At 46.0% G+C, this 144,179-nt stretch overlaps 2 protein-coding genes and 5 long non-coding RNA genes across 9 annotated transcripts; 5 read left to right on the top strand and 2 right to left on the bottom strand.

Moving 5' to 3' along the window:
* The first annotated feature begins 26,797 nt into the window (after positions 1-26,797).
* LOC148118436 (uncharacterized) lies at positions 26,798-29,140 on the top strand. Its single transcript, XR_015736042.1, has 3 exons — positions 26,798-26,947; positions 28,657-28,723; positions 28,976-29,140. It is a non-coding gene; the product is annotated as an uncharacterized LOC148118436 (long non-coding RNA).
* A 13,635-nt stretch (positions 29,141-42,775) lies between these two features.
* On the top strand, positions 42,776-55,604 carry LOC148118435 (uncharacterized). Of its 3 annotated transcripts, XR_015735929.1 has the most exons (4): positions 42,776-42,917; positions 46,771-51,021; positions 51,407-51,603; positions 55,273-55,604. XR_015735929.1 is itself a non-coding variant. In XM_087900218.1 (3 exons), exons 2-3 carry the CDS (start codon positions 46,814-46,816, stop codon positions 51,438-51,440), a joined length of 4,242 nt encoding a protein of 1,413 aa, XP_087756344.1. In that variant the 5' UTR covers positions 42,776-42,917; positions 46,771-46,813; the 3' UTR covers positions 51,441-55,604. The 3 variants fall into 3 exon arrangements, 2 of the variants coding, with proteins under 2 accessions (XP_087756344.1, XP_087756345.1); XM_087900218.1 differs by having other exon boundaries at positions 51,407-55,604; XM_087900219.1 differs by lacking the exon at positions 42,776-42,917 and adding an exon at positions 43,441-44,114 and having other exon boundaries at positions 51,407-55,604.
* Positions 55,605-61,350: 5,746 nt separating this feature from the next.
* On the bottom strand, positions 61,351-77,632 carry LOC146890293 (NEDD4-binding protein 1-like). Its single transcript, XM_087900637.1, is given in 10 exon segments — positions 61,351-65,132; positions 65,135-65,436; positions 67,233-67,340; positions 68,930-69,037; positions 71,931-72,027; positions 73,518-73,648; positions 76,377-76,754; positions 77,104-77,251; positions 77,296-77,466; positions 77,509-77,632. Coding segments are annotated over 10 exon segments (1,617 nt in total). The 3' UTR covers positions 61,351-65,082.
* Positions 77,633-88,834: 11,202 nt separating this feature from the next.
* Positions 88,835-114,493, bottom strand: LOC148118433 (uncharacterized). The gene is made up of 3 exons (XR_015735908.1): positions 113,929-114,493; positions 91,291-91,419; positions 88,835-89,023 (listed from the first exon to the last, which is right to left on the bottom strand). It is a non-coding gene; the product is annotated as an uncharacterized LOC148118433 (long non-coding RNA).
* LOC148118434 (uncharacterized) lies at positions 104,835-109,413 on the top strand. Its single transcript, XR_015735909.1, has 2 exons — positions 104,835-107,301; positions 108,280-109,413. It is a non-coding gene; the product is annotated as an uncharacterized LOC148118434 (long non-coding RNA).
* Positions 114,494-124,844: 10,351 nt separating the features above from the next.
* Positions 124,845-127,495, top strand: LOC148118432 (uncharacterized). The gene is made up of 3 exons (XR_015736039.1): positions 124,845-125,303; positions 127,012-127,078; positions 127,331-127,495. It is a non-coding gene; the product is annotated as an uncharacterized LOC148118432 (long non-coding RNA).
* A 6,580-nt stretch (positions 127,496-134,075) lies between these two features.
* Positions 134,076-138,132, top strand: LOC148118431 (uncharacterized). The gene is made up of 2 exons (XR_015735976.1): positions 134,076-134,371; positions 137,893-138,132. It is a non-coding gene; the product is annotated as an uncharacterized LOC148118431 (long non-coding RNA).
* Positions 138,133-144,179: the final 6,047 nt, after the last annotated feature.

Genomic DNA, 144,179 nt, shown 5'->3' with positions numbered 1-144,179 from the left:
GAATGGTCCTTGGTGTTTCTGCTTTGGCCCTGCAGTGCTAGACAAGCACTCTGCCACGGAGGGCATTCCGCAACCAAGTCTGGTCTCTGTATTATTGTAATCACTGTCAGATTATTCTGCAGAGCCACAGATTGTCAGCACTGTTCAGCACTTCACATGGTTCTGAAGTCACTTTACTGATTTGCATTCAAATGCAAACTCCTGCCAGTAGGTGTTAGCCTGAGCCCAGGGCTCTGTGCAACTCACTAACCAGGGAGAAGGTTTACATTTTTAGGCGGTTAGGAAAAATTAGTCATGACACATGAAAATTACCTTAAGGGACAAATTTTCCTGCTCATTAGTAAAGCTTTATTGTGACGCGGTCACGCCCACTCATTTGCATACTGTCCTCTCACTCTGGAGTTTACTACAATAGCAGAGTGGAGTGCTGGTTTTCCTGGACCACACAATGTGCCTTAACTAAATATTTATTCTCTTGCTCTTTATAGAAAGCCCGCCACCCTCTGCTAGAGTAAACACATTGACACAAGCCTTTGAAACTTATCAATTGTCATAAATGGCTAGTAAACTAGAAAAGGTAAGTTTAAAACCAAAGTACAGGTCAGTAGTAACCAGAAAAGATAATTCCCAAAGGAAAGCAACACAGAGGTGCATCCTATAGCGAGGCCTTGGGAAACACTGTGAGCTCCTCAGGGCAGCACTTTGGCTGGGTCAACTTCTTTATATGGGCTGCTGAGAGCAGGAACTATCAGTAACAAAGCAGTTCCCCGACTAACGTGAACAAGGTTAAGGACTTTCCACACAGAGTGCTGATCCATCCTCCAGACACTTGACTTGACTGATGTAAGAAGGCTCAGAGGGCTGAAGCAGCTTCCTCAGAGTCACAGCAGTGGAAACAGACACCTTCAGGATATTTACCAGGTTTTGGAATCAACTTAAACCTGAGCCTGCCATAATTTGACATACCGTGACACCTGTATGGCACCAAGCTGTAAAACCCATTCTCAATCTGTCCTAAAAACACTCCATTGGCCAGTCCTGGGCAGGAGAGTTGCACACACCGAGTCCTGCTGTATTGTGATTCATCTGTATGAGCTGAGCAGAAAAGATGTGGTGCCATCTAGGGACGCAGAAACAGATTTGCTTTCTCCTTCAATTAAAGAATTAAGTCTTGGGGAGTCCTGGCAAAACCATCTATGATAGTGGGGGAAAATGGGATCCCCTCTGAGGGTTCTTTGTTTAATTAATTAAAAAATATTAAGAATATAGACTCAAATGGAAGCTGAAGAACAGTTTATTAGTGGTTAAGAGGAAATCCCAAAAGCAAGCAAGCTCTTAGGGAAGCAGAGAAGAAGAAAGGAATGGAGAAGCTAAGCCAAAATGGAGGGCAGCTACATGGTTGCAGATGTCACACAGCCAGGAAAAGGGAGCTTGAGAAAGAACAAGGATGCCCACCCATACACCCATAACCACCATAACATACTCATTGGCCCAGTGCTCAACCCATCAAAGAGTAGAGCCTCTGAAGGGCTAGTTAGGGAGTTTAAAAACATGTGGGTTCTGGACAGCCTCATAAACAAAAAGAAGAAAGGGAATTGTCATGTTCTTCTGAATCAAAAGTCAGGAAGTCTGGCTGATCCAACTGAGCCTCCCAGAAATGCAAAAGAGCAGGGAAGTTATCCAAACAGTGGTGGCGGCACAAAAATATGCTTATTAATAAGACAGGCATGTGAGAGGAGGACCTGGGATTAAAACTTATGGGAAAATACTTTATTAAATTTGTGAGGATATGGGTTTAAGATCAAGCACAGCAGAACAGATGTATAGGGTGAAGGAAAGTTCAAAAAACCAAAAGTTGTGAATCTCATTGACTGGGAATGGTGATGAGGTTCGGGGAAGAAATTGAGATGTGGCTTGTGAATGTTCTGTGGGTTGTTCATGAGTGTTCTGTGGGGTGTTCTTGAGTGTTTTCTGGGATGTTTGGGTAGAGAACTGGAGCAGCAGACAGGAGGCAACTGCGGAGTGGAAGTTGAGAGAATAGTATGCTTAGGGGTATCTTCTGCCTAGAGCAGATGTTTAGGTCACAGCAGGAGCCTTTGATGCTGAGTGTCCTCCCATGGTATGTTTGAAATTCTTAGTGCCCAGCCTAGTGCTGCTGGGAGGTAGTGAAAGCTTTACCAAAAGGGCCTAGTTGAGGGTCTTTCGGTTATTGACATTGTGCTCTTGAAGGGCATGGCATAGGGCACCTCCTCTTGATCTCCATTACTTTCTGGCCATAAGAAGAGAGGCCTTACCCCCCTTCAGACACCTCTACTGTAGTGTGCTGACTCACTACAGACCCAGTGCTAAACGGATTGTAGACTGAAACATCCAAAACTGTGAGCAAAAAGGACCACAACATAGCCTGATGACACATCTCCCTGGACGGCTGTCCTGGCAGGCCCTCCCCTCACACCCATCTTCATCCTCCATCTGCCTGTCTCCCATAGGTATCCCTGAAAGGTCAAGGCTTAGCAGACATGTTAGCTCCTCTGTGAAGGTCTCCAGGTAGAAGTTTGTCCCATGGCCTCACAGTGCCAAGTTCAGATGGTTACCATGGTACCCACATCTCTGTTTTCATGTTATTTTCTTCCATCACAGGACTTTCAGGCTTAGGTACCAAACAGGACTGCACACTACTTTGCTATGAGATAAGTGTTTGTGGACAAGTCATGATATCAGCATTGAAGATGGCCCTAAAAGAAAGGTATTTTGGCCAGAATTTACTTTTAAATACAGACTGTCTTTGTATTCCCTGTGTGTCCAGGGCATGGAGATCTTGCTTTGTAAGCTCAGTGGCCTCTGACTCACAGTTCTCTGCTCTCTACCTCTTGGATTTCGGGGTCATGATGTACAACACTACCTCCAGCCAGGGGACCCACTTTGAAGATGCTTTGTCATAGGATCTGAGCTTTAGCAGGGATGCCTGGTGGCCCTTGAGATCACACTCCGGTAACCACAGTTGCGCTAGCAATCAGAACCCCAGGGACACACTGCAGATGCCTGCCCTCTGCTCTTGCTCTGGTTTGAGCTGAGTCCCTCCTGGAAGCCATTTGCAGCTAATAGCATCACCAAGAGACGCCCTGTGTTTGCTTCAGTTCAGCAGGGGTTTTCTCAGCTGGTAAATCCTGCTGGGTTTTGCAGTCTCAATTTCGAGAAGCTCCTGGGAAGGCTCCTTGCCTCTCCTGTGACCTCTTCTGGCTTGGCTCAAGGTCTGTGGGAGGGAGGACTTCTGATTCTCATCTAAAGGCCAGGGAAGGCAGGAGTGGGGCTCACATCTGAAATCTTGTCTCTGCCTAAGTGGACGTTCTCAAACCATGTCCCCATACCACCTCCTGCCACAGACTGACATCATTGTCAATGTCTCCACTTTGTAACAAATATTTTGAAAACTCCTTTATTTTTCTGAAGCCAAATGTGAACATGAGTGACCTAGTGTCGTGTGGCAGTTTGAAGGTAATTGGCCCCCATAAGCTCCTATGGAGTGGCACAATTAGGAGGTGTGACCTTGTTGGAGGAAAGTGTGTCACTGTGAGGGTAGACTGTGAGGCCTCAGAAATCAAGCTAAGCCCAGGATTTGACAGCCTCCTTCTGTTTTTGCCTTCCCCAGCACCATGTCTGCCTGCACGTCACCATGTCCCACCATGATGATAATGGACAAAACCTTTGATCTCTAAGCCACCTCAGTGAAATGCTTTCCTTCAAAAGAGCTGCTGTGGTCATGGTGTCTCGTCACAGCAATAGTAAGTAAGGCAAGAACTAAACCAGTTTTCCCTCTGAAATCACAATTAACACAAACGACTTCTGTAAGTCGCAAGGTGTGGGGCCTGGGATGAAGCCCAGTGGTAGAGCAAGGCCCTGGGGTCAATCTCCAACATGACAAGAAAGGTGGGATTTGTTCTTTCTGTTTCCCTGAGCCCAGTCCGTTCTAGCACCATCCCATGTGGAGAGCTCAATACTTGATGCCCCTACCTCCTGCTACATGGCCCCCGGGGAGACTCATCTAGCAGTTTATTGTACAGAAGATGATGGAGAAGTGCCCAGGACGAGGCACATGTGAGGGACACACACCTTCCAGGCCCTGTGAAATGACCATCGGGAAAGGCTTCCATGTGCTGAGCCATCCCAACTCACCCTGTGATAGGTTTTTAAAGAACTTAATAACACTTATCTGTACATGTGTGGATAGGTTGTGTACATGTGTGTGGGGGTCAGAGGACCACTTGGAAGAGTTGGTTCTCTCTTCACCATGTGGGTCTCTGGGATTTGACTCAGACTTGGTGGCAGCAAGCACTTTACCCATCTTTGTGTGGGCTGACTGCTTACGTTGTTGGTCACTGGTGATCAATTGATTTTCAGCTCCTCCCCATCCTTCGAGGTTTCAAATCCTAAACCACCAACACGCTTAGCTCTTCCAGGTGACCCCTCCTACCGTAAAGGTGTATACAATAGCTCATAGCACAGGGCCAACTCACAGTCTAAAAGGCTCATCACTCTCCTTTACCATGGACAGACCAGGAAGTTGGAAGATAACTATCTATATATCATAGTATTACAGAAACATAAAAGAAATCCATAATAACATAACACAAAATAGCATGTTTTTAATATGTAAATGCCCTAAATCCACAGTGGAATCAATGGAGTCAGGGTTTTTGTCTTGGTATGTTTATTCTAAATGTGTGTGTTCTTTTTTATATGATTTTTTAAAAAAAATTTACATGCTTTAGTATTTTGCCAAGGTTTCATGTTCCCTGGAACTGGAGTTACAAACAGTTGTGAGCTGTCATGTGGTTGCTGGGTATTGAACCTTGGTCCTCTGGAAGAGCAGTCAGTGCTCCTAACTGCTGAGTCATCTCTCCAGCTCCTGTTATGTCATCTTTCTTTTTATTTCTTTTTTTCTGTTATTTATTTTGTCCTTCTGTGGTAAGGTCTTGCTGTGGCACTCTGACTGGCATGGAACTTTCTGAATGCGTAGGCTGGCCCTGAGTCCCTGGTCCTGCTGCTTCAGGCGGCAAAGTCCTAGGATTATAGCTGTATTCTCCACCCTGGCCTAGCTTCTTTTAAAAATATTTTTTAACTGGAAAATACAAGTTACTTATGTTTGTCTTATACAGTGTTTTCAAAACATATGTACACCTTGGCACTTCTAAATCTAGATAACTAACATGTATATTTCCTCAATTTCTTTTTGCTGTTGTTGCAACATAATTTTTTCTTTTACTTCTTTGAAGTGGGACCATGATCCATAGCTCAGGTTAGCTTTGAACTCTCAGGAACCCTTCTATCTCAGTCTGTGACCTGATGATAAGTCAGATATCATGAACTAAATCCAGTGTGGTGGTACATACCTATCATCCCAACACCTGAAAGGTAGAGGCAGGAAAATGAAGAATTTGAGGGCAGCTTTGGCTTAACAGCAAGTTCAAAATCAGCCTGGGCTATATAATGGACCCTGTATCAAAAACAAACAAACAAACAAACAGAAAACACCAAAAATTACCATAAACTATATTGCCGTCATTGTTCTAATGTTCTAAACTCTCATGGTGAAGTACTGAATCGGACACATTACACTGGTCCTTTGCATCCATGGATTCTGCCTCTGAGAGGAGCAGAGTGTCCTGGTGCAGGCCTATATTCCCAGTACTTGGGAGGGTGAGGCAGGGGGATCTTGAGTTCAGGGTGAGCCTGGAATACACCAGCAAGACCCTGTTTTAAAGAAAAATTTGGTGTTCATTTGTAACACAGAGTTACATAAAATGCATCATCAAACAGAGCTGTTAGGAAGAGCATAACCTGAGGCTGCTAGAGCAGGCAAAAGTGTGACCAGAAGAAATCTCTCCATAAACCTGTAGGGCTGGAGGGCAGCTCCAGAAGGGGTGCTGTCCCCAACCCTGATGTGGCAGAACCCAGACAAAAAGAGATCGCTGTGACAAGACAAAATCTGCCCCATTCCTTCCCCAGGGCGTTTTCAACCTCCTACTGATAAATAGCTTGTAGAGAAGCTGGGTCAGGGAGAGAAAGTACCCTAAGCCCTGAAGGCCAGCTCTCCAATACCTGTCCCCGACTTGTGCCATAAAATGAACCCCAGCTCAGTGCCTACCTCAGCCAACTCTGTCCTGTGGAACTCAGTGGTCCCTGTTTCCCCACGGCCTCTGGCAAACACCCAGGGGTCTACACAGTTCTTTCCAAAGCAGCTCTGATTTTATTTTGTTTTTTAAAAAATGGAGTAATCGACATTTGGGAAGCATTACTGTGCACCAGGCCCTGCTTGTGTGGTGATTATCTCTAGAGAGCACACCAAACCTCATGACTGCCACCAAGTATCCCATCCCACAGATAATGAGAAGGCTGAAGGCTCTTCTGATTTCTCGCTCGAGCCTGAGACCCACCTGGCTCTTCCTGTCACACCACAGTGCACTCTCCTAAGCCTGGGGCCCACCTATCTCTGCCTCTTCACACCACAGTGCACTCTCCTGAGCCTGGAGCCCACCTGTCTCAGCCTATTCACACCACAGTATTCTCTCCTGAGCCTGGGACCCACCTGCCTCAGCCTGTTCACACCACAGTGCCCTTTCCATGGGTGATTTCTTTGAAAAAGAATTGTGGTGGGAAAGCACAGCCTGAGGGAGGTCACCTCGGCAGGGCCTGACTCATTTGACCAGCAGAGTTTGGATAAGACCAGAGTAGTGTAACCTCCACAGAGTGGCCTGAAAGATTGGTCTACAAGAATAATTCAAACAATCAATCATTGCAAGAAAGAGCAAGAATACTGAAAAGCAAAAAAAAAAAAAAAAAGAAGAAGAATTTAAAAAACAAACTGTTGTGGACACTATCGGAATCCAAATGGAGGTCTCTCAGAAGACTAAAATCAGATCTACCTCATGACCCACTTCCTGGACATACACCTGAAAGAGCCTAAGCCTAGCACCTAGTCCTAATCAAATACCTCCATCTAACCCCTCCCCTCAGGACTCAGGGAATTTGTGGAAGAGGAGGCAGAAAGAGTGTAGGAGCCGGTGGGGATGGAAGACACCAGGGAAACAAACCTAGACAAAACAGGACCAACACTTAGGAACTCACAGGCTGTGGCAGCAAGCAAAGGGCCTGCATGGCGCTATGGCAGGTGGCGTCCTAGTCCCGAGAGGCCACGTGGACTCTAGCCCCTATCCCTAATCTAGATGTTATCTCCAACTGATAACTGTCATGAAGGAAAAGTTAGTTTTGTGGGCTGGAGAGATGGCTCAGCAGTTAAGAGCATTGCTCTTCTTCCAAAGGTCCTGAGTTCAATTCCCAGCAACCACATGGTGGCTCACAACCATCTGTAATGAGGTCTGGTGCCCTCTCTGGCCTGCAGACATACACGCAGATAGAATATTATATACATAATAAATATATAAATATTTTTTAAAAAGTTAGTTTTGTCTGGTGGAGTCTCACTGGGTACAAAATCCACTCTTGGGGGCAGGCCCTATGCCTAGCAGTAGATGGCCAAGATAAAACAGACTCAGTGAGATTTTTGCAGGGTGTTCTTTGTCTCATAATGCTTTGCCTGGGCTTTTTCTTGGTGTTGTTTGAATTTACAGGTCTTTTAATTATATATTTTTGTTTCTGATTTTGTTTTTTAATGAGATTTCTGTGTGAATATGTGTCTCTGAACTGTTTCTTGTAGTTTCTCTTTGATATTTTTGTTTGTTTGTTACTCTGGTTTGCTTGTTTATAATTTAACTTAACTATTTGTTTGAGACAGGAGCTCACCCTGTAGCTCTGGCTGTCCTGGAACTCACTCTGTAGAGCAGGCTGGCTTTGAACTCACAGAGATCTGCCTGCCTCTGCCTCTGCCTCTGCCTCTGGAGAGCTGGGATAAAAGGCATGGCTTTCTACTGTCCAGCTTGATATCACTTTCATAAATTTTTTAATTGATTTTTATTGAGCTCTACATTTTTCTTTGCTCCCCTCCAGTTCTCTCCACTCCCCTTCAACCCTCTCCCATGGTCCCCATGCTCCCAATTTCCTCAGGAGATCTTGTCTTTTTCTACTTCCCATGTAGATTAGAGTTATGTATGTCTCTCTTAGGATCCTCATTATTGTCTAGGTTCTCTGGAATTGTGATTTGTAGGCTGGTTTACTTTTCTCTATGTTTCAAAATGACCAAAGAGTGAGTACATGTGATGATTGTCTTTCTGGGTCTGGGTTACCTCACTCAAAATGATGTTTTCTAGCTCCATCCATTTTCCTGCAAATTTCAAGATGTCATTAATTTTCTTTGCTGTGTAGTACTCCATTGTGTAAGTGTACCTCCATTTCCTTATCCATTCCTTGGTTGAGGGGCTTTTATGTCACTTTCATAAATTTTTTTCTTAATTGTGTGGTGGGGAGGTGAATGTGTCAAGGCTCCTGTGTGGAGGAGAGGGGACCATGTTGTGGAATTGGTTCTCCCTTTCACCACGGTGTTGTCTCTCAGGATCAAACTCAGGTCTCCAGGTTTGTGTGGCAAGCACTTTTCCATGCTGAGCCTTCTCCTGGGCCCATTATCTCTTTAATTTCCAGCCATCACAGTGGGAGGCCAGCTGATGTTTAATTATGCCCATTTATTTAGAAGGAGGCCCAAGATTGAAGAGTTCCTCCTCTCTCTGGGGCCTGCCAGGCACAATCAGCTCACTCCAAGCAAGTGGTTTCTCAGAACGGCCACTGGCTGTTGACTGAGACCTCTGGCTCCAGAAGACAGACAAGGATGTGGGCAGAGCCCCAGACAGCTGCCGGGGCTGGTTCTGCACAGCACTCTAGGGATTCCCTTCCATGGCGCCAGTAAGCCTGCTTGGTCTCTTAGCAACGGTTGGTGGCCTCAACAATAAAGGGGTTTTGAGAGCCAGGATGGATAGTATTTCAGAGCTTCTACAGTCTTAGAAGAGATTACTCTTTTCTCTTGCCAGGAGATGCCCTTGAAACCAGGGTGGGCCTTGTGGAGCACAGGCAAGTGCTAGGCTTTGGAGCGCTCTCCACATCCCTGGCTTTAATGGACCTTGTTCAATCTCTAGGCCTGAGCTCTGAACACACAGAGACATTGTCTTCTCATGGTCCTCCTTCTCCAGCAAGAGGGCTCAGGCATTCCCTGAATTCTGATCCACCAAGGATGCTAGCGTGTGCCAAGTATCTACTATCCGGGATGGGGGGTTGACCTCAGAGCTTGGATGTGTCTGCAAAGTCATCCATCATCCAGGCTTAAAGGTCCCATTGCAGGACCTGTCACCCAAGATGAAAAGTTTCCATCTTCTCCTGCCTCTGACCTGCCCGAAAGGAGCTGAGGCTTATGGGAAAGCAGACAGACTTCTTAGGATGGGTGTGTGTTGACTAGATGTTTGTCAACTTGACACAAGTTAGAGTCCTGTGGGAAGAAAACTTAACTGAGAAAATGTCTCCATAAGGTCAGCCTTGTAGCAAGCCTAGTGGGCATTCCGTGATCTCATGACTGATTTGGTCAGGCCTGGCCCATGAGAGCTGTGCAACCCTTGGGAAGGTGGCCCTGGTGTGCATAAGAGAGCAGGCTGAGCAAGCCATGGGGAGCAAGCCAGCAAGCAACATTTCTCCTTGGCTTCTGTATCAATTCCTGCCTCTGGGTTTCTACCTTGAGTTTCTGCCCTGACTTCCCTTCTTGATCAGTGAGATAAAATAAACCCTCTTCTTGAATTGGGATCGGGAAAAGATGCTCTCTTACCTCCTAGGGGCTGACAATGCACAGGGAAAGTTGTAGTGATACTTTGTGTTTTAACAAATCAAGCTTGCATGAAGATCAGAGCACAGAGCTAAGCCTCTAGAGGCCAGGCAGTGCTGGCACACTTTTAATCCCAGGACTCAGGAGACAGAGAGAGGCAGATGGATGTCTGTTAGTTCAAGGCTACCCTGGGCTACATGAAAACAGTCCAGTCTATAAGAGAAACAGAGCTCACACAAAGGTGATTCTAGCACTTGGGATTCCACGCCTTTTATCCTAGCACTAGGGATGTGGAGACAGGACTGATATGGCTGGGCAGAGAGAGGAATATAAGGCAGGAGGAGACGGGATCAAGGCATTCAGTCAGGAAGTCTGAGGTGCAGTCTGAAGAGGGTAGAAAATACAAATTACCTTTGAAACCAAAGATCCCAGTGAGCCAGTGGAAACACTGTCCTTCCTTTTATCTTTTGTGAAAACACTTCTTTTTCTTCACTGCACAGCCCAGACTGGCCTTGAACTCCTGATCCTCCTGCCCTAGCCTTTTAAGTGTTGTGACAATACTTCTTTAACCTGGGAAAAAGGCTGCCTTCCTTGTTGTCCTTAGCAGGTAATGTGACAGACGTTTCAGAGTGTGCTGAGCAAGTCACAAGAAGCAAACCAGGAAGCAGCACTCCTCCATGGCCTCTGCTACATAGGTTCTTCCCCTGCTCGAGTTCCTGCCCCGACTTCTCTCAGCGATGAACTGTTAACTCTGCCTCAGTTAAAAACTGGTCATTCAGTGGTTGAGTTGGCATCACAGACCCTAAAGCCTGAGCAGAGCAATTAGCATGGCCCCTGGGCAGAGGTGACATGAAAAGTTCCACATTCTGTAAGGGAAACAACAGCTGGTCAGTCCAGAGTGACAGAGAACAAAGAAATAGCTCTGAATCTGTGGGAATGTGATCCTTTCTCCAGCAGTGCTGGTTGGCAGGGCCGGGTCCTCTGCCTGCTGTGCTCTGTCAGTTCTGAGAAGCACAGCACAGTCCCTTACACCTCCACAGAGTTCAGAGGGGTTCAGGTGTGGAGTTGGAATGGGGACAGATGTTCTGTGTCAGAGGTCATGGTGTGTTCCCACCATGCTGTATCCACATGTCCATGTTGTCAAGGGTTTCCTTCCCAGCCCCAGGAAACTTGGACACAATCCACTTAACAGTTTTACACTGGGTGGAGTGACAGAGGCAGGAGAATTGCCAGTTTATGGTCAGCCTGGGCTCTGGAATGAGACACCGTTGTACCCCTTCTTTCCACCCAAGCCCTTCATGATCTAACATTGGACAGCCAATAATGATAACTACCCATGGCCAATAAACATGTTTAAAAGCACGGACTAGAAGAGATAGGAATAGCACCACAGACTGGACACTCGGCATCACGTCCACGCTGCTGTTGTCACTCGGAGTGTTTGTATCACCGTGTTTGACAAGTGAACAGAAGGCTTGTTCGTCTTTGTAAATTAGAAGTTGGTTGCTCCAGGGCTGTGGCAGTCAGGGGCAGGAACAGAAGCTTCCATTAAGACTATTCCCAAACCTATACAAACATTTAACAGCCTTTACTATATTGATTGACTAGTTGATCTTGCAAAAGCACAGAATGACAGGTAGCCTTAGACATTTCCTTTATCTTCCTGATCTGAATCAGCTAGATTCCTCCATTATTTTCTTCACCTAATAGGACGGGACAGCCTCCCAGTTCCCAACAACCCCTGTCTAGGTTAGTTCCTCTGACTTCCTTTCTGAGCCTTTCATACCATATTGCAAAGGGGCTGTTTGAATAAAATGGTCCAAGGCAAGTGGTGAAGTGGGGGTGTGATTAGAAACTCCAGGGGAAAATGTGAATAAAAATCATTTAAACGATTTTCAGTCTCTACAGTGAAAGTATAAATAAAAAGATGCTGTTGATTAAATTTCAACCTTTAGAATCTATAGTTAGGGATAGAACTTGGTTGTAGAGCACTTGCCCATCAGGCGAATCTTTGTGAGTTCAAGGCCAGCCTGGTCTACAAAGTGAATTCCAGAACAGCCTCTAAATCTACACAGAGAAATCCTATTTTGAAAGAGAAAAAAAAGATTTATTTTATGTGTATGAGTGTTTGTCCATATGTCTGTGCACACTACACATGCCTGGTGTCCTCAAAGGTCAGAAGAGAGCATCAGATCCTATGGATCTGGAGAGACAGACAGGTATGAACTACCATGTGGGTGCTCGAAATTGAACCCAGGTCCTCTCAAGAGCAGTCATTCCTCTTAATCATGGAGCCATCTCTCCAGCACCCAGCTTACAAGGCAACAAGCATCCTGTTTCTATCCCGTTTCCTGCTTTCTCTCTAGTGTGTTTGAGTGATGTCGGGAGCAGCTTTACTGTAATAGAAAGAAGATACCTGTGCACGAAATAGTTAACCCACTAAGGACAGCAGAGACGAAAGAGAGAAAGCCTGAGTGCTTCTCCGAGGTTTCTGACAGCTGAACTAACAATAAAAGGACTTATTAAGTAACAGAAATAGCACCAGTGTAAACCCTGTGGTCAGGTTTCTGTAATTTGAGAGCAAAGCAATCACAAGTCCTGAAGTTACAAGCATAATGAAAAGAGAAAGCTAAAACAGGCATTTTATCCTGGGCCGGTTAGTGTTAGCAGCCTGATACAATCCAGCATACCCCAGAAGAGGGGACCTCCACTAAGGAACTGCCTCCAGCAGATCTTCAGCAGGACTTGGGTGCTGTCTCATGCCCTCTGCATTCCTTGCAGAACCAGAGCCTGACCCTTCCTCCCTGAGACTTCTTCTCTGCTTCCTGCTCCAGGACCGAGAGGGATCCCGTTCTGAGCCCACTCAACACTTGCCCGCAGCATCAGGCCCCTCAGCATCAGGCTTTGAATCTGAAAGGCACAGACTCTCGGTGCAGATGCCATGCCTGAGACGCATGGGGCTCACAATCTTACTTTTCACACTGGCCTACAGAATGAGGGGCCAAGAAGCAAGTGTCTGTGGGCAGCTGCCAGTGGGCAGGCTCTTCTGTTCCTTTGCTAGCATCTGCCAAGAGCAGTTTCCCTTCACTAGAGTTAAATCTTAGAACTGAAGCCAGGGGCCTGTCCAGAGTCAGGTGCTCATCCCTGCCCTGCCCTGGCATACAGTAAACCAAACACCCATACAAAACTTAAAAAAAAAGGAGAACACCCAGTTCAGTTCAGGCCTGTCTTATATACCTTTTGTACAACACACACCTTGGCTTGCTAGCTGACAGTGGACTGGGCACTCGCACATCAATCATTAATGACGAATATGCCCAACAGACATGTCTACAGGGCAATCTGGAGGAGGCAACCCCTCCCTTGAGGCTCCCTTTTCCCAGGTGAGACCATTTTGTATGAAGTTGACAAATTAACCAGCACAATACCTCCCTTTCCCCCACAAGTCATACCTGATTCATCCCCGATCCTGCAGGACCAGGAAGGCATTGGTGGCTAGGTGGGCTCCTTTGGAGAAAGCAGCACCCATGGGTCAGGGTTGTTCTCTCAGGAGGACCATGTCTTGTTTGCCCAGACATCTCGCAGACATTTGGTCTGGGGTTTTCCAGGTGAATTTCCCACTGTCTCACTCTCTGAACACTGCACTGTCCCCAGCTCCATGGGGCAGGTGATGGGAAATCGCCCCACCTGATTCCTTGTCCTTTCAGGGACAGAAACACCTGCGTTCCACACCGATTTCCTTCCGTTCTGTAAGTGGAGACCAGGGACTCTCCAGTTAGGCTTCCCACCCCTCAGGACCCAGAAAACTGCTTCTTCCATCCCAACTGACCAGGTGGGAGGTGGGTTGACTTCCAGAAACCCAGGTGTCTCCTGTGACCCTCCTATCTTAGTGCTGGCTTCTCATTATCCTTCCCTGTCATGGTGACTCAAGCGTGTCCCAGAATCAGCAGGGGTGGCTGTTCCAGCAGGGCCTCGTAATGCTGACTGTGAAGAATCAGGTGCCTCAACCCCACCTTCTCTAGCTTGGGTATTCTCAATGCTCTCAGCCTGCAGCTCTGGGACCATCACATGACACACGTGGATGATTAACTAGCACTTTGCTTCACCGAGAAATTAGACACGTTATGTAAGAGCCACCTCGGGCTCTGCATTTCAGTGTGCATGAAACACATTCAGTTCTTGTTCACACTTGAACTTCCCGGAAGATACCTCGTCATGAATTTGCAGAATACTTCACATATAAAACTTGAAGCATTTGTGGTGCTAAGCATTTGAATAAGGATTCCTCAGCCCAAGTGTCCTTCCTCTTTTTCCTCTGGGATATTTGTGACCATCATATTGACTTAAGCAAATAGAATCAGCTAAGAACTATTTAGTGAGCACCTGCTATGTGTCGAGGACTCTTGCTTTCAGCTGTTCACCTACATTTGTGAGCAGAGATGAATAGAAAATGGATTTGTTCTTGTGGCCCTTGTTGCGCACCCTCCCCCACCCTGCTCCACACCTCTGTCAAAGAGGTTTCCAGTGGCCATAACCCTCTTTTATACAATGACTTTCACTGCTCCCCACTTTCTTAGGCTACAGTCCAAATTACATTGCATGAGTGAGCAGCTCTTCTTGATCATGCTGACTTTTGAGAGTGTCGTTTCTTCTGTGGCATCTCCTCCCCAAATGGTACCTGAGATTCCTGACTCCTCATCTGTGTCCTAGATGTGGCGGTGACAATAAGGAAGCTCTGTGCTGAGTAGGTGGACCCCATAGGTGCTCCAGGGAGCCAGCCAGCCAGAGTCCTTGGGGATTATGCCAAGGCATAAGGGGGTGTTAGTGTGTAGGTGAAGTAGGTATTCTGCCCCAGTCTGCAGCTCAGGTCAGAGGCAGGCAGAGGGCAGGTGGTCCAGGGTGGGACTTGACACCCAATATCAAACATGCAAAAACCATTAAACATTCCCAGCACCTTTTGGCCTCTTGATCCATGCACAACCTTGTAGTATCTGCCTCTCCCCACTCCATTCTTGATCCACGCTCAGCCCGGCACGTCCACTTCCATTTACAGGAGCCTGGTCAGGGGCCATAAGATGCTGCAGAGTAGGAGGCTGAAGCCTATGAAGTCTCGTGTGGAAGTGAGGGTGGGGTGCTTCCAGGAATAGCTGAGGTAAGGGTCCTCTGTGGGAGTGATGGAGACCAGTCCTCTACTAACATAAGCTTAGACTCCTATCTATCCATCTGTCTGTCTGTCTGTCTGTCTGTCTGTCTATCTATCTATCTATCTTTCTCCATAAGACAATCATTTCTCATTTTACATATCTATCCCAGTTCCCACTCTCTTCTCTCCTCCTGCTCACCCCACCTTTCCACCACCCCACCCCTAACCACTCCTCAGAGAGGATTAGTTTTCCCATGTGGAGTCAACATAGTGTGACACATCTCTCTGAGGCAGGACAAAGGCTCTCCCCTAAGCAAGGTATTCCTCCAAAAAGCATGTACTCCAGAAAGGTAATTCGAACACTAGGGATAAATCCTAGTCCCACTGCCAGTGGTCACACAGACTGTCCAAACCATATGACTGTCACTCACATTCAGAGGGCCTAGTTTGCTTCCCCCACTATCACTCCATAGCCAGTAAGCTTCTACTTGCTCAGGTCAACAATTTCTGTGGGTATCATGGTCTTGACCCCTTTGCTCTTTCCTCTCTATGACTGCACTCTGGGAGCTTGGCCCAGTGCTTAGCTCTGGATTTCTGCATCTGCTTCCATCAGTAGCTCGATGAAGATGTATGATGACAATTAAGGTAGTCATCAATCTGATTACAGGGGAAGGCCAGTTCAGGCACCCTCTCCACTATTGCTTAGGGTCTGAGCTGGAATCATTCTTGTGGATTTCTGGGAATTTCTCTGGTGCCATGTGTCACAGTAGCCCCAAATAGGTCCCTCATTCAAGATTATTGTGGGAAGTTCTTCTGTATAAGTGTTCTCTTTATTGGTTAATGAATAAAGCTGTTTTGACCAATGGCTCAGTAGAGTAAAATCAGTCAGGAAATCTGAAAAGAGATATAGAAAGAGAGTAGGTGGAGTCAAGGAACTGCCATGTAGCTGCTGAAGGAGACAGACACCCTTTACCAGTAAGCCACACCTTTACCAGTAAGACACAACCTTGTGGTGATGCACAGATTAAAAGAGATGGGTTAATTCAACGTGTAAGAGCTAACTAGAAATATGCCTGAGACTTGGGCAAGCAGTGTTGCAATTAATATAGTTTTGTGTGATTATTCAGGTCTAAGCAGTAGGGAAAAGAATGAGGAGCCTCCATCTAGACAAGCTATCTCTTTCATTGCTCTCCCTCTCTGTCCTTCCCCCAACTTTTCCATCCCTTTCCCTTATGTTATCCTCCTCCCTCCCCTTCTCCCCTGCCCCTGCCCTTCTGCTCTCCCTTCTACCCACTCCCCATGTTCCCATTTTTTTTAGGAGATCTTGTCTATTTCCCAATCCCAGAAGGATCCATATATGTATCTCTTAGGGTTCTCCTTATTACATAGCTTTTCTGGGGTCATGGATTACAACTGGTTGTCCTTTGCTTTACATCTAATATTCACTTATGAGTGAGTACATAGTGTAACCTGAAGATTTGAAAGGAAGAAAAAAGGATGGAGCTGGGCATGGTGGCTATGTTCATAATCCCAACATGAGGGAGGATGAGACAGATATATACTGAGTTCCAGGCCAGCCTACACTGCACACTAAGTTTCAGGCTACAGAGTGACTCCACAGTAGGGGGGGAAAAGGAGATGACTATATTATATGGAGAGGGACAATGGTACCAGGAAACAAAAAGTGAGAGCTGTCCCTCCTGTCTTCTAATCCTCTCTAGTCCTGAGATTAAAGTTATGCATCACTACTACCTGGTTTCTATGACAAGTTAGTGTGGCTCTGGGATTAAAGGTGTGTGTTATTGCTGCCTGGTCTGTAAGGCTGTCCAGTGTGGCTATTTTATATTTCTGATCCTCAGGCAATTTTTATTTATTAAAATACAAATGCAATGATACTACTTTCACCTTTTTTTCTAAAATAAAAAGAAGGCTATAATTAATATAGGAGAAAATATATACAATAAGTACAATAACTATATACAATATATACAGGCAATAAATACATCATGAACATCTAATTCATTTGCATTTGACAAATTCAGAGAAAATACTGTATATCTATCCTATCTTGAGGAGTCCATGTTCATGTACCTAATTTACTTTCTATCATAACTTGCTTTTGCATCAGGTAAACAAGGAAAACTATAGCTATCTAGTCTTCAGCTCCCTAAGAGACCCAAGAATGAAATAATATTAACTGAGTAAGCAGGAAGTGTAAGCAAGGAACTTCACAAAAAGTGTAATGACAGAAACAACTGGCTACCTGAACACTCACCCAAAGTTTCTCTGCAATGTTGGGGCACTCCATCTTCAGTATGCAAACCTAGTGTATCTGACAGATTTTTCTGTGAAGAGGACATTCTGAAGGGCTGTTCCTCCTTGTCTTGGCCATGTTTGACAGTCACATTCTTTTGTGTCTTGCTTGTCCAATTAGGACAGCGTATTGTCAGTAGTTGAGGCAAGGGTATTTTCTTACCCATTCTTTGTGGCTTACTTTTACCACAAAGAAAGCAATTCCCATTATCTTCTCTGAAGTATATTGGTACTGCCAGGACCTGGTATGTCTCATTGTCATAAAAAAGAAGAATCTAGGTTATTAAAACAATTAAATGCCATATTCTGTAGATCTCTGAAGTGTTTAAAGTTGACTTGTCTATCTACATATATCTTTGTTTCACCGTGAAAACATACCTAATGTGACTACAAGTTCAATAATACTAAGTGACTAACTACTAGCCTATATTTTCTCATGATCCTAAACAGTTAGTAATAATAATTTTCAAGTACTATAAATTAGCATTAAATTTTAAAATGCATAATAAATGTAAATTTTATAGGTACAATACCTTGAACAATATTAGAAATGTATGTATAGTATATTTTAACAAAATTAATCTCAAATTTGTATAAATATACAAAATTTGTATATAATATACAAAAGTTCAATCCAATGTAAAACATTTAAAACTAATAATTGCCTTTTAAAAGAAGACTTAATAATCTACTTTTTTATATAATTGTGATTGTGTCTATATTCTCCCTTTTGCTTTTCAGAGTAGATTAAACAATCAACCCTTTTATCTTATTCTATCTATAATATCCATAATCCATTGAATGACCAAAAACCACCCACTGCACCTTCTGGCAATGTGGGCATGGTATTCTTAAAGTTACTTTCTGATTTCTGGGGGTGATAATATTGTTATGGGATCCTGGTAGAAAAATTTTGGTTAATTGTCAAGTCCTGAGAGGGGTAGTTGTATCCTTTTTTTGTCCAGTCTATGCATATTCGGAAAATGCAGGGCTTGTCTCAAGTCCTTGCTAGAGTACTCTGTGAGGCTGAATTATTTCATTTAGCTACTTCAAAATTGTTCTGAGCAGTTTGTAGTTTAAAGCTGATCATTAAGTGGTGCTGTCAGTTGAATGGCATATGAACCAGTCATATGAACCAGGTGGAATCATTGTGGAATCATCTTCTTCCTGGAGACGTCAAAAGTTACTGTAGGAGAATTTATTGTGAACTATGTAAAACTTGAACATTATTTATATCAAAATTGAAAGTTTGAATTTCAGTAGATATATATTCAAAGAAAGGGACCATAGATATGAAACTAGGTATGGGGTGAAGTAAAAGTTGTGAAAGCAGAATTTTGAAAGCCTTAGTCCCTAGAACTTTATCTTCCTTCTTTTCCATAGCAGATGGCTCCTGATATGAGACAGAAACTCTGAAGTTTTCTTCTAACAACAGGATCAGATTTAGAGGAGAGTCACCGTCCAACTCCAAAGCCAGCTTTGATTTTTAAGTGAGTTGCAACTACCATTGTATTGACAAGTAGGGAGATATGTAAGTCTAGGTAGTGAGATTTTACCCTCTTAAGGATATTGGTATCATAAATCAGAGTTCTCCTTGCTTGTTGACTCTTTCTGGATGGCCATCTTTTCTTCTTTAGGCCTCAGATGTCCAGGGTCTCTTGACTTTTGGAAGATGGGTATTTTCTTGAACAGACAAGAACAGAATCCTTACCCCAACCCTTATGAGGTTTCCTTACAACCTGTGGATTGTCATCTCTGTGGATGAGCTGTCATTTCTCTTTCTCAAAAGGTTTGTTTTTTTCAAACTGAAGCTTGATTAATTTTGATGGTATCCATAGCTTTTCTTTTCTTATGGAAACAAGAGCAAAACTCCTTCCCCAGTATAGCACATCTCCTGGTTTCTATTCTGGGATCAACACATCCTTAAAATACTCTAATTGATTTAATTCAGAATCTTTTTCTATTCCCCTGTGTCTCTCTGCAGTCATTGTTCCTTTCTCATTAGCATTAAGAAAACTCAAGTTTAATAAAACATTATACAGTCCATTTCTGGAAGTCTTTATCATCCCTTTCTGTTTGTTTAACATATCTTTTATAGTTTGATTTGCTCTTTCTATAACTGCCTGACCTGTAGGATTGTGTGGTATACCTGTAACATGCTTCATATTATAATAAGGAAAAAGCCTTTTCATTTTCTTAGAGACATATGCTGGAGCATTGTCTGCCTTTACATGTACAGGTATACCCATGATGGCCACAACTTCTAGTAAATGTGAGATTACAGAACCATTCTTTTCTGAACTCAACGCAGTTGTCAATTGAAAACCTGAATAAGTATCAATGGTGTGGTGTACATATCTTACTTTTCCAAATTCTACAAAATGGAACACATTCTTCTACCATATTTCATACTTTGAGTACCCTTTAGGTGTTTCATTCCTTTGAGTACTGTTTTGGTGTTTGGTTGTATAAAGAACAAGTAGGCTATCTCCTTATAGTTTCTTTGGCTTGTTGTCATGTAATGGAAAAGTCCTTTTTTTTTTAAACCTTTCAAATTGACATGATTTTTTTTTGTAAACTTCTGAGGCCTTCAGCATATTTTCAATCAATAATTGATCAATTTTTGCATTACCTTGTGCTAGAGGACAGGGAAGACCCATATGGCATTGGATATGTGTTATGTATATGGGACGAAGACTATCCTGATTATATCTTGAACTTGAATAAATAATAAAGTTGTTTCTGTTTTTTCTGGTATCAATTCAGCAGTTTCAATATGCAAAAGAACTCTTTCTGCATATTGAGAATCAGTAACTATGTTGAGAGGATTTTAAAACCCCTTAGTACCATTAGAATGGCATATAATTCTGACTTTTGGACAGAACCATAAGGGCTTTGTTTCACTTTACTTAAATCTTCTGATTTGTAACCTGACCTTACTGTTATATTTGTATCAGTATAGTATGTAGGGGCTCTAGTTATTGGTTTTTCTCATACAATGTGAGAAAGGACCAAATTAGTTCTCTTTATAAGTCAAATTCTCTCACTTTTGGGATAGTTGTTATTAGTCTCTCCCAAGAAATTAGTACAAGTTCTTTGCCAAGGTTCACTTTCTTCCAGTAGTTTGTTAATTTCGTCATTAGTAAAAAGCACTATAATTTCTGCTGTATCTCTACCTGCTAATTGATGAAGTCTCAATTTTCACTTTATAATTAATTCAGAGAATTTTTCCACCTAAGTTTTAAATTTTTTACTCAGTTAATGTGGTGAAAGATTCATTCTAAGATAATATCTTCTGTCTGTATTAAAGTTTTTGTAGGGGAATATTTGGAGGGAAATATGACCAAGGGTGCATTTAAGATTCAGATAATATGATTCATATCCACCTTCTGTAATTCCTCTTGAATCAAAGTCAAGATTCATCTTGAATCTTGGCTTCATCTGATAAATCCCTGGGGCTATTTCAGTATTAGTCACCATCTAAGTTTTGTTCAAATGAATTAGTTGATCAGGTTTTATCCCAGTAATGGGCTAAAGATTGGAAATGTCTCCTAGCGATGTTTGAAAGTCATTAGCACTCTGCAATTAGTCTCTCCTAATTTGCAATTTTTGTGTACTAATTTTCTAGAAATATATGTTATAACCTAGATAATTGACAGAATCTCTGTATTTTTCAGGAACATTTTGTAATTCTCAACAAGGTAAAACTTTCTTTTTTTAAAGATACATTAATTTATTATGTATACAGTGTTCTGTCTGTCTGTATGTTTGCTGGCCAGAAGAGGGCACCAGATCTCATTACAGATGGCTGTGAGCCACCATTGTAGTATGAGGGGCTGGCTTGTTGGGGTATCTGTCCTGCCCAGTACCCCACAGCAGGCAGGCCCCAAAGAAAATCACGCACAAGACTCCATAAGGTTATAAACTGATTGGCCCATTAGGTCAGGCTTCTTGTTAACTCTTATAACATATATTACCCCATTATCCTTATCTATGTTAGCCACATGGGCTCGGTACCTTTCTCGGTGTGACAGCTTACATGTTGCCTCTTCGGTGGTCTGTACAGGAATGGCAGAGGAACCTCTCTGCTTCCCAGAATTCTCCCAGTCTCTTTGCTCCACCCCTACTTCCTGTCTGGCTTTCCCGCCTATACTGCCTGCCTGGCCAATCAGCGTTTTATTAAAATATGATTGACAGAATACAGATAATTCTCCCGCACCATTTCCCTCTCTTTTTTTTTTTAAACAAAGGAAAAATACCCATAATCCATTTGTTGGGAATGTGGGCGTAGTATTTCAGGCTACTTCCTGCTGGTTGGGGGCGCTGATAGTCTTAAGGGGACCTAAAGAAAATTTAGAGTTATAGTCAAGTCCTGACTGAAGTATCCTGGGAGTCTTGATCATCTCAGGCAGCAGTCTTGGATCAGTTCTGGATGTAGACCTCTGTCATCTGGGCCATCTGTTCCTATCGGAGATTTTTCAGGTGGCCTCCCTTGGTCAAAGGTGATTATTCTTAACTCTGAATAAATCCAGAGTCTCTCGTTTTCTGTGGAAACAAAAGCAAAATCTCTTCTCCAAAGTAACATACCTTTTGACTTCAGTTTTGAAGCCAAGGTATTTTCAAAATTCCTATCTTGGGTTAGTTCAGCAGCATTTATAAACAAAAATCTTTTAGCAGTTGTTGCTCCTTCCTCAGCAATCAAACAATTTAAAGAGAGCATAATAGCATACAGTATGAAGATTCTCTGTGCATTTTCCATCTTTATGTGGCTTTATTTTAACCTCTATTTCTTTTATTTTTACTTTTACTTTTTGAGACAGGATCTTTGTATATCTTTGTCCTGGAATAACACTGTAGACCAGGCTGTCTTTGAACTCACAGAGATCCTCCTGTCTCTGCCTCCCCAGTGCTGGGATTAAAGGTGTATGCTACTACACCTTGAACTCACAGAGATCTGTCTCTGCCTCCCAGGCATTGGGATTAAAGGCGTGTACTACCACACCTTGAGGTCACAGAGGTCAATCTACCTCTACCCCTTGAAGTCACAGAGGTCAATATGCCTCTGCCTCCCAGGCATTGGGATTAAAGGTGTGTACCACCACACCCAACTACTCTCTTTCTTTCCTTTTAACTTTAAGAACTTTAACTTTTAGCCTGCATATACACACTGTAAACCATTTAGAGGTTTTCTTCATCTTTGAATCTCTCTTTACTGTTTATCTCTCTTTTTCTGACCACATGAGCCTTTAATTTACAAAGCAATATGGGAAGCCGTGGCTTTGACAGCTAGATCCAGCTCATTCCTTAGCTTTCCAGACTCATAGCTGAGATACCAGCCACAGCTGTGTTCACTGCCACAACTTGTCGTGTTTCAAGGTCCTTGCTAGCAAGCAAGCTGCATCATTCTGCTCACAGACCATACTCAGTCGGACTGCCTGCCTGAAAGAGTCAGAGTTTGTCCTGGCAGGACAGCCCAGAAAGCCGGCACTTCAAAACAGCACAGCTTTTTTTCTGCTACGACCGAAAAGCATGCGCTCAGCTCTCCACCAACAGCATCCAAGTGTTTCGTGGCAGGACCTCCCAATGAGCTGCAAGGTTTTGCAGCCAAGGCTGAGTCAAGAAGCCTCTCCTAGATGAGAGCACTTGCCCGCCTCTAGCAAGCAGAGCAGAACCGAAAAACTGCTGCCACCAAGAAAACATACCCCACTCTACTCTTTCCCAAACTCTCCCAGGCCTTCCGTGGACTCACCTATCCACGTCTGGGCGCCATATGTAGTATGAGGGGCTGGCTTGTTGGGGTATCTGTCCTGCCCAGTACCCCACAGCAGGCAGGCCCCAAAGAAAATCACGCACAAGACTCCATAAGGTTATAAACTGATTGGCCCATTAGGTCAGGCTTCTTGTTAACTCTTATAACATATATTACCCCATTATCCTTATCTATGTTAGCCACATGGGCTCGGTACCTTTCTCGGTGTGACAGCTTACATGTTGCCTCTTCGGTGGTCTGTACAGGAATGGCAGAGGAACCTCTCTGCTTCCCAGAATTCTCCCAGTCTCTTTGCTCCACCCCTACTTCCTGTCTGGCTTTCCCGCCTATACTGCCTGCCTGGCCAATCAGCGTTTTATTAAAATATGATTGACAGAATACAGATAATTCTCCCGCACCACACCATGTGGTTGCTGGGAATTGAACTCAAGACTTCTGGAAGAGCAGTCAGTGCCCCTAACCTCTGAGCCATCTCTCCAGCTCCCAAAACTTTCTTCTTCAAACATTTTTTTTCTACATTTGAATCAAGTAGCAAAATGTCATCCATGCAATGTTAAATTAACTATAGATTCAGGAACTTGCTTATATATTATTTCCAATGGCTGACTTAAAAATATTAGCACAGGGTGTGACTAATTAACATTCCTTGTGTCAGAACCTTCTATTGATATCTATTAGCAGGCTGAGAATTATTATAAGTAGGCGTTGTTAAGCTAATTTTTTCTCTGCCCTTTTCTGGTATAGGTATAGTGAAGAAACAATCTTTAAATCTATAACAGTAAGAGGTCATCCTTTAGAAAATAAGGAAAGCAAAGAAATTTCAGATTGCAGAGGGCCCACTGGTTGAATCACCTTAGTTACAGCATAAAAAAAATAGCATCTTAAATTTTCAGGCAAATGGATGGATCTAGAAAACATCATATTGAGTGAGATAAACCAGACCCAGAAAGACAAATATAAAATGTACTTATTATAAGTGACTTTTAGACATAAAGCAAAGCAAAACCAGGCTACAATTTACAATCCCAGACAACCTAGACAACAAAGAGAGACATACATGGACCAATCTACATAGGAATTAGAAAAGGACAAGATCTCCTGAGTAAACATGGAGCATGAGAATCAAGGGAAAGGGGAGGAGAGGAGAGGAGAGGAAAGGAGAGGACTGGAGAAAAATGTAAAGCTCAGTAATAAGAATTTAAAAAGTTTCTCATTCTTGACTCTTAACAAACCATTTCTTTAAAGGTATAATATGAATTATCAAACTGATAGAAGCTATGGCTAAGAACGTTTAAGTCCAGGTAGGTCATATACCTCTCCCAAAATTCCATCCACGAAAGAAACGAGAGGTTATTAAATTCTTGAATGGAGATATTATCTGGCATTATCTTAGAAGTGGATTACAAATTGAAAAACATTATAGTTAGCAGATGACTTGCCTCTGTTAAGATTCTGGTTTAGTTGAGAATTTTAAGGTGTAACAATGATGTGAGCCAGAAAAATCAGTGGAGTTTCTAAGCAGAGCTCAAAACCAAACTGAACAGAATTTTGTTAGACACAGGGAAGCCATGCAGCAGTTGCACATGGGTCACAGACGTCAGGAGAAGCCCTGGTAGCCATATGGGAGCCACAGGCATGTGGGGATGGAGTGAAGCCATGGGACCGCAGGAGCCACAGGATGCTGTGGCGGGGAGGACTGCCAAGGTGTGGGAAGCTGTGTGGTGCCCTGTGGACTGGTGGCAAGGACTGGTGTGGCAGGAGAGGAAGCTAAGCTGGGGCAGATGGGAGCTGGGACGCTAGTGCTTCTCTGGAACCCAGGTGTCTGGGTCTGGGTTCCAGTTCTTAGAGCTGGAATTCCAATCCCAGTTTTGGCCTGGACTGGTGGCTAAAAGTCCTCAGGCAAACGGCTTTTTTGTAAATTCATGCCCCAAAAGTTAGGTGCCAAGTAAAGCACAATTAATAAAAACTCAGAGATAAAAATTGGGATTCAACCTGAAAGGTCAGAAAAGTAAATCATCCAGTCACTGGCTCTTACCTCTACCTCAGTCGGAAGTGGTGATCTTGCCTCCAGGAATCTGGAGATTCTCAGCTGAGACTAGAGCGTCGCCTCCCCTTTGATAATCCTCTAGTTCTGGGATTAGGGGTGTGCACTACTACTGCCTAATTTCTATGGCAAACTAGTGTAGTTACTGGGATTAAAGGCATGTGCTATTGCTGCCTTGTCTGTAAGACTGGCAGTGTGGCTATTTTACTTTTCTGATCCTCAGGCAAATTTGATTTATTAAAATACGAAATGCCACTACAGCGAGAGACACACCGAGAGAATTGCTATATTGGAAATGGCACAGAGAGAGAGAGAGAGAGAGAGAGAGAGAGAGAGAGAGAGAGAGAGACTAGAGTAGTTGTGGTGTCAGAGAGGGGACATGTTTTAAGAACAGAAAGGGCCAGGCCAAACAGGCTACAGTGAATTCAGCCTTGTTGCTGAATGGGAGATGAGGCAGCTGAACAGAGGGGGTGCTGTAGAGTATAGGCTGCCTGCCTTCCTGCCTTGTCTCTGCTTTCTCATCAGTAGAAATGTGAGCAAGTAGCCTTGGAACCCTCCCAACAAAGCTAGAGCTATTGCATGGCCATGTCTGCTCTGCCACGATTGACTTTAGCCAGTGAATCAGCCAGGATACCGTCGCCCTTAAATTGCTTTGTTAGGAGTTTGGAGACAGCAACAAAGAAAGAAACTGGCACAGTGGGACCTGAGTCAGGGTGGGCAGATTCAGGCTAAGGGATCCCAGCTTTCTGCTCCTCTGGGCCCAGGATGCCCTGCGAAAGTCTACCCAGTTGTTATGGCTTGCCAGGTGTGTCTGTTTGTGTCTGAGCTTTGTGGCTATTTTCTGTTTCCTCCCTCCCTCCCTGTCAGCCCCTGTCAGCCTTCTTCCTCCCTTTTACTTCATGTTTAACCATGTAGAGATGTGGGGGCACATGCATGATGTGGGTGCATCCTCAGGACTATCAGTGGTGCTGTTAGGAGAGGATGGGGAGCAGGAAAGTAGTGGGGTCTGACATGGGTTCTGGGAACTGAATTCAGGTCCTCTGTGAGCACACACGCTCCTTGCCACTGAACCATTTCTCCAGTCAAAAGAACAAGAGTTTTTCTTTAAGGTACAAAACTAAAAACCTCTAGGGGCTGGAGAGACGGTTCAGTGATTAAGTGTGCTTGCCTCTCTTGTAGAGAACCAGGGTCAGTTTCCAGCACCCACAAGGCTGCTCCCAACCACCTGTAACTCCAGTTCCAGGTAATCCAAAGCCATCTTCTGACCTCCTTGGGCACCAGACATATGCATGGTGTCCATATATATGTGCAGGCAAAACACTTATAAAATAAAATTTTAAAAATATAAAAAACTTCTAAGAAAAATAAATTAAAAATATCTAAACTATTGCTATTTCTGAAATGACAGTCTTTCTATGATCACTTGCTTTTACCAAAAAAATGTGCATTTTTTGAGGCTAATACTTTGTTTTTGTGGATTCATTTAGATTTGCAGAAGGTTTGCTGAGCTGGCATTGTTTCCCACGAGCCCTCCTGCATTCTCTTTCCTGTGCTCAACAATCGAGGCTACTAACCACCAATATCATACAGGTTTCTCCAAGGCCCTTCTGTTCTAGGATGCTGACGTATGTCTAGACAGCGTGTGTCCTGCAGCTCCTCATTACTGCTGCCTGAAGGACACAGCCCTACCGTGTGTGTGTGTGTGTGTGTGTCTGTGTGTTTTAAGTTGTTGTTTGAAACAGGGTCTTGATTTGAAATCCAGCATGGCCTTGAACTCTGTATTATCCTGACTTAGTCTCTGAGCTATCATGACCTTTCACCCTCTTTTACAGTTTTTTTTTAATCAACTTTGATACAAGCAACAGTCATCTGGGAAGAGGGAACCTCACTTGAGAAAAATGCCCTCATCAGTTTGGCCTGTAGGTAAGTTTGTGAGGACATCTTCTTGATTAATCACTGATGTGGGAAGGTCCATCCCACGGCGGATGGTGCCACCCGTGGGCAGATAGCCCTGGGTTCTGTCAGAAAACAGGCTGAGAGAGCTGGGGAAGTAAGCAGAAAGTATGGCTTCTGCCTTAGTTCTTTAGCGCCTGCTCTGACTTCATGAGGAACTGTAATCTCTATGTTGAAATGAATGCATTTTGCCCCAAGTAGCTTTTGCTCATGGTGTTTATCCCAACACTAGGAAGCAACTAATACAACGTGCTTGTTTTGATGATCTTCCTCACCCTGGGAAAAGCTCCTGCATATCATTGACAAGGGCAGGGTTTCTCATCATTTTGCTGGGGTGGAACAAAACCTCCTCTCTCCAGAAAAAAGGAACCTAGTAGAGGGGACAACCCAGATCTAAGTTCCCCTGGAGAGAGGGCTTATCTGTCCTTCCCCTACCTACCAGACCTGGCAGTGTTTAAGGCAGCAGAGCTGCCAAGTTGGGGTCCCTGGGGTAGCCACCACCTTCAGGCTTCTTTCCTAAAAGGTTCAAATTCATAGCTAATCATGGCTGATTGATAACAATGTGCATTGCCCTCGGAGATGACAAAGGACCATTCTTCATGTCACAGTGCCTTATCGTACAGTGCTGGGCAGTGCCTGGGCCAGCGTCAGCAGCCCTGGGTGGCACCAACACCATGCCCATTCCACAGCCTAGGAAGTAATGAAACAGACTGACTCAGGTCCTGTCCCGATGCCATCACAAGCTCCCACTCTTACTATGGCCTGCCTTGCATTATCTTCTAGCCCCGAGTCTCCTGTGTACAAATGAGGAAATCAGAGCCCTAGAGGGCCTGCTGTCAGTCCTCTCTGAGGGGTTTTGATCAACTTGACACAGCCCAGAAGGACCTGGGAAGAGAGCTTTGATGAGGGATTGTCTAAATTGGGTTAGCCTGTGGCTATGCCGGTGAAAGCTGGTCTTAATTAAATTATCTGTTTGGAAAGACCCAGCTCACCAAGAGAGTCCTGACTGTATGCAGAAATCAAGCAGAGAATAGGTAAGCAAGCCAGCTAGCTGAGCAGGGAGCATGCATGCATTCGTTTCTCACTACTCTTAACTGTGGAAGTGATGTGACCAGCTGCGTCATGTTCCTGTCATTGTGACTCCCCACCATGGTGGACGACAGCCAGTTGAAATAAACCCTTTCTCTCCTAAGGTGCTTTGTTAGTATATATATATACACGTGTGTGTGTGTGTGTGTGTGTGTGTGTGTGTGTGTATAATCATAGTAACAGAAATGAAATGGCAATAATGGTTCAGCATGGGTCAGTGATGGGTTACATGTGATGGGTAACCAGCTCAAGCAGATGGTAACCACATACAGGTCTGTATAGACAGAGCCTTTTCCCAGCACTGGGGCCCTGGACCCCAGTCCCTTAGCTTCCTGCAAACGTGTGGCCAGACCTCCCAGAGAAACATCAGCAGGGTGTGAGGACCACACAGCTCCTCACAGGGCACTGGACAGCCAATAGCTTGGAGCCTGCATGACGCAGGAGGCCAGGCACAGCGGAGGAGCCTGTAAAGTCACCAACTTCCCTTTTACAAGGAGGAGACCCAGTTCCCACTATGAAGCTCTTCTTTCTGTTTTGAGCTGTTCTACCTCTTGGCAAAGAGATTGACTAAGTCCTGCCTTTTCCTTCAGACTTAGTTCAGTGTCCTCGACCACACAGAATGGGAGGAGCTTCAACCACCTCTCTTGTGATGCTCAGGTGAGTGCCCTCTACCCACAAGCAGCCTCAAGATCAGTTCACCCACTATCCAGCTGTTGATGTGAAATCTGACATACCCCCATAGGCTCACATTCTGAACACTAGTTCTCCAGTAGTAAACACTATGGCTCCTCTATGGAACTTTAGGAGGCAGAAGTCGGTTGTCTTAATCAATGTTCCATTGCTGTGAAGAGACACCATGGCCACAGCAACTCTTATAATGGAAAATATTAAATTGGGGCTGGCTTCCAGGTTCATCATGACAGGAAGTATAGCGGCATGTGGGCAGGCATGATGCTGGAGAGTAGCCGAGAGTTCTCTATCAAGATCTGCAGCCAGGAAGCAGAAAGAGATACTTCCTCCAACAAGGACACACCTTCTAATCCAATGGTTCTCAACGTTTGGACTGTGACCCCTTTGCAAGTAAGTGTAATATACACAAAAGTTAAAACAAATGAGAAAAGAGTGGCTGGGTGGTGGTGGCACATGCCTTTAATCCCAGCACTCAGGAGGCAGAGGCAGGTGGATCTCTGAGTTCAAGGCCAGCCTGGTCTACAGAGCAAGTTCCAGGACAGTCAGGACTGTTACATAGAGAAAATCTGTCTGAAATACATAAATGTGTGTGTGTGTGTGTGTGTATGTGTGTATGTGTGTGTGTATACACACACATATATATGTATGTATGTGTATAGATAGATAGATAGATAGATAGATAGATAGATAGATAGATAGATAGAGGCACCTAATTCCTGCTCCCTGTGATAAGAACAGCCTCTGCCACAAGCCCCTGCCCCTGTGAGCCAAACTGCCTTCTGGTGTCTCCTTTGCCATAACAATCAAAACTCCCCTTCCCTTAGGTTGTGCCTGCAGGCACTCTGCTCACAACACAGGACAGGAAGCAATGGGCCAGCCCAGCCCAGCCAGCCCACTGTCCCAGCCTGAGCTCTTCCACCCCCTTCCTTCCCCTTGCTGCTGTCCCACTCTTTGTGGCTTGCAATGTAGTTTCCTGAGAATTCAGCAAAGAATCGCTGCAGAGGAAGGTAGATGGTCATGCGTGTGCCACCACCCAGGGACTTGTATCCTTAGATGAATGGGAAATTGCAGGTCGGGCCTGGTACCCAATGTCTGTAACCCTGGAGGTAGGGAGGTGGAAGAAGGAGAATGAGCGGTTCGAGGTCAGCCTACTCTATATAATGAGTTCCAGGACAGCCAACTCTACATAGTGAGACCTCGTCTCAAAAATAAAATAAAATGCATGCAAAAGATTGGGAGATGTGGACACAAAGATTTTAGAGAGGGAAGATGCTCTAAGGCTGGTAAAAGGGGAGGAGAGAGGACAGTTCAGGAGAGCCACTTAGAGCAGATCCCTGCCTTACTGGGACACCCTGTTCCTGCCCAGGGACACCCTGCAGACTCCAGCCACCACTGTCAAGCCCTTGGCCAGTGCTCAGGATGAAGAAGTAACAAAAGAAGGGATGAAGAATCATTGCTTTGTGGGGGCTCGCACCTTGGGTGGGGGCAGATAATGTCACGTGGTGGTGAGACCTCAGACTGAAGCAACAGGCCCCTGACTCTTGTCACCTCTGTCCAGTGAGTCCTTTCTGCCTCCCCAGGAAAGGCCTCTCCCACCCTAAACAGGACTCTGCTCACACCTGCTGTGCTCTGAATGGGGGTGGCTCCATGCAGGCACCAGGGAGATCTTGGAAGGAAGCTTCCTCCCCTCAGCTCTCCTGAACCCCTGAGCCTAGCAGCCCCTCTCTCTTCTCCAGCCACCTGCTCACCCCTCACAAGCCCTGCCTTCTGCAGCCTGTCTCCTGCCCTCTCAGGCTGCAGGGCCCTTTCCTCTCTGAGGCAGGGCCTCACATCTTGTCTCTTTCTTGATTTCTCTACCTGGCCCCACTTCTTTTTTCTTCTTTTTCCCCTTTCCTGGGAACGTTTTCAAATTAGAGGGAAGTCACACTACTAACGCAATGAGTACTTGGATGTCTTTCATCTGAACTCCCAGCTGTCAGTGCGCTGCCATTTTCCATATCCCGGTGTGTCTGCAGGTTGATGGACTTTATTTGAGGAGTCATTGGAGATTAGGTTAAAGCCTTGTGAGTCATCACCTCTCATTCCAGCTGTGTTTGCTAAGAACAGGACATTCTCGTACAAAGTTACCATTTAGATGTTAATGGCAGAGATTCATTGACACGCTATTCTTTATATAAAATACAGTCCTATTTTAATACCACAGTTGCCCCTATAATGTCCCCTTTGCATTCTTCTTTTCTGACCCAGGAGTCAGCCTAGGAATACACAGAGCTATGAATCAGCCCAGCTTCCTCCAGAGCCACTGCCCCCAGGCTGTCACTCACTGAGGTCCTGTCCTTGTTTCAATCACCAATCTGCTAGGCAGCTCCTGGCCCCTCCAGCCTTCTTTTGGCTCCTTTACTCCTTTTCTCCTTCCTGTGTTGGCACCAGTCCAGGAAAGAGCCTCTGGTTTATCTCCTTTCCCAGTGCCATGCCTACCAGAGTCTATGGGGAAACACCCTTGCCTGGATCTCAACTGTGGCTCCTCCCATCCCCTGCCCAGTTTCTGCTTTCGAGACCATGTGTTACAAGATGCCCTCAAGGCTTCACTGTCATTCTGGAGAATCTATCTGCCTGGGTGCTGTCAGAATGCCTGGCTCACCATATACCCAGTGGAAGGAAGCATGTGTGTGGTACCCATTAGAGTTCATAGATCAGGATGATATGGGAAATCAGCTCCTGGATGTCCCTTCCCCAGTCTGATGCTCCCAGGTCTGATGGAGACCAGGCCTCAGATTAATAACACAAGGAGCCAGGCTGTCTGGGACTGCTGGACATACCTATGATGCCAGCACTTTGCCTGAGATCGATCCTACCCACCTTGTCCAGTCATTCCATGAACCTGAGCATCTCCCCTAAGTTTGGCCAGCTAATAACACTTCCCCCTAACTTGCTACACTAGAAGTGTCCCCCAAAGCTCTGCTGGGTTTGGGTGTCTGAGGCTTCTGTCAACCCATAGCAGGAAGGACCAACTGCCTGTGGAGCACTGTTGACATCAGATTCCTAAGTAACATCAGGGTCCCATTTAGCAGCAGAATGTTGAAAAGCAGGGCTGGTCATCAGCCAGCATCTAGTAGGAGGGGCGGGGCCACCACTTCCTTTCCAGGGTGATAGAATTACCTGGGCCTCTGGAGGCCTGCCCAGTTCCCACAAGAAATCCTTTGGAAGGGGAGGGGAGTCGCTTCTGCTGGCAGGGCAATATTGAGTTCTCTGAAGACCCATCCCTGCCTGCCTCTCAGGTTTTCCAAAACAATAGAATGGGTGCTTCTCAGACATGATGGCAGAGGGCTAGGGGGCGCTCTGCCTGCTTGTACTTAGAGTTGAGAGTAGAGCCTCCACCCAGCACAAAAGGCCAGGCAAACACAGCTGTCTGTCACTCACCAGCACACTGTGCACAGATGGACCAACCATTTGCCTACTAGGTCAGAGTGCAATGGAGCTACGGCCCACCCTGTACCTCCCTGTCCTCAGACTCTAGAACAGTCCCTGCTCTCTGTTAGAGTGAGGCCAGCAGGATCCCTGTAGTCTTTAGGAAAAATGTCTATACCTAGCACCCACATGAGCAGCTTGCGAGGACAAGCAAGTGTCCGGGAAAAGCATATTGGATTTTGCTCCAAAAGGATGTATGGAAAGACAAGAAAAAGCACCCTTTGCCTGAAAGCAGAGCCTGGTGACTGAAGCTAAACAAAGCAAGCTCCACCTGGGCAGTGGCTGTCTGCCTGCTGCTGATGCAGTAACTGCCAGGCCAACCCAGCAGGGATGCTGCTGTGACTACAGGTTCATGCACAAGGAATCAAAAGAGCAGATATGGAGTAGATCTCAGGGACCAGACAGGTCACCTTCCCTCTACTGTTGGGGAAACTGAGGTCCCAACGCACTGGGACACATAACAAGATGATTTTGTGAGCCATGTAGGTTGGAGATTCTCCAGGCTGCAGAGGTCAGACCTGTGAGCTCCTTTAAGGTCAGGGGAAGTTGAGTGACATCTTCAGACAGAAGTCCTCAGAGAGGTGCTGACTGTGAGATGGCACCCATTGGTTGGACTTCACTGAGCAGCAAGCTAGGAGAAGGCAGACCTAGCACAAGGAGCCAACTCCAGAAAGATGGGAAAATCTGGAACACCCTAGCCTAGCATGTGAAGGTAGCTAACCTGTGCATGGCAAGGGTCGAGGTATTCTTTCTTTGATAGCCCGTACAGTACTGCTCTGACGCAGAGATACTGTCTTCTTGTGACTTTCTTTGTCTAATCAGGAGTCTTACCAGGATAATTTGCTGGAAGGTAGGGCCCATATAAGGGGTGTGGGTGGCAAGGCCATGGTATCCTTGAATGACCCACAGGCACAAAGAGCCATGACAAGTATCTTAGGGTTTCCATTGCTGTGAAGAGACAACATGACCATCGCAACTCTTATAAAGGAAACCATGTGGCTTTGTGTGGCCTTTACGTTGTTCTTGGAAGTATGTGGTGTTCTCATTGGTTCTCCGAAGGGGGGCCATTCAGAGATGAGTCATTCTTGGTTATGTTTCTGGTTATCTGTGTCAAAGAACTCTGTTCACTGTACGTGTGTCTCATATACTACCACTAAAGCAGAAAGACATTTTCCTTAGTGAGGTGGTAGAGAAGCTGGCAGAGCCTGCCTGGAAGAAGGCAGTAGCCTACAAAGAAGCAGGTCTTTCTATTTCCACATGCTTGGCTGGACTATGTTAACTTTGCCTCCTCCATCACTGTTTTATTAGGTTCAGAAGTCTAAGTCTCGGGTATGCAGGGCTGGTTCTTGATGTTATGTGGTTTGCTTGGATCTTGCCTATGGCAGGACCCACAGGAAGGCTTATAGCAAAAGTCTCCAGAGAGCTTTTAGATCCTCTAGCTGGAGGAGGCTCAGGAGAAGGCAGGGGCATGGTATCTGAGGAAGTGAATACCAGGTAGAAATCAGGCTGCTGTTGGGAAGTGGAAACGAATTGGAGCCCAGCAAATGCTGGCATCCAGCACCTAAGAGCAAAGAACGGGAATTCAGTGGCATTCAGGCTCCTGAACCTTGTGTGTGTTGGTTAGTTGCTATATGGTGGTTTAATATTTTTCAAATGTTAAAATGGTAGCAGCCACTTCCTCCTGTCTTCCCCCTCCCTCTTCTGCCCTCTTTATTTCTCCCACCAAATATACACACCAAAATAATATTGCTTTGCAGAGACTGCATGTCTGAAGCGAATGAGCCTTTGTGTGGACAAAGGATCACAGCGTGCATCTCCAAACTTTTCACCTTCTGTTTACTGAGGTGCCAACAGACTGTGAACATGCCTTCAGCTGCCGTTGGTTGACTTTCCAGTGGCTGGACCTTTGCCCAATTGAAAGTCACACTGTAGAAACTTCTCTAGGCCATGCTGTGGGGGATCTGGGTGCTGAAGAAAGCATTCTGTGCAGGTGCTTTCTTTGTGCTGAATGCGTATGTATATATTGTTACATATACATATTAATATCTGGACGAAACAAATTCCAAGGTCACTTATTAAGCTAGTTCATACACATGTCACAGGAAAGAGGGCAGCATTTGCCTGGGTGTGGTCTGTGGGCATTGAGGAATACGGATGTATTTGGACAGATATTTTCATGATCTGCCTTGCGAGTGCCCTGTCCTCCCTGCCATGTCGTTCGTGCTGGGGATGGGTGGAGCAGCAATAACTATACTAATGATAGAGGACTCCACCTGGGGAAGGTACTCGTGTGTGCCACAAGCTACATCTCCTTAGCCAGGTTCTAGTAGCTCCAGATTTGAATAGGACAGAGTACCAGACTGTTTCAGAGGCTATGAACTTAAATGTGGGTGAGGTGAAAATCTGGCTCCTCTCACACTCGTTTCCCCATGTGTCCCCTGGCTTCATTAGAAGCGCTCACTTTTTAGCCAGGCTGCTGGGCTGATAGAGGAAGCATCAGGGTGCTGCTTACAACCTGTCTGCTTGTTCCTTCTGGCTCCAGGGGACCCGATGGCGTCTCCAGACTGGGGACTTTGCAGTTCTATGTAATGCCTTGCCTACTCCATGTCCTTAGTATCTGCTGGCCTGTGTCACCAGATAAGTGCAATCGTAGAAGTTTCTCAGGGTCTCAAGCTCTTGTAAGCTGTTATGCAGGCGCCCTGGAAAAGGCACTCTCTCGCTAGAGGCCCGCGCTCCACACTCCCGTGGAAAGCGACAAGCTTGACGCAAAGCACATGGGATGGACCGTCCCCTCTTTGTCCCACCCGAGTCCTCCGTGCTCCAGCCACACGGCCCTTTCCAAAGCTGATCCCCTCCGTGAGTGTTTCTCTCCACATAACATCTGCATCTCTGCTCGCTAACCCTAACACTTATGACTCCCGAGACTCATCTGCCACATCCTGACATCTCAGTAGATGGAGTCTCAGTGGCTGGAGGCTGAAGTCAGCACAGCTGCTGGGTGGTGGTGAGAGCCACAGAAGGAAGAAGCTACATAGCAACACTGGCGTAGAGCCTGCATGCTCAGCAGTGTGGTCCACTCGCTTGCTCATGAAGCTACTTGGGCATTTTCTTCATTGTTGTCGTTTGCTTAGTGAGAAGCAAGCCTCAGGTAGTTTGAAAGATGCCCGATGATCACTCCTTCTTTTCTTCCCATTCTGCTACTTACTTTTGGCAGAGTTGTAACTTAAATTCTTTAATCATAAAAGTTCCAGGATAGCAAGGACTGTTTACAGAGAAACCCTCTCCTGAAAAAGCAAAGGAAGCTTGAGAGAGAGAGATGTCCGTTCACTGCTTGCTGGGCAAGCATGAATTCTGACTTCCTGTCTTCCTCCTCTTTGTTGGCAAACAGGAATGGTGACATATGCTTGGAATCCACCACTGGTAAAGCAGCCATCTGCTGATTACTGGATCTCACTGTCAATGCCACCAGCCTAGCAGATTCACCGAGACCTGATATTATTGAGTGACCTGTGTCAAAAAAAAAAACCAAGGTGAATGTAACCAGTCTAGCAGAAACCATGAGACCTGATATAAATGAGTGACCTGTGTCAAATAAACAAGGTGAATGTGTCTTAGGAACAAACAGGTTTTCCTGTGGCTTCCACATGCATATATACTAAAGGAATGTATATGTACACACAGACACAAGTACATCCACACACATGTAAGAAAAATCTCAGATACATACAGAGGGGGAGACTGAGAGAGTGGCAGAGAGGAGGGAGAGAGAATGGAAAGAGAGTCATAAAAGATCAATTGAACTTTTGTGGTCTGATTGGTGTGTTTCAAAATGTTTTGATTTTTGATTCGTTAAGTCAGGGCTACTGGTCTAGGCTGAATTTGAATGAAGGCCCTCTGTACCTCATGGTGACCTCAAACATTTCATTCTGCCTCTACTGCCAAGCGCTGACATTACATGGATTGACCTCCCCCTTCATTTCTCCAGTGCTACAAATCTGTATCAGATACTGTAGCGTGCTGGGGCACTACTCTATGACTAAGGTGATTCTGAAACCATTCTACAAATTTCATAGAGAGGGGTTGGACATGGAGGTCGTCTGGATTGCACTGTCCAACAACTGCTTTTAAATAATCACTCAGGCCGGGAGGTGGTGGCTCACACCTTTAATCCCAGCACCCAGGAGGCTGAGGCAAGCAGAGCTCCATGAGTGTGAGGCCAGCCCCAGCTTCAAGAGCTAGTTCCAGGACAGTAGGGAGTGTTACACAGAGAAATCCTGTCTCAGAAAACAGATCATCATCATCCTCTTCATCATCACTCAGAAGGTCATACTGATTACAAAATTTTGGCCTATATCTCTGGCATATTATTAAGTAATGAATACATGTCACTCCTTTGATCTGCCTGCAGATGTCACAGTCTTGTCTGCATGCAGGGACAGATGCAGGTCAGGTGCAAGGCTTGAGAGCAGAGATCAGGTGACATGATCAATTAGAGCAAATGTAAGGCAACAACAAAAGATTCTATAAAAATCCCTGGACTCAGGAGGAGGGAACAGTTTCCTCTCAGTGTCCTCCCCTCCCTGTCTTCTTCATCTGGAGCTTGCTTTGCACTTGAACTTTCAGTCTCTGCATCTATAACTTGTGACTCTTCACTTCCTTAAAATTCCTGCGTTTCTAGGGTTTCACACACACATACACATACACATATGTTTGTATATTTATGTGGAATAAACGGGGATTTATTGTGTGGGATTCTGTGTGTGTGGGATTCTGTGTGTGTGTGTGTATATATATATATATATATATATATATATATATATATAGAGAGAGAGAGAGAGAGAGAGAGAGAGAGAGAGAGAGAGATTCATTCTGTAAGTTCTCTTACTGTGGAGAACCCTGACTAATGCAGATTTTGGCACCAGAAGTGCTTTTAGAGCAGCAGAAGGATAAGGGTGACTCTTTCAAGTATCTGGAATAGGCTTTCCCATTTGCCAACAGCTACAGCTAATGAATCCTCTCCTGGGAGCTCAGAGAGAACTGAGAGCCTATGGTGAGGACACAAACTTCCGGAGAAGAATGCCATCCATTCTCCTGATCACCAGTTGTGAACAGGAATGCATCTGGTGGCTCTGTATGGGAAACTTTGGACAGTTTGTGCAAGATAAGGAAAGTGATGATGCTGGTCAGTTGCTCTCAGCATCTCTGGGTAAATTAAGAAAGGATAGGAGCGAGCTTGGTTTTAACCAAGGTCTAGCTTCTCAGCACATGTTGAAGGACAACAATGGATTTAGTGATAAGATCCACAGGCTCCAGTATAAAAGGAAACAGTATAAAAGGTTCTAAGTGAGCTGTGGAAGAGAATCTTTCCAGCAGCCATAGACCTCAAGCTACAGAAAATCAAAGAGCAGCCCATATTAAAATGTCAGCTGAACTACAGCAAATATTCAAGTCCCAGCATCAGACAGTGTAGCAGTTAGGCAAGGGCATTAATTGGTAAAGTATGGGATCCTGGGACTTGAGATGTGGATGTGTAGGAGGACTCTATTAGGGTTGAGAGTTGTGAACTCTCAGGCTCTCAAGGGTTAATCCCTCCTGAGGGGGGTAATCGTCCACCCTCATTCCCCCTTGAAATGTTATCATTATCACCTGTGATTGAGGAAGTTCATTCTTCATTGTCTTCTAAACCAGCTGTGAAGGAAATGTCAGGCACCACATACTGAGGCCCCTCAGGGCCACCAATAGCTGCCTCTAGACCTATAACCTGACTTAAGGCACAGTAGGCTGGTAAGTGGAGGTAGAAAGTGTAGTTCATGACACTGGGCCCATGATCATGGAATCCACTGGTCTCACAATGTTCTCCGCTATCCTGCAGGAGCTGACCTGATGAAAGATAGAATGGTCTTTTGAAGACATAGTTCCAGTGTCGATTAGATGGCAGCAGCATGGAGGGGAGGGGCAGGGTTTTCTAGAAGGTGCTATATGCTTTGAATCAGCATCCAGTATAGGGAACAGTTTCTCCCATAGCCAGGATCCATGGGTCCAGGAGTCTAGGCAGGATGGGATAGGAAATATGTACAATCATTATACCCTAGTGACTCCCTAGGAAAAATTTTCCTTCCTGTTCCCACAACCTTAAGTTTTGCTGATCTGGAAATGTTGGCATCATATTGGGGAGCACTCCTGCCAGGAGCCACAGCAAACCTTCAATTGAGCTGGAAGCCCAGAATTCCCCTGGCCACTATGGACTTCTACTGACCTTAAAACAACAGGCTATAACTGGTTTCCTGCCCAGAAAGGTGAGAACAGATGTGTTTAATAGCCTGGTGACCTTTGGGCTACCTATGTGGCCGAGACTACACCAGTGCCTCACCCAGACCTTCCTCTCACTTGTTTTCTTAGTTAATCTATAGAATCCATCTTTATAGAAGATGGCATTTGTACCTAACACGGAGTTTTGATGTGGCCATGTTCTTTAGCTTTGCTGTGCACATGAGATTGAGTGAATTACCACCAGGAAACTTCACCAAATTGTGCTGTGCTTAAAAATGCCTCAAATAAACTACTTGACATCAGACTTGAAGTTTCAACCACCATCGGACTGTTACCCTGCTGCCCGTGGTGTTTGCAGAGATCCACACTACGTGGCTGCATTAAAATCATATCAGGTAGATCAGGCCCAAGGACATACCAGACACTCCAGGTTGTGGAAAGGGCACAACTCCCTCACATGGGCTTCATAAAATGATGCCCCCTCTGACTGCAGTGGCAGGAGGTGAGGCACAGCTTAGTGGTAGAGCCCTAGCCTGTCATGTGTGAGAACTTGGTTTCGATTCCTCATGATCCAAAATACTAAAACCCTTTGACAGCAAACAAAAACACTGCAATGGCATGATGGCACACCACCTACCATCTGATGCTGTGTGTGCAAGAACTGAGGACTCCCTGTTCTGCTCTTTCCCTCACTACTGATAGAGCTTACTTGATGGACCTGGACCTGACTCACTACTGTTCCATGCTCCTTGACCCATTTCTTGCTGTGGACTTGGTTCAGACTTTTCATCTCACAGATGAATTCTGCATCTTCATTCTGAAACCTGATTCCAGGCACAGTTCCACCATATTCTTTCTTGAATACGAGCCTCATTCCTTATCTCTGAGGATCCATGTTCCCAGCACACTGTTGAAACCCTTGCTCTCTGAAGTGGCTTTCTTTCTTTAACCTTTCTGTATGTGGAGAGATATGCAGCTACATTTACAGTGTGATGTCTGATGGGAATTAATATTAGCAACTCAAAAGGAAATAAAGTCAGGTAGTGGGTGCTCACCTTTAATCCCAGCACTTGGCTGCCAGTGGCTGGCAGAACTCTGTGAGTTTGAGTCCAGCCTGGTCCACATAGCTAGTTCCAAAATAGCCAGGGCTGCATAGAGAGATTCTGTCTCAAAGTAAATAAATAAAAAGAAACAAAAAGTTTGGGAATCAAGAACCAAAATTTGCCTTGGCCAAACTGCCAAGGTAGGCAGACTTATACAAACTGCCATCATCAAAACTGCTCAGCCTTACAGCTTTAGTGTTATTCAATACATGCTGACATGGAGGAAAGATGCGAGCACATTCTGCTGTGAGAGGTCACAGGACTGACTGATGGGTCTCAGCAGAGTCTCCTCTTGGCCAGAACAAAGCCAAAATGAAGACACCAGGATGGAAGTGAGGGAAGAAGGACCTATCACCTGCAGCAGGAAGGAGAAGCAAGGCATCGTCTCTATAGCCGGGCTCTCCCAAACCAAAGAACAGGTGTGAATTTATAGGGAGGCCGCACTTGTTCCTATGGGGAGCGTGCATTCCTGCACATGCTCAGTCTGTGCTACAAAGCTTTATCTGGAAATAAAAGGCCACCCATCATTGACACAGTGACTACCCTTGAAGGTTCAGACTCTGCGTGGCTACTAACAGTGTGAAGCCAGTGAAGCTTCATGAGACCTTGTTTCCAAACCAAAGTATAGGAGCTGGTTATATAGTTCCATCTGGAGAGGCTCTCAGCTTCCTGAGTGTGGATGCAATGTGAGAGGCTGCCTTCAGCTCCCACTGCCATGGCAGACTCTACCCTCCAACCTCCTCAAGTCACTGTTGTCTCAGCAACAGGAAATAACCAACACACCACATTGCTGTGTTGAACATGGGGTTTCCGATGTTTCTGAAGATTTAGTGGCCGAGGACAACACCTTGTGTTATCGATCTCTCAGGTATAAAGAAACGCCAACATTAGCACCTCAGCTCTCATCCTAAAGGGAATAAGAGATGGTTTATTCTGGAGTCATTTAGAGTGAGCACGGCCCAGGACCACAAATTTAGGTTACCCAAAATTCCATGTTCCAATGTGGAAGCCTTTTCACAGGATTTGTGCAGTTTTACACAACAAAGACAATCGTAAGTCAAGGCAGCTTCAATACATTTGTGGGCACACCAGAGCGGCAGGTCCGTTGAGAAGTGGGGAGTGGTATTCTACAGGCGAACAGGCGATCTGACAACATTCTTAGAGCTTTGATTTGGAGAAGCTAATGTTCTGCTAAGTTAATATCTTCAAGGAGGTTTATATTTATTGTCATGAGGTGCTAGTTTCAATAGAGCGACAGCTGGGTGGTGGAGGCAGACACCTTTAATCCGAGCATTCAGGAAGCAGAGGAAGGTGGATCTACAGAGTTCCAGGCCAGCCTGGTCTACAGGGTGAATTCCAGGACAGCCCAGGATAGGCAACCAAACCCTGTGCGCTTTGAAAAGTCAAAAAAAAAAAAAAAAAGAAAAGGGAAGGAAGACAAGAAGAAACTCAGATACTGAGTGCGGCAAGGAGCTAGAACTAGCACAAGGTAAAGTAATTAGCCTCTGGACCTATCAAATTCAAACCTCTGCACAGTATTGAAATTCTACCTAGTCTGACTGGCTCTTCAGACACAGCACAGACTCCTTCCAGGAGCGTTGTTGTTGTTGTTGTTCACAGCCAGACAGCATCTTTTCAGACATTTTTGTTCACACAAACTAAGTGAACTATTTTTTTCATAATGCAAAGTAAATTAAACGAGGTATGGGGAAGTATACCTGGAATAACAGCAGCACACAGGAGGTAGAGGCAGGAGGATTCCCATGAGTTCAGTGCCAGCTTTGGATATGATATACTTCTGATAGCCACATGCTGTGAACACATACACACATAGGAACTCACACACATATACATAGGAACATATACATAGGAACAGACACACATGCACATAGCAACACACATACACATAGGAACATACATACATACACTAGGAACACACACAGAGTACTAAAAATAATAATTAAGTGAATTTAGAAGGCAATGCCAGGCATGGAATCACACCTGCAGTATAAGGAGTTGGGAAACAAAGGCAGGAGGATCAAAGGTTCCAGGCTAGTTTTGTCTACGTGGTAAATCTGACACCAGCCTGGGCTACATAAAACCCTGAACCCTCCCATTTTGTGGGGAGCAGAGTCGATGTTGACCTTTTTCCATGATTCAGAGTTGCAACAAGGGGTCTATCTTCCACCTTCTGAGTATTTGGACATGACCTGCTCTTCCTCCCCTATGAGTGCCCAGGTCTGTCTGTTCCGGGTTCTCCCTTAACAGCCTTCTCTCACCCGGTGTGTGCTTATGCTGCTGGGATAAGAAAGCATTGCTGAATCCAAAGCTGTGGAAATGTATTAAAATGTTTTGCTTTCCTTTTTTAGACAGGGTCTCATGGAGCTCATGTTGTTCTTAACAGATGTCTAGGGATGACCTTGAACTTCTGATCCTCCTGCCTTCACCCCCATATGGTAAGATTACCATGTGTGCCAACATGCCTGGCGTGCCCTCCAAGTGCTAACCGGGCCCAGCCCTGCTTAGCTGATGGGATCAAGCTGTATGGTCATAGTCCAGGATGCCTGGAGTGTGATACAGGTAGAGAATAAAGCTCCCAGCTTGTAGAGGAGATAAGTACCAAGCAGTCACCTGATCTGCTTATTATATATTTCTCATTCTATAAAGGAGCAATGCAGAAGGTAAACCTAGGCCACCAGGCAACACAGTCAGCTCTCTACCCCTGAAATGTCAGTCACTGACATGATAGAAAACTAACTTGGAACTGTCACCCTCAGCAGTTTAAGCTTTTAGGGATCTTGACTCAGGATCAACCAGGATTTGTGGTTTTGACACAGAAAAGAATTTCAGGAGTGGCCTAGATGGCAAGGATATTTCAATAGGCTCGAGGGTGGGGAGATGTCTATGCAGAGAAAGCAGTCGCCTGAGGCCCTGCTGCCAGTGCCACCAGCTGAGCCCACCACCCTGCTGTTCTGATCCTCTGCAAGCCTGAGTCAAATAACTTCTACCTCCCTTATACTGAGTCTTGGCATTGATGTGGGAGGAGCCATGAGCAAAGAACTCCAAAGCTATGCTGACTTCTGGTCAACTGTGATTGGCGCATGGCTCCGTGACCTCACAAGGAACCATTGTGATGTATGAGAGAGACCCACCTATATTAGGCACCAGCTGGGCCTAGACCTTGTTCTTAGGCTGCAGTGAAACCGTTGGTTGGGTGCAGAGAACTTTACTCTAGATTTTTTTTATAGATTTTATAGATTTTGATTTTTATTGTGCGTCTTTGGAAGTGAACATCTGTGACCACCACTGACCTGAACATCGTGAGTGTGCCTCCCAGTGGGGGCGGGTTTGTGTCTGAATTTTGACTGACTTGGCTTAGATTTAGTTCGCACCTCCTTCAGTTTATTTCCTCATCAACCATTTTCTGTTATTCTCTACACATTCATCTTTGACATTTCATACATTGGTTTATTTCTTTACCTAACTTTTGTTAAGTTAGCTGTAAAAGATAAGGGATTTGATTCGGTAGTGCACTCGGAGCATACCCACCTCCCTTGTTACTTTCCCCGCCATTTCCCTGTGGTTATAAATCCCCTTATCACGTTAAGACTCTTCTGTGCACCATGCCACTCATTAAACAGAACACGCTCTGGAAAGTCTCGAGGGATGACAGTTTTCTCATGGCCTCTCGGTGTCACAGACAGGCCATCATCCTTTGGGTGTTAAAAACTATGAGTTTAGGGGAAAGGAACTGAGTGTCCTGAGGGTGGAGAGGAAGAGGGCTGCAGTAGTTGGAGTCATCAGAGAATTTGAGGGTCTGAGTGAAAAGGACCTTGAAGAAGCCTGTGTTCACTATCTAGTCCATAGCCTGTCTCTAACCCAGGCTAGCCCAAAGCCGGCTGAGTCCACTCTTGTTGGTACTGCTGCTGTTATTAAAGTCCAAATGTCCTCAAGGTTTGTGTGGGAGAGGTTTCACACCTCCTCAATTCTCTGGATTTCTGGTCTCTAACACGGGGTGCTGTTCTGAACATTGTAATGCCCCATGGTGGTGGAACCCAGCAGGGGGAATTGAGTCATTAGAGGCAACAGGACATGACAAAGCCATGTAAGCAGCTGCTTCAGACCCATCTTCCCAAGTCCCCAGACATGGATTCCCTGTCCTCTGAGAGTCTGAGCCATAGCACAACCTATGGAACAAATGTTGCTGCTTCTCAGGGAATTGGTCATGGCAGTGAGACAACCATGCAGTCCTGGGAGACAGAAGGTGAAGTGGGTTTTTTTGGGGGGTTGTAAATAGCTGTGATTGGTTCATTTCCCCCATGACCTCACTGGAGCCATTGTGAGGAGTTGCAGACTCTGCCCACATGAGGCCCTGGCTGGGGCTGGGGCTTCTCACTCTGCAGAGAAACTAGCTTGGTTAGGTGCAGTGTTGTTGAGCTCGTATATTGATTCATATAAACCTTGATATTACTGATCTACGAAAACAGACGCTATTCATTTGCTTTGACATCCAAACAGTGAGTTTGCTTCCCAGTTTTCTGGTTTTCATTTCTGTCGCTGAGGTGGTTCTTGACTTAATTTGTGCTTTTCATTCAGTTTCTCTTTACTAGTCCTGTATATCTATTCTTTAGCATGATTATTCCTTGACATTCCTTAAATTTAATACTTCTGGTTTTCAAAGTTTACTAGTATGGACAAGCTTTAAAGCCATCTCTTTCATCCCCGTGTGAAGATTTATCACATCTACCTGTGCCATCTTTTATCTCACAGATCCTTTGGAGCACTTAAATGCTCATCTACCCTGGTAGCTATCTTCCACACTTGCTATGTTACACCCCAACACCCGGCAAAAAAGACCAAAAACATGTCATGTGTACCATGAGGTACAGTCCATTTTATTACAGCATCCCAGTGTCGGGGAGGGCTAGCATCCTTTAGATGACCGTCTATATGAGTTTTAGATAAAGGAGCTGAAGGTGTGAAGTGTGGAGACGATGTCTGTAGTCATCAGAATACTTAGAGAACTTTAGCATCCTAGTGCAAAGGGCATTGGGGCACACCATGGGTTCATTCTCTAGTCCATACCCGCATCCCTAGCAAAGGTCAGCACAGAGTTGCTGAGTCTGTCCACCTTGTTACTATATCACTTGTTACCTTGTTACTGTGATACCTGCTTACTATGTTCTTAAAGTCAAAGTGTCCTGCTCAGGTTTGATAGGGAGGTACTCACACCTTCTCATGTGTCTGAATGCCTGGGTTCTAGCAGGAGGTGCAGTTTGATCCAGTTTGGGGAAGTCATAAAAGCCTAGGACATCAGGAGGAATTGGGTGGCTGGATACACCAGGGACCTGCCAAAGTCATGTATCCAACTGCTTCAGACCTATCTTCCCAAGTCCCCAGCTCCTCATCTGCCACCCCTCCCTGTCCCCTGAGAGCCTGAGAGAGGGTTACCCTTTGTCATTTAAGCTGTATTTTGTTGGGGATTTGCTCACAGCCTTGACAAAAGTTATGTAGTCCCTGGAGCAGGGTAGAGAATCATCTTTTGGTCTTTTTGCTGTTACTGGTCCATTCCTTACTGTGACATCACAAAAGGCCTTTGTGAGAAGTTATCGAAATCTCATCCTATAAGGCCCTGCAGCAGACTGCGGTTTGTCTTGATGCTGCAGAGAAACTCTTGTTGGATAGAGAGCAGCCAGACTTCTACACTTGACCTCATAAACTGGAATCTCCTAATCTCTTGGACCTTGACATTGGGAGATTTCCTCTTTGTTGTCTGGATTTTGTGTTCAGTTGTTTTTGATACATACAATCAATGCTTTTTGTTGAGGCACAGATTTCTGCTTATGTGTTCATTTTGCTGAATTGTTCCATTTAAATATTTTTGCCACGTTTTACTTTAGTTTCATTTTTCTTATTTTAAACCTTATCTGTGTGAAATAAGGAATCCTCTGTAACACTTCTATAGATGTATACAATGACCTGGGATCCTTTTCATCTGCTCTGTGACATTACAGCTGCCCCTGGTGTGTGCCCCAAAGTCCCCCATTTCAATTAGGATTCGAGCTAATGATGCACAGCTCTAGTCACCATTTCTCTGGAACCAGAAAGGGGGTGGGGATTGCAGTACGAACATCATGTCTATTTTGTCTTCAGAGAACAACAAAAGTTGATGTTTTTGTGGCTAAGTATGGACCTCTTCACTTGATCTCCTTACATGCCTGTTAGATAGTTGCCCATAGAATTGTCCTAGGATTCCCTGTTGAACTCTCTGTGAATAGGAAACATCCTAGCTGTCATGGATTGTTTGAATTTGTGTGAAGAAGCAAGGAATCTGATAACAGATGTACAAGTGAATGTTGGTCAAGGACACTGGGATACACTTAATCCTGTGTGTGTGTGTGTGTGTGTGTGTGTGTTGTGGTTGTTGTTGTTATGGGTTCAGCCTCAGGATTATACTGGCTTTCAAGACTATATTTGCAATGATCTTTCTTCGTGGCTTTTTGATGCTTCCCGAGGAGCAGTGGTCTCTGTTATATGGAAAGAGCCATCATGCACTCTGTTGGTCCTGAGATGTCCTTGCTAGCAGAAGTTGTGTTTCTCTTTCCATCTCATCCCTAAATTGATCCCTGTGAATGTTTTATAACATGTGGAATTGATCCTCATGCTCAGGGTGGAGTAGTTGGAAGGCAGCAAGTGCTATGTAGGTTTAATAACATCTTATCAACGTTAGTGTCTCTTATAATTCAAGAAATCTCTTGCTTACAGGAGTATCAACTGTTTAGAGTCAGTTCACATCACACACACGCAGGGCTCCCTAGGTCCTACTTGTCCTTCCTTCATACTTTATGTCTTGTCTCACATTTCAAGAGTTTGAATCTTCTCTCTGGGTGATGCAGGTCAAGGGTTTGTCAGACTTCATCCTTTCAAATCACCAGATCCTTGTTTCTTTGGTCTCTGATTCAAACTCTAAGAGACCACTTATTTCGTCTCTGCTCTTTCTTATGCTTTCTCATAATTGCTTTGGGGTTTGGGTTGACAATTATTTTTTTTAACCTCTGATCCTAAGATGTATCATTAGGAGGTTTGAGGTAGCTAATTTTTTGATGATTTTCATGATTTAGACATTTAGAGCCATAAACTTCTCTAGACCTGCTTTTGTCTTTTTCCTTCTAGAATCTTGTGGTGGTCCCATCCCCCACCCGTCAGGGTGGGGGTCATGGACGAGGAAACGGAAAAACTGGGGCATAAGAGCTGGCCGGTTTTGTCGGCCTCACAGAATTTTTCTGAGGAGATGGAGAGTACTAACTCGAATGAAACTGATCTTGACAGTGAGTCAGAGGAGGACTACTTCTCCTGCATGGAGGATTTAGACATGGAGGATGACAGCGGAGAGGATGAGGTGCAGGAGAAGGGCAGCATCAACTTCCGGTCAGGCCTTACTCTGCTGTGTGCCCTGAGCCAGGGGGAAGACCACAAAGAAACTATGGGCCCTTGCAAAACTCAATGTACAGATATCGAAGACTGGGATGGTACTCCCCCAAGCCAAACTACAGTCCCTGATGTCACGATGGCTACTGGCCCCAGCAGGGATACTAAAGACAGAACAGGCCATGGCCCAGGAGTGGCCATAAAAATTGATGTAACCTATTGTGAGCCCCTGAGCCACAATGAAGACCCTCAGGTCACCAAGGGCCCTGGCCTCATCATGGTTACTGAGTCCACCACAGGCCATGGCCCAACAGATAGCATAGGAATTGATGTAACTGATTGTGATCCCCTGAGCCACAATGAAGACCCTCAGGTCACCAAGGGCCCTGGCCCCAGCAGGGATACTGAGTCCACCACAGGCCAGAGCCCAAGAGAGGGCATAGGAATTGATGTAACTGATTGTGATCCCCTGAGCCACAATGAAGACCCTCAGGTCACCAAGGGCCCTGGCCCCAGCATGGTTACTGAGTCCACCACAGGCCATGGCACAACAGAGGGCAAAGGAATTGATGTAACTGATTGTGATCCCCTGAGCCACAATGAAGACCCTCAGGTCACCAAGGGCCCTGGCCCCAGCAGGGATAGTGAGTCCACCACAGGCCATGGCCCAAGCCGGGCCATTGTAATTCATGTAACCTATCATGGTCCCCTTAGCCACAATAAAGACCCTCATGTCACCAAGGGCTCTGGCCCCAGCATGGTTACTGAGTCCACCACAGGCCATGGCCCAAGAGAGGGCAAAGGAATTGATGTAACTGATTGTGATCCCCTGAGCCACAATGAAGACCCTCAGGTCACCAAGGGCCCTGGCACCAGCAGGGATAGTGAGTCCACCACAGGCCATGGCCCAAGCCGGGTTATTGCAATTCATGTAACCTATCGTGGTCCCCTGAGCCAAAATGAAGACCCTCAGGTCATCAAGGGCCCTGGCCCCAGCATGGTTACTGAGTCCACCACAGGCCATGGCACAACAGAGGGCATAGGAATTGATGTAACTGATTGTGATCCCCTGAGCCACAATGAAGACCCTCAGGTCACCAAGGGCCCTGGCCCCAGCATGGTTACTGAGTCCACCACAGGCCATGGCACAACAGAGGGCATAGGAATTGATGTAACTGATTGTGATCCACTGAGCCACAATGAAGGCCCTCAGGACACCGAGGGCCCTGGCCCCAGCATGGTTACTGAGTCCACCACGGGCCATGGCACAACAGAGGGCATAGGAATTGATGTAACTGATTGTGATCCCCTGAGCCACAATGAAGACCCTCAGGTCACCAAGGGCCCTGGCCCCAGCATGGTTACTGAGTCCACCACAGGCCATGGCCCAACAGAGGGCATAGGAATTGATGTAACTGATTGTGATCCCCTGAGCCGCAATGAAGACCCTCAGGTCACCAAGGGCCCTGGCCCCAGCATGGTTACTGAGTCCACCACAGTCCATGGCCCAAGAGAGGGCAAAGGAATTGATGTAACTGATTGTGATTCCCTGAGCCACAATGAAGGCCCTCATGTCACCAATGGCCCTGGCACCAGCAGGGATAATGAGTCCACCACAGGCCAGAGCCCAAGAGAGGGCATAGGAATTGATGTAACTGATTGTGATCCCCTGAGCCACAATGAAGACCCTCAGGTCATCAAGGGCCCTGGCCCTAGCATGGTTACTGAGTCCACCACAGGCCATGGCACAACAGAGGGCATAGGAATTGATGTAACTGATTGTGATCCCCTGAGCCACAATGAAGACCCTCAGGTCACCAAGGGCCCTGGCCCCAGCATGGTTACTGAGTCCACCACAGGCCATGGCACAACAGAGGGCATAGGAATTGATGTAACTGATTGTGATCCCCTGAGCCACAATGAAGACCCTCAGGTCACCAAGGGCCCTGGCCCCAGCATGGTTACTGAGTCCACCACAGGCCATGGCACAACAGAGGGCAAAGGAATTGATGTAACTGATTGTGATTCCCTGAGCCACAATGAAGGCCCTCATGTCACCAATGGCCCTGGCACCAGCAGGGATAATGAGTCCACCACAGGCCAGAGCCCAAGAGAGGGCATAGGAATTGATGTAACTGATTGTGATCCCCTGAGCCACAATGAAGACCCTCAGGTCATCAAGGGCCCTGGCCCCAGCATGGTTACTGAGTCCACCACAGGCCAGAGCCCAAGAGAGGGCATAGGAATTGATGTAACTGATTGTGATCCCCTGAGCCACAATGAAGACCCTCAGGTCATCAAGGGCCCTGGCCCCAGCATGGTTACTGAGTCCACCACAGGCCATGGCACAACAGAGGGCATAGGAATTGATGTAACTGATTGTGATCCCCTGAGCCACAATGAAGACCCTCAGGTCACCAAGGGCCCTGGCCCCAGCATGGTTACTGAGTCCACCACAGGCCATGGCACAACAGAGGGCATAGGAATTGATGTAACTGATTGTGATCCCCTGAGCCACAATGAAGGCCCTCAGGTCACCGAGGGCCCTGGCCCCAGCATGGTTACTGAGTCCACCACAGGCCATGGCACAACAGAGGGTATAGGAATTGATGTAACTGATTGCGATCCCCTGAGCCACAATGAAGACCCTCAGGTCACCAAGGGCCCTGGCCCCAGCATGGTTACTGAGTCCACCACAGGCCATGGCACAACAGAGGGCATAGGAATTGATGTAACTGATTGTGATCCCCTGAGCCACAATGAAGACCCTCAGGTCACCAAGGGCCCTGGCCCCAGCATGGTTACTGAGTCCACCACAGGCCATGGCACAACAGAGGGCATAGGAATTGATGTAACTGATTGTGATCCCCTGAGCCACAATGAAGACCCTCAGGTCACCAAGGGCCCTGGCCCCAGCATGGTTACTGAGTCCACCACAGGCCATGGCCCAAGAGAGGGCAAAGGAATTGATGTAACTGATTGTCATTCCCTGAGCCACAATGAAGGCCCTCAGGTCACCAATGGCCCTGGCACCAGCAGGGATAATGAGTCCACCGCAGGCCATGGCCCAAGCTGGGTTATTGCAATTCATGTAACCTATCGTGGTCCCCTGAGCCACAATGAAGACCCTCAGGTCACCAAGGGCCCTGGCCCCAGCATGGTTACTGAGTCCACCACGGGCCATGGCACAACAGAGGGCATAGGAATTGATGTAACTGATTGTGATCCCCTGAGCCACAATGAAGACCCTCAGGTCACCAAGGGCCCTGGCCCCAGCATGGTTACTGAGTCCACCACAGGCCAGAGCCCAAGAGAGGGCATAGGAATTGATGTAACTGATTGTGATCCCCTGAGCCACAATGAAGACCCTCAGGTCATCAAGGGCCCTGGCCCCAGCAGGGATAGTGAGTCCACCATAGGCCATGGCCCAAGCCGGGCCATTGCAATTCATGTAACCTATCATGGTCCCCTGAGCCACAATGAAGACCCTCAGGTCACCGAGGGCCCTGGCCCCAGCATGGTTACTGAGTCCACCACAGGCCATGGCCCAAGAGAGGGCAATGGAGTTGATGTAACTGATTGTGATCCCCTGAGTCGCAGTGAAGACCCCGACGTCACCAGGGGCACTGGCCTCAGCAGGGAGAATGAGGGCACCATAGGTGATGGCCCAAGCCAGGGCACAGAGAATGATGTAACATTTGGTGGTCCTGTGCACCCATGTCTATATCCCGAAGTCATCATTATCCCTGGCTCCCCCTGGGGGAGTGAGGAGTCCTTGGCCCCTCTCCTGAGCCGGAGGGAGGAATATGAAGAATCCGTGGGCAGCCCGCCTAGCTCAAATGTGGACCGTGAAGACAACTTGCATGCTGAAAACCAGAACCCTGACAAGAAGAAGAAGAGTTGGCGCCTTAAAGGGGTGAGGAGGCAAATTCATCGTCTCTGCTGCTGTTTCTTCTGTTGCCTCCTCACCCCAACGGAAGGAACCCCAACCCCCAGGTGAGGGACAGGGAGAGGTGGGAAATGGAGTCCCAATGAGCCCGGTTAGACATGTCCAGTGATTTCTTGTGTATTAGATCTTGGCTTTTGCCAAGGATATGCTGTACCTGTTATAGGATACGAACCCTAATGTCTGTGACCCTAGAAGGAGCGTTCCCACTCTACCCCTTTATATGGATTTGGGGAAGTTGAGCCTGAAGCAGAGAAGCAGAGGATGCAACCAGGGGCAGCGGAGGGAAGGAGAGGGGTTTGGGCTTGGGGTAGGGAGATCAGGTTAGGCAAGAGGAATCACGTAGAGAGCTGTGGAACAACAGGCTAGCCTAGTGGTGAGTCCTGTCTATGTCAGAGTCACTAACAGAGTCCTTTGTTTGTGTCTCCTTTCAAGGTCTGAAGAACAGGCCTGGGGCCATGGTTCATAAACCATGGCTGCTGTTCGGCCTGGTGTGGCCTACCAGCCACAAGAGGGTACCAGGCCAGAACATTTAAGAGCTATGTGCCTGAACATCATGCCTTGTGACACAACATTGGGACAAGCTCTCTACCCCTCCTCTCCCTGCAGTGGGAGCTCTTAGCTCCCACAAGGTAAGTTCATACTTGTCCCAGCGCTATGGCTGGACACAGAAGTCGGACACACGGGAACCCTATTTTAAAGAGTCAGCCATCCAACTTCTGCAATCTACGTTATGCAACTTCATGTTCCACACGACATGGGGTCTTCACCAAATCGTCCCCTAATTTTTGAAGATCCTTATGGATAACCAGCTGTAAAGAAGTCCACATCCAGGGCAGAGAGGAGGAGAGGGGTCTGTGGGACAAGGCAAGAGAGAAGAAAATCAGTAAGACAGTGAGGGGGACAGGGCATGACGCTGGGGAAGGGGAGGAGTCTGCCCATGGGAAATTCCAGTTCCAGCCACGCAGTTGAGAAGAAAGAGATGAGCAGGTAGGGCAAGGACAGGGACCTTGGGCGGGCTGATCGGGAGAAACTCCCTGGAGAAGAGAGGTATGGGGTGCAGGGCATGGGTACTCAGGAGCAGAAGACCATGCCTCCCTAGGGGGTTCAAACCAACCCCTTCCCAGGAGCCTCCTCTTTCTGCTCTATCCAACCACAGGCTGATCTGGTAGCATCTGCGTCCTTTTCTTCACAGCCTCCTGCCACCAGGGTCCATGCTGCCCTTCCCATGTTCCAGAAGTTTAGAAACTGTGGTAGTATTTTTATCCCATTGAATGATTCTTTCACTCTGATTGTCTAAAATTACAGGACTTTTCTGGCTACTGTGAAAAGGTAACTAGGACTTGAGAGGACTGTGGAACATCACTGCTGGACAAGGCCTGCATCCTTGGCCGGCTTTGTGTCCAGTGATGACATCCGGGGTCTAGATTGGGGAAAACAGTCACTGTCATGGAGCTACAAGGTATCAGCCAGTGTTATTGTGTACATTCTTGCTGAGTGAGGTGACTGCAGAATCCTCATGGTCACCATGCAGGTTGTGAACAGCTCTGTGTCAGCGAGAGCTTCCCAGCTGACAGGGAATCCAGGGTTCTTGTCTGAGGGGATTATTTGAATCAGTGGTTCTCAATATTCCTAATGCTGCAACCTTAATACAGTTCCTTATGTTGTGGAGACCCCCAAAAAACAGTTACCTTTGCTCCTGTTTCCGATCTTAGGTGAGCCTGTGAAAGGCTCATTCGATCCCCAAAGAGGTTGAGACCCACAGGTTGAGAAGCGCTGATTTAGATGAATTAGTTTGAGTTCTCTGAGTGTCTCTGTGTGGAAGATGAGTTTCTGAAGCCTGATCTTGATGGAATCCACCAATGAATCGGGCTTTATGTCTGCTGAGAATGCTGGCATTGGTCTTTCTGAATGTGGGTGTTGCATCAGCTTAGCAAACAGCAGTCTACTTCCTCAGCCACCGCTGAGCACAGCTTGCACACACAGTCTCTGTGGCAGCCTACAGTGCCGAACTCTAGTGTTGATGGGGCAGTGGGTCAGCAGGTCATCCTGAGGAGGGCTTGACACTTGTCTCCCTGTGTCAAGAATCATTTGCAGATACCCTAGGACCTTTGAGATAGGACCTTGGTGCAGACAGATACCTATTCTAGCATTCACTTACTGAATTAGCCCATTCTGCTGACAAAACACTGTGGCCAAGGCCACTTAAGTGAGAAAGCATGTTATTTAAGGTTCCACAGTTGCAGAGGGGGACAGTACATGACCATCCTGATGGGAATCTAGCAATAGGCAGGCAGTCGTGACATTGGAGCTGGAGGTGATAGCTGACACTGATTCTCAAGCAACACCCCCCCCCACACACACACACACACAGAGAGAGAGAGAGAGAGAGAGAGAGAGAGAGAGAGAGAGAGAGAGAATTATTTGGAATGGTTTGGCTGTAGAATCCTTAAAGCTCTGTGACCCCTACTGACACTTCCTCCTTGCAGGCCATACCTCCTGTTCCATATCCAAACATGTCCATCCATGGGAGTCATTCTCATTCAAACTAAGCCATATATTATCCAGGATGGGGAGAGCAAACTCTTGGGTAGCATCTCCCTGAGCTCTGACTGTCACTGTCCCCACCCTTCTGCTCTCCTTGCTCTCTCAGAGAGCCGATGACACCACTGTCTCTCTTGAAAGTTACAAACCTGCATTTCCATAAAGATGTCGGGAAGACAGAAGAGACCCTTGCACTCAGTCAAATCCACAACAAAGTTTCTTTTGTGGAACCCCTCACCTAGAGGAGCCCTGTTTGCCTCTCTGCACCCAATTGGATGTTCGGGACCACCTCACACGGTCAGAATGGGCTAGATAGTTTCAGAAAAAGAACAAACAACAGGCACACCCCTCAATCCTCACTGGGAGACACAACATACAAAACCATCAGTGGTCTGCCTTATGTGACAACGGAAGTCTGACCACAGTGGCAGCCCGTCAACCAACCCATGCCACAGCCTCTCTGCCAACTTGCTGAAAGAGGTGGGGCATTCAGCGTTAGTGTCTTCCAGCCCCTGACTATCAGACACAGTAGTCAATGTGAACATAAGTCCTGGACCAGCGCAGGGCATCATGGAGTTTAGGGAGTGTCCTGTCAATCAGCTCCTGGTGTTGGGAAAGCCATCTAATCAAGCAAAGGATGATCTTCACAGCTTTCTCATGAGCCTTTGGAAAGCAGGGGAATAGCAAACTCTGTGTGACTCTGACATCATGATCTGTCTCCTGTCGTGGTGAAGCTGAATGGGAGGTAGGTGGGCAGGTGGCCAGAGAATTCAGGCTGAGCACCATGGAAGGTTAGAATGGGACACACATGTCTGCTCAGCTCTCCTCAAGCAAAGGCTGTCTAGCCAGGGACAATGTGAAAGAAATCTGTCCCTGACAGACAAGGTTACAGAATCCATTAGGGACACCATCCAATAAAGCCAGGGCACTTCCTTTCAAGGTCTCGAAGGCACCAGCCTCATCTGCCCTTCGGTCTTACCTCAGGAAAGCTTGTGGTGGCTTCTCTGCCCCTTTCAGACAGCAAATCCACACTGCTCATCTTCACACAAGTCAAGAAATCATGTGGTTGCTTTTGTTTGGTTTTTGGTTTTTGACCAACCTTTCTGATTCCCCAAGCTGCTCACCATTGGCAGGAAATGCATAATAACCTTTGGTCTTCCTTAACTTGCAAGCACTCGTGAACACATCCAATCACAATCTCTTCTTGCTTTCCATACAGAGCTCCAACAGGGATTGACCACCACACAGGGTCAATTATTCATTTGTTCTGTTGACAACATTAGGCTCCTGAGAGATATCATGAGATGAGAACGTAGCCATCAAATTGCCCTCCTAGTGACAGGAATAACTCACTCCACCAAGTGCTCGCTCTTCAAACGTGAGGGCGTGGGCTCAGAACCAGCTGCCACAAAAAAGCCTTGAAGGCCAGTGGGAGCGCATCATCCTACCTCTATGGAGGTGGAAGGGAGAAGTCCCCTTTTCATCCTTGTACAGGTGATCTAGAGTTACTGACAAGTCACAGGTTCAAGGAGAGTGTCTCAGGAAGCAAGGTAAGTATGACACTTGAGACCCTCCTACTCACATGGGAGTGGACACAGGCAGTGCTCCAGAAGACACATATGAACACACACACAAAAGATGGGAGGCATGAAGAAAAGGGAATAGAAACATGGGTGAAGGCTTCATCTTTCATAAATGATTGTTCTTATGTGTGGGATCGATTTCTCAACCTGCGATAACTGTGATTTTGTCCACAGCATTCTAGCGAAAGGTTCCTGCATAACTGTGGTTTCAACTTCATTTTTGTCTGTCTGCTCGGATAACTCTGCTGAACATCACGGGTCACTTGAACCTATCAAGACCAGCGGGGTAACCTGTTGTAAGCTGCCTCTGTGGGACGGCAACAGAATGGCATCCCTAGCCATTTCCCGTGGTGTCATGGTAGTATGACACTGATAGTTTTCACTTGATGTTGGCACATCAGGACTATATTCCACTCCCAGAGGTGAAAGAATATTTCACAGGCCAGACACAGAATTTCCTGTGTACTATTTCATTATTCAATAAATAAATTCATGTTTATTATTTACTATATTAAATGTTGACTTGATTTTTATCCTGACCTGTGGGGCAATATTATACAGGCCATTATATACAGGCCATTGTATGGCAGCCAAACTTACAGGCCAGCTCATACCTGGCCACACGGAAGGTGGTCACATGACTTCCAGACAGGATGTCGCCATCCTAAAAAGATTAGGATATGCTAATATTGTTCTGATTCTTTCTTTGCCATTATGGAGATCACCTGGGAAGTGTTAATCCAGGCTACCTGAAGGAGCAACCATACTTGTGGAAGTGACTTTAGTCCCCCTACCTCGAAAAAGAACGCTAATGAACTTCCCCTCAGTTCACCTTTTGATAGAAAAGCTGTTTGGATAATAAACACGGGTGATCTTAAGGATTGAATGAATCCTGGGACTCCCTCCTGATATTGCCCTATGAGCTGTGTCTCAACTATTCCTACCCCTCCACACTGGCCCAGGGAGATAGTTTATGTTGGGGCTGGACCCCAACACTGATGTAAACCTATGGTATCCAATCCCAAGTGAATTGAAATATTGCAGCACAACTTCTCAGTCAGGATTTTCTAATCCTGTTTGATTTCACCGTGGCTGGTAGTTTTCAGAACTATTTCCCACAAAAACTTTGGCATTGACTCTTGAAGCAGTCCCGTGCTTCAGGGCACCTATGTCTTATTGGTAGCTGTGTCTGAAGCACACAAACATGTCACATCTGCAGCATGGCCACACCCGATGCTTCTTGACTGCATTGACGTGAGCAGTCCAGGAAGTAGCTAGGAAGGTCTTCTGTGCCGGGGTCACGTGGTCCCAGGGCTCTCACTGGTGGGAAGAAACCAGTTTCTGGGATGGCCAAATGAGAAGGAGGCCTTAAGGGATGTAAACCGAAAACCATATTGAAAAACATTTATAGGTCTAGAGAACAAAAACCAAACAACAATAGCAACAAAAAAAGAGGCCTGGGAAGGTGCCTTCAGCTTAGATGTCCCTGCTTCAGCTTGTCCAGCCGTCAGTACCAACCTGTCTCAGGAAATTCACACAAAAAGACAGCAGAGCAACTAGGGAAAACATAAAAACCAAAGCAAAGGAAGCACACTCATTAGGCAGAAGCAGGAGGATCTTTGTGAGTTCAAGATCTGTCGCATTCACAAAGAGAGTTCCAGAATAGCAAGGACTGTTTACAGAGAAACACTCTCCTGAAAAAGCAAAGGAAGCTTGAGAGAGAGGTGTCCGTTCACTGCTTGCTAGGCAAGCATGTATTCTGACTTCCTGTCTTCCCCCTCTCCGTTGGCAAACAGGAATGGTGACATATGCTTGGAATCCACCACTGGCAAGGCAACCATATGCTGATTACTGGGTCTCACTGTCAATGCCACCAGCCTAGAAGTATCACTGAGATCTGATATGGATGAGCGACCTGTGTCAAAAAAAAAAAAAGGTGAATATAACCAGTCTAGCAGAAACCATGAGATCTGATGTAAATGAGTGGCCTGTTTCAAATAAACAAGGTGAATGTGTCTTAGGAACAAACACTGAGGTTTTCCTGTGGCTTCCACATGCATATATACTAAAGGAATGTATGTGTACACACAGACACAAGTGCATCCGTATACATGTAAGAAGAATCACAGATACACACACACACAGGCACACATATGGGGTGGTGGTGGGAGGAGAGAGGAAGGAGAGAGAATGGAAAAAGAATCATAAAGAATAAACTGAACTTTTGTGGACTGGTGTGTCTCCAAGTATTTGGATTTATGATTCTTTGAGACAGGGCTAGTGACCCATTCTGAAGCTCAATGAAGGCCCTACGTGTCCTCAAACATCTGCTCGTTCTGTTCTACTGCCAAGTGCTGACATTACAGGCATTGGCCTCCCTCTTCATCTGTCCAGTGCTACAAATCTGTATCAGACACTGAAGCATGCTGGGGCAACACTTCCTGACTAAGGTGATCCCGCAACCATTTTACAGATTTCATGGAGGGGTTGGAAACAGAGGTTTCTCTGGACTGCACCATCCAGTAGCAGCTTTGAATTAATCCCTAGGCTGAGAGGTGGTGGTGCAAACCTTTAATCCCAGCACTCAGGAGGCAGAGGGAGGCGGGTCTCTGTGAGTTAGAGGCCAGCCTGATCTACAAGTTACTTCCAGGACAGTTAGGACTGACTGTTACACAGAGAATCCCTGTCTCGAAATACAATCGATAATAGTAATAGTCACTCAGGTTATATTGATTACAAATTTTGGCCTATTGCTGAGGCTTATTACTAAATATCTCTTACAGTTAAATTAACCCATTTCGTTTAATCTATGTGTTGCCCTGTGGCCGTGGCTTTCCCTGTCTGCTTGTGTCTTGTGTCTTGGGTTCTGACCCCGTCTCACATGATTCTGCCCTTCTTTCTCCCTGTTTGGCTTTCCCACCTAGATTTATTCTGCCTTGTTAAAGGCCAAATCAGCTTTTTCATCAGCCAGCAGCATACAGAAGGGTTATCCCACAGCAAGACCTGGTGTCAGGAAGTGAAAGAAGGATCTCCTCTGGACTTAAAATTACTGTGGACGCTCGCCACTTATGTTGTGTAGCTTGGGCCCCTCTTAGCAGATATTCACACCGAGGGGTGTCAGAAACTGGAGCAACGGTATCACAGGAGGAGAAGTGTCAATGCACACCATGGTCACCTTCAATTCCCAAAGCTCAGAGAGACTAGCGACAGAGGCCCTGAAGGCCTCAGAAGAGACGGTCTCTGGCAGAAACGAAAAGGCTAGGAGACAGGCTGACTCCATGCAGCCAAACCTCTAGCATTTTGGTTATAGTTCTGACCAACAGGCAGAAGACTACATTGTTCTTCATGTTGGGTCATCATTGTTTTCAGAGCACAGACCACAGTCACATCAACATGGATAGACAGACACCATGGGGAATGGGATATGGACTTCCACCTTCTGAGGAACATCCAGCTCGTGAGAGCCACAGAGAGTGACAATCATGGCGAACATAGGGACTAAGAAACCGGAACTAGGGATTGCGTTGGGGGGATTCCTCGGTTGGCAGAGTACTTGTCAGACAACAGTGGGGACCTACATTTGTGTCCCAGCACCCGCATATAAAGTCAGCAGCACCAGCACGCAGTGGTGATCCCCACTCTTGAGAGTCTTAGGACAGAGTCTAGGAGAAGCGATGAGCCCCAGAGCTGGTGGGAGACAGCTTCTCTAAATTCGCACTGGAAGGCCATCGAGAAGAGAATCATGAAGTTGAATTCTGGATCCAAGAAGTACACCCAGAAAGGAAGACACGGGCAACTAGGGAAAGGCATCCTGACTTGTTGGGAAGTCAGGCTCTACCTGAAGCTGGGCTATGGGGAGGGGTGGTCTCCCCGCCAGATGCACCAATCCTGGGGCTCTCAGCACTGGTACAGCTGAGCTCTGCTCCACCCTCCCAAGGGAGCCTCCCAGCAGAGGTACATAGCACAAATTCCAATTATTCTTAAAAAACACAAAAAACAACAAAAAAAAAACCCACCCAGAGTCAGATACTAGGGCGTGAAGGCTGAAGAATCAGAGCAGTGTGCCAGCCACTAAAGAGACCTTTTACCTCGACCAAAGTTCAAACTGAAGGGGCGATCCTGTCCTCAGACTGTCTCTTCCCATCTTATATTCCTCTCTCCTCCCAGCCATATCCCTCCTGTGCTGGGATTAAAGGAGTGGGCTCACAAGTACTAGGATCACATTTGTGTGAGCTGTTTCTCTTTTAGACAGATTCAATCTTCTGTAGCCCAGAGTAGCCTTGAACTAACAGAGATCCCTCTGCCTTTGTCTCTCCCAGTTCTGGGATTAAAGGTGTGTGCTATCACTGCCTGACCTCTAGTAGCTTAGATCTGCACTCTGATTTTCAGGCAAGCTTTATTGGTTCAAACACAAACTAAGTATCCCTACAGAGGTATCCATTTCTTCTCAGCTCTGTCCCAAGATGTGACTTCTTCTCTGCGAAAGGGGAAAGGCCTGCAGGAAGGCGGCAGTCTCCTCTCCTTGGACGCCAGTGAAAAGTTGTTACTCACCTGCCCTGACAAGTGTTTTTGCTCAGCTTCCTCTTCTGCTTACTGCAGAACAGGGTCATCACGAGATGGTAGATAGGCAGTGCTGGCTGAGCGAGGGGAGGGCACCGAGCCTTCCATACACAGCAGCATCACGCTATCCCTCTACAGACATCAGCATCAAGCCTTCCAGAGGCTGGGTTTCCATTCTCCAGGCCACACAGCACTGGGTGTGTCAGAGCAGGGCCCACACACTCACCTGAGGGACGTTCTGACAGTCTCCTTCCTTCCAGGACCACCCCAGTGTTTTCTTTGGGTAGAAGGGTCTCAGGGCACAGATAAAGCAAAGGTATCCGGGGGGGGGGAGTTGGTATTGGGGTTATTTTCTGTGGGTGCTTAACCCTTTTCAGAGGGTCCAAGTGACTTGCTGGTATAGCCCCTATAGATGGGGAAGCTGTGAACACAGAACCTTTTCAGCTCCTGTGGGCCACTCAGAAGGACCCTTCTTCCTGCCGCCTGTTTGGGGGATTGCAACTTGAGCCTGATCCAGGAGACAGACATGTGGCAGAGCTGTACAGCCCTGGTTCCTCTGCTGGGAGCAGTGACAGAGGAGGGGTCTGACCCAGGTCTGGGTTCCAGACTGCGCGGTTGAGCGCGGCTAGCTGGGAATCTGGAGAGAGATGGCAAGCAAAACCCTAGAAGCTACAGTGTGCAGCACAGAGCCCTGTGATTTGCAGCAAAAGCCACCAAACAGGAGGAGGCAGGAGGAGCAAGCCCAGCCCCTGGGATGCATCTCCGCACTGGCAGAAGGATTCTGGCTCAGCTGCTTCCCCAGAAGTACCATGAGTCTGAAAACTGGAAACCTGAGCTGCTTTTGGTTCTCAAAACCAGTGGAGCAAAGCATAGTGGGTCTCACCTGTAACTCCAACATTTGGAAGGCTGAGGCAGGAGGACTGCTGTGAATTCAAGGACAGCCTGGACTACAGGATAAAGAGTGTACAAAAGCAAACCACCAAATGTGCTTCCTCTCTCCTCTCACAGCAACAGTACTGGGTGCATCCCTCAGCACAGAACAGTGGAGGCAGCCTCCTTCTCTAGGGTGGAAGAGGGGTAGGGCAGCAGGAAACTCGGTGGGGGTGGGGCTCTCTCGAGCAGGACAGAGGGGCATGCTGACACCCAGACTAGGTGCTCATCCTGGCGGGCTCTTGGCACAAGTCTTTGGGACCTTCCTAAACATCAAGCTGGACGCCTGCTCTCCAAACTGCCAGGCTCTGCTAAGGACGGTGAGGTGCTTCACTCTGCATAGACACGTGATCTCACGGGACACATTAACATGAAACTGCTTCAGCATCAGGGCGCACTTCGAGAATACTGAGCCTCCTGACACCTGAGGAAGGTTTCCTTGACAATGTTTCTTCCCCATGGCAGAAAATGGTGCTAATTTTCTATGTGGGTGGATCCCACATAGCTCCCAGCACAACGGGCAACATCTCTGAGGAAGACTGGCGGGTGAGGTCTAAGCCAACTGTCTGCTTTGGACGGTTCCATCTGGTCAGGATTCCAGGTCTGGGCAAGTTGACCAGGATGGCATGTGCTGAAGGCCCTAGGGAAGGGGCGCAGAGTGAAGCAGGCAAGCTAAGCCTCCCCTACACCTGACAGAAGTGGGTCCCATCTCTGGAACACGGTCACCAAAGTTCCTCCAGTCAAGAAGGCACCGTCCTCCAGTTCACTTGAACAGACATTTATTGAGCACCTACCAAGTGCAAGGCACTGTTAGGTGCCACAAGAGATACAGAGTGACCATATGGTCCCTGCCCACGAGGAGCTCACAGTCTAGAGGGAGGCGACACAGTACACAGTTGGCTGCAGCTACACCTGCCAGAGTGGCAGGAGCCAGAAGTGAGACGCCAAGTGCTGTGGGGGTCACAGAATACCACTGAGCTGCTTCTGTTCAGGGCACAAAGACGATTCAGGACTGGGCCTTTGAGGAGGAAGGCTGTAGGGCAAAGGGCCATTTCTAGAAGAGAAATAAGCACGGACAGGGCCCCTGGGAACCCAGATCTGGGTGGCGGAGTGAGCATCGTGGCAGGGATAGACAGTGGATAGTCAAGTACGGCCATGGGGCAACAGCCATGGGCACTCGGCTCACAGGACGGGAACTCATGCTGTGGTGGCAGCTGTAGATCACTGAAGAGAAGGAGGAGGGAGGACACAATGGTCTCTTAGATGAACCTGAATGAGCTCCTGGAGTCTGGGAGAGGGGAGTTGTAAAGTGGCCTAGTGTTGAGGGACCCATGAGAGAACAGTGTCACGGGGGACTGTGGGAAGTGGGGGGCAGGAGGAAGCCAAAGGCCAAGAAGGATACAGGGAGCTTTCCGGGAATAGGTGAGAAGATGACAGAACTGAGGCCGAGCTTCTGAGGTTCTGGGAGTCACGATCCCATAGGCTTAGTGACAGGATTAGTGCCACCACCATGGACGGTGACATTAGGAAAGAGTGGTGACCTCCTACAGTCAGTGCAGCTTCTCAAAGTGCAGTTCCAGGCCAACAACTGGGAGCTAGTCAGGGTGTGTGGCACGGTAAAGCTTTCAGGTTTTCCTCTACCACAGAGCCCACACCTCAGGGTGTGCGTGATAACCTGCATTTTAGCACGGGCTGCCCTTTTCACTGGTGTCCTAGGGTGGCCCAGTTTTAGAACCACCTGTGGAGAAACTGCATTAAGAATTGGCCTTCAAGGAGAAGAAAGGAATGCAGAGCATCTAGAAGGAAAATGGAAGAAATATATAAAGCCAATGGCCTCACTGTCTATAGCTATTACATTAACAATGAAATGGCAACCAGTGATTTCCCAGGCTACTCCCATGTGGAGGGCAGGAGCCAAGTTTGCAAACTGGGGAGTGAAAAGGTGGGAAGGTAGAGTAAAGCATCAGCAACAAAATGCAGGGCATTTTCACCCCAGGGATCAAGGGTAACAAAAAGGGGGTAATGCCAGTGAACAGTGCAACTAATGGACCCAGCTGAGATGGCTCAGAATGCTGAGGATGGGGCAGCGGGCACAGGGTCTGCAGCCATTGCCCCTACCAGGGGGAGGGACTTGGTACTTGGCAGTGGCAAACAGGGGTGGAGTCTTCTTTTTTGCTTTACACATTCACAAGCCTGCGTAAACACAACTCCATCCTGTCTCACAGCAAACCCCAGTAACACAGCTGATCCTGCCAACCATGGTGCCACCACATTGGACCAGGACAGCGACTGCAACACATGCACGCACACATGCACGCATGCGCACAGCAGCTGGAAGTCCATCAGCTACATTACTTATCCTTTCAACCTCTGTAAACATCAGATACCTTGACCAATGATCAAAATGACCACCTCACCCAAATGTCAGGATACGCAGGAGGCAGAGGCACTCCACATAGGGAGGAATGCCAAGACACTCCAAAGTTCACCGTGGAGGCACTGAGGGATGGAGGCTGAGCATCTACAAGCACCTAACAGCAACAGAGCTTGGGATGAGGCAGAGAAGCAGGTCGTGAGCTTCCTTCAGTGGCTGGATAACTGGGATTTAAATGCTACACCTAAAGGTGATGAATTTCACAGAGAGTTTAGAATTACAGTTCACATTATAATCTACACAGTCATTAATGCCTCTTGATTTCCTCCAACTTTTCTTCCCTCCTATATGGGGAAGGGGACACAGGCAGATATCTCAGAAACAATACTAAGAACAGAGAGGCCACACAACAAAGTCAATCTGCCTGTACAGTCCGGGAAAGCTCATGCTCCTTCCTCCCTGCAAGCATCAGGATGTGGCGACTGTGCTCCACAGAGCACCCTGACTCTCCTGGTTCCCGGGAATGCTGGACTGGGACTGAGCAGACCGGGAGGTCCTGGGGATGGCTCCACCTTGGCACCTTTACTGTGCTCAGAAGCTGGGGCACAAGGCTGTAGTGAGGCTACTCCTGGACCTTGCAAAGTCTGTTTTCTACTGTCACTGCCTGCAGGTCTCAAAAGCCCAAGTGACAGATGACAAATGATTCCCCAGCAGGTTACATCATCAATGAATTCAGGAGAATATGACTGAAGTACAACCGTGGCCACCTAGAAAGCTGTATCATCTCCTCAGGGATGCAAGGATCAAATGAAACCAAGATATATGCATGGTGACAGCATCCTGGGATCTACATAGTCCCTGCACCACAGAGAACCAACCAGCACCACATCCTCAGTTACTAACTGTGGGACCAGGAGAAAGACACAATCCACAGAGCAGTGGAATTGACCGTGAGGGCTGGGATACAGCACGGATGGAAAACACAGAGCCCTTAAAAGGTGTAGGTGAGAGTCAAGATGCTAAGAATGACCAGGAAATGTTTCACAGACACAGAATTCGAGCTACATTGAGAAGAGACAATACTGAGATAACTGGTTCTGAAAGACTCAGGAAGAGCGGCTAAGAGACCTCTAAAAGACAGAAGAGGCAAACAGCAGGGCTTTGAGACCCCTTCTGAAACTGCTAATGCTATTTATTGGCTTGGGTCATCCTTGAGAATAGAAAACTTTTTGGCAAAGCTGTACAAACTCCACATGGGGTTCTTCCCCATACTTGTGGGCTGTGGACTCATGCTGGCCACAGAAGGGAGTTCCTCAGCAGACTCTCCAACCCTACCTCACTCACCTTCTGAGGTGACAGCAGCTGTGGAATCAGATCAGGAACATGACAGCCTCAGCTGGGGAGGGCATTAGGGAGCTGCGCCAATCAGGGAGTACGCTGGGAATCAGTTCCCTTCTCTGTCCAGCGGAGAGGAAGAAGGATGGGGCTGAATGAACTGAGACTTGTCACCCTGCTCTTCTGAGTCTGACTTTGTCTTGTCACTGACTACAGCCAGGCACCAAGTGCCATCTAGTGGCTCCACTTCTCCACTCTCACGGGTGGCCTGCTGAGAAGACCCAGAAGAGTGGAGCAGGCCAGCTGCAAGGAGGAAGGCAGGGGAGCACACACCACGTGAGTGGACAGAAGAGATCACCTCAAGAAAATATACTTTAAGAGGGCTTGCCTTCCTTAAGGAAGCAATTCCTTTTTTTTTTATTTTTTAATTTTATTTAGAAAGGCTAACCATATTCATTTGTCAATTTTTCTTCAGCTTTAAGGAAAATAGTTTAAAAAACATAAAGTTGTAAATACACTCAAGAGTAACTGCTATTAAACAGTTCTGAACAGGCAGAAAATGTACTTTCCTTTTACAGAAAATGTTCAATCTGTGATAGCAGCATAATTTATATATAGAAAAAAGCTGGCTTTGAAAATCCAGATTTTTGTATACATAAAACACATCCCTTCCTTTTCCTACTGAGAGCAGCACTGTGCACTCTGGAAAGCTTCTCCCCACTACGGAACTCCACAGTTGGCAGCTCCCTCTGGTCCCCATCAGCAGTGGGCTCTCAGCCCAGCCTTCAGTCCAATACCAGGGCAGAAAGGGCATTCAGGTCTTTCATGTATGATCTACCAGGATCTGGTCGATCTTCAGTTTTTGCTCAGAGTCAGGGAAGATCTTCAGCAGGGCCGCCCTCAGCTCGCTGGTCTCTGCGGAAGATCTCTGTGCTGGTACGAGAAGGTTCTGCTGTATACTGGGAACGGTGGCCAGGGGTGTGAAGTGGGGCTGCTGAGGAAGCCAAGGGCCTGAAGAGACCCCCTGGTTCCGGGATGGAGGCTGGTGGCTGGTGTTGGCTACTTGGGTGTTGGGGCTCCGGAAGCCAGGATCAAACGTGCCCACATTTGGCAGGGCATTGAGTAGCGGCTGCATGTCTCTGCGGATGAAGTGACCATGGTGAGAGCGGCAGTGAGAAACCCGGGAAAGCGCGTACGTAACACAGAGGATCTAGATGCTAGCTAGTTCCATGTTTTCTGAAGGCCAGAGAGCCAAGGGGATGTGAAATCAGCCCCACAGAGTGGCTCACAGGGCACCCGGCACCATTTCCAGACCAATGAGGGAACAAACACCTCTGGGATGGACAGCCCCTCCCAGCCTGCTGTCTAAGAGCAGGCCATGGTTGTTGTTTCTGCAAGGTCCCTGCTCATCTGGAGGGTTTTATTCTAGGCAGTGTAGGCAGACTGGGGAGAGGAAACCCTCTGGGCAGGGGCAACTCCAAGAGGCTCCTGGAATCCCTGTCTCCAGTGAGGTCTGGGTGGGGCAAGTGTGCTCTGAATGCGTGTGCACATGGTGTTGTCTAAAAACTCCCACCAATTTCAGCTGTAGCTGAGAACTGGGGCTAACCATGCCATCAACGTCAGAAGCTTGACAGCCTGCAAAAGCTCCATTAACATTAGCGGCATCCCCTCATGAAGGAGTGACAGCTGGTGGCCACCAGGCACTTTGAAGATGACACTAGGTGAGAGGGAAAAGGACCAGCAGGGCTGACCCTGTCACCAGGCTACTGAAGGAGTGGAACAGGTAGCAAAGAAGTCACCTCTAGTTTGACCTGGGCCTCAGCTCAGCATGGGGCCCACACAACACACAGCCTCAAACATAGGCCTTGAGGCCTAAAACACCATGAGGATTTCCCATAGAAGAGGTGGGGTTGAGGGGTTGGACTGGGAAAGCATACAGCAGGCTGCCATGTCCTTGGACCGAGTCAAGGCCTTAACAGTGTGATAAAACCCAAAGGCTCCCAGAGAAATGATAACAAGGCCAGGACTCTCCAAGTGTGTCGGTCTCCACTGAAGAAGATCCCCGGGTGAAAATCAACCCACTGCAGTGCACCACCAAGTTCAAACTGATGATCTCAAAGGCTCAGGCTACAAATGACCAACTAGCAGCCTTGAAAGACGAGACAGAGTCTAAGTTCTCTGTTTATTGACCTAGACCAACCCCATGCAAAAACCTGACAGGAGATCCATAAAAACATAGCTCACTTTCGTTTTAAAACAAAGAAGGTCTGCCACTAGGTTAGCATGAAGGAGGCTGTGGTTAACAAGGTCACCTGGGAATTCTTAGCATAGAAATAACCTCTACTTCCCAGTGGCAGACAATAAAGCGAGCAGGTTTTCCCGTGCAGAGATGGTAAACAGTAGCTGTGGGCCCTCACCCTACTCCCCACAGCGGTTCCGAGCAGGACACAAGTTCACGGCAGCACCGGACACTCAAAAGAAACGACTGCAGAAAGTGCATGGGAAAGCATCCCACACAGAGATCCCGGGGAGCAGTGACCTGCAAGTTAGCACCACCTTGAAAACCTGCTTCTGCTGAGCACCTCATGAATGTCTCTGTGCTCTTAGACTAAAATGAAAAGGAACCCCACACAGGGCAGGCCTAGACCCTGGCACATGAGGCAGCGGCAGAGGATCAGAGTTTGAGCTTAGCCTGCTGACTCAGAGGAAACAGTTCTAAGGCTGCCAGGCAGGCAGGCAAAACAACACTGAAAAAGACCACACAGAAGATCAGCCTTGGGCTGCTTCCTTGACTGGCTTCTATACCGGTCACACATCGCTAACCCTAGAAGACATTCAAGTGCCATTCTAGTTTTCAAGGACAGCATTTGTTGCAAAGCACAACATTTGGTTAAAATATAAAAGCTTTCACATACAAGGAAATACACAGACATACCTAAGAAAGCCCTCCTTGCGAAGAAATTCTTCTAGCCGAGGTCCGTTTCTTCCCAGGGGGTCATCGGGAACCATGAATATGTCCCCCACGAACGTGTACTGAAGCAGCCTACAACACAGAAAGTCACAGTGCTGACCATCAGTCCCCTTCACTGCTGAGGAAATGGAACATTCCTCAAAGGAGACACCCCACCTGGGGACATCAGTGAACATTCCCAGTGCTATCTGCCTGGAGGGGAAGAAGCCCCACATGCAAGTGAAAGCGTCCTAACTTCTGTTGTGGACACAGTCATGCGAGAAGCTCCTCTCAGCTGCCCAAAAGTCTCATCCAGATGCCAGCCAGGTATTCTATTTTCTACCAGACGAAAAAACACAATTAAAGACCTTTTGCTTGGAACTCAGCAGGTGTGCCACAAAGTAAAACCAGAAAAAAAAAAAAAGGTTCAAACGCAAACCTCTGATTTAAAAGAGAAAACATCATACTTGGCAGAAAAAGCCAGGGTAGATCCGGCATTACTCATCCAGGACAGGGACCTGAGCCTGCTCAGCAGGAAAGTCTTGTCAGGAACACGGAACACCGTGGGGTTTAGAAATAAAGAACTAACTGGACAAGGTGATACATGCTTTTAATCCCCGCACTCGAGAGGCAGGAGACATGGAGCCTGTGACAGCTATATAGTAAGATACTCTCTCGAATAAATGAATAAATAAAATTAAATTAAACTTACAAAATCCTAGCATTTATGTCTGTGATGTACATTTTGGTATCCAAGTTGCTTCTGTGAGGTCTAAAAGCAGTGGGTTGGTTGAGCCTCCTTGTGTGCAGACTTGTGTCTAGCGCACACCAGTGTCTGAGAAGTTCAGCAACTCATCAACTGTGCCCACCAGGTCACACTTTCCTCCACCCATTACCAAGACCTTCTGAGCAACACAGAGCTCAAAATGTCTCAAGTAACTGACTTTCATCCAAGAGTCTGCAGCCAAAGTTTCTCTTTCTTCTAAAAATTTAAAGTTACATTGTTTCCTTATTTGTGTGCCCACAACTTTGATTCTCTCTTTTCTGTGTGGTTCTGGAGACTTCCAAGTCCTCAGGCTTGGCACATCTCACCAGCCCAAGCTTTCAGAAACCCTGTTAGGATGTAGCAAGCTGTAAGTCTGAGACAAAGGTCGAATGAAATCTGAGAGACACGTGTGTCTAAATGTGTTGCTTACCCGCACTGCCCTGAACATTCCCTATATGCTTCAGATCTACAGCAGATCTGCCTTATCCCTGAGCCACAGTACAGCAATCTCCCTTCTTGTGGGAAGCAGCTGCTCGAGTGTCAGGTCTTCTGTGGGCTCATGGAAGCCAGCATTCACCGCTGGTCAGCAGTTCACGACTGAACACGTTCACAGTGGCAGCAACAAGAAAAGCTGCACGCTAAACTCATGGAAAACACCAGCCATCAAAACTAGACTTGCCCGTGCCCGCAGTTAGGTGCCCCCTCCCTCGGCATATTGCTTTTGGGCTACGTTCCTGCTGGAGTCACAGTACCCAGAGCTGACACTTCAGACGGCATGAGGTCCCGACTTACAGGTGCTCCGAGGAGGCCCCCCTTCACCCTCTCCTGGGTCTACCATCTGGCAAGCAGCACAGACAAAATGCAAACAAGAAGCAAACACCAAACTCCTGATCAAAGCAAAGTAAGAAAAGGTTACCTTTTTGTAATAATTTCTCTCTAGGACACCAACTCAGTCACGAACTCTCTGAAGTTATCATTTGTTACAATTATACCCCCAGTTTTGTCCGCTAAGTGTAGCAGGAACCTATGGGTACAAGAGAGTTCAACATGAGCAGACAGCATGCCTCGCTGAGAGAAGCTGGGCTATAGTGAAAGAAGAAAACAGCCGCTTTAAACAAGGTCGGATACAGAGATGTTAGGTCCCGTCCACTGAAGACGGATAAAACGATAAGCATCTCTGGAATGATCAGTGGGATTATAAAGCACCTTTTTTTCATGCAGTCCAGTTCTACAAAAAAATGATTTCAACTGATTCCTACATTTTCTAGAACAGACCCACCAATAAACCGTGGTGACAATGCATGAAGACGTGAGCCGAGGACAAGCTAAAGGTAAGAGGCCTATGAGATACTTCAGCTGAGTTTACTTCAGTGTTAGCTGACAGTCAGCTCTGCAATTTTCTAAAGAACAATCACAAATTTCTGCTTTGCTTTAAGAAGACAACATCATTTTGGCCTAAATATAGATAGATTCCCTCGATTACAAAAGAATACGTGGTGACAAAGTGCCTTTTGTGATCTTAAAAAAGTTGTGGTGCTGGGATCAAACTAAGGGCCTGACAGGCGAGGCAAGCATAAGTGAGGGCACAGTAAAGAAACCAAGATGGCTGCTCCGTGGCTGGATGGCTGGGGGAAGTTTTTACAGTGTGGATAGGAGAGAGAGAACAGCCAGATGCATCTGGAAGAGTCCAGAGCAGAGAGGGAAAGCAGACTGGCTGTGGATCCTTCTCAAATATGTTTGGGGGGCAGGGGTCAGTGGAGACATGACAATAAAGAGAAGTTGGAAAGAATGAATATCGAGAGGGGCTTCGTTTGCCATTCCAAAGAGCGTGTTCTCCAGTTTGGAAGCATAGTGCAGGGGAGGGGGAATAGTGAGATTAGCAGGGGCTTGGATAGTCATAACACATACAAGTTACTAGGGATGGAGGAGCCTGGAGGTTAGTTTGGGGCTTGCTATGTAACCACAGGCACAGCCAAAGGAAGCGGCCCTTTCTGCTAGGCAGGAATGCTGCACGCGGGAGCCTTCATCTCTGACGGCACTCCTTCTACAGTCCAGCTTAAGCAGACTATATGACCATGACTGCCATTTTGGGGTCACCCTTGGGAGAACTGGGAATCCCTTTGGATTCTTAAAACTAAACTCGTAGCCCTATATGTGAGAGGGTCTTAACTCTCCTAGGTTGGCCTTGAACTAAAGATGACCCTGACCTTTTGGTGCTGGGACTCCGGGTAAGTTCCAGCACACAGGGTCTCATATACACACAGTGATGAAAAAGATTAAGAATAAGGAATAAAGAATTTTTTCGTTGCTGAAGATAACCCCTGTCTAAACCCTCTTAAAACATCGTGAGTAGCCAGGCACAGCAGTGCACATCTTTAATCCCAGCACTCGGGAGGCAGAGGCTGGCAGCTATCTGTGAGCTTGAGCACAGCCTGGTCTACATAGTGAGTTCCAAGACCAGTCAGGGCCACTGGTGAAAACTATCTAAACTACAAACAAAACAGAACAAAAGCTGTGAAAGGAATTGACGTGTTATTTCTTGAGCACGAACAAAGACAGTGAAACAAAAGCCCAGTCACTGGACTCTGAGGTGCAGAGGCCGCTCTTCTTCACGGTGGCAGTGACTCCTAGGCGGGACTAAAAACAACTTAACAGTTTCCTAACTCTTAGGGACTTGGGGAAGATGGATTTGTTTTTATTTTCACCACCACCCTCACTCCCCAACAGGAACTTACAAATTCCGGGCCAGCCTAGAATTCACTATGTAACTGAGCATGACTTCAAATCCCTGATCCTCCTGCTTCGACCTCTAAAATTCTGGGATTACAGGTTGGAGTCACCACACTTGGCTAAGGTCTTTGCTAATAAACATTTCAGTTCACTTCTAAAGGGCACGACGGCCAACGGTGCTCTGTGCTGTCAATAAAAGCAGATAGTGAGGCTTCCCACCAGGACACACAACTATGCTCTCTGAAACCCAGAGCAACAAAAACCCAGAGGAAGCTTCATCTGCATGCCTGTTCCTGGGTTCGAATCCCTTGGCTGTGAGAAAAAGCGGTGGATGTAGAGGCCTGAAGGCTTTTCCTGTGCCTACTGGCCGACTTGCTTTTCCACCCGAGCACTTCGGGGTTCCTGAGCCTGTGACCATGCGGACAAGAACTGCCCTTCCAGGACAGATTCCCAGGAAAGCTCCCAACCCGTGTGCTGCCCTCCCTCAGCTCTTCTCACACCGCTCTTTGACAGCACCTTGAATGCACCCCATCTAAGCCCATCTCTTTCCTATCGGTGAGGGAATGTCTGTAGAGCTCCTACATCACCTCTTTCCCATCCCACCACACAGCAGTGTGGGTAACACGTGAAGCACCGCCTTCAGTGGAAGGGGTGGGAATGCACAGAACAAAGCAGAGAAGGGGCAGACAGCCCAAGGGCAACAGACACCACGCTTGTCACTACCACGACAACACCAGAATAGAGTTGCGAAAACTACATATCACCGGGGAAGCTGGGAATCCAAAATCCTCCTTTTGGGAGGTGGGGATCTCACCAGGTGACCCTGGCTGGCCTGAAATGCAGAGATTCACTCAGATCTGTGATTTACATAGTGAGTTCTAGGGCAGGGCGGCATGGTGAAACTGTCTCAGGGAGGAAATAAAAGGAATAAAAAGGAAAACCAACTACATATATCTGCCTTTTCTCACTTCAGACATACTTTACTAAATTAAACAAAATCAAACTTAAAACAATGGTGTCTTCTGTGTCATTCCTAACCTCATAGAGTGTATAAGCTTAGCAGTGACTTTGATCACGGGTTTTAAAACTGAGCAAGCAGGTCCCTTCAGAGCGCACACCAGCCTGGTGGCAGGCAGCTGGCTCCTCACCACCCCACTCCCACCAGGGAAGGAAACAGCCCTTCATACCTGTCATCATGAGAAGCGATTCGTTCTCCAAAGACCATCCGGGCAGGAGTTAAAGATAATATTCCAAGCTCCTGGAGCTGGGTTAAGAAGTGCTGTTCTGTTTGTGGAAGAAGTTGATGTGTTCAGTAAAGGCCATCTTTCCCAGAAGTGTAAACAAATGGACGCAAACCCAAATACTTCACTTGGGGACTTGCAGAAAACCTCCTTTTCCTATTGACTCAATTTTACTAACTACCAGATCAAGTAGAAAAACAAAATAAATCAAGTAAGACTCATACTCAGACAAACCCTGCATAGGAACTGACTGGGTAGTTTTTAAACAAACAAACAATATTAATTTCCTCTTGAGACTAAACCATAAGCCTGTAATTAATTCACGCTGTCCTCAAGAACTCTTCCAAAGGTATACATGACAAGTAGAATACAGAAAGAGTCCCCTAAAGGTGGAAATGGGGAGGGGAAGAGCCCTCTGGAGGCAGAGGCAGCAGCAGGGATAAACCGCTTTGCTCTAGTCAGGAAAGGCTGGCACTCCAGTCTGAATGTAGCCTCCTCTCCCAATTAGTCTCAGTTGTCTGCACAAGCCTGACTGTCCCAGGTACACTAGTGACAAGATGGAGGGCTGATGCTCTTCTGTGGGAAAGAAAGCAGTCACAGGCAAGAGAAGCTGAGACCTAAGATTCCTGGGTTTGCATTTCCTACCAAAGTAGCTGCCAGTGACCTGAGCTGACCTGCCCACACGGGGGTTCCCTAGCTCGCAGCTGCCCAGTGGGCATGCACTAAGACTCTGCTAGGCAATGAGTGAATCTGCTCGCTCCTCCAGGACCTTCTGTTCTGACATCTCCCAGATAAAGGAAGCTGGGAACACTCCGGAGTGGAGTGGACTGGCTTCAGTACTTCACTTCCTGTTTCTGAACTGGACAAATGTCCCCCTCCCCCGTGTGCTATCTCTCCTTTCTAGGAGCCCTCGTGTGCTCTGCCTGCCACAGCCTTTCCCCCTGTTTGTCTATGATGACCCAGGACAGAAACAACCTTACGTTTCTCTGGAGTATTTTACAACATAGTAAGTCCAAACTTCCTATGTGGAGCCTGTAGGTTATGCACAAAGTACTACATGGCAAACAGAAGTGATTCCTAAGAAGCCATCAGACTATTGGAAAGACGTTATCTGAGGACAGAAAACTGGCTAAGTAACTATTTTAAAGAAAAATTACTTAAATATTCCGAATCGCAACCTAGTAGGGACACTTAACTTCTAACAGCAATGCTAGCCTTCCACCCTTCCTAACCACTCCCTTTTATACTACAACACTCCTCAATTGAGAGGCATGTCTATCCCAGGTCAGCCACAAAAATTCTACCGTGTAGCCAAGGGCGGCTCTGGTCCTCTACTCCTTCCTGAGTGCATTACAGGTGTGTACCATCAAACCGAGTTTTCAACTGATATTTTACCAGACAGAACCAATTTAGAATTTCGTCATTCAATCTGCTGCCCACGTGTGTGATTCTATTCTAAGTAACCTGTGCTGCAGTTTGAAGCCAGTTCATTGAATACCTAACCAGAAATATGGAAAAGTCACTGGGCCTCACCTGTGACATTAGGATCGCGCCTTGTTCTCCACTGTGGGACAAACACAGTGATGTTTCTGTTGCCAAGCTTCCAAAAATATTCAACTGCAATTGCTATCCCACGGCAACTGAAGAACTTTTTCAGACCATGGCTGGAAGAAAGCAAGAACGATTTCATTAGGTTAAGGCATATGGAAAGCCCACGTTTAGCACAGAGAACAATCATACAACAGAAACAGTCAGACACGCTTTTACTTTTCCAATGTGCTGTGCTGCAGAGCCAAGTCAGACCTGCTGACTGAGTCCTTCCTGCATCTCAGAGTCTTGGGTCTTTTCCTTGTACTTGACGAACTGGGTACGCTGTTTTGCTGGAGGGCGGCAGGCTTGCTGTAATGTCTGTTTATTATCACAGGGGTTTCCAGTATAGTCTACTTGGAAAACCACTACTGTTTCTAACGTCTGTCTAACCAATGGACTCTAAAAACCTTATCTTCTTTTTGTGAGATGTGGTCTCTGTAAGTCAATGAACTGACTTAAAGCATGTGATCCTCCTGCCTCAGCCTCCTGAAGTCTGACACACTGGGGTACACTGCACATCTAGCCTACTGTGACTCTGGAGTCAAGTCCTGGTGGGGCTGTGCTGCTGTGTGGGGTGCTGCCTGTTTCCTGTGTTAGGGATGAGACCCAGGTCCTCGCATGAGCTAGGCTAGCACTCTACCGCTGTGCTTCACTGCCAGTGTACGTCTAAGAACTTGTGAATTTTACAACAGAATTTGTGGCTCAGTAGCTGTGACAGCGCCTGTGCTATGTGCCTGCCTATGGCTGAGGACAGGGATTAAAGATGTGACCCTGCTGTACTACCACAGCGCCCAATGTCACCGCTACCTCGGGAGGGTGGGTGGGTGCACCACACACTTACCAGGGAACTGAAAACCCCCGAGTTTATAATTAAAAACAACAATTTGAAAACAAGAATCAAAGGAAACTAATTAGAACCATGGGGACCATACTGAATGGATCAAAAAGCAGGAATAAGGAAAACATGTAAGAAACGGGCCAGAACCTCAATCTGCAAAGGTCACCATGGTCACTGTCTCACCACTCGATTCCGCCACAGCAATGTGACAACAGCCACACACAGCTGTAGATGGCAAATATGGCTGAGTTCCTACTCACATGAGACAGAAATGGGGCTGTACTTAGCCCAGAGTGTGACTTCTTGCTCAGAAGGCACACAAAAAATGTAGCTCCTAAGTCTGGCAGTACATTTCAAAGTACAAAACCAGAACTGGATGGAGAGACGGCTCATACTTAAGAGCACTTGCTGCTCTTGCAAACGGGCATGGGTTTGATTCTTAGCACCCATGTGGCAGCTCAAACCATCCATAATTCTAGGGGATCAGAAGTCCTTTTCTGACCAGGCATGTATATGGCACACAACACACACACACACACACACACACACACACACACACACACACACACATTTAAAAAAAAATCAGATGGCTATATGGCTCCACAGGCAAAAGTGCCACACGTGGACCATGGTGTGTGTACTCCCCCAACATAAGTAAGCAAACATGATTTAAAAAAAAAACAAATACATATTTTTGTCTCAGGCAGTTAAATAGAGGTGGGGGAGAGATGTCCTTCCCACACACATCCTCTGCCAAGACTGATGAGACACCTACAGGGAGACAGCACAGGGCTGGAGCATGCGCCCTCCTCACATAAGGACCCTGTCCAAATGTGAGGACCAGAAAGAAAAAGCCAAAGACATTCCTAAACCTTCAGGACATGAGCTGACCTTTTCAAATTCCAAGAAGGTGGTCATCCAGGCACTCAACAGAGAATATCATTCTCAGATTTTAGCATCCGTAGGAGCTGGGAGTGATGGCTCAGCAGTTAAGAAAGGCTTGAATTCAGTTTCTAGCACCCATGTAGGGGGCTCAAATTCATCTACTCCAACTCCAGAGGATCTGACATGTTTTTCTGGCCCCCTTGGGTACTGTTTCCATGTTTACAAATTGACTTTCAGACTTACACATACACTTAATAAAAAATAAAAATAAGCCACGTGGTCAAGAGGCAGAGACAGGCGGATCTCTGAGTTCAAGGCCAGCCTGGTCTACACAGCTAGTTCTAGAACACCGAAGGATACACAGAGAAATCCTGCCTTTGAAAATCCAACACACACACACACACACACACACACACACACACTTTAAATTAATTTTTAAAAAAGATTTTCTCGGGGAAGCTGAGGCAAGAAGTACTACAAATTAGTAGCTAGCCTGGGCTGTAAGAGAATGTCTCACAAACAAAAGACAGCAGCAGGCAGCAGCTCCACTCTTGTACTGGGAATCTAACACAGATTTCAAAGTCTAGTTCATATACAGTTGCACAAGATGTGCCAGAGTGATATGTAACGTGAAAATATAGTCTTTAGCTTCCCCTACCCACAGCAACAGGGTCAAGCAAAATCTTAGAACTCCAGAAAACCAAATGTAAAACCCTTCCAACCAGCCAGGCGGTGATGACACACCTTTAACCGCAGCAGTCAGGAGGCAGAGGCAGGCAGAGCTCTGTGCATTCGAGAACAGCCTGGTCTACAGAGTAAGTTCACAGAGAAACACTGTCTTGAAAAACAAAAAGAAAAAAAAATCCAAAAACGACACAACAACAACAACAAAAACTCTTCCCAAGCAGCTGGTCCTTCCCTGGCTCCCGAAGGCTCCAGATCCACTAGAACAGAATGCAGTCCTGAACGCGCACGTGCGCGCACACACACACACACACACACACACACACACACACACACACTCGCACACAGCTCTCAGATGCTGCTGAGAGAACTAGGTAAGAACAGAGTAGACTTACGTAATTGCAACATTACTCCCATCTATAACAATATGCTTCAAACCCGCTTTCCCTGGTTCATTTTTTAATTCCAGCTTGTACGGAGTTTTCAGGTTATCTTGAAATTTCTGAACCCCAGTGACTGAGGAATCCATAAGCTCAAAGGTTCCAGCCAATCGTGCATCGGTAGCTGAAGGTGACAGCTGGGGCAGCGGTGGAGGGGAATAGTGTGGCTTAGGCTGAGGAGAGCTACAGCAGCCAGAACGTTTCTCACAGGCAGCCTTCGCGTTTTTGAGAGCCAAGGATTCCGCATGCTGTTGAAAGCCATTTTCAGGGACAGCTGGGCTTCTCTGGTGGTGACCTGTATCTCCCCTTGAAATGAAGCTGACTTCTTTAGGACTGGAAGAGGCAACAGAGAGAGAGAGGCCATGGGTCTCAAGGTCTATATTACAACTGTAGTTCAGGTTAGAGTCCCACATTTTTTTTCTGTCCTGCTGGCCCCACCTACCTGCACTGCTATTCTGAGCAGCATCTGGACACACAGTGCAAGGTGCAAACGCTCTGTCTCCTTGGAGTCTCCTTTTCACTAAGTTGCATCTGGGAGCTTGGAGCAAGGACCCCAACTATCCCGCAAAGAAAGCTGGGGGAGCAAGGCTTAGGCTTAAAAGCTGGAGCGGCCCGGGCGGGTGTCCACGTGCTGGCTCCTGGCGAGGTAAACAAGGGAGGAGGCTGCCTCCTTCCCCCGCACGGGTGTCCACGTGCTGGCTCCTGGCGAGGTAAACAAGGGAGGAGGCTGCCTCCTTCCCCCGCACGGGTGTCCGCGTGCTGGCTCCTGGCGAGGTAAACAAGGAAGGAGGCTGCCTCCTTCCCCCGCACGGGTGTCCGCGTGCTGGCTCCTGGCGAGGTAAACAAGGAAGGAGGCTGCCTTCTTTCCCCTCACGATGAAGGCGCAGGTCAGCGGAAAGCCGCCCGCCCGTCCGCCGCTGGCCCACTTGGCCGTTCACGCCTGGGCCCGCCCGGGCGGCCGAGACAAAAGCCCTGCCGCGCGGCAAGGGCTCACCCGGTCCACCCCGGGCCGCGACCGGCTCCTCCCTCCAGGCCGCCCGCTTACCTGTGGGCGGAGAGCGCGGCGCGGACTCAGGCCCCGTCTAACGCGCCCGGTCGCCAGCTGCGTCCGCCGCCACCGTGGCAACCGCGGGCCGCGCCTCCACTTCTTGAAGGGCCCACACCGACGGGACACCGGGGGCCGCCGACCACGAGAGCGCGCCCAACCGCATGGGCCGTGCCGAGCGGGAGCAGGCGCGAGCGGAGAAGCCCTGGGCGGAGTGTTCCACGGCCGCGCATGCGCACTGGCTGCTGCGGCTGTGGCGGGCGCACCTACCTGTTTTTCGGAGTCGAAACGTTTCCGTTACCGGAGCTGCGCCTCCTGTGTCCTTGCGAGGCGACTGTGCGGTTTCCCGACTTTCTGTGGGGCCGCCTAGGTTTCGGCCTCGACACTCCGCGGGCCCGTGGCCTGTAGTGGCCTCCAGGACCCCACTCCTGGAGGAGGAGGGCCGCGCCCCCGGAGGCTAGTTGAAAGCTGGCTAGTTAGAAGCAAGCATGCCTTTTCCTCTATGTCCCCACTCTTCTAGGAAGCTCCTCGTTGGGGGCTGTCCATGTGCTGCTTTCAATTTAAAACAGAAAAAGGAGCCAGGCACTCGGGAAGCAGAAACAGGATCTTCACAAGTTTTGAGCCAGGTTGGTCTGTGTAGGGATTTGAAGGGTTTCACGGTGGACCCTGAATCTAAAATTATTAAAAGAAAACCTCTTTTTCAGGGCTAGAGATGTATTCATGAGGAATGCTAGCCTAGGATGACATTCTCCACTTGCAGGTGAAGGGGCGGCAGCCTTTCCATTTGATTCTGGTGTGGGCTGTGTGTGTAGGGGTCAGAGGGACATCTTGTGGGTTCTGGGGGTGCAACGCCAGTGGTGAGCCTTGGCAGCAGTGCCTCAGCTGAGCCATCTCCAAAGTCCCCGTTACAGTTTTTCGATGGGTGCCTGAGTCTGACTAGGCTCCTGAGTGATTTTCAGGGAAGAACTCTAGAAATGGAATGCTGTGTGAAAACAAAGTACTTTTTTTGTGGGGCAAGAAAGACTCCTCCCCCTGAACCATCAGCACAAACACCGCCCCAGCCACCACCCGAACTTGTGCTCAAAGGCAGAATTTCGAGCTTTCCTCAGCATCTTTGTAGTCTGCCGCCTTGGTACTTGTGTTCTTGAGCTGATAGTTTTCTCACCGTGCCCTTCCACTGGAACCACTGGCACATCCAGTTGAGAAAGTTGTTAAGGTAATTTTAGCCAAAAGTATCATTATATTAGTACAAATTTGTTGGTCCCAAAGCCCAAAAGCCAGACAAAAGGTTTGCATTGTATAGATCCACAAAGGTTTTAGATTTAAGTAGTGTTCTTGTTCATTTCAACAAATACATAATTACATAGGGAATGGTAAAATAATCTGTCATATGCTGTGCTTGGTCACAGAGCTTACCAAGCAGGAAGAATTCGTTCACTCTCCCATTCACTGAACAAATGATAGTCCCCGTGCTAGTCCTGAGAATACAGAGCCATTGCTGGGTACTTAGGACGTTTTATACTCTAGCAGGAGACATAAACGTTAGTCTCCTACACGGACCATTACAGCTGTGAGGAAAACATCACCAAAGAAGGCGCCTAACTCTGGAATGTGTGTGTGCACAGGTGTCTGGCACAAAACTGAAGGACAAGGAATTAGCCAGATTGAAGGGAGGCTAGAAATTGTGGGGACACTGATGAAGCAGGAGAAAATGTCAGAAGACGACCCTGCTGCTGTCAACTGCTCCACTATGGGCTGAGAAAGGGAGAGCATAAGGCCCTAGGGTGCTGCAAAGCCAGTGGAGTTCAGAGATGCCGAACTTTGAGGACCAAGTTGTTCACTTGTGTTTCCTAAGGGACAGTACTTCTCGGCCTGGTGACAGAATGGTACGAGTCGATATGGGAGAGGCCAAAGAAGCAGAGAGAAGAAAAACCCAGGGAAAGTCGAGAGAAAATCCACAAAATGAAAGCCCACACTAGGAGGTGGCTACGGAGAAAGGTATCTAGGATGGGCCCCTGAAAAGAGTATCAAATGCTACTATACCCCAGTGCCAGACTCAGCGGGTTACTTCACCAGTCCCACAAAAAATCCCTGAAATAAGCCTGGCTGCCGTGGTGCACGCCTTTAATCCCAGCACTCCGGAGGCAGAGGCAGGTGCCTGTATGAGAGTTCAAATCTAGCCTAGTCTACAAAGCAGGTTCCAAGACATCTGGAGCTACACAGGAAACCCTGTCTCGAAAAAAGCAGAAAGCTCCATGAAATAACTACCATTACTGTTCCCATTCTTGCTCTGCCAGAGCAAGTAAGCCACATGAAACCTAGAAGATGCTAGATGCCAGTCAGGATCCAGATCCAACACACTAGTGCACAGTGGGGCATGCTGGTAGATCCAGTGCTCGGGAGAATGAGATGAGTGCATCACCACTGAATACAGTGTCTATTAAAAACTTAAACCCAGCTTCAGTGTCCTGACTGCCATTCCAAGGTTCCAGCAGAAAGCAAGAGGAATTCTTGTTTTTGTTTCTCAAGACACAGTTTCTCTGTGTAGCCCTGTCTGCCCTGGAACTCAGCCTGTTCACCAGGCTGACCTCAAACTGAGATCCACCTGCCTCTGCCTGGGATTAAAGGCGTGCACTCTGCACACACCTTCTTTAAATGGAAAGAGCTTGGAGTCCATGTAGAAAGCATGGAGTGAGGACCGAGAAGTCACAGAGGTCAGAAGTCCTTTGCCCCTTGAGGAAACCCCTGTGTGGCTGGCTATATGAAGGCAGATTTTTCCAGAGTCATGGACAAACTAATTTTAAATTAACCAAAAATGGTTTGTTTTGGAATGGACATTTTGGGGTTTGTCGATTTCATGACTGTGTAACTAGATACTATAAAATGGAATTACAGAATATAAGTAATAATGGCACATGTCTGAGGCAAGAGTTCAAGTCAGCTTGAATATATTGTAAATTTCAGGTCAGCACAGAATGAAACATTGTCTCAAAGGCAGCAACAACAACAAAATGCCCACAACTCCAATCTCAACAAACTTCCAGAATAAGATGCAAGCCAGGTATGGTGTCTCAGTCATATGGCCCCAGTTTCTTCAGAGATGACATTGTCCAAGAGTAACCTAGTGAGTCTGTTTGCAAAAATGAGACAGATGTGGGATACCTTTAATCCTAGCACTCAGGAGGCAGAGGCAGACAGATCACTGTGTGCTCAAGGTCAGTCGGAGTTGTGTAGTGAGACCCTGTTTCAATAAATAAATTATAAAGACTACAGAAATATCTGAGACTCTCACTTAGTGGTAAGGCACTTGCCTAGAATTTTCCTTTCACTTTTTCAGAGAAACTTGCAATGCCTTTGTAAGAGAATTAGAGACAGTCTGGGAGTGAACTTTGCATTTTCAAGGGTGTTGGGCCTGGGTTTGGAAGGTTACAAGCTTGGGAAAGAGAGAGCTAGCCCCTCTGGGGTGAGGCATAGTCCATCCCCAACCTCACCCTACTCCCACCTCTGAACACTGCAGCAAGGTGAACAAGAGAACCTGACATTGAAACAAAGTTGTCAACACAAAGACAGGCATCTCTGTTCCTCACACCTCACCTCTCCTTTCTCCAAATAGCATTTGTCAATCTGATAATGACAACATCTGTCTGGCCTGATGCTGACAGATGGCTAAGAGCCTTGTAAATCACAGGAGTCTTTGAAGTTGCCAGGTACCCAGTACAGGGTGTTCCCAGGGATACCAAAGGAAGGCCGGTCTCAAGATGTTGGCATTCTTACATCAGCACCCAGGTGCGGTCTTGCCTCCAGAATTCATTCACCCCTTTTCCTCTTGTTGCTTTCCCCTTTGTTTTAAGTCTCCTCTCATTCAGAAATCAAAATTCTCTCCTTCATTTTTCTGATTCCTTTTTATACAAAGCTAATCTCATCATATTAATCTCATCTCAGGGTTTTAATGGGATTTAGAAACCTGATTGACTAAATCCAGGTGATAGGTATGGGTAGGATATGAGCCTCACATTCATAACGTTAATGTACCTCCCATTTTAAAGAAAAATAATGGAACATGGATGCTGGCATTTCCATAATACTGTAGGAAAGCACTGTTTTACTACTTGCCCTATTGGGGATCAAACCTAGAACCCCTTGCTTGCTACAGAAGGATTGTGTCAACTATGTTGTGGAATTGTAGTTAAGATGTGTTACATTCGTCTGTGTGGTGAAATATTTGTTTCATGATGCAACATCTTGTGTTGCATTCCCTTATGTTGCATTGGTTTAACTCTGTAAAGCTATGTTACTTTGCCTGTCTGCAACACCTGATTGGTCAAATAGCTGCACGGTCAATAGCTAGGCAGGAGATAGAACTAAGCAAGGCAGAGAGAAAAACAAGAAAGAAGGAACAATAAGGAGAGGAGGATGTTGGGGGGGGGCTGCCCTACAGCCAGACATGGAGCAAGAATAAAAGGAAAGGTATACAGAAAAAGAAAGGTAAAAAAACCAGAGACAAATGGTAGATGGGATAATTTTTAAAAAGCTGGTTAGAAATAAACCAAGGCTGGGCATTCATAAGAAGGAATAAGTCTCCATGTGATTATTTGGCAACTGGGTGTTGGGTCCTCTAAGAGCAAAGAGAAAGAAAAAAAAAACAGCTACACCACTAAACTGCATCTCTAGACCAGAAAGGATTTTGTAAACAATAATGCTGCAAATGAGGGTATTTCAGGTCCTGTGCAGAAAATACTTCAGGATAAGAGTGTGTGAGGATCCTGTTGATTGGCAATCACATCTCCAATGGGATAGAAAGCAGCTGTCCTGTACTGACCCCTTATAAGGGCTGCAGTGACAGAAATAACTCACTTTCCCCTTAGGAAAAAGGGGACATACAGGACTGTCCTTATCGGGGTGATTAATATAAGTGAGATATACAGCTCCTTGCATTGTCTCAACAAGAAGTCTTTGATGCGCGGTGATTTTCTTAAATGAAGTAGAAACAAGTAGAATTAACAGAGTGGGTCTTGCATTGCCCACCTCCCTTTTCCCTGACAGTGTCTTGCTATAGAGCTCACACTGGTTTCCAATTGGCTGTCCCCCTGAGTGCTGGAATTACAGGTGTGGATTACCACACCTGGCTTAAATTTCAAGTTCTCTAGGATTGCCTACAAACCTGACTAGACAGGCTGTAGAGAACTCTTAATCCCCCTAGAGCAAGGTCAGGGACACCCTGTGTTACAGGAGACTCTACCTCAGGCAGGGAAAGCATAGACAAAGGTGAATTCAAGCTTCATGTATGTATACAGCTCAGATATCCAAAACCTCATCCCTCTAATACGTGATAGCACACTAACTTTTAAAATGCCTAAGCCAGCATGACCCTCACCCCAACAGTGTGCAATGCCCTGTTCCAAAGCACAGATCTGACCTTGGTTTCATGTTTGCTGCTACACTCATTAACAGCATTCCAGGGTCTCTGCAGTCCCTCCATTTTTAGAAAACCCATTAAGTCCCTTCTCCATCAAGGCGCTATGGTTTGCTGACTCAGTCTATGAGGAATAAATATATTACTGCTGTTTAAAGAAGCCCACTGACTGAGTGGCCTCTACCGTCAATGCATGGTGTCCTCTGCATGCACTAACAAGCAGTGTTTTTCAGACAGGGCATCCCACACCTTTCCTCCCAACATTTGAGAGACTGAGAAAGGAGAGTATCAAGCTGGAAGCCAGCCTGGGCTATATGGCAAGGCTACATTTAGCAAAAAAAAACCAAAAATCCAAGCCAAATTGACCAACCAGTCAAGACTTTATATTGATGCCCTCAAGATGCTCTGTGGCTACAGCAGATCACAAGGATAACCGCCTGGTTAGGTCTGCTCCTGCCTCAGGAGAGCCACAGCCTCCTTAGGTCTGCTCCTGCCTCAGGAGAGCCACAGCCTGCTTATGTCTCCTACCTGCACTGTTTGTTTCCAGGCAATATAGTGTCTTTCGCCCTGGAAGACGCTTTCCCCCTTTCTCCGATTTTTGTTTTCAATTTTAAATTTGTATGCTTGTGTATGTGTGTAGTGTGTACTTGGCAAGCTGTCTGTGTGCAAGTCAAAGGACAACCTGCTGAAGTCAGTTCTCTCTCGTCATCATGTGGATTCCCGTCATCAGGAATTGATCTCAGATCCTCACATGTATGGCAAATGCTTTTCTCATTAAACCACCCCCGTGGTTGGATTTTTTGTTTTGTTTTGTTTTTGAGACAAGATTCCATTCCCTAACCCTGGCTGCCCTAGCTACACCATGTAGCTCAAGATGACCTCATAATTGGAGAAATCTTCCTGCCTCTGCCTCTCAAGTGCTAGAATTATACAGGAAAGGGCCCAGATATGGTATCTCTTTTTATGTATGGCTGCAGGTTCCCATTTATAGTCCTAGAGACATAATTATATTCCTCTCAACACTTGGCCTGCTGTTAGCCATACACAGAGCCTTTCTTGGCCTGAAACTGGGAAGCATCTTCCCTCCTAGATTCCTATCAGCTCTGCAAAGAGAAGCAGGTCCCAGGCATGTCAGACATGCCTAAAGCAGAACAGAAGCCATGCTTTCTATATCAGGCACACTTTCCCCTGCTCATTCACTGTCTGGAGTTTGAGAATTTATTAAGCAGCATGCAGGAAAAACTCTACCAGAGTGGCAAGTTGGAGGAAGGACTGAGGAATTCAAGAATGGAACTAACTGCAAAGAAATTCCTGAATGGTCAGAAGATGCGTGAGTCCAGGACTACAGATGACTGTCATTTCCAAATCATTCAGGGTCTTCAGGAAAAGAGTTATGTGTCAGCCCTACATTTTGCAAGAAGTTAGAAAATCATTTGCAGGGGACTGGAGAGATGATTCAGTGCTTTAGAGCTCTTGTTGCTCCGGTAGAGGATCCAGGTTTGATTCCCAGCATTTAAGTAGTGCCACCGATAACCCCCAATTCTAGGGGATCTGACATACTTTTCTGACCTGTGGAGGCATCAGGCATGCACATGGTGAATATACATACATGCAGGCAAAACACACACATATAAAATAGAATAAAAAATAAACTTAAAAAGAAAATCCGGGGCTGGAGAGATAGCTCAGTAGTTAAGAGCATTGACTGCTCTTCCCGAGGTCCTGAGTTCAATTTCCAGCAACAACATGGTGGCTCACAACTCTCTGTAATGAGATCTGGTGCCCTCTTCTGGCCTGCAGGCAGGATACTGTATACATAAATAAATAAATCTTTTAAAAAAATTATTTTGGTAAAAAAAGAAAATCCTTTGATGTGGGATTCCCCTCTGAATGCTGTGAATGTTTTAATAAAATTGGATCCTAAAGAAGCTGCTTTAGCCTATGGCAGGCCAGAATAGGGCTAGGAGGGAAAACTAAATTGAATGCAGAGAGAAAGAAGGCCAAGTCAGGGAGACGCCATGTAGCTGTCGAAGGAGAAAGATGCATGAAACTTACTGGTAGGCCACACCCTCATGGTGATATATAGATGATTAGAAATGGGTTAATTTAAGATATAAGAGCTAGCTAGAAATATGCCTGAGCCATCGCCCAAACAGTGTTGTAATAAACATAGTTTTTGTGAGATTATTCGGGTCTGGGCAGCCAGAGAGCAAAAGGAAAATCTCTGTTTACAATCCTTTATGTTTTTATCATTTTGTCATTTTGGTGGTGCCAGGCAGGCAAGTGGTATTGACAATTACTTTCCAAATGTCTTGTTTTGGGGAGTGGAAGGGTAAAGTTGTCTCTGTTTTGAAATTTTTATTCTCTCATAATTTCACGTATATATGATATACTTTGATTATATATTCCCCTCCTATTATCTCCCCTCTGCCACCCAGCCCCTTCATCTTTCCACCAAGTCCTCCACCTGCAGGATATATATATTTTCAAGGTACATCATATTGGTTGGTTAGTGACTTAGTAACTTTCATACTGTTTTAATAAAATACCATTGTAACATGAAGGGGACTGCTTGTTGGGGTTTCTGTCCTGCCCGGTACCCCACAGCTGGCAAGCCCCAAGGAAAGCACACAGATCTCTATAAGTTATAAAACTGATTGGTCCATTAGCTCAGGCTACTTATTAGCTTCTGTAGCTTATATTAACCCATTATTCCTATCTATGTTAGCCACATGGCTTGGTACCTTTCTGAGCCAGGTAGATTACACCTTGCTTCTTCCCTGATCTGGGCAGGACTGCGTGGGAGGTTCCTGCTTCTGAGAACACTCCTGTTCTCATTTCCCCGCCTCTACTTCCTGTGTGGTCAACCCACGTATACTTTCAGCCTGGCCAATCAGCGTTTATTTAAAACATGATTGACAGAATGCAGACAATTCTCCCACACCATACCATCACCAACACAAACTCTTGAAGAGTTTATGTAGGGTTTATTATCCCAGAGGGCTAGAGTCAATGTCCGTGGATTAAAGGCAAGGCAGCAGGCAGCTGGAGCAGCTGAGAGAGCACATCTTGATCTATAAACAGTAGGCAGAGAGTATACTGGGGATAGGGGAAACTTCTGAAGCATCAGGCTTGCACCCAGTGAGACACCTGTTCAAGACCACAACACCTAACCCTTCCATAGCAAGTCTACCAACTGAGATTCAAGTAATCAGACACATGGACCTATGGAGCCATCCTCATTAAAACCACCATAATTGGTTTGTGGCCCATTTAACTAGGGTCCATCACATAAGCATAAGTGGGTAACTAGAGAAAGGGCAGCTTAGAGGTGGCTACACCAGCAGCCCTGAACTGCCCATAGCTTTCCAAAGAGGGGTGAGACCTTATGAACTTTTTCCCCATCCGTCATGAAATCTGGATGAACCTAATCTTGTGCTGTAGCTGCTCCTGCTCTGGGTTAATGAATATGACAGTCATTCATAGTCAAAGAGAGCTTTTGGTAGCATTCCTTTCATTCCTTTAGCTCTTGCTTTCTTTCATCCCTACCCACAATGTTACCTGCCCTTGAAGTGCAGGATTGCCATAGTAGGCCATTTAGAGCAGAGCACTCAAAGTCACCTACCTGCAGGACTGTGATTGGTCATGAATTAACCATTACCCATTCGAAACAGAAGTTTTTCTTGCCGCAAGTAGGAGGAACATTAATCACTAAAGCATAAAAATTTGGAAGGCAGTCTGACATCATGACCCAATAACAGTCATGTGACCTCTCCAGATAGGGAGATTTTGACCAAGTTTATAGTACCAGGCTCTTATGGAATAGGACTCAAATCCAATGGTTGGCTACAATCTTAGGATTTCTATTGCTGTGGGGAGACATCATGACTGTGGCAACATCTTTGAAGGAAAATATTTAATTGGGGGACTTACAGTTTCAGAGTGTTAGTTCATTATCATAATGGTGGGACATAGTGGCGTGCGGGCAGAATGATACTGGAGAAGGAGTGGAGAGTGGAGAAGAACTTCATCTTGATCCTGCAGGCAACAGGAAATGATCTGTCTCACTGGTGTTGTTTGAACATGAGAGAATTCAAAGCCCACCCCCACAGTGACATACGCCCTCCATCAAGGCCACACCTTCTATGAGTGACTCTCCCCTTGGGAACCATTTTCTTTTCAAACCATTACTGTTACCATGGAACAGTCATGCCAGTATTGCATCAGTGGGCACATCTTGCCTGGCAGGTGGGTGCTGTAGCTCATAGAGCTCACAGCTAGATGAGATAGTTGATGATTTTTCTCCCCTGATGATCTATATAGAATTATGAAAGCCAGACAGCAGGGAGGACACCTCTAGCTCAGCTCCAGCTTATTCTCTCCATATCCTGCAAAGTGTGTGGTATTGTGGCAGCTTTGATTGTAATTGGCACCCATAGCTCATAGGTAGGGGGACTATTAAGAGGTGTGACTTTGTTGGAGTAGGTATGGCCTTGTGCTTAAGGAAATGTGTCACTGTGGGGGGTAGATTTTGAGGTCTCCTATGCTCAAACTGTGCCCAGTGACACAGGTCACTTCCAGCTTCCTGTGGATCAAACCTTAGAACTCTCAGCTCCTTCTCTAGCACCATGTCTGCCTGCATGCTGCCATGTCCAGCCGTAATGATAACGGACTGAACCTCTGAAATTGTAAGCCACCCTGTTGCAGGATATTTGATCATACTGTGAAACTTCTAGATTGTGTTAATGAAGTTAACCTTGAATGGTGGTAAGGGACAAAGTCAGTGACTAGTCGTAGACAATACAGAGAACCTAGGATATGGGTAGAGTGGCACAGGAAGGAATAGGGAAGGACTTGGAGATTCGTGGTCTTTTTGTCCTTTCTTCTGGGGTCTAGGAAGTATGGGGAGAAAGCCAGCTGGTCTCCTCCACCACTTCTTTGATCTATCAGGTTTCATCCCAGTATCCAAATCCTGAGGCTTTATTGGTAGTAGGACAACTTAGATAAATGCAACACACCCCAATTAAATATTTTCCTTTTTAAGAGATGCTGTCACAGCAATAGGAAAATTAGGACAGGTATCTTTAGTACTAGGGTTTTATCTTTTACTTCTGGTGGGTAATCCATGAGCAGTGGAAACAGCTTATGTGGTTTATGGAGCTGGGTGTTGTTTATGGGGCCTCCTTAATCAATGACTCATAAGGAGGTAACCTATACACCACATTGGAACTTTTGTTTAATAACCTATGAATTTTGGAAGCTTTGTCTTTCCGTGAACTATTTCCTTTCAAATTCTGTTATTCATTATCTAATGACCCTTTCAGAGGGTCACCTAAGACCATTGGAAAACACGGATATTTTATGTTATGATTTATAATAGTAGTTAAACTACAATTATGAATTAGCAATGAAAATAATTTTATTGTTGGGGTCACAACATGAGGAACTAAATTAAAGGGCCATGTTAGGAAGGTCGAGAACCTCTATGTTACAGGCTTACACTTCCATGCATGGATTATGTGGGACAGAGAATGGTGTTTAGGGCTTTTGCATTCCAGACAAACTCTCTATTGACTGATCTATGTCCCTACTTCCTGCTTTCATTTGAATTATTTTAACCACATATAGTTGAGTCTCTATATCCATATTCTCTACATCATGGATTCTACAAACAAACAAGTTGTTTGTGAGTCGTTTCTGTAACCTTAGCCTCATTTTCCTTTGATCCATTTGGCATTGCCTCCTAAGTGCTGGGACTAAAGGTGTGCACTGCCACACCTAGCCTGGATGTTTCTCTAGTTACCTGATAAATATGTAAACACTGTTTACATGCATTTTCAATGTATTAGAGATTTAAAATTAGAGATGATTTCAAGTTTGTGGTACAACACACACAGCACACCCAGTCCCTCAGTCAGCTCTCATTACTACAGAAATTGGGGAGTAATCTTTTTTTTAAATATTTATTTATTTGCTCATTATGTATACAGTATTCTTTCTTCAGTCCAGAAGAGGGCACCAGGCCTCATTACAGATGGTTGTGAGCCACCATGTGGTTGCTGGGAATTGAACTCAGGACCTTTGGAAGAACAGGCAATGCTCTTAATCTCTGAGCCATCTCTCCAGCCCGGGAAGTAATCTTAACTGTAGGGAGGATAAGAAAGAAGGTGGAGGGATTAAACCTTGCTTGGTGTACACAGTCTCAAAATAAATAAACAAAAATTAGAAAGTGCTAAAGCTGTAGCCCAGTACTGTGTGTTTGCCTAGTAAGCCAGTAATGGTCCTGGACTCCATCCCTGGCACGACACTTAATAAATACACAGGAGAATGAGTGTGCACTGATCATATGCCAGCAGGCCTTCTGCAGGAGCACCTGTCGAACCCAGTACCTGCTGAACATTGTAAGAATAGCTCCATGCTCCCATGGATACAGCTGAATATGGTATTGGGTTTTTTCTTTTTCTCTTTTGAGTGTGTGTGTGTCTTTCTCTGTTGTCCAAATTGGATTAGAATCCACTCACATAGCACAGGCTGGCCCAGAATTTACAGTAATCCTACTGCTTCAGTCTCTCCAATGCTGCTGCTGGGATTGCATGCCCACTTCTACCATGCCAGGTTTTATATTGTGCTCTTTTTATAACTAACCATAATAAGACCAATAATATTCTCCCAGAATAAGAATTTCCAGACCACACTTTCTCTCTATTGAGACTTGCTTCCTGAGGAAGGTCTAACAAAAGTAGAGCAACCTTGCCTGGGGGACCCAGTTCTGGAGTGACTGCCTTCTCACAGCCTCCCCACCCCCATCAAACCTGGTCCAGTTCTTAAGATTCCCACCAGCTCATGTTACACAATAGGAGGAATGATATCAAATATTATTATTTATCTTCACATATGTCTAGGCCGGTCTTGAACTCCCTTTATAGTTCAGACTGACCTTGAACACTTGGCCTCCTGCCTCTGCCTCAAGTTCTGGAATTACAGGCTTGTATCACCAAGCACACCTTCAGAGTTTCAAAAAGACATTAATTAGTATGTGTGAGCATTTTGCCCACATAAATGCGTGTGTCTGGTGCAGTAAGAGGTCGGAAGGGAGTGTCAGATCCCCTGGAGCTGGAGTTACAGATGGTTGCAAACCACTGTGTCATACTGGGGCTCGAACTCAGGTCCTCTGTCACTCTTGTATCACTTGCTCTTAACTACTGAGCTATCTCTCCAGCCCCAGATCCTCAGAAAGTAGATCTTCAGATCCTACTTTCAAATCTGATGCAAAAGATTAAAAGAATGCTTGCTGAGTGTTTGTTACATGTCAGGAAGGTAGGGAGCCATGGATCAGAAAATAACTCCAAGGCAGACCCAGTGGTGGAGGCACCAGGCAGCCACCACCAAGAGGAAGTGCCCAGAAGGGGCAGGAAGGGAAGGTGCTGTTCCTCAGGAGCAGGGAGGAATGGTCCTTGGTGTTTCTGCTTTGGCCCTGCAGTGCTAGACAAGCACTCTGCCATGGAGGGCATTCCGCACCCAACTCTGGTCTCTGTGTTACTTTAATCACTGTCAGATTATTCTGCAGAGCCACAGATTGTCAGCACTGTTCAGCACCTCACATGGTTCTTAAGTCACTTCACTGATTTGCATTCAAATGCAAACTCCTGCCAGTAGGTGTTAGCCTGAGCCCAGGTCTCTGTGAAACCCACTAACCAGGGAGAAGGTTTACATTTTTAGGCAGTTAGGAAAAATTAGTCATGACACATGAAAATTACCTTAAGGGACAAATTCTCCTGCTCATTAGTAAAGTTTGACTGTGACGCGGCCACGCCCACTCATTTGCATACTGTCTTCTCACTCTGGAGGTTGCTACAGTAGCAGAGTGGAGTGCTGGTTTTCCTGGACCACACACCGCGCCTTAACTAAATATTTACTCTCTTGCTCTTTATAGAAAGCCCGCCACCCTCTGCTAGAGTAAACACATTGACACAAGCCTTTGAAACTTATCATTTGTCATAAATGGCTAGTAAACTAGAAAAGGTAAGTTTAAAACCAAAGCACAGGTCAGTAGTAACCAGAAAAGATAATTCCCAAAGGAAAGCAACACAGAGGTGCATCCTATAGCGAGGCCTTGGGAAACACTGTTGAGCTCCTCAGGGCAGCACTTTGGCTGGGTCAACTTCTTTATATGGGCTGCTGAGAGCAGGAACTATCAGTAACAAAACAGTTCCCCGACTAACGTGAACAAGGTTAAGGACTTTCCACACAGAATGCTGATCCATCCTCCAGACACTTGGCTTGACTGATGTAAAAAGGCTCAGAGGGCTGACACAGCTTCCTCAGAGTCACAGCAGTGGAAACAGACACCTCAGAGTATTTACCAGGTTTTGAAATCAACTTAAACCTGAGCCCACCATAATTTGACATACCGTGACACCTGTATGGCACCAAGCTGAAAAACCCATTCTCAATCTGTCCTCAAAACACTCCATTGGCAGGTCTTGGGCAGGAGAGTTGCACATACCGAGTCCTGCTGTATTGTGATTCATCTGTATGAGCTGAGCAGAAAAGATGTGATGCCATCTAGAGACGCAAGAACAGGTTTGCTTTCTCCTTCAGTTAAAGAATTAAATCTTGGGGAGTCCTGGTAAAACCATCTATGATAATGGGGGAAATGGGATCCCCTCTGAGGGTTCTTTGTTTAATTAATTAAAAAAATATTAAGAATATAGACTGAAATAGAAGCTGAAAACAGTTTATTAGTGGTTAAGAGGAAATCCCAAAAGCAAGCAAGCTCTTAGGGAAGCAGAGAAGAAGAAAGGAATGGAGACGCTAAGCCAAAATGGAGGGCAGCTACATGGTTGCAGGTGTCACACAGCCAGGAAAAGGGAGCTCGAGAAAGAACAAGGATGCTTACCCATACACCCGTAACCACCATAACATACTCATTGCCCCAGTGCTCAACCCATCACAGAGTGGAGCCTCTGAAGGGCTAGTTAGGGAGTTTAAAAATATGTGGGTTCTGGACAGCCTCATAAACAAAAAGAAGAAAGGGAATTGTCATGTTCTTCTGAATCAGAAGTCAGGAAGGCTGGCTGATCCAACTGAGCCTCCCAGAAAAGCAGAAGAGCAGGGAAATTATCCAAACAGTGGTGGCGGCACAAAAATGTGCTTATTTAATAAGACAGGCATGTGAGAGGAGGCCCTGGGATTCAAACTTACGGTAAAATACTTGCACTAAATGTGTGAGGATATGGGTTTAAGATCAAGCACAGCAGAACAGATGTATAGGGTGAGAGAAAGTTCAAAACACCAAAGGTTGTGAATCTCATTGACGGGAATGGTGATGAGGTTCCGGGAGGAAATTGAGATGTGGCTTGTGAGTGTTCTGTGGGTTGTTCATGAGTGTTCTGTGGGGTATTCTTGAGTGTTTTCTGGGATGTTTGGGTAGAGAACTGGAGCAGCAGACAGGAGGCAACTGCAGAGTGGAAGTTGAGAGAATAGTATGCTTAGGGATATCTTCTGCCTAGAGCAGATGTTTAGGTCACAGCAGGAGCCTTTGATGCTGAGTGTCCTCCCATGGTATGTTTGAAATTCTTAGTGCCCAGCCTAGTGCTGCTGGAAGGTAGTGAAATCTTTACCAAAAGGGCCTAGTTGAGGGTCTTTCGGTTATTGACATTGTGCTCTTGAAGGGCATGGCATAGGGCACCTCCTCTTGATCTCCATTACTTTCTGGCCATAAGAAGAGAGGCCTGACCCCTGCCCCCCACCCCCGGCCATAGACACATCTACTGTAGTGTGCTGACTCACCACAGACCCAGTGCTAAACAGATTGTAGACTGAAACATCCAAAACTGAGCAAAGAGGACCTTTTCTGTAGGTCCATAGTCTCAGGTATTTGCTATCAGAATGAAAAGCTTACCTGGAAACCAGTGAAAATTCCAAGGGAAAAGATAGGAGAGAAAATCCTATATTATCTATCTTATCTTTGTGTTTCTTAAGTTTTATACCTAATTTATCTTCTATCATAACTCAGGAAAACTTTAAATGTAATTCTTAGTCTTTAACTCCATCAAATAACTCAGAATGGAGTAATGTTACCTAAGATAGGGACATCTGGCTTTCTGGACAGTCAGATGTTCTGCAGTGTTGGGGCATCCAACTTTGGCCTACAGGGCTGGTATAACTGATGGGCAGTTTTGAGAAGCAGGGAATTTTGATGGAATGTCCTACCTTGTCATGGGAAAGTTTGGTCACTTTCTTTTGCATCCTGCTGTTTCATTTTGGATAGTGTCAGCAATTGGGGCAAGGGCGATTTGATGTGGGATTCCCCTCTGTATGCTGTAAATGCTAGTGGCTAATGAACGAAATTGCTTTGGACCTATTTACAGTACAGAATAGGGCAAGACAGAAATTCCAAGCAGATAGAGAAGAGAGCAGGTGGAATCAGGGAGAAGTCACATAGCTGCCACAGCAGACAAATACCTCTGCTGGAGCCTGCTGAAACTTTGCAGGTAGGATATGACCTTGTGGTGATGAACAGATTCATGGAGATGGATTAGTTTTGGATATAAGAACTAGCTAAAAATACGCTTCAGCTATTAGTCAAACAGTATTGCAAATAATATAGTTTCTGTGTGATTATTTTGGATCTGAGCAACTGGGAATGAATAAACAGCCCCTGACAACAACAGTTTCTTTACCCAAATGGCTAGATTTTGCAATTAAGTAAACAAACTCCATATGGCATTTCTTCAATGTCCATCATCCTCTTTTGAAGCAAATTGGGGCTGTCAGGAGCAGATGCATCTCACTGTCAAGAAAAGTCTTACATTATTTAAATTCTGTATGTCTTTGAAGTGTTTGAAGACTATATATATATATATATATCCATGAAAACATACCAAATATTACAAATTTGATTGTTATAAATGACTAATCACTAAACTGTATTTTTAAATTATACATTATATTTTTAATGAGCTATTTAAGAACAATACCCCAATCAAGAGTACAAACATACATACAGTATAAAAAATAACTTTAAATTGATATCAATAAACCAAAATCCATACCAATGCTAACTATTTTGAGATTAATAGTTTTTTGGATTAAAGCAGATTCAATAATCTACTTCTTTTTCCTATGATTCTTATATCAGCAATCACAGAATTTAGGAGACTGGGAAGGAAGGTCACAAGTTCAAGCCTGGTCTGCATTATGGAAAGAATGCTGTGCAGTGGTGGGGCATGCCTTTCATGCCAGTACTCAGGAGGCAGAGGCAGGTGGATCTCTGTGAGTTTGAGGCCAGCTCAGTCTACAGAGAGAATTCCAGGGCAGCCAGGGCTACACAGAGAAACCCTGTCTGTGGGTGGGAGTGGGGGCAGCTCCAGGCTGGCTTAGGCTATGTGACTAGACTGTCTAAAAAAATGAACAGAAAACCTTAAACCAAACAACCCAAATCTACTTCCATCAACTTACTTTGTCAGTATTTTGTCACAGTGATTCAAAAAAAAATTAGACAGCTGGTTGGTCAGATAAGTTGTCTTTCTCTCCCCCTTCTCTGTTTTTAGAGACAATCTAAAAAATTTTTTCAAAAAATTTTTTCCTGCTCTTCTGTGCTGGACCTTGTACTAATGCCCCCTTCTTATTCTTTGTGTGTGTGTGTCCTCTTTATTTTCAGATTGGTACAAGGAACACAATTTGGTCAGCATCACCTCAGTTTTGTTTTTATTATGTTTGCTTTTGGTTTTGAGATAAGAATTTCTTATATATCCCAGGCTGGCCTAGAACAGCAACATCCCTGCCTTAGCTTCTGAGTATTGTGATCACAGGCATGCACCTTACATCTAGGTATTCCTTCTCTACACATCTTGTCTCTCTACCTGAATGGCAGGAGAATTGTGACTTCTGGGATTTGTTTCAGCACAGTGTTTTCCCTAAGAAAGAGAAAGTACTGGGTGGTGGTGATGCACACCTTTAATCCCAACACTTTGGAGGCAGAGGCAGGCAGATCTCTGTGAGTTTTAGGCAGCCTGGTCTACAAAGCTAGTTCCAGGACAACTAGGAATGTTACACAGAGAAACCCTGTTTTGATTTAAAAAACAAAACAAAACAAAGCAAAACAAAACAAAACAAAACAAAGAAGGAGGAGGCAAAAGGCAAGGAAGAGGAGGATGAAGAGGTGAAGGAGGAAAAAGAGGAGTTGGAGGATTGGGGAAAGGAGGAGGAGGAGAAGAGGGAGAAGGAAGAGGAGTAGGAGGAGAAGGAGAAGGAGAAAGAGAAGAAAGAAGAAGAAAGCTTGTAGGGAGGTCAACAGTTACATCCAACCAAAACTACAGATGGAGTTTGAAGTTAACCTGACTACTTGAGACTGTCTCAAATTCACAAACAAAGCATACAGTGAAGAACAGCCCTTGCCACCAACCCCTGACATGTAGTGCTGGAGGAAAGAACTGTCTAGGCAGGTCTGAAAGATTCATAGCAGTCCATTGCTAGCATAACAACATGCATTCAGGCCTGAGGCAATAAGGCTTTAAAAGCCCAGCATAGGTTAAAGTCTTGTTAAGAAAGATCTTCAGTTCAGCTCCATTTCTTTCAGTGCTGAAGCTTGAACTAGCATCTTGCATTTGCTAGGAAAGGCCCTACCACTGAATTCTACCCCAGCCCAGAACCCTCCAAATAATTCTTTATACAACTTTTTTACCTCATCATCCCATGCCCAGCCAGGCCCCAAGCTGGACAAATTGTTTCTTCTATGAGAATCAGTATTTGATACTAGAAATGTTGTGTCCCTTACTACAGGGCCTGAGAGTGGAGTTATCTCTGTCCTGTTGCTTCTGTTTCACCTGCCTAGAGGGCCACATGGGATTCATTTCTTTATAATAGATGTTCCTCCTTTTGAGGTTTACCTTACCTCGGTGCACACCAGTGTAATTCTTTGAAGCGATGTTTCTTATGGTCCTTTATTGACGTGCTGTTTTATACAGTAAACCAGGGACACTGTGAAACTGGGACTGGAGGGAGGTGGCTTAGTGGAGATCACAACCACACAGGACTGAGCATGAAGCAGCCCCTTTCCTCCATAAAAGAGTAAGAGGAAGTACGAGAAGGTTGGTGCTTCTAGTGTCCTCCGGGCTGTGCATCCACTGAGGATTAGGGCCATGCATGATTGAGTCTAAGGCCAAGCTTGTCACCTTTAGATGTCATCTAGGGGAGCCTGCTGTCACAGAGGATGACTCTACCCTCTGGCCTATTTTAGAAATTTACTTTCAATAATCCAGTTAAAAAAGTGGAGTACAGACCAATGTTGGAGGAGAGAGCTGCTTATGGTTCCCAGCTGCTCGGCAAGCTTGGTCCTGAAATACTCACACAGAAATTGTATTAATTGAATCACTGTTTGGCCCATTAGCTCTAACTTCTTATTGGCTATTCTCTTACATATTAATTTAACCCATTTCTATTAGTCTGTGTATTGCCACGTGACAGTGGCTTACAGGCAAAGTTTTGGCATGTCTGACACTGGCAGTGGCTCCATGTAACTTCAAAGTAACCAAGTCTGTTTTGACACTGCCCTTCTTTCTCCCAGCATACAGCCTAGCTTTCCCCGCCTAGTTCTATTCTTCCCTGCTAAAAGCTCAAAGCAGCTCTTTATTCATTAACCAATAAAAGTAACACATAGACAGAAGGACCTCCCACATCATTTCCCCTGTTCTGTTTAAACAAAAAGGAAGGCTTTAACTTTAACATGGTAAAATTACATGTATCAAAACAGTTATCAAGCAAGTCTACATACATTTATTTAACTCTGTGACCCATTTAGAGTTCTTTTATGTTTGAATCTGTCCTTATTGCATTATTTTTAATTTTTTACTGTCTTGAAGAGCTTTTAAAATGGTAAGAAACTTGGTTGCAGCTGTTCTGGACACTGGCTCCACCTCTCTCCACCTTTAAACTAGTGGAGGTACCATTATTGTAACCTAAACTGTGAACTCTAAAATGCTCTAAATGAATCTAAAATAGCTGAAAGACACTTAAGAAACTGCTCAACATACTTAGCCATCAGAGAAATGCAAATCAAAACAACTCTGAGATTCCATCTTTTTTTTTAAAGATTTATTTATGATGTATACAGTGCTCAATATACCTTCGGGCCACAAGAGGGCACCATATCTCATCCTGGATGGTTGTGAAACACCATGTGATTGCTGGGAATTGAACTCAGGACCTTTGGAAGAGCAGCCAGTGCTCCCAAGCTCTGCGCCATCTCTCCAGCCCTGAGATTCCTTCTTATACTTATGAAAATGGCCAACATCAAAAACACTGATGACAACTTATGCTGAAGAGGATATGGGGTACAGAGAACACTCCTGCATTGCTGGTGGGAGTGCAAACTGATACAGCTGCTTTAGATATCAATGTGGCGATTTCTCAGAAAGTTAGGCAACAACCTTTCTCAAGACCCAGCAATACCACTTTTGGGTACATACCCAAAGGATGCGCAATTGTACCATGAGGACATGTGCTCAACTCTGTTCTTAGCAGCTTTGTTTATCATAGCCAGAACCTCGTAACAACATAAATGTTCCTCAACCGAAGAATGGATAAGGAAAATGTGGTACATTTACACAATGGAGTATAACACAGCAGAAAAAAATATGACATCTTAAAATTTGTAGGCATATGGATTGTGTAAAGACCCACCATGATAGGGATCACAGCATTAACAGTGGAGGCCAGAATTACAGTCACACTTCAGTGGTCACCAATCTGAAGGTCACGAGGAGGAGATATTTAGCTTCAGTCAGTGAGCATCTCTACAGGCACCAGATTGGAGTGACCCTTTGACTTAGAGTACCACTTCATGGACGATAGTGCACGTCCTGGAAAGGGCTATGAATCACCGCCGTAGCTTCCTGTTTGGAGGGTACAGGTGCCCTGCCTTTCTTTTTCATCTTTATTTTTCTGCAGAGTATGCATTCATAATACACTGAAAAATCTAGGAATCCACATCTTTTGGTACACATGCTCCGTGGATGGACCGTGATGGTCATTGTGACTGCATTTGTGTTCACCTAGGAGACACACCCTAAGCATGTCTGTGTGGGTGTCTAGAGGGGAGGAGATGATGGAGGAAGACCCACCCTGATTGTAGGCAGCAGCTTCCCATGGATTGAATACAAGGAATAAAAGTATAAATTAAATAGAATAACACAGAGAGAGAGAGAGAGAGAGAGAGAGAGAGAGAGAGAGAGAGAGAGAACAAATAAGGAAATTGGACAATAGTTGAAAACGTAAGAGTAAATCCCAGGGAGCAGATGGCTGAGGTCACTGTATTCTTGAGCAGCTGCTTCTCTGTGGTCCCCACCCCTCACTCTAGCAACCCTTGTCTCAGCTAATGACACCAGCAGGCTCTCCAGTCCATTTGGATGTTAACACAAAAAGTGTCTGGGTGAAGCACCAACCCCAGACCCCACTCCCCGTGGGCTGCTTTATTTCAAGAATAGAGAGCTAACAGTCGTGTGGTTGTAGACAGTCTACCACTGGGGAACATTTCTAAGAGGTCTTTCTGGTACTAGGGTTTGAGCACACAGCCTTGCATGTGCTGAGAAGTCCTATAGTAGTGACTTACACTCCACTCTCACTAGTAAATACTGATGGACAATAACGGGCAAAAAGCTTTCTGGTCACTTTTTAAGTTGTATGCACAGTTGCTTGTAAGTTATTCTCCAAAGTATTGTCAATACACTTACAGAGCGTGTGTCTCCTCCTGTCTACACTGCCATGCCAGCTGTCTTCACTGGCTGACTCAGTACACCTCCCTCTGAGCCTGTGAGTTTGGGCACAGAGGAGGAACCGGAAGTGGCCGAGATGTGGCACTGTTGTGCGTCAGTTCTCGTTGCGCCTGATGCCTGCTTCTGGATGCAGGTGTGTGGCCTGTCCTTGTCCTCAGCCCTCGCATCCCTTGTGCACCCTGGAATAGAGGACTGTGTTACAGGAGACCTTTGATCCCTGTGCCCCTGTGCCCCATCCAAGCCTCAGATCAGAGGCAATCCCAAAGCTTCCCGGATGGGGAGCAGTGGAGCCCCCCCCCCTAGGAGAGCTCTACCTATAGAACTGGGAGGAGGGTTCCCACCAACAAGCTGTGTGTGAGGACAGTTGGAGCATTGGGTGATTACCGTAACAATCACTGGATAACTTCCCCAGAAATCATGGGCCACCCTGAGAAAGAGATGAGTTCCCAAAGTTTTCTGACTTATATTCTTATGTTCTTGTCGTGTAGTATCAAATAATATTTCCAGAGAAAGCAAAAACAAAGGCCCATATATGTGCAGAAGATTTGTAGGCAGACTTCTGGATGAGAAGTTCCTAGATGGAAAGTTGGAACGATGCAGATCCAGGACCAAACTATCTTTTGTCTCGCTCATAGCTGTTCATTACTGACCTCTTTGTCTGACCTAACATCCTTCTGTCATCAGTGAAGTCTTTGAGACCCACCTGCAGATACTAGCTCTGACAATCTCCAAAGCCAAGGATGCTATTAGATAGCTGAGATCCCACTTCACTTGTCCTCGTTACCTGCGGCACTCGTCCATCTTTTCAGCACTAATCACTGACTTGGAATTTTTTAATAACTAAGGAAAGCTCTTATGACCACCTTTTATGTCAGACTTACTATTTGAAGTGACCTGAACTAGGTTCCTGGGCCATAGTCACCCCTATTCAACTAGAATGAATGATCTCTTATTCTGTTTAAGGCGAGAGCTGCATTTCTGTCAACATAAGCAAAAGGTGCAGCAGAAGAAAAGCAACTTGAGAGCTAGGAAAGCAGGCATCTTTCCTCTGAGACACCGGGTTTGCCGGCAGAGAGCCTAGCTCGCTGTCACTCAGCAGGAGTGGTATTTCTCCAGAGCATTGAGAAGTCTGGGAGGCTCAGGATAATCCTGGAGTCTAGGGGAAGATCAGCCTGAGTCCACCCAGCACAGGCGAGCTTCCTGGGGGGGGGGGGGTCTGCAGAGCCTCTCCTGAAAGGGATTCCCAACCCATGATTCGCCCCCCCCATGTTCCGTTCAGAGTGTCACAGCCCAAACAGCAAACACCCTCACCTGAGCGCGTCCATTCCAGTGTGTGGATCATATGGGTCATGATGTGTTTTCTGACCTTCTTCAGTTGCTCCTACAACATAGCCTGATGACATATCTCCCTGGACGGCTGTCCTGGCAGGCCCTTCCCTCACACCCATTTTCATCCTCCATCTGCCTGTCTCCCATAGGTACCCCTGAAAGGTCAAGGCTTAGCAGACATGTTAGCTCCTCTGTGAAGGTCTCCAGGTAGAACTTTGTCCCATGGCCTCACTGTGCCAAGTTCAGATGGTTACCATGGTGCCCACATCACTGTTTTCATGTCATTTTCTTCCATCACAGGACTTTTAGGCTTGGGGACCACACAGGACTGCACACTACTTTGCTGTGAGATAAGTGTTTGTGAACAAGTCATGATATCAGCATTGAAGATGGCCCTTCAAAGAAAGGGATTTTTGCCGGATTTTACTTTTAAATACAGACTGTCTTTGTATTCCCTGTGTGTCCAGGACATGGAGATCTTGCTTTAAGTTCAGTGGTCTCTGACTCACAGTTCTCTGCTCTCTACCTCTTGGATTTCGGGGTCACGATGTACAACACTACCTCCAGCCAGGGGACCAACTTTGAAGATGCTTTGTCATAGGATCTGAGCTCTAGCAGGGATGCCTGGTGGCCCTTGAGATCACACTCTGGTAACCACAGTTGTGCTAGCAATCAGAACCCCAGGGACACACTGCAGGCGCCTGCCCTCTGCTCTTGCTCTGGTTTGAGCTGGGTCCCTCCTGGAAGCCATTTGCAGCTAATAGCATCACCAAGAGACGCCCTGTGTTTGCTTCAGTTCAACAGGGGTTTTCTCAGCTGGTAAATCCTGCTGGGTTTTGCAGTCTCAATTTCGAGAAGCTCCTGGGAAGGCTCCTTGCCTCTCCTGTGACCTCTTCTGGCTTGGCTCAAGGTCTGTGGGAGGGAGGACTTCTGATTCTCATCTAAAGGCCAGGGAAGGCAGGAGTGGGGCTCACATCTGAAATCTTGTCTCTGCCTAAGTGGACGTTCTCAAACCATGTCCCCAACCACCTCTTCCCACCAACTGACATCATTGTCAATGTCTCCACTTTGTAACAAATATTTTGAAAACTCCTTCATTTTTCTGAAGCCAAATGTGTACATGAGTGACCTAGTGATGTGTGGCAGTTTGAAGGTAATTGGCCCCCATAAGCTCCTATGGAGTGGCACAATTAGGAGGTGTGACCTTGTTGGAGGAAAGTGTGTCACTGTGAGGGTAGACTGTGAGGCCTCAGAAATCAAGCTAAGCCCAGGATTTGACAGCCTCCTTCTGTTTTTGCCTTCCCCAGCACCATGTCTGCCTGCACGTCACCATGTCCCACCATGATGATAATGGACAAAACCTTTGATCTCTAAGCCACCTCAGTGAAATGCTTTCCTTCAAAGAGCTGCTGTGGTCATGGTGTCTCATCACAGCAATAGTAAGTAAGACAAGAACTAAACCAGTTTTCCCTCTGAAATCACAATTAACACAAACGACTTCTGTAAGTCGCAAGGTATGGGGCCTGGGATGAAGCCCAGTGGTAGAGCAAGGCCCTGGGGTCAATCTCCAACATAACAAGAAATGTGGGATTTCTTCTTCCTGTTTCCTGAGCCCAGTCCGTTCTAGCACCATCCCATGTGGAGAGCTCAGTACTTGATGCCCCTACCTCCTGCTACAGCTCATGGACCCCAGGGAGACTCGTCTAGCGGTTTATTGTACAGAAGATGATGGAGAAGTGCCCAGGATGAGGCACATGTGAGGGACACACACCTTCCAGGCCCTGCGAAATGACCATCGGGAAAGGCTTCCATGTGCTGAGCCATCCCAACTCACCCTGTGATAGGTTTTTAAAGAACTTAATAACACTTATCTGTACATGTGTGGATAGGTTGTGTACATGTGTGGGGGTCAGAGAACCACTTGGAAGAGTTGGTTCTCTCTTCACCATGTGAGTCTCTGGGATTTGACTCAGACTTGGTGGCAGCAAGCACTTTACCCATCTTTGTATGGGCTGACTGCTTACGTTGTTGGTCACTGGTGATCAATTGATTTTCAGCTCCTCCCCATCCTTCGAGGTTTCAAATCCTAAACCACCAACATGCTTAGCTCTTCCAGGTGACCCCTCCTACCGTAAAGGTGTATACAATAGCTCATAGCACAGGGCCAACTCACAATCTAAAAGGCTCATCACTCTCCTTTACCATGGACAGACCAGGAAGTTGGAAGATAATCTATATATCATAGTATTACAGAAACATAAAAGAAATCCATAATAACATAACACAAAATAGCATGTTTTTAATATGTAAATGCCCTAAATCCACAGTGGAATCAATGGAGTCAGGGTTTTTGTCTTGGTATGTTTATTCTAAATGTGTGTGTTCTTTTTTTATATGATTTTTTAAAAAAAATTTACATGCTTTAGTATTTTGCCAAGGTTTCATGTTCCCTGGAACTGGAGTTACAAACAGTTGTGAGCTGTCTTGTGGTTGCTGGGAATTGAACCTTGGTCCTCTGGAAGAGCAGTCAGTGCTCCTAACTGCTGAGTCATCTCTCCAGCTCCTGTTATGTCATTTTTCTTTTTATTTCTTTTTTTCCTGTTATTTATTTTGTCCTTCTGTGGTAAGGTCTTGCTGTGGAACTCTGACTCGCATGGAACTTTCTGAATGCGTAGGCTGGCCCTGAGTCCCTGGTCCTGCTGCTTCAGGCGGCAAAGTCCTAGGATTATAGCTGTATTCTCCCACCCTGGTCTAGCTTCTTTTAAAAATATTTTTTAACTGGAAAATACAAGTTACTTATGTTTGTCTTATACAGTGTTTTCAAAACATATGTACACCTTGGCACTTCTAAATCTAGATAACTAACATGTATATTTCCTCAATTTCTTTTTGCTGTTGTTGCAACATAATTTTTTTTTTTACTTATTTGAAGTGGGACCATGATATATAGCTCGGGTTAGCTTTGAACTCTTAGGAACCCTTCTATCTCAGTCTGTGACCTGATGATAAGTCAGATATCATGAACTGAATCCAGTGTGGTGGTACATACCTATCATCCCAACACCTGAAAGGTAGAGGCAGGAAAATGAAGAATTTGAGGGCAGCCTTGGTTTAACAGCAAGTTCAAAACTAGCCTGGGCTATATAATGGACCCTGTATCAAAAACAAACAAACAAACAAACAGAAAACACCAAAAATTACCGTGAACTATATTGCCGTCATTGTTCTAATGTTCTAAACTCTTATGGTGAAGTACTGAGTCGGACACATTACACTGGTCCTTTGCGTCCATGGATTGTGCCTCTGAGAGGAGCAGAGGGTCCTGGTGCAGGCCTATATTCCCAGTACTTGGGAGGGTGAGGCAGGAGGATCTTGAGTTCAGGGTGAGCCTGGAATACACCAGCAAGACCCTGTTTTAAAGAAAATTTGATGTTCATTTGTAACACAGAGTTACATAAAATGCATCATCAAACAGATCTATTAAGAAGAGCTAACCTGAGGCTGCTAGAGCAGGCAAAAGTGTGACCAGAAGAAATCTCTCCATAAACCTGTAGGGCTGGAGGGCAGCTCGCAGAAGGGGTGCTGTCCCCAACCCTGATGTGGCAGAACCCAGACAAAAAGAGATCGCTGTGACAAGACAAAATCTGCCCCATTCCTTCCCCAGGGTTTTTTCAACCTCCTACTGATGAATAGCTTGCAGAGAAGCTGGGACAGGGAGAGAAAGTACCCTAAGCCCTGAAGGCTGGCTCTCCAACACCTGTCTCCAACTTGTGCCATAAAATGAACTCCAGCTCAGTGCCTACCTCAGCCAACTCTGTCCTGTGGAACTCAGTGGTCCCTGTTTCCCCATGGCCTCTGGCAAACACCCAGGGGTCTACACAGTTCTTTGCAAAGCAGCTCTGATTTTATTTTGTTTTTTAAAAAATGGAGTAATCAACATTTGGGAAGCATTTACTGTGAACCAGGCCCTGCTTGTTTATCTCTAGAGAGCACACCAAACCTCATGACTGCCACCAAGTATCCCATCCCACAGATAATGAGAAGGCTGAAGGCTCTTCTGATTTCTCGCTCTAGCCTGAGACCCACCTGGCTCTTCCTGTCACACCACAGTGTTCTCTCCTGAGCCTGGGGCCTACCTGTCTCTGCCTCTTCACACCACAGTGCACTCTCCTGAGCCTGGAGCCCACCTGCCTCTGCCTCTTCACACCACAGTGCACTCTCCTGAGCCTGGGACCCACCTGTCCCTGCCTCTTCACACCACAGTGCACTCTCCTGAGCCTGGGGACCACCTGTCCCTGCCTGTTGACACCACAGTGCACTCTCCTGAGCCTGGAGCCCACTTGCCTCTGCCTGTTCACACCACAGTGCACTCTCCTGAGCCTGGAGCCCACCTGCCTCGGCCTGGTCACACCGCAGTGCACTCTCCTGAGCCTGGAGCCCACCTGCCTCTGCCTGGTCACACCACAGTGCACTCTCCTGAGCCTGGAGCCCACCTGCCTCTGCCTTTTCACACCACAGTGCTCTCTCCTGAGCCTGGGGCCCACCTGTCTCAGCCTGTTCACAGCACAGTATTCTCTCCTGAGCCTGGGGCCTACCTGTCTCAGCCTGTTCACACCACAGTGCCCTTTACATGGGTGATTTCTTTGAAAAAGAATTGTGGGGGGAAACCACAGCCTGAGGAAGGTCACCTCAGCAGGGCCTGACTCATTTGACCAGCAGAGTTTGGATAAGACCAGAGTAGTGTAACCTCCACAGAGTGGCCTGAAAGATTGGTCTACAAGAATAATTCAAACAATCAATCATTGCAAGAAAGAGGAAGAATACTAAAAAGCAAAAAAAAAAAAAAAAAAAAAGAGGAATTTAAAAAAAAACTGTTGTGGACACTATAGGAATCCAAATGGAGGTCTCTCAGAAGACTAAAATTAGAACTACCTCATGACCCACTTCCTGGACATACACCTGAAAGAGCCTAAGCCTAGCACCTAGTCCTAATCAAATGCCTCCATCTAACCCCTCCCCTCAGGACTCAGGGAATTTGTGGAAGATGAGGCAGAAAGAGTGTAGGAGCCAGTGGGGATGGAGGACACCAGGGAAACAAACCTTCTAGACAAAACAGGACCAACACTTAGGAACTCACAGGCTGTGGCAGCAAGCAAAGGGCCTGCATGGCGCTATGGCAGGTGGCGTCCTAGTCCTGAGAGGCCACGTGAACACTGGCCCCTATCCCTAATCTAGATGTTATCTCCAACTGATAACTGCCATGAAGGAAAAGTTAGTTTTGTGGGCTGGAGAGATGGCTCAGCAGTTAAGAGCATTGTTCTTCTTCCAAAGGTCCTGAGTTTAATTCCCAGCAACCACATGGTGGCTCACAACCATCTGTAATGAGGTCTGGTGCCCTCTTCTGGCCTGCAGACATACACACAGATAGAATATTATATACATAATAAATATATAAATATTTTTTTAAAAGTTAGTTTTGTCTGGTGGAGTCTCACTGGGTACAAAATCCACTCTTGGGGGCAGGCCCTATGCCTAGCAGTAGATGGACAAGATAAAACAGACTCAGCGAGATTTTTGCAGGGTGTTCTTTGTCTCATAATGCTTTGCCTGGGCTTTTTGTTGTTGTTGTTTGAGTTTACAGGTCTTTTAATTATATATTTTTGTTTCTGATTTTGTTTTTTAATGAGATTTCTGTGTGAATGTGTGTCTCTGAACTGTTTCTTGTAGTTTCTCTTTGATGATTTTGTTTGTTTGTTACTCTGGTTTGCTTGTTTATAATTTAACTTAACTATTTGTTTGAGACAGGAGCTCACCCTGTAGCTCTGGCTGTGCTGGAACTCACTCTGTAGAGCAGGCTGACCTCAAACTCACTGAGATTTGCCTGCCTCTGCCTCTGCCTCTGCCTCTGCCTCTGCCTCTGCCTCTGCCTCTGCCTCTGCCTCTGCCTCTGCCTCTGCCTCTGCCTCTGCCTCTGCCTCTGCCTCTGCCTCTAGAGAGCTGGGATAAAAGGCATGACTTTCTACTGTCCAGCTTGATATCACTTTCATAAATTTTTTAATTGATTTTTATTGAGCTCTACATTTTTCTCTGCTCCCCTCCAGTTCTCTCCACTCCCCTTCAGCCCTCTCCCATGGTCCCCATGCTCCCAATTTCCTCAGGAGATCTTGTCTTTTTCTACTTCCCATGTAGATTAGAGTTATGTATGTCTCTCTTAGGATCCTCATTGTTGTCTAGGTTCTCTGGAATTGTGATTTGTAGGCTGGTTTACTTTTCTCTATGTTTCAAAATGACTAAAGAGTGAGTACATGTGATAATTGTCTTTCTGGGTCTGGGTTACCTCACTCAAAATGATGTTTTCTAGCTCCATTCATTTTCCTGCAAATTTGAAGATGTCATTAATTTTCTTTGCTGTGTAGTACTCCATTGTGTAAATGTACCACCATTTCCTTATCCATTCTTTGGTTGAGGGGCTTTTATGTCACTTTCATAAATTTTTTCTTAATTGTGTGGTGGGGAGGTGAATGTGTCAAGGCTCATGTGTGGAGGAGAGGGGACCATGTTGTGGAATTGGTTCTCCCTTTCACCACGGTGTTGTCTCTCAGGATGAAACTCAGGTCTCCAGGTTTGTGTGACAAGCACTTTTCCATGCTGAGCCTTCTCCTGGGCCCATTATCTCTTTAATTTCCAGCCATCACAGTGGGAGGCCAGCTGATGTTTAATTATGCCCATTTATTTAGAAGGAGGCCCAAGACTGAAGAGTTCCTCCTCTCTCTGGGGCCTGCCAGGCACAATCAGCTCACTCCAAGCAAGTGGTTTCTCAGAACGGCCACTGGCTGTTGACTTGTGGAGGGCCGGACCACATTCTCCATTGCTTCTAGGAACAAAGGTAGAGATTGACCTCTGTGACCCCAAGGTGTGGCGGCACACGCCTTTAATCTCAGCGCACGTGCTTTGTAACTCTCTACCGCTGCGTCCCTGCCTACTCCCGAGGTTTCACCTGGGACTGGGAGCAGTCAGCCAATCCGGGAATGACACGTCCAGGGCAGGGTCTGTTTCCTTTATAAGGGATGGGTTCCATCTTATCTGGGTCCCCACGGCCGTGTTGGCTTATGCTCTGCTCCCAAGAGACATAAAGCTATTCTGCAGAAGGATCCTAGTGTTCCGTGTGGTTCTTGCTGGCGAGACGGTAGCGCGGGACATCTGGTGCCGAAGCCCTCGGGACGCCGAGGAATCCTGACCACCGCACCGACGGGGATCTCTTGGATTCACTTTGGATTCAGGAAGGATTCAGAACTGCAGGGTCTGCATATCAGAGAGGTAATGTCTGTTCCTGGATTTTTCGGTTTTGAGCTCGACTTGTCTCCGCATTGGGAAGGTTTCATACAGGCCTTGATGCTTATCTTAGCAATTCTCTTATTTTCCATCAAAAATTGCTTAAAAGATGAATCTTGCCAAGCGGTTGTTGCAAGGGCGGAGGAAATTCAGGACAGAATATCAGAAACTGAATGCAGTGGGAGGTTAGACGCGCGCGTGAGAGAAAAAATTAAGGAAAAAGGACCCTCCAGGAATTCTAAGGAAGTAGAAATGGGGGAGAATATTGGCCCACAAGGCCAAAAGTCTTCTGCAGGAGAAGAGGAAGGAGAAATGGATACAGAGGAGGAAGTAGAATTAGCCAACGGCAGGGCCATGAGGTTATCCCAAACGGTCCATCCGCCTCATTATAGGCTACACCTTCCCTCAATTGCCCCTTCGGCGCCTCCTTATGAGGAAAGCCTTGGGCCAAAGACCTTTTCATTTATCCCTGATAAGGTCAAGAGAAAGCTACACTTGGCTTTCCCCGTTTATGAAGGGGAAAACGGGCGATTACATGCACCTGTGGAGTACAATCAAATCAAAGAGTTAGCAGAGTCAGTCAGAAAGTATGGAGTGACTGCTAATTTTACCTTAGCCCAGTTGGATAGATTGGCCTTGTCTGCCATGACTCCAGCGGACTGGGAAACAGTTGCAAAAGCATCGCTCATCAGCATGGGTCAATATTTGGAATGGAAAGCGCTGTGGCACGAGGTAGCCCAGGAACAGGCCAGAGCTAACGCTCAGGCCTTAATTCCAGAACAACAGCAATGGACATTTGACCTCCTGACTGGGCGAGGGCACTATGCCGCTGCCCAGACAAACTACCCTTACGGCGCCTACCGCCAGATAGCCGATACAGCTGTAAGTGTGCTTTCTAATGAATGGAAAGGCCCGGATCCCATCTTATTGAGATCCAGGGGAGCTGTTTGTGTTTTCCCACAGGATCAAGAAAGCCCATTCTGGCTGCCAGAGTGATTGACCCGAACAGTGAAGAGTGATCCACAACACACGGATTCGCCTGAGGACCTGGCTGCTGTTCCTCCTGCCATTTTGCGGATGGATGACAGAGCACCGATGGAGGACACTCTCAGCCTTCCTGAAGTTGTTACCAGTCAACCATAGGATGGCTGTGTCTCCCCGATTTTTTACAACCAATAAGATTTTGGGCCCCCTCCCTACTGTCCTAGAGATGATTTATAAGCTTGGCCGTAGGACTTCAGTCCTGGGCCGTGTCTCTCATTCCCCTACTTCAAAGAATGGGTGGGGGTGGAAATGTTTTGGAACAGTCCTATGCTATGGATTAGTGTTTTTCCTATGGATGGTCTGCTGACTCAAATCCTAAAATTGTAGGGACAAAGTGGTTATTGCACAAGCGCTGGCTGCCCTGAAACAGGGGGCCTCTACTGATGTGTGGTTATCTAAAGCAGTAGGGTTTAAGTCAACCAGCTCCTGCACCCCTAGGACTGTGGTCCATTGCACAGGGTGGAGTGCTTGGCTTAGCTAGCCCTGAAGGTTGTCGAGCTGAAGAGCATCGCACAGAGAATGGCCCTCTCTGAGAGATAAGTCGCTCTGCTTAAGGGTTTTCTGCTGTATATTCCCTTTCCCAGAAAAATGGCAGAGGGCAGGCCGGATAGGTTCCAGGTGTCATGAGCCTAGGGACAGATTCCGTGTAAGCCCATTTTTATGTTTTCATTTTGGGAAGTGCGACCTCTATCTTTACCTTCCTAGGGAGTTGCCTTTCTGCAAAGAAGTAAAAAAAGGGGGATATGTGGAGGGCCGGACCACATTCTCCATTGCTTCTAGGAACAAAGGTAGAGATTGACCTCTGTGACCCCAAGGTGTGGCGGCACACGCCTTTAATCTCAGCGCACGTGCTTTGTAACTCTCTACCGCTGCGTCCCTGCCTACTCCCGAGGTTTCACCTGGGACTGGGAGCAGTCAGCCAATCCGGGAATGACACGTCCAGGGCAGGGTCTGTTTCCTTTATAAGGGATGGGTTCCATCTTATCTGGGTCCCCACGGCCGTGTTGGCTTATGCTCTGCTCCCAAGAGACATAAAGCTATTCTGCAGAAGGATCCTAGTGTTCCGTGTGGTTCTTGCTGGCGAGACGGTAGCACGGGACATTGACTGAGACCTCTGGCTCCAGAAGACAGACAAGGATGTGGGCAGCCCCAGACAGCTGCCAGGGCTGGTTCTGCACAGCACTCTGGGGATTCCCTTCCATGGTGCCAGTAAGCCTGCTTGGTCTCTTAGCAACGGTTGGTGGCCTCAACAATAAAGGGGTTTTGAGAGCCAGGATGGATAGTATTTCAGAGCTTCTACAGTCTTAGAAGAGATTAGTCTTTTCTCTTGCCAGGAGATGCCCTTGAAACCAGGGTGGGCCTTGTGGAGCACAGGCAAGTGCTAGGCTTTGGAGTGCACTCCACATCCCTGGCTTTAATGGACCTTGTTCAATCTCTAGGCCTGAGCTCTGAACACACAGAGACATTGTGTTCTCATGGTCCTCCTTCTCCAGCAAGAGGGCTGGGTGAAGAAGCTCAGGCATTCCCTGAATTCTGATCCACCAAGGATGCTAGTGTGTGCCAAGTATCTACTCTCGGGGATGAGGGGTTGACCTCAGAGCTTGGATGTGTCTGCAAAGTCATCCATCGTCCAGGCTTAAAGGTCCCATTGCAGGGGCCTGTCACCCAAGATGAAAAGTTTCCATCTTCTCCTGCTTCTGACCTGCCCAAAAGGAGCAGAGGCTTATGGGAAAGCAGACAGACTACTTAGGATAGGTGTGTGTTGACTAGATGTTTGTCAACTTGACACAAGTTAGAGTCCTGTGGGAAGAAAGCTTAATTGAGAAAATGCCTCCATAAGGTCAGCCTTGTAGCAAGCCTAGTGGGCATTCCATGATCTCATGACTGATTTGAGAGCTGTGCAACCCCTGGGAAGGTGGCCCTGGTGTGCATAAGAGAGCAGGCTGAGCAAGCCATGGGGAGCAAGCCAGCAAGCAACATTTCTCCTTGGCTTCTGTATCAATTCCTGCCTCTGGGTTTCTGCCTGGAGTTTCTGCCCTGACTTCCCTTCTTGGTCAGTAGGCTGTGAGATAAAATAAACCCTCTTCTTGAATCAGGATCGGGAAAAGATGCTCTCTTACCTCGTAGGGGCTGACAATGCACAGGGAAAGTTGTAGTGATACTTTGTGTTTTAACAAATCAAGCTTGCATGAAGATCAGAGCACAGAGCTAAGCCTCTAGAGGCCAGGCAGTGGTGCTGCACGCTTTTAATCCCAGGACTCAGGAGACAGAGGCAGATGGATGTCTGTTAGTTCAAGGCTACCCTGGGCAACATGAAAACAGTCCAGTCTATAAGAGAAACAGAGCTCACACAAAGGTGATCCTAGCACTTGGAATCCCACGCCTTTTATCCCAGCACTAGGGACGTGGAGACAGGACTGATATGGCTGGGCAGAGAGAGGAATATAAGGCAGGAGGAGACGGGCTCAAGGCATTCAGTCATGAAGTCTGAGGTGCAGTCTGAAGAGGGTAGAAAATACAAATTACCTTTGAAACCAAAGATCCCAGTGAGCCAGTGGAAACACTGTCCTTCCTTTTATCTTTTGTGAAAACACTTCTTTTTCTTCACTTCACAGCCCAGACTGGCCTTGAACTCCTGATCCTCCTGCCCTAGCTTTTTAAGTGTTGTGACAATACTTCTTTAACCCGTGAAAAAGGCTGCCTTCCTTGTTGTCCTTAGCAGGTAATGTGACAGACGTTTCAGAGTGTGCTGAGCAAGTCACAAGAAGCAAACCAGGAAGCAGCACTCCTCCATGGCCTCTGCTACATAGGTTCTTCCCCTGCTCGAGTTCCTGCCCCGACTTCTCTCAGCGATGGACTGTTAACTCTGCCTCAGTTAAAAACTGGTCAGTCAGTGGTTGAGTTGGCATCACAGACCCTAAAGCCCGAGCAGAGCGATTAGTATGGCCCCTGGGCAGAGGTGACATGAAAAGTTCCACATTCTGTAAGGGAAACAACAGCTGGTCAGTCCAGAGTGACAGAGAACAAAGAAATAGCTCTGAATCTGTGGGAATGTGATCCTTTCTCCAGCAGTGCTGGTTGGCAGGGCCAGGTCCTCTGCCTGCTGTGCTCTGTCAGTTCTGAGAAGCACAGCACAGTCCCTTACACCTCCACAGAGTTCAGAGGGGTTCAGGTGTGGAGTTGGAATGGGGACAGATGTTCTGTGTCAGAGGTCATGGTGTGTTCCCACCACCATGCTATATCCACGTGTTCATGTTGTCAAGGGTTTCCTTCCCAGCCCCAGGAAACTTGGACACAATCCACTTAACAGTTTTACACTGGGTGGAGTGACAGAGGCAGGAGAATTGCCAGTTTAAGGTCAGCCTGGGCTCTGGAATGAGACACCGTTGTACCCCTTCTTTCCACCCAAGCCCTTCATGATCTGCCATTGGACAGCCAATAATGAAAACTACCCATGGCCAATAAACATGTTTAAAAGCACGGACTGGAAGAGACAGGAATAGCACCACAGACTGGACACTCGGCATCACGTCCACGCTACCACTGTCACTCAGAGTGTTTGAATCACCGTGTTTGACAAGGGAACAGAAGGCTTGTTCATCTTTGTAAATTAGAAGTTGGTTGCTCCAGGGCTGTGGAAGTCAGGGGCAGGAACAGAAGCTTCCATTAAGACTATTCCCAAACCTATACAAACATTTAACAGCCTTGACTATATTGATTGACCAGTTGATCTAGCAAAAGCACAGAATGACAGGTAGCCTTAGACCTTTCCTTTATCTTCCTGATCTGAATCAGCTAGATTCCTCCATTATTTTCTTCACCTAATAGGACGGGACAGCCTCCCAGTTCCCAACGACCCCTGTCTAGGTTAGTTCCTCTGACTTCCTTTCTGAGCCTTTCATACCATATTGCAATGGGGCTGTTTAAATAAAATGGTTCAAGGCAAGTGGTGAAGTGGGGGTGTGATTAGAAACTCCAGGGGAAAATGTGAATAAAAAGTCATTTAAACGATTTTCAGCCTCTACAGTGAAAGTATAAATAAAAAGATGCTGTTGGTTAAATTTCAACCTTTAGAATCTATAGTTAGGGATAGAACTTGGTTGTAGAGCACTTGCCCATCAGGCGAATCTTTGTGAGTTCAAGGCCAGCCTGGTCTACAAAGTGAATTCCAGAACAGCCTCTAAATCTACACAGAGAAATCCTGTTTTGAAAGAGAAAAAAAAGATTTATTTTATGTGTATGAGTGTTTGTCCATATGTCTGTGCGCACCGCATATGCCTGGTGTCCTCAAAGGTCAGAAGAGAGCATCAGATCCTATGGATCTGGAGAGACAGACAGGTATGAACTACCATGTGGGTGCTCGAAATTGAACCCAGGTCCTCTCAAGAGCAGTTATTCCTCTTAATCATGGAGCCATCTCTCCAGCACCCAGCTTACAAGGCAACAAGCATCCTGTTTCTATCCCGTTTCCTGCTTTTTCTCTAGTGTGTGTGAGTGATGTGGGGAGCAGCTTTTCTGTAATAGAAGATACCTGTGCACGAAATAGCTAATCCATTAAGAACAGCAGAGACGAAAGAGAGAAAGCCTGAGTGCTTCTCCGAGGTTTCTGACAGCTGAACTAACAATAAAAGGACTTATTAAGTAACAGAAATAGCACCAGTGTAAACCCTGTGGTCAGGTTTCTGTAATTTGAGAGCAAAGCAATCACAAGTCCTGAAGTTACAAGCATAATGAAAAGAGAAAGCTAAAACAAGCATTTTATCCTGGGCCGGTTAGTGTTAGCAGCCTGATACAATCCAGCATACCCCAGAAGAGGGGACCTCCACTAAGGAACTGCCTCCAGCAGATCTTCAGCAGGACTTGGGTGCTGTCTCATGTCCTCTGCATTCCTTGCAGAACCAGAGCCTGACCCTTCCTCCCTGAGACTTCTTCTCTGCTTCCTGCTCCAGGACCGAGAGGGATCCCGTTCTGAGCCCACTCAACACTTGCCCGCAGCATTAGGCCCTCAGCATCAGGCTTTGAATCTGGAAGGCACAGACTCTCGGTGCAGATGCCATGCCTGAGACGCATGGGGCTCACAGTCTTACTTTTCACACTGGCCTACAGAATGAGGGGCCAAGAAGCAAGTGTCTGTGGGCAGCTGCCAGTGGGCAGGCTCATCTGTTCCTTTGCTAGCATCTGCCAAGAGCAGTTTCCCTTCACTAGAGTTAAATCTTAGAACTGAAGCCAGGGGCCTGTCCAGAGTCAGGTGCTCATCCCTGCCCTGCCCTGGCATACAGTAAACCAAACACCCATACAAAACTTAAAAAAAAAAAGGAGAACACCCAGTTCAGTTCAGGCCTGTCTTTTATACCTTTTGTACAACACACACCTTGGCTTGCTAGCTGACAGTGGACTGGGCACTCGCACATCAATCATTAATGACGAATATGCCCAACAGACATGTCTACAGGGCAATCTGGAGGAGGCAACCCCTCCCTTGAGGCTCCCTTTTCCCAGGTGAGACCATTTTGTATGAAGTTGACAAATTAACCAGCACAATACCTCCCTTTCCCCCACAAGTCATACCTGATTCATCCCCGATCCTGCAGGACCAGGAAGGCATTGGTGGCTAGGTGGGCTCCTTTGGAGAAAGCAGCACCCATGGGTCAGGGTTGTTCTCTCAGGAGGACCATGTCTTGTTTGCCCAGACATCTCGCAGACATTTGGTCTGGGGTTTTCCAGGTGAATTTCCCAAGTCTCACTCTCTGAACACTGCACTGTCCCCAGCTCCACGGGGCAGGTGATGGGAAATCGCCCCACCTGATTTCTTGTCCTTTCAGGGACAGAAACACCTGTGTTCCACTCCGATTTCCTTCCGTTCTGTAAGTGGAGACCAGGGACTCTCCAGTTATGCTTCCCACCCCTCAGGACCCAGAAAACTGCTTCTTCCATCCCAACTGGCCAGGTGGGAGGTGGGTTGACTTCCAGAAACCCAGGTGTCTCCTGTGACCCTCCTATCTTAGTGCTGGCTTCTCATTATCCTTCCCTGTCATGGTGACTCAAGCGTGTCCCAGAATCAGCAGGGGTGGCTGTTCCAGCAGGGCCTCGTAATGCTGACTGTGAAGAATCAGGTGCCTCAACCCCACCTTCTCTAGCTTGGGTATTCTCAATGCTCTCCGCCTGCAGCTCTGGGACCATCACATGACACACGTGGATGATTAACTAGCACTTTGCTTCACCGAGAAATTAGACACGTTATGTAAGAGCCACCTCGGGCTCTGCATTTCAGTGTGCATGAAACACATTCAGTTCTTGTTCACACTTGAACTTCCCGGAAGATACCTCGTCATGAATTTGCAGAATACTTCACATATAAAACTTGAAGCATTTGTGGTGCTAAGCATTTGAATAAGGATTCCTCAGCCCAAGTGTCCTTCCTCTTTTTCCTCTGGGATATTTGTGACCATCATATTGACTTAAGCAAATAGAATCAGCTAAGAAATATTTAGTGAGCACCTGCTATGTGTCGAGGACTCTTGCTTTCAGCTGTTCACCTACATTTGTGAGCAGAGATGAATAGAAAATGAATTTGTTCTTGTGGCCCTTGTTGCGCACCCTCCCCCACCCCGCTCCACACCTCTGTCAAAGAGGTTTCCAGTGGCCATAACCCTCTTTTATACAATGACTTTCACTGCTCCCCACTTTCTTAGGCTACAGTCCAAATTACATTGCATGAGTGAGCAGCTCTTCTTGATCATGCTGACTTTTGAGAGTGTCGTTTCTTCTGTGGCATCTCCTCCCCAAATGGTACCTGAGATTCCTGACTCCTCATCTGTGTCCTAGATGTGGCGGTGACAATAAGGAAGCTCTGTGCTGAGTGGGTGGACCCCATAGGTGCTCCAGGGAGCCAGCCAGCCAGAGTCCTTGGGGATTATGCCAAGGCATAAGGGGGTGTTAGTGTGTAGGTGAAGTAGGTATTCTGCCCCAGTCTGCAGCTCAGGTCAGAGGCAGGCAGAGGGCAGATGGTCCAGGGTGGGACTTGACACCCAATATCAAACATGCAAAAACCATTAAACATTCCCAGCACCTTTTGGCCTCTTGATCCATGCACAACCTTGTAGTATCTGCCTCTCCCCACTCCATTCTTGATCCACGCTCAGCCCGGCACGTCCACTTCCCTTTACAGGAGCCTGGTCAGGGGCCATAAGATGCTGCAGAGTAGGAGGCTGAAGCCTATGAAGTCTCGTGTGGAAGTGAGGGTGGGGTGCTTCCAGGAATAGCTGAGGTAAGGGTCCTCTGTGGGAGTGATGGAGACCAGTCCTCTACTAACATAAGCTTAGACTCCTATCTATCCATCTGTCTGTCTGTCTGTCTGTCTATCTATCTATCTATCTTTCTCCATAAGACAATCATTTCTCATTTTACATATCTATCCCAGTTCCCTCTCTCTTCTCTCCTCCTGCTCACCCCACCTTTCCACCACCCCACCCCTAACCACTCCTCAGAGAGGATTAGTTTTCCCATATGGAGTCAACATAGTGTGACACATCTCTCTGAGGCAGGACAAAGGCTCTCCCCTAAGCAAGGTATTCCTCCAAAAAGAATGTACTCCAGAAAGGTAATTCGAACACTAGGGATAAATCCTAGTCCCACTGCCAGTGGTCACACAGACTGTCCAAACCATATGACTGTCACCCACATTCAGAGGGCCTAGCTTGCTTCCCCCACTATCACTCCATAGCCAGTAAGCTTCTACTTGCTCAGGTCAACAGTTTCTGTGGGTATCATGGTCTTGACCCCTTTGCTCTTTCCTCTCTATGACTGGACTCTGGGAGCTTGGCCCAGTGCTTAGCTGTGGATTTCTGCATCTGCTTCCATCAGTAGCTCGATGAAGATGTATGATGACAATTAAGGTAGTCATCAATCTGATTACAGGGGAAGGCCAGTTCAGGCACCCTCTCCACTATTGCTTAGGGTCTTAGCTGGAATCATTCTTGTGGATTTCTGGGAATTTCTCTGGTGCCATGTGTCACAGTAGCCCCAAATAGGTCCCTCATTCAAGATTATTGTGGGAAGTTCTTCTATATAAGTGTTCTCTTTATTGGTTAATGAATAAAGCTGTTTTGACCAATGGCTCAGTAGAGTAAAATCAGTCAGGAAATCTGAACAGAGATATAGAAAGAGAGTAGGTGGAGTCAAGGAACTGCCATGTAGCTGCTGAAGGAGACAGACACCCTTTACCAGTAAGCCACACCTTTACCAGTAAGACACAACCTTGTGGTGATACACAGATTAAAAGAGATGGGTTAATTCAACGTGTAAGAGCTAACTAGAAATATGCCTGAGATTTGGGCAAGCAGTGTTGCAATTAATATAGTTTTGTGTGATTATTCAGGTCTAAGCAGTAGGGAAAAGAATGAGGAGCCTCCATCTAGACAAGCTATCTCTTTCATTGCTCTCCCTCTCTGTCCTTCCCCCAACTTTTCCATCCCTTTCCCTTATGTTATCCTCCTCCCTCCCCTTCTCCCCTGCCCCTGCCCTTCTGCTCTCCCTTCTACCCACTCCCCATGTTCCCATTTTTTTTAGGAGATCTTGTCTATTTCCCAATCCCAGAAGGATCCATATATGTATCTCTTAGGGTTCTCCTTATTACATAGCTTTTCTGGGGTCATGGATTACAACTGGTTGTCCTTTGCTTTACATCTAATATTCACTTATGAGTGAGTACATAGTGTAACCTGAAGATTTGAAAGGAAGAAAAAAGGATGGAGCTGGGCATGGTGGCTATGTTCATAATCCCAACATGAGGGAGGATGAGACAGATATATACTGAGTTCCAGGCCAGCCTACACTGCACACTAAGTTTCAGGCTACAGAGTGACTCCACAATAGGGGGGAAAATGGAGATGACTATATTATATGAAGAGGGACAATGGTACCAGGAAACAAAAAGTGAGAGCTGTCCCTCCTGTCTTCTAATCCTCTCTAGTCCTGAGATTAAAGTTATGCATCACTACTACCTGGTTTCTATGACAAGTTAGTGTGGCTCTGGGATTAAAGGTGTGTGTTATTGCTGCCTGGTCTGTAAGGCTGTCCAGTGTGGCTATTTTACATTTCTGATCCTCAGGCAATTTTTATTTATTAAAATACAAATGCAATGATACTACTTTCACATTTTTTTCTAAAATAAAAAGAAGGCTATAATTAATATAGGAGAAAATATATACAATAAGTACAATAACTATATACAATATATACAGGCAATAAATACATCATGAACATCTAATTCATTTGCATTTGACAAATTCAGAGAAAATACTGTATATCTATTCTATCTTGAGGAGTCCATGTTCATGTACCTAATTTACTTTCTATCATAACTTGCTTTTGCATCAGGTAAACAAGGAAAACTATAGCTATCTAGTCTTCAGCTCCCTAAGAGACCCAAGAATGAAATAATATTAACTGAGTAAGCAGGAAGTGTAAACAAGGAACTTCACAACAAATGTAATGTCAGAAACAACTGGCTACCTGAACACTCACCCAAAGTTTCTCTGCAATGTTGGGGCACTCCATCTTCAGTATGCAAACCTAGTGTATCTGACAGATTTTTCTGTGAAGAGGACATTCTGAAGGGCTGTTCCTCCTTGTCTTGGCCATGTTTGACAGTCACATTCTTTTGTGTCTTGCTTGTCCAATTAGGACAGCGTATTGTCAGTAGTTGAGGCAAGGGTATTTTCTTACCCATTCTTTGTGGCTTACTTTTACCACAAAGAAAGCAATTCCCATTATCTTCTCTGAAGTATATTGGTACTGCCAGGACCTGGTATGTCTCATTGTCATAAAAAAGAAGAATCTAGGTTATTAAAACAATTAAATGCCATATTCTGTAGATCTCTGAAGTGTTTAAAGTTGACTTGTCTATCTACATATATCTTTGTTTCACCGTGAAAACATACCTAATGTGACTACAAGTTCAATAATACTAAGTGACTAACTACTAGCCTATATTTTCTCATGATCCTAAACAGTTAGTAATAATAATTTTCAAGTACTATAAATTAGCATTAAATTTTAAAATGCATAATAAATGTAAATTTTATAGGTACAATACCTTGAACAATATTAGAAATGTATGTATAGTATATTTTAACAAAATTAATCTCAAATTTGTATAAATATACAAAATTTGTATATAATATACAAAAGTTCAATCCAATGTAAAACATTTAAAACTAATAATTGCCTTTTAAAAGAAGACTTAATAATCTACTTTTTTATCTAATTGTGATTGTGTCTATATTCTCCCTTTTGCTTTTCAGAGTAGATTAAACAATAAACCCTTTTATCTTATTCTATCTATAATATCCATAATCCATTGAATGACCAAAAACCACCCACTACACCTTCTGGCAATGTGGGCATGGTATTCTTAAAGTTACTTTCTGATTTCTGGGGGTGATAATATTGTTATGGGATCCTGGTAGAAAAATTTTGGTTAATTGTCAAGTCCTGAGAGGGGTAGTTGTATCCTTTTTTTGTCCAGTCTATGCATATTCGGAAAATGCAGGGCTTGTCTCAAGTCCTTGCTAGAGTACTCTGTGAGGCTGAATTATTTCATTTAGCTACTTCAAAATTGTTCTGAGCAGTTTGTAGTTTAAAGCTGATCATTAAGTGGTGCTGTCAGTTGAATGGCATATGAACCAGTCATATGAACCAAGTGGAATCATTGTGGAATCATCTTCTTCCTGGAGACGTCAAAAGTTACTGTAGGAGAATTTATTGTGAACTATGTAAAACTTGAACATTATTTATATCAAAATAAAAGTTTGAATTCCAGTAGATATATATTCAAAGAAAGGAACCATAGATATGAAACTAGGTATGGGGTGAAGTAAAAGTTGTGAAAGCAGAATTTTGAAAGCCTTAGTCCCTAGAACTTTATCTTCCTTCTTTTCCATAGCAGATGGCTCCTGATATGAGACAGAAACTCTGAAGTCTTCTTCTAACAACAGGATCAGATTTAGAGGAGAGTCACCGTCCAACTCCAAAGCCAGCTTTGATTTTTAAGTGAGTTGCAACTACCATTGTATTGACAAGTAGGGAGATATGTAAGTCTAGGTAGTGAGATTTTACCCTCTTAAGGATATTGGTATCATAAATCAGAGTTCTCCTTGCTTGTTGACTCTTTCTGGATAGCCATCTTTTCTTCTTTAGGCCTCAGATGTCCAGGGTCTCTTGACTTTTGGAAGATGGGTATTTTCTTGAACAGACAAGAACAGAATCCTACTCCAACCCTTATGAGGTTTCCTTACAACCTGTGGATTGTCATCTCTGTGGATGAGCTGTCATTTCTCTTTCTCAAAAGGTTTCTTTTTTTCAAACTGAAGCTTGATTAATTTTGATGGTATCCATAGCTTTTCTTTTCTTATGGAAACAAGAGCAAAACTCCTTCCCCAGTATAGCACATCTCCTGGTTTCTATTCTGGGATCAACACATCCTTAAAATACTCTAATTGATTTAATTCAGAATCTTTTTCTATTCCCCTGTGTCTCTCTGCAGTCATTGTTCCTTTCTCATTAGCATTAAGAAAACTCAAGTTTAACAAAGCATTATACAGTCCATTTCTGGAAGTCTTTATCATCCCTTTCTGTTTGCTTAACATATCTTTTATAGTTTATTTGCTCTTTCTATAACTGCCTGACCTGTAGGATTGTGTGGTATACCTGTAACATGCTTCATATTATAATAAGGAAAAAGCCTTTTCATTTTCTTAGAGACATATGCTGGAGCATTGTCTGCCTTTACATATACAGGTATACCAATGATGGCCATAACTTCTAGTAAATGTGAGATTACAGAACCATTCTTTTCTGAACTCAACGCAGTTGTCAATTGAAAACCTGAATAAGTATCAATGGTGTGGTGTACATATCTTACTTTTCCAAATTCTACAAAATGGAACACATTCTTCTGCCATATTTCATACTTTGAGTACCCTTTAGGTGTTTCATTCCTTTGAGTACTGTTTTGGTGTTTGGTTGTATAAAGAACAAGTAGGATATCTCCTTATAGTTTCTTTGGCTTGTTGTCATGTAATGGAAAAGTACTTTTTTTTAAACCTTTCAAATTGACATGATTTTTTTTGTAAACTTCTGAGGCCTTCAGCATATTTTCAATCAATAATTGATCAATTTTTGCATTACCTTGTGCTAGAGGACAGGGAAGACCCATATGGCATTGGATATGTGTTATGTATATGGGACGAAGACTATCCTGATTATATCTTGAACTTGAATAAATAATAAAGTTGTTTCTGTTTCTTCTGGTATCAATTCAGCAGTTTCAATATGCAAAAGAACTCTTTCTGCATATTGAGAATCAGTAACTATGTTGAGAAGATTTTAAAACCCCTTAGTACCATTAGAATGGCATATAATTCTGACTTTTGGACAGAACCATAAGGGCTTTGTTTCACTTTACTTAAATCTTCTGATTTGTAACCTGACCTTCCTGTTATATTTGTATCAGTATAGTATGTAGGGGCTCTAGTTATTGGTTTTTCTCATACAATGTGAGAAAGGACCAAATTAGTTCTCTTTATAAGTCAAATTCTCTTACTTTTGGGATAGTTGTTATTAGTCTCTCCCAAGAAATTAGTACAAGTTCTTTGCCAAGGTTCACTTTCTTCCAGTAATTTGTTAATTTCGTCATTAGTAAAAAGCACTATAATTTCTGCTGTATCTCTACCTGCTAATTGATGAAGTCTCAATTTTCACTTTATAATTAATTCAGAGAATTTTTCCACCTAAGTTTTAAATTTTTTACTCAGTTAATGTGGTGAAAGATTCATTCTAAGATAATATCTTCTGTCTGTATTAAAGTTTTTGTAGGGGAATATTTGGAGGGAAATATAACCAGAGTGCATTTAAGATTCAGATCATATGATTCATATCTACCTTCTGTAATTCCTCTTGAATCAAAGTCAAGTCTCTCTTGGCTTCATCTGATAAATCCCTGGGGCTATTTCAGTATTAGTCACCATCTAAGTTTTGTTCAAATGAATTAGTTGATCAGGTTTTATCCCAGTAATGGGCTAAAGATTGGAAATGTCTCCTAGCGATGTTTGAAAGTCATTAGCACTCTGCAATTAGTCTCTCCTAATTTGCAATTTTTGTGTACTAATTTTCTAGAAATATATGTTATAACCTAGATAATTGACAGAATCTCTGTATTTTTCAGGAACATTTTGTAATTCTCAACAAGGTAAAACTTTCTTTTTTTAAAGATATATTAATTTATTATGTATACAGTGTTCTGTCTGTCTGTATGTTTGCTGGCCAGAAGAGGGCACCAGATCTCATTACAGATGGCTGTGAGCCACCATGTGGTTGCTGGGAATTGAACTCAAGACTTCTGGAAGAGCAGTCAGTGCCCCTAACCTCTGAGCCATCTCTCCAGCTCCCAAAACTTTCTTCTTCAAACATTTTTTTTCTACATTTGAATCAAGTAGCAAAATGTCATCCATGCAATGTTAAATTAACTATAGATTCAGGAACTTGCTTGTATATTATTTCCAATGGCTGACTTAAAAATATTAGCACAGGGTGTGACTAATTAACATTCCTTGTGTCAGAACCTTCTATTGATATCTATTAGCAGGCTGAGAATTATTATAAGTAGGCGTTGTTAAGCCAATTTTTTCTCTGCCCTTTTCTGGTATAGGTATAGTGAAGAAACAATCTTTAAATCTATAACAGTAAGAGGTCATCCTTTAGAAAATAAGGAAAGCAAAGAAATTTCAGATTGCAGAGGGCCCACTGGTTGAATCACCTTAGTTACAGCATAAAAAAAAATAGCATCTTAAATTTTCAGGCAAATGGATGGATCTAGAAAACATCATATTGAGTGAGATAAACCAGACCCAGAAAGACAAATATAAAATGTACTTATTATAAGTGACTTTTAGACATAAAGCAAAGCAAAACCAGGCTACAATTTACAATCCCAGACAACCTAGAAAACAAAGAGAGACATACATGGATCAATCTACATAGGAATTAGAAAAGGACAAGATCTCCTGAGTAAACATGGAGCATGAGAATCAAGGGAAAGGGGAGGAGAGGAGAGGAGAGGAAAGGAGAGGACTGGAGAAAAATGTAAAGCTCAGTAATAAGAATTTAAAAAGTTTCTCATTCTTGACTCTTAACAAACCATTTCTTTAAAGGTATAATATGAATTATCAAACTGATAGAAGCTATGGCTAAGAACGTTTAAGTCCAGGTAGGTCATATACCTCTCCCAAAATTCCATCCACGAAAGAAACGAGAGGTTATTAAATTCTTGAATGGAGATATTATCTGGCATTATCTTAGAAGTGGATTACAAATTGAAAAACATTATAGTTAGCAGATGACTTGCCTCTGTTAAGATTCTGGTTTAGTTGAGAATTTTAAGGTGTAACAATGATGTGAGCCAGAAAAATCAGTGGAGTTTCTAAGCAGAGCTCAAAACCAAACTGAACAGAATTTTGTTAGACACAGGGAAGCCATGCAGCAGTTGCACATGGGTCACAGACGTCAGGAGAAACCCTGGTAGCCATATGGGAGCCACAGGCATGTGGGGATGGGGTGAAGCCATGGGACCGCAGGAGCCACAGGATGCTGTGGCGGGGAGGACTGCCAAGGTGTGGGAAGCTGTGTGGTGCCCTGTGGACTGGTGGCAAGGACTGGTGTGGCAGGAGAGGAAGCTAAGCTGGGGCAGATGGGAGCTGGGACGCTAGTGCTTCTCTGGAACCCAGGTGTCTGGGTCTGGGTTCCAGTTCTTAGAGCTGGAATTCCAATCCCAGTTTTGGCCTGGACTGGTGGCTAAAAGCCCTCAGGCAAACGGCTTTTTTGTAAATTCATGCCCCAAAAGTTAGGTGCCAAGTAAAGCACAATTAATAAAAACTCAGAGATAAAAATTGGGATTCAACCTGAAAGGTCAGAAAAGTAAATCATCCAGTCACTGGCTCTTACCTCTACCTCAGTCGGAAGTGGTGATCCTGCCTCCAGGAATCTGGAGATTCTCAGCTGAGACTAGAGCGTCGCCTCCCCTTTGATAATCCTCTAGTTCTGGGATTAGGGGTGTGCACTACTACTGCCTAATTTCTATGGCAAACTAGTGTAGTTACTGGGATTAAAGGCATGTGCTATTGCTGCCCTGTCTGTAAGGCTGGCAGTGTGGCTATTTTACTTTTCTGATTCTCAGGCAAATTTGATTTATTAAAATACGAAATGCCACTACAGCGAGAGACACACAGAGAGAATTGCTATATTGGAAATGGCAGAGAGAGAGAGAGAGAGAGAGAGAGAGAGAGAGAGAGAGAGACTAGAGTAGTTGTGGTGTCAGAGAGGGGACATGTTTTAAGAACAGAAAGGGCCAGGCCAAACAGGCTACAGTGAATTCAGCCTTGTTGCTGAATGGGAGATGAGGCAGCTGGACAGAGGGGGTGCTGTAGAGTATAGGCTGCCTGCCTTCCTGCCTTGTCTCTGCTTTCTCATCAGTAGAAATGTGAGCAAGTAGCCTTGGAACCCTCCCAACAAAGCTAGAGCTATTGCATGGCCATGTCTGCTCTGCCACGATTGACTTTAGCCAGTGAATCAGCCAGGATACCGCCGCCCTTAAATTGCTTTGTTAGGAGTTTGGAGACAGCAACAAAGAAAGAAACTGGCACAGTGGGACCTGAGTCAGGGTGGGCAGATTCAGGCTAAGGGATCCCAGCTTTCTGCTCCTCTGGGCCCAGGATGCCCTGCGAAAGTCTACCCAGTTGTTATGGCTTGCCAGGTGTGTCTGTTTGTGTCTGAGCTTTGTGGCTATTTCCTGTTTCCTCCCTCTCTCCCTCCCTCCCTGTCAGCCCCTGTCAGCCTTCTTCCTCCCTTTTACTTCATGTTTAACCATGTAGAGATGTGGGGGCACATGCATGATGTGGGTGCATCCTCAGGACTATCAGCGGTGCTGTTAGGAGAGGATGGGGAGCAGGAAAGTAGTGGGGTCTGACATGGGTTCTGGGAACTGAATTCAGGTCCTCTGTGAGCACACACGCTCCTTGCCACTGAACCATTTCTCCAGTCAAAAGAACAAGAGTTTTTCTTCAAGGAACAAAACTAAAAACCTCTAGGGGCTGGAGAGACGGTTCAGTGATTAAGTGTGCTTGCCTCTCTTGTAGAGAACCAGGTTCAGTTTCCAGCACCCACAAGGCTGCTCCCAACCACCTGTAACTCCAGTTCCAGGTAATCCAAAGCCATCTTCTGACCTCCTTGGGCACCAGACATATGTATGGTGTCCATATATATGTGCAGGCAAAACACTTATAAAATAAAATTTTAAAAATATAAAAAACTTCTAAGAAAAATAAATTAAAAATATCTAAACTATTGCTATTTCTGAAATGACAGTCTTTCTATGATCACTTGTTTTTACCAAAAAAATGTGCATTTTTTGAGGTTAATACTTTGTTTTTGTGGATTCATTTAGATTTGCAGAAGGTTTGCTGAGCTGGCATTGTTTCCCACGAGCCCTCCTGCATTCTCTTTCCTGTGCTCAACAATCGAGGCTACTAACCACCAATATCATACAGGTTTCTCCAAGGCCCTTCTGTTCTAGGGTGCTGACGTATGTCTAGACAGCGTGTGTCCTGCAGCTCCTCATTACTGCTGCCTGAAGGACACAGCCCTACCGTGTGTGTGTATGTGTGTGTGTGTGTGTGTGTGTGTGTTTTAAGTTGTTGTTTGAAACAGGGTCTTGATTTGAAATCCAGCATGGCCTTGAACTCTGTATTATCCTGACTTAGTCTCTGAGCTATCATGACATTTCACCCTCTTTTACAGTTTTTTTTTTAATGAACTTTGATACAAGCAACAGTCATCTGGGAAGAGGGAACCTCACTTGAGAAAAATGCCCTCATCAGTTTGGCCTGTAGGTAAGTTTGTGAGGACATCTTCTTGATTAATCACTGATGTGGGAAGGTCCATCCCACGGCGGATGGTGCCACCCATGGGCAGATAGCCCTGGGTTCTGTCAGAAAACAGGCTGAGAGAGCTGGGGAAGTAAGCAGAAAGTATGGCTTCTGCCTTAGTTCTTTAGCGCCTGCTCTGACTTCATGAGGAACTGTAATCTCTATGTTGAAATGAATGCATTTTGCCCCAAGTAGCTTTTGCTCATGGTGTTTATCCCAACACTAGGAAGCAACTAATACAACGTGCTTGTTTTGATGATCTTCCTCACCCTGGGAAACGCTCCTGCATATCATTGACAAGGGCAGGGTTTCTCATCATTTTGCTGGGGTGGAACAAAACCTCCTCTCTCCAGAAAAAAGGAACCTAGTAGAGGGGACAACCCAGATCTAAGTTCCCCTGGAGAGAGGGCTTATCTGTCCTTCCCCTACCTACCAGACCTGGCAGTGTTTAAGGCGGCAGAGCTGCCAAGTTGGGGTCCCTGGGGTAGCCACCACCTTCAGGCTTCTTTCCTAAAAGGTTCAAATTCATAGCTAATCATGGCTGATTGATAACAATGTGCATTGCCCTCGGAGATGACAAAGGACCATTAGTCATGTCACAGTGCCTTATCGTACAGTGCTGGGCAGTGCCTGGGCCAGCGTCAGCAGCCCTGGGTGGCACCAACACCATGCCCATTCCACAGCCTAGGAAGTAATGAAACAGACTGACTCAGGTCCTGTCCCGATGCCATCGCAAGCTCCCACTCTTACTATGGCCTGCCTTGCATTATCTTCTAGCCCCGAATCTCCTGTGTACAAATAAGGAAATCAGAGCCCTAGAGGGCCTGCTGTCAGTCCTCTCTGAGGGGTTTTGATCAACTTGACACAGCCCAGAAGGACCTGGGAAGAGAGCCTTGATGAGGGATTGTCTAAATTGGGTTAGCCTGTGGCTATGCCGGTGAAAGCTGGTCTTAATTAAATTATCTGTTTGGAAAGACCCAGCTCACCAAGAGAGTCCTGACTGTATGCAGAAATCAAGCAGAGAATAGGTAAGCAAGCCAGCTAGCTGAGCAGGGAGCATGCATGCATTCGTTTCTCACTACTCTTAACTGTGGAAGTGATGTGACCAGCTGCGTCATGTTCCTGTCATTGTGACTCCCCACCATGGTGGACGACGGCCAGTTGAAATAAACCCTTTCTCTCCTAAGGTGCTTTGTTAGTATATATATATACACATGTGTGTGTGTGTGTGTGTGTGTGTGTGTGTGTATAATCATAGTAACAGAAATGAAATGGCAATAATGGTTCAGCATAGGTCAGTGATGGGTTACATGTGATGGGTAACCAGCTCAAGCAGATGGTAACCACATACAGGTCTGTATAGACAGAGCCTTTTCCCAGCACTGGGGCCCTGGACCCCAGTCCCTTAGCTTCCTGCAAACGTGTGGCCAGACCTCCCAGAGAAACATCAGCAGGGTGTGAGGACCACACAGCTCCTCACAGGGCACTGGACAGCCAATAGCTTGGAGCCTGCATGACGCAGGAGGCCAGGCACAGCAGAGGAGCCTGTAAAGTCACCAACTTCCCTTTTACAAGGAGGAGGCCCCAGTTCCCACTATGAAGCTCTTCTTTCTGTTTTGAGCTGTTCTACCTCTTGGCAAAGAGATTGACTAAGTCCTGCCTTTTCCTTCAGACTTAGTTCAGTGTCCTCGACCACACAGAATGGGAGGAGCTTCAACCACCTCTCTTGTGATGCTCAGGTGAGTGCCCTCTACCCACAAGCAGCCTCAAGATCAGTTCACCCACTATCCAGCTGTTGATGTGAAATCTGACATACCCCCATAGACTCACATTCTGAACACTAGTTCTCCAGTAGTAAACACTATGGCTCCTCTATGGAACTTTAGGAGGCAGAAGTCGGTTGTCTTAATCAATGTTCCATTGCTGTGAAGAGACACCATGGCCACAGCAACTCTTATAATGGAAAATATTAAATTGGGGCTGGCTTCCAGGTTCATCATGACAGGAAGTATAGCGGCGTGTGGGCAGGCATGATGCTGGAGAGTAGCCGAGAGTTCTCTATCAAGATCTGCAGCCAGGAAGCAGAAAGAGATACTTCCTCCAACAAGGACACACCTTCTAATCCAATGGTTCTCAACGTTTGGACTGTGACCCCTTTGCAAGTAAGTGTAATATACACAAAAGTTAAAACAAATGAGAAAAGAGTGGCTGGGTGGTGGTGGCACATGCCTTTAATCCCAGCACTCAGGAGGCAGAGGCAGGTGGATCTCTGAGTTCAAGGCCAGCCTGGTCTACAGAGCAAGTTCCAGGACAGTCAGGACTGTTACATAGAGAAAATCTGTCTGAAATACATAAATGTGTGTGTGTGTGTGTGTGTATGTGTGTGTGTATACACACACATATATATGTATGTATGTGTATAGATAGATAGATAGATAGATAGATAGATAGATAGATAGATAGAGGCACCTAATTCCTGCTCCCTGTGATAAGAACAGCCTCTGCCACAAGCCCCTGCCCCTGTGAGCCAAACTGCCTTCTGGTGTCTCCTTTGCCATAACAATCAAAACTCCCCTTCCCTTAGGTTGTGCCTGCAGGCACTCTGCTCACAACACAGGACAGGAAGCAATGGGCCAGCCCAGCCCAGCCAGCCCACTGTCCCAGCCTGAGCTCTTCCACCCCCTTCCTTCCCCTTGCTGCTGTCCCACTCTTTGTGGCTTGCAATGTAGTTTCCTGAGAATTCAGCAAAGAATCGCTGCAGAGGAAGGTAGATGGTCATGCGTGTGCCACCACCCAGGGACTTGTATCCTTAGATGAATGGGAAATTGCAGGTCGGGCCTGGTACCCAATGTCTGTAACCCTGGAGGTAGGGAGGTGGAAGAAGGAGAATGAGCGGTTCGAGGTCAGCCTACTCTATATAATGAGTTCCAGGACAGCCAACTCTACATAGTGAGACCTCGTCTCAAAAATAAAATAAAATGCATGCAAAAGATTGGGAGATTTGAACACAAAGATTTTAGAGAGGGAAGATGCTCTGAGGCTGGTAAAAGGGGAGGAGAGAGGACAGTTCAGGAGAGCCGCTTAGAGCAGATCCCTGCCTTACTGGGACACCCTGTTCCTGCCCAGGGACACCCTGCAGACTCCAGCCACCACTGTCAAGCTTTTGGCCAGTGCTCAGGATGAAGAAGTAACAAAAGAAGGGATGAAGAATCATTGCTTTGTGGGGGCTCGCACCTTGGGTGGGGGCAGATAATGTCACGTGGTGGTGAGACCTCGGACTGAAGCAACAGGCCCCTGACTCTTGTCACCTCTGTCCAGTGAGTCCTTTCTGCCTCCCCAGGAAAGGCCTCTTCCACCCTAAACAGGACTCTGCTCACACCTGCTGTGCTCTGAATGGGGGTGGCTCCATGCAGGCACCAGGGAGATCTTGGAAGGAAGCTTCCTCCCCTCAGCTCTCCTGAACCCCTGAGCCTAGCAGCCCCTCTCTCTTCTCCAGCCACCTGCTCACCCCTCACAAGCCCTGCCTTCTGCAGCCTGTCTCCTGCCCTCTCAGGCTGCAGGGCCCTTTCCTCTCTGAGGCAGGGCCTATCATCTTGTCTCTTTCTTGATTTCTCTACCTGGACCCATTTCTTTTTTCTTCTTTTTCCCCTTTCCTGGGAATGTTTTCAAATTAGAGGGAAGTCACACTACTAACGCAATGAGTACTTGGATGTCTTTCATCTGAACTCCCAGCTGTCAGTGCGCTGCCATTTTCCATATCCCGGTGTGTCTGCAGGTTGATGGACTTTGTTTGAGGAGTCATTGGAGATTAGGTTAAAGCCTTGTGAGTCATCACCTCTCATTCCAGCTGTGTTTGCTAAGAACAGGACATTCTCGTACAAAGTTACCATTTAGATGTTAATGGCAGAGATTCATTGACACGCTATTCTTTATATAAAATACAGTCCTATTTTAATACCACAGTTGCCCCTATAATGTCCCCTTTGCATTCTTCTTTTCTGACCCAGGAGTCAGCCTAGGAATACACAGAGCTATGAATCAGCCCAGCTTCCTCCAGAGCCACTGCCCCCAGGCTGTCACTCACTGAGGTCCTGTCCTTGTTTCAATCACCAATCTGCTAGGCAGCTCCTGGCCCCTCCAGCCTTCTTTTGGCTCCTTTACTCCTTTTCTCCTTCCTGTGTTGGCACCAGTCCAGGAAAGAGCCTCTGGTTTATCTCCTTTCCCAGTGCCATGCCTACCAGAGTCTATGGGGAAACACCCTTGCCTGGATCTCAACTGTGGCTCCTCCCATCCCCTGCCCAGTTTCTGCTTTCGAGACCATTGTGTTACAAGATGCCCTCAAGGCTTCACTGTCATTCTGGAGAATCTATCTGCCTGGGTGCTGTCAGAATGCCTGGCTCACCATATACCCAGTGGAAGGAAGCATGTGTGTGGTACCCATTAGAGTTCATAGATCAGGATGATATGGGAAATCAGCTCCTGGATGTCCCTTCCCCAGTCTGATGCTCCCAGGTCTGATGGAGACCAGGCCTCAGATTAATAACACAAGGAGCCAGGCTGTCTGGGACTGCTGGACATACCTATGATGCCAGCACTTTGCCTGAGATCGATCCTACCCACCTTGTCCAGTCATTCCATGAACCTGAGCATCTCCCCTAAGTTTGGCCAGCTAATAACACTTCCCCCTAACTTGCTACACTAGAAGTGTCCCCCAAAGCTCTGCTGGGTTTGGGTGTCTGAGGCTTCTGTCAACCCATAGCAGGAAGGACCAACTGCCTGTGGAGCACTGTTGAGATCAGATTCCTAAGTAACATCAGGGTCCCATTTAGCAGCAGAATGTTGAAAAGCAGGGCTGGTCATCAGCCAGCATCTAGTTGGAGGGGCGGGGCCACCACTCCCTTTCCAGGGTGATAGAATTACCTGGGCCTCTGAAGGCCTGCCCAGTTCCCAGAAGAAATCCCTTGGAAGGGGAGGGAAGTCACTTCTGCTGGCAGGGCAATATTGAGTTCTCCGAAGACCCATCCCTGCCTGCCTCTCAGGTTTTCCAAAACAATAGAATGGGTGCTTCTCAGACATGATGGCAGAGGGTGAGGGGGCGCTCTGCCTGCTTGTACTTAGAGTTGAGAGTAGAGCCTCCACCCAGCACAAAAGGCCAGGCAAACACAGCTGTCTGTCACTCACCAGCACACTGGGCACAGATGGACCAACCATTTGCCTACTAGGTCAGAGTGCAATGGAGCTACGGCCCACCCTGTGCCTCCCTGTCCTCAGACTCTAGAACAGTCCCTGCTCTCTGTTAGAGCGAGGCCAGCAGGATCCCTGTAGTCTCTAGGAAAAATGTCTATACCTAGCACCCACATGAGCAGCTTGCGAGGACAAGCAAGTGTCCGGGAAAAGCATATTGGATTTTGTTCCAAAAGGATGTATGGAAAGACAAGAAAAAGCACCCTTTGCCTGAAAGCAGAGCCTGGCGACTGAAGCTAAACAAAGCAAGCTCCACCTGGGCAGTGGCTGTCTGCCTGCTGCTGATGCAGTAACTGCCAGGCCAACCCAGCAGGGATGCTGCTGTGACTACAGGTTCATGCACAAGGAATCAAAAGAGCAGATATGGAGTAGATCTCAGGGACCAGACAGGTCACCTTCCCTCTACTGTTGGGGAAACTGAGGTCCCAACGCACTGGGACACATGACAAGATGATTTCGTGAGTCATGTAGGTTGGAGATTCTCCAGGCTGCAGAGGTCAGACCTGTGAGCTCCTTTAAGGTCAGGGGAAGTTGAGTGACATCTTCAGACAGAAGTCCTCAGAGAGGTGCTGACTGTGAGATGGCACCCATTGGTTGGACTTCACTGAGCAGCAAGCTAGGAGAAGGCAGACCTAGCACAAGGAGCCAGCTCCAGAAAGATGGGAAAATCTGGAACACCCTAGCCTAGCATGTGAAGGTAGCTAACCTGTGCATGGCAAGGGTCGAGGTATTCTTTCTTTGATAGCCCGTACAGTACTGCTCTGACGCAGAGATACTGTCTTCTTGTGACTTTCTTTGTCTAATCAGGAGTCTTACCAGGATAATTTGCTGGAAGGTAGGGCCCATATAAGGGGTGTGGGTGGCAAGGCCATGGTATCCTTGAATGACCCACAGGCACAAAGAGCCATGACAAGTATCTTAGGGTTTCTATTGCTGTGAAGAGACAACATGACCATCGCAACTCTTATAAAGGAAACCATTTGATTGGGGGCTGGCTTACAGTTTCAGAGTTTTCGTCCATTATCATCATGATGGGACATGGCAGTGTGCAGACAAACATGGTGCTGGAGAAGGAGGTGAGAGTTCTACATCTTGATCCATAGGCAGCAGAAGCATCTGTGTCCCATTGTCCATATTTGAGTTTCTAAGACATTGCAGTCTACTCCCACAGTGATGCACTTTCTCCAACAGGGTCACACCTCCTAATAGTTCCATCCTCTGTGGGCTAAACACTCTAACACTTGAGTCTATGGGAGCCATACCTATTCAAAGCACAATAAATATTTAGAATGGTCCTCTCTACTCATGACAAATAGGGGCTCCAGACAATTGAATTTGATTTAGAAAAAGCAAGAAATGTGTCCACTGCAACCCTTTAACAGTCAAGACTCCTTGGGGGAGTCTAGGCTTGACAGACACTTTTACAAACATCCTTCAACAAATCACACAGTTTTTAGTTTTTAGGGGTTCTGGGGGGCAGCTTTTGCACATACACTCATGCTACCTCCATCACACCCCGCCTTTCTTGGTGCCTTCCTCATGCCAGTAAATGTCTCAGGCTCCTTTTTCTGTTCTCGGGCTACGTGGGGTGTGCTACTAGGAGGAAATCTATTTGGTTGGCTTCCATGGTATGGTCCACGTAGTCCAACCATGGCTGTCTCACCGTGGAAACTCCAAGAATCTGGTAGTCATCATTTGCAAGGCTAGATGTCTCCTCTGTCCCAGGCTGGCATTTTGGAAGCCTGAAAAGGTTTATTCCAATCTTAGTGAAGGAATGCCATAGCAATAGGGTGTATGAACTTGACAGAAGGCGTGAAGGCATGCAGGCAAAGATCAGCTTCCTTCTTCCATCTTCTTTTCTATAGGCTGCCACCAGGAGGAGTGGCCCAGATTTAGAGTCTGTCTTTCAGTCTCAAATGATACACATTTAGGGTGAGTCTTCCCACTTCACACGATCCAATCAAGAGTGATCTCTCATAGGTGTGCCCAGATGCTGGGGCTTTAGATGATTCCAGATGGAGTCCAGTTGACAAGCAAGACGAGCCATCACAAACCCACCTCTTGTCAGTTTGTCACAATTTCATCCCTTAATGTTAAGTTCAATTTCCAAATGTAAACAATATTCAGGGCCTAGTTATGCCAAACATGATATAACTATCAGACATACAGCTGGAAATGCAAGATATACCTTAGAATAGGTAGCAATGTATCTTGAGGGACATTCTATTAGTATCTCAGCTTAAATATGATAACTACCAGTATCATCTCAATTGATTCTACATTACAAGATAGAGACATGAAAGAAACAAAACACAAATATCTGCACAAACACATTTTTAATTTTGTTTTGTTCTGTTTTTTTGTTTTTTTTTCAGATGGGGTTTCTCTGTTTAGCCCTGGCTGTCCTGCCTCCCCAGGGCTGGGATTAAAGGCATGCACCATCAACATCTGGCACTAAACATTCTTAACAAAATATGACAGAAATGCTCATGTTAATTATAGTTCTCATTTCTGTAACTGGTCACATGGCCTTAGCTGATATAAGTAACTTACTCTCCTACCCATTCTGTGTTTCCTCCACCACAAATAAGAATTTAGGTAGGTCTTGGTTCTTCTCCTGGAGGAGTGACCCATACCTTCATTCCTGAAGGGTCTGTGCCCTTTGTCATCCTGCCTGGATTAGGTTGTGGTCATTTCCCGTTGACTTTCATCACAGGACACGGTAGCACCGAGAGATGCCCTAGGGATCTCCTGCACTCCAGACATAATCTTCCTTTTCTCCATTGTGAAGAAGCAATCCAATTTCTCCTTGGTAATCTGTCATCCCTCCCAATGCTGTCTTCCCTTTCTTAGCATTTTGGCTAAGAACATCAAAGGCATCAGAAACCTAAAATGATAAGGGGGAAGTCTGAGCTCCCAAAACTTCTAAGCTACCAGAACTTAAGACCTCAGGAACAGGAAGCAAATAATTTTCTAGTGGGTAGTTAGGAGTGATAATGAGTGGAACAATTCCCATTTCCACCCCTGGGTTCCTGGACTCATGGATCCTGGCTATGGGAGAAAGCATAGGGTAGGAGTACTTTCTCCTCGGGGCTGCTAGCTCCCAAATAATGATACAGAGACTTATTATCAATATAATAATACTATATTATTTCAGCCCTAGCTTAGCCTTGTTCCTAAATAGTTCTTTTAATTTAAATTAACCTAACAAGGGAGCAACTACTGAGGGAGTAGGCCTGAGCCAGAAACATCTGCAGGACCAGGTCCAAACCAGGGACCTCTGCAGGAGGGGGCCCAGGCCAGGGACATCTATGGAAACAAGTCTGAGCCAGCTACCTCAGCCTGAGCAGGCCCCAGGCAGCAACCTCCACAGGAGCAGGTACAAGGGGCCACTATTGAGGAAACAACCCCAAACCAGAGTCCTATATCAGACTGGGCATGAGTCAGCAACCTCAGAGGTAGCAGGCCTGAGCTAGCAATATCTCCTTGAGCAGGCCAGAACCGGCTACCTCTTCCAGAGTAGGCCCAAGACAGCAACCTCAGCAGAAACAGCCCCAAGCAAACAATCTCCATGGGAGCAGACTCAAACAACCCCTGGTATTGCAGAGCCACCACTGAGTGACCTCCAGGAACACAGAGTGACCAACGGTTTGACTGGAACCAAGGCCCTGACTGCAACACGAGGAGCAACAATTGGAGCCTTGGATTCACTGGCACCTGGAAGATTGGTCACCAGAGACACAGACAGCCCCAACTACACCAATCAGAGGAAAAGATGGCTGGACAAGGTAAGAGCACACACCAGACCACACACCCAGCACTCAGTCAGGCTAAACTCCATGTCTTTTCCACTAGCATTATACTGAAACACTTCAATATCATTAAATATTCTTCCACACTGTAATTTTAAATACCCTCCTAGCACTTGGTTATGTGAATATATAATGATTCACTTCACGAATCTGCTATGGTCAAGTTCAAATTTTAAATCTTTGTCTTTTAAAAATCATACTAGGATTCAGGTGTGATGACACACTCCTGGAATCTCACACTTATGAGGCCTGAGCAGGATGATTTCAGGTTGTAGGGCAGCCTTGATTTGAGAGCGACATCTGTCTTCAAAACCACGAGCAGCCGCAGAGTGCCGAAGTCGTGCGGGAATTATGATCATTTTCACTAAAATTTTTATTAGAAACTTTCCTAGAAGAGGAATAAATCAAAGAGTACAATGTTGCACATCTTCAGATAAATACCACCCAATTATTTTCAGAAAGATGTGGCTGATGTATGTCTTTGCACCATATGACTGTGTTCTCAAACTCTGATTGCTACTAGAATTCATCAGAAAGCTTAAAAAATTATTGTGATAAAGTAGGTGAAACTGAACATTTATCAGTTTAAATACTTTTCAGCTCATAGCTCTTAGAGGCATTAAATAGAATCTTAATACTGTGCAACCATCACCAATTCCATATCTAGAACTGATTCAGTGTCCCGTGCAGGAAATCTATGTCCGCAAAGCAAAGAGAAGGATTAAAATTTTCTTCTAGTTTTCCTAAGCTCGATTTACCAGCTCTTTCTCTTTGGAGTATTCTCTTTTTGTTGCCTTGTTTTGTTTTACATTGCTTTTAAAGATTTGTTTTTATGTCATGTATGTGTGTATTTACATGTGTATATGTGTGTCTGTGTGTGATTTGTCAACACGGGACAGAGGAAGTCTTACAGGCAGTTATGAAACCATCTGTGTAAGAGAAGCAAGGGTTCTTAATTGCTGAATCATCTCTGCAGACCCTTGTTTTGAAACTTTTGAGTCAGGGTTTCATGTAGCTCAGGCTGGCCTGAATTTGCTATGTCGCTGAGGCTGGCCTTGAAATCCGTATCCTCCATCCACTCCTGAGTGCTGTGATTGTAGACGTGTGGCTTTGTGTGGCCTTTATGTTGTTCTTGGAAGTATGTGGTGTTCTCATTGGTTCTCCGAAGGGGGGCCATTCAGAGATGAGTCATTCTTGGTTATGTTTCTGGTTATCTGTGTCAAAGAACTCTGTTCACTGTACGTGTGTCTCATATACTACCACTAAAGCAGAAAGACATTTTCCTTAGTGAGGTGGTAGAGAAGCTGGCAGAGCCTGCCTGGAAGAAGGCAGTAGCCTACAAAGAAGCAGGTCTTTCTATTTCCACATGCTTGGCTGGACTATGTTAACTTTGCCTTCTCCATCACTGTTTTATTAGGTTCAGAAGTCTAAGTCTCGGGTATGCAGGGCTGGTTCTTGATGTTATGTGGTTTGCTTGGATCTTGTCTATGGCAGGACCCACAGGAAGGCTTATAACAAAAGTCTCCAGAGAGCTTTTAGATCCTCTAGCTGGAGGAGGCTCAGGAGAAGGCAGGGGCATGGTATCTGAGGAAGTGGATACCAGGTAGAAATCAGGCTGCTGTTGGGAAGTGGAAACGAATTGGAGCCCAGCAAATGCTGGCATCCAGCACCTAAGAGCAAAGAACGGGAATTCAGTGGCATTCAGGCTCCTGAACCTTGTGTGTGTTGGTTAGTTGCTATATGGTGGTTTAATATTTTTCAAATGTTAAAATGGTAGCAGCCACTTCCTCCTGTCTTCCCCCTCCCTCTTCTGCCCTCTTTATTTCTCCCACCAAATATACACACCAAAATAATATTGTTTTGCAGAGATTGCATGTCTGAAGCGAATGAGCCTTTGTGTGGACAAAGGATCACAGCGTGCATCTCCAAACTTTTCACCTTCTGTTTACTGAGGTGCCAACAGACTGTGAACATGCCTTCAGCTGCCGTTGGTTGACTTTCCAGTGGCTGGACCTTTGCCCAATTGAAAGTCACACTGTAGAAACTTCTCTAGGCCATGCTGTGGGGGATCTGGGTGCTGAAGAAAGCATTCTGTGCAGGTGCTTTCTTTGTGCTGAATGCGTATGTATATATTGTTACATATACATATTAATATCTGGACGAAACAAATTCCAAGGTCACTTATTAAGCTAGTTCATACACATGTCACAGGAAAGAGGGCAGCATTTGCCTGGGTGTGGTCTGTGGGCATTGAGGAATACGGATGTATTTGGACAGATATTTTCATGATCTGCCTTGCGAGTGCCCTGTCCTCCCTGCCATGTCGTTCGTGCTGGGGATGGGTGGAGCAGCAATAACTATACTAATGATAGAGGACTCCACCTGGGGAAGGTACTCGTGTGTGCCACAAGCTACATCTCCTTAGCCAGGTTCTAGTAGCTCCAGATTTGAATAGGACAGAGTACCAGACTGTTTCAGAGGCTATGAACTTAAATGTGGGTGAGGTGAAAATCTGGCTCCTCTCACACTCGTTTCCCCATGTGTCCCCTGGCTTCATTAGAAGTGCTCACTTTTTAGCCAGGCTGCTGGGCTGATAGAGGAAGCATCAGGGTGCTGCTTACAACCTGTCTGCTTGTTCCTTCTGGCTCCAGGGGACCCGATGGCGTCTCCAGACTGGGGACTTTGCAGTTCTATGTAATGCCTTGCCTACTCCATGTCCTTAGTATCTGCTGGCCTGTGTCACCAGATAAGTGCAATCGTAGAAGTTTCTCAGGGTCTCAAGCTCTTGTAAGCTGTTATGCAGGCGCCCTGGAAAAGGCACTCTCTCGCTAGAGGCCCGCGCTCCACACTCCCGTGGAAAGCGACAAGCTTGACGCAAAGCACATGGGATGGACCGTCCCCTCTTTGTTCCACCCGAGTCCTCCGTGCTCCAGCCACACGGCCCTTTCCAAAGCTGATCCCCTCCGTGAGTGTTTCTCTCCACATAACATCTGCATCTCTGCCCGCTAACCCTAACACTTATGACTCCCGAGACTCATCTGCCACATCCTGACATCTCAGTAGATGGAGTCTCAGTGGCTGGAGGCTGAAGTCAGCACAGCTGCTGGGTGGTGGTGAGAGCCGCAGAAGGAAGAAGCTACATAGCAACACTGGCGTAGAGCCTGCATGCTCAGCAGTGTGGTCCACTCGCTTGCTCATGAAGCTACTTGGGCATTTTCTTCATTGTTGTCGTTTGCTTAGTGAGAAGCAAGCCTCAGGTAGTTTGAAAGATGCCCGATGATCACTCCTTCTTTTCTTCCCATTCTGTTACTTACTTTTGGCAGAGTTGTAACTTAAATTCTTTAATCATAAAAGTTCCAGGATAGCAAGGACTGTTTACAGAGAAACCCTCTCCTGAAAAAGCAAAGGAAGCTTGAGAGAGAGAGATGTCCGTTCACTGCTTGCTGGGCAAGCATGAATTCTGACTTCCTGTCTTCCTCCTCTTTGTTGGCAAACAGGAATGGTGACATATGCTTGGAATCCACCACTGGTAAAGCAGCCATCTGCTGATTACTGGATCTCACTGTCAATGCCACCAACCTAGCAGATTCACCGAGACCTGATATTATTGAGTGACCTGTGTCAAAAAAAAAAAAAAAAACCAAGGTGAATGTAACCAGTCTAGCAGAAACCATGAGACCTGATATAAATGAGTGACCTGTGTCAAATAAACAAGGTGAATGTGTCTTAGGAACAAACAGGTTTTCCTGTGGCTTCCACATGCATATATACTAAAGGAATGTATATGTACACACAGACACAAGTACATCCACACACATGTAAGAAAAATCTCAGATACATACAGAGGGGGAGACTGAGAGAGTGGCAGAGAGGAGGGAGAGAGAATGGAGAGAGAGTCATAAAAGATCAATTGAACTTTTGTGGTCTGATTGGTGTGTTTCAAAATGTTTTGATTTTTGATTCGTTAAGTCAGGGCTACTGGTCTAGGCTGAATTTGAATGAAGGCCCTCTGTACCTCATGGTGACCTCAAACATTTCATTCTGCCTCTACTGCCAAGCGCTGACATTACATGGATTGACCTCCCCCTTCATTTCTCCAGTGCTACAAATCTGTATCAGATACTGTAGCGTGCTGGGGCACTACTCTATGACTAAGGTGATTCTGAAACCATTCTACAAATTTCATAGAGAGGGGTTGGACATGGAGGTCGTCTGGATTGCACTGTCCAACAACTGCTTTTAAATAATCACTCAGGCCGGGAGGTGGTGGCTCACACCTTTAATCCCAGCACCCAGGAGGCTGAGGCAAGCAGAGCTCCATGAGTGTGAGGCCAGCCCCAGCTTCAAGAGCTAGTTCCAGGACAGTAGGGAGTGTTACACAGAGAAATCCTGTCTCAGAAAACAGATCATCATCATCCTCTTCATCATCACTCAGAAGGTCATACTGATTACAAAATTTTGGCCTATATCTCTGGCATATTATTAAGTAATGAATACATGTCACTCCTTTGATCTGCCTGCAGATGTCACAGTCTTGTCTGCATGCAGGGACAGATGCAGGTCAGGTGCAAGGCTTGAGAGCAGAGATCAGGTGACATGATCAATTAGAGCAAATGTAAGGCAACAACAAAAGATTCTATAAAAATCCCTGGACTCAGGAGGAGGGAACAGTTTCCTCTCAGTGTCCTCCCCTCCCTGTCTTCTTCATCTGGAGCTTGCTTTGCACTTGAACTTTCAGTCTCTGCATCTATAACTTGTGACTCTTCACTTCCTTAAAATTCCTGCGTTTCTAGGGTTTCACACACACATACACATACACATATGTTTGTATATTTATGTGGAATAAACGGGGATTTATTGTGTGGGATTCTGTGTGTGTGGGATTCTGTGTGTGTGTGTGTGTATATATATATATATATATATATATATATATATATAGAGAGAGAGAGAGAGAGAGAGAGAGAGAGAGAGAGAGATTCATTCTGTAAGTTCTCTTACTGTGGAGAACCCTGACTAATGCAGATTTTGGCACCAGAAGTGCTTTTAGAGCAGCAGAAGGATAAGGGTGACTCTTTCAAGTATCTGGAATAGGCTTTCCCATTTGCCAACAGCTACAGCTAATGAATCCTCTCCTGGGAGCTCAGAGAGAACTGAGAGCCTATGGTGAGGACACAAACTTCCGGAGAAGAATGCCATCCATTCTCCTGATCACCAGTTGTGAACAGGAATGCATCTGGTGGCTCTGTATGGGAAACTTTGGACAGTTTGTGCAAGATAAGGAAAGTGATGATGCTGGTCAGTTGCTCTCAGCATCTCTGGGTAAATTAAGAAAGGATAGGAGCGAGCTTGGTTTTAACCAAGGTCTAGCTTCTCAGCACATGTTGAAGGACAACAATGGATTTAGTGATAAGATCCACAGGCTCCAGTATAAAAGGAAACAGTATAAAAGGTTCTAAGTGAGCTGTGGAAGAGAATCTTTCCAGCAGCCATAGACCTCAAGCTACAGAAAATCAAAGAGCAGCCCATATTAAAATGTCAGCTGAACTACAGCAAATATTCAAGTCCCAGCATCAGACAGTGTAGCAGTTAGGCAAGGGCATTAATTGGTAAAGTATGGGATCCTGGGACTTGAGATGTGGATGTGTAGGAGGACTCTATTAGGGTTGAGAGTTGTGAACTCTCAGGCTCTCAAGGGTTAATCCCTCCTGAGGGGGGTAATCGGTCCACCCTCATTCCCCCTTGAAATGTTATCATTGTCACCTGTGATTGAGGAAGTTCATTCTTCATTGTCTTCTAAACCAGCTGTGAAGGAAATGTCAGGCACCACATACTGAGGCCCCTCAGGGCCACCAATAGCTGCCTCTAGACCTATAACCTGACTTAAGGCACAGTAGGCTGGTAAGTGGAGGTAGAAAGTGTAGTTCATGACACTGGGCCCATGATCATGGAATCCACTGGTCTCACAATGTTCTCCGCTATCCTGCAGGAGCTGACCTGATGAAAGATAGAATGGTCTTTTGAAGACATAGTTCCAGTGTCGATTAGATGGCAGCAGCATGGAGGGGAGGGGCAGGGTTTTCTAGAAGGTGCTATATGCTTTGAATCAGCATCCAGTATAGGGAACAGTTTCTCCCATAGCCAGGATCCATGGGTCCAGGAGTCTAGGCAGGATGGGATAGGAAATATGTACAATCATTATACCCTAGTGACTCCCTAGGAAAAATTTTCCTTCCTGTTCCCACAACCTTAAGTTTTGCTGATCTGGAAATGTTGGCATCATATTGGGGAGCACTCCTGCCAGGAGCCACAGCAAACCTTCAATTGAGCTGGAAGCCCAGAATTCCCCTGGCCACTATGGACTTCTACTGACCTTAAAACAACAGGCTATAACTGGTTTCCTGCCCAGAAAGGTGAGAACAGATGTGTTTAATAGCCTGGTGACCTTTGGGCTACCTATGTGGCCGAGACTACACCAGTGCCTCACCCAGACCTTCCTCTCACTTGTTTTCTTAGTTAATCTATAGAATCCATCTTTATAGAAGATGGCATTTGTACCTAACACGGAGTTTTGATGTGGCCATGTTCTTTAGCTTTGCTGTGCACATGAGATTGAGTGAATTACCACCAGGAAACTTCACCAAATTGTGCTGTGCTTAAAAATGCCTCAAATAAACTACTTGACATCAGACTTGAAGTTTCAACCACCATCGGACTGTTACCCTGCTGCCCGTGGTGTTTGCAGAGATCCACACTACGTGGCTGCATTAAAATCATATCAGGTAGATCAGGCCCAAGGACATACCAGACACTCCAGGTTGTGGAAAGGGCACAACTCCCTCACATGGGCTTCATAAAATGATGCCCCCTCTGACTGCAGTGGCAGGAGGTGAGGCACAGCTTAGTGGTAGAGCCCTAGCCTGTCATGTGTGAGAACTTGGTTTCGATTCCTCATGATCCAAAATACTAAAACCCTTTGACAGCAAACAAAAACACTGCAATGGCATGATGGCAAACCACCTACCATCTGATGCTGTGTGTGCAAGAACTGAGGACTCCCTGTTCTGCTCTTTCCCTCACTACTGATAGAGCTTACTTGATGGACCTGGACCTGACTCACTACTGTTCCATGCTCCTTGACCCATTTCTTGCTGTGGACTTGGTTCAGACTTTTCATCTCACAGATGAATTCTGCATCTTCATTCTGAAACCTGATTCCAGGCACAGTTCCACCATATTCTTTCTTGAATACGAGCCTCATTCCTTATCTCTGAGGATCCATGTTCCCAGCACACTGTTGAAACCCTTGCTCTCTGAAGTGGCTTTCTTTCTTTAACCTTTCTGTATGTGGAGAGATATGCAGCTACATTTACAGTGTGATGTCTGATGGGAATTAATATTAGCAACTCAAAAGGAAATAAAGTCAGGTAGTGGGTGCACACCTTTAATCCCAGCACTTGGCTGCCAGTGGCTGGCAGAACTCTGTGAGTTTGAGTCCAGCCTGGTCCACATAGCTAGTTCCAAAATAGCCAGGGCTGCATAGAGAGATTCTGTCTCAAAGTAAATAAATAAAAAGAAACAAAAAGTTTGGGAATCAAGAACCAAAATTTGCCTTGGCCAAACTGCCAAGGTAGGCAGACTTATACAAACTGCCATCATCAAAACTGCTCAGCCTTACAGCTTTAGTGTTATTCAATACATGCTGACATGGAGGAAAGATGCGAGCACATTCTGCTGTGAGAGGTCACAGGACTGACTGATGGGTCTCAGCAGAGTCTCCTCTTGGCCAGAACAAAGCCAAAATGAAGACACCAGGATGGAAGTGAGGGAAGAAGGACCTATCACCTGCAGCAGGAAGGAGAAGCAAGGCATCGTCTCTATAGCCGGGCTCTCCCAAACCAAAGAACAGGTGTGAATTTATAGGGAGGCCGCACTTGTTCCTATGGGGAGCGTGCATTCCTGCACATGCTCAGTCTGTGCTACAAAGCTTTATCTGGAAATAAAAGGCCACCCATCATTGACACAGTGACTACCCTTGAAGGTTCAGACTCTGCGTGGCTACTAACAGTGTGAAGCCAGTGAAGCTTCATGAGACCTTGTTTCCAAACCAAAGTATAGGAGCTGGTTATATAGTTCCATCTGGAGAGGCTCTCAGCTTCCTGAGTGTGGATGCAATGTGAGAGGCTGCCTTCAGCTCCCACTGCCATGGCAGACTCTACCCTCCAACCTCCTCAAGTCACTGTTGTCTCAGCAACAGGAAATAACCAACACACCACATTGCTGTGTTGAACATGGGGTTTCCGATGTTTCTGAAGATTTAGTGGCCGAGGACAACACCTTGTGTTATCGATCTCTCAGGTATAAAGAAACGCCAACATTAGCACCTCAGCTCTCATCCTAAAGGGAATAAGAGATGGTTTATTCTGGAGTCATTTAGAGTGAGCACGGCCCAGGACCACAAATTTAGGTTACCCAAAATTCCATGTTCCAATGTGGAAGCCTTTTCACAGGATTTGTGCAGTTTTACACAACAAAGACAATCGTAAGTCAAGGCAGCTTCAATACATTTGTGGGCACACCAGAGCGGCAGGTCCGTTGAGAAGTGGGGAGTGGTATTCTACAGGCGAACAGGCGATCTGACAACATTCTTAGAGCTTTGATTTGGAGAAGCTAATGTTCTGCTAAGTTAATATCTTCAAGGAGGTTTATATTTATTGTCATGAGGTGCTAGTTTCAATAGAGCGACAGCTGGGTGGTGGAGGCAGACACCTTTAATCCGAGCATTCAGGAAGCAGAGGAAGGTGGATCTACAGAGTTCCAGGCCAGCCTGGTCTACAGGGTGAATTCCAGGACAGCCCAGGATAGGCAACCAAACCCTGTGCGCTTTGAAAAGTCAAAAAAAAAAAAAAAAAAGAAAAGGGAAGGAAGACAAGAAGAAACTCAGATACTGAGTGCGGCAAGGAGCTAGAACTAGCACAAGGTAAGGTAATTAGCCTCTGGACCTATCAAATTCAAACCTCTGCACAGTATTGAAATTCTACCTAGTCTGACTGGCTCTTCAGACACAGCACAGACTCCTTCCAGGAGCGTTGTTGTTGTTGTTGTTCACAGCCAGACAGCATCTTTTCAGACATTTTTGTTCACACAAACTAAGTGAACTATTTTTTTCATAATGCAAAGTAAATTAAACGAGGTATGGGGAAGTATACCTGGAATAACAGCAGCACACAGGAGGTAGAGGCAGGAGGATTCCCATGAGTTCAGTGCCAGCTTTGGATATGATATACTTCTGATAGCCACATGCTGTGAACACATACACACATAGGAACTCACACACATATACATAGGAACATATACATAGGAACAGACACACATGCACATAGCAACACACATACACATAGGAACATACATACATACACTAGGAACACACACAGAGTACTAAAAATAATAATTAAGTGAATTTAGAAGGCAATGCCAGGCATGGAATCGCACCTGCAGTATAAGGAGTTGGGAAACAAAGGCAGGAGGATCAAAGGTTCCAGGCTAGTTTTGTCTACGTGGTAAATCTGACACCAGCCTGGGCTACATAAAACCCTGAACCCTCCCATTTTGTGGGGAGCAGAGTCGATGTTGACCTTTTTCCATGATTCAGAGTTGCAACAAGGGGTCTATCTTCCACCTTCTGAGTATTTGGACATGACCTGCTCTTCCTCCCCTATGAGTGCCCAGGTCTGTCTGTTCCGGGTTCTCCCTTAACAGCCTTCTCTCACCCGGTGTGTGCTTATGC

This window comes from Myodes glareolus, chromosome 22, assembly GCF_982192425.1.
Source record: "Myodes glareolus chromosome 22, mMyoGla1.1, whole genome shotgun sequence".
Classification (NCBI taxonomy): domain Eukaryota; kingdom Metazoa; phylum Chordata; class Mammalia; order Rodentia; family Cricetidae; genus Myodes; species Myodes glareolus.
This window is presented reverse-complemented; position numbering and strand designations above follow the sequence as displayed.

Coding starts and splice junctions, on each gene's coding strand:
- LOC148118435 (XM_087900218.1), top strand. CDS start 46,814: ATGGACGAGGAAACGGAAAAACTGGGGCATAAGAGCTGGCCGGTTTTG. Junction 51,022..51,406: donor GAAGGAACCCCAACCCCCAG/GTGAGGGACAGG, acceptor TCTCCTTTCAAG/GTCTGAAGAACAGGCCTGGG.